General features: G+C 40.8%; 17 protein-coding genes across 29 annotated transcripts; 4 read left to right on the top strand and 13 right to left on the bottom strand.

The window, feature by feature from the left end:
• Positions 1–9,037: 9,037 nt before the first annotated feature.
• On the bottom strand, positions 9,038–11,043 carry LOC115737128 (zinc finger protein ZAT4-like). The gene has a single exon (XM_030669125.2). It carries the CDS (start codon positions 10,903–10,905, stop codon positions 9,850–9,852), a length of 1,056 nt encoding a protein of 351 aa, XP_030524985.1. The 5' UTR covers positions 10,906–11,043; the 3' UTR covers positions 9,038–9,849.
• A 7,765-nt stretch (positions 11,044–18,808) lies between these two features.
• Positions 18,809–21,228, bottom strand: LOC115737126 (WAT1-related protein At5g47470-like). Its single transcript, XM_030669123.2, has 7 exons — positions 20,785–21,228; positions 20,619–20,684; positions 20,381–20,497; positions 19,784–20,003; positions 19,491–19,652; positions 19,205–19,356; positions 18,809–19,100 (listed from the first exon to the last, which is right to left on the bottom strand). The coding sequence occupies exons 1-7, from the start codon at positions 20,982–20,984 to the stop codon at positions 18,968–18,970; spliced, it is 1,050 nt and encodes a 349-aa protein (XP_030524983.1). The 5' UTR covers positions 20,985–21,228; the 3' UTR covers positions 18,809–18,967.
• Positions 21,229–26,113: 4,885 nt separating this feature from the next.
• On the bottom strand, positions 26,114–29,015 carry LOC115737111 (protein NONRESPONDING TO OXYLIPINS 2, mitochondrial). 4 transcript variants are annotated; one of them, XM_048285695.1, is made up of 4 exons: positions 28,654–29,015; positions 28,352–28,470; positions 26,648–26,706; positions 26,114–26,443 (listed from the first exon to the last, which is right to left on the bottom strand). In XM_048285695.1, the coding sequence occupies exons 1-3, from the start codon at positions 28,815–28,817 to the stop codon at positions 26,681–26,683; spliced, it is 309 nt and encodes a 102-aa protein (XP_048141652.1). In that variant the 5' UTR covers positions 28,818–29,015; the 3' UTR covers positions 26,114–26,443; positions 26,648–26,680. The 4 variants fall into 4 exon arrangements, 3 of the variants coding, with proteins under 3 accessions (XP_048141652.1, XP_030524949.1, XP_030524950.1); XR_004014977.2 differs by lacking the exon at positions 26,114–26,443 and adding an exon at positions 27,767–27,804 and having other exon boundaries at positions 26,497–26,706; positions 28,298–28,470; XM_030669089.2 differs by lacking the exon at positions 26,114–26,443 and having other exon boundaries at positions 26,497–26,706; positions 28,654–29,014.
• Positions 29,016–30,284: 1,269 nt separating this feature from the next.
• LOC115737019 (metalloendoproteinase 1-MMP-like) lies at positions 30,285–32,029 on the bottom strand. Its single transcript, XM_030668963.2, has one exon. The coding sequence runs from the start codon at positions 31,693–31,695 to the stop codon at positions 30,493–30,495; it is 1,203 nt and encodes a 400-aa protein (XP_030524823.1). The 5' UTR covers positions 31,696–32,029; the 3' UTR covers positions 30,285–30,492.
• Positions 32,030–32,704: 675 nt separating this feature from the next.
• Positions 32,705–44,805, bottom strand: LOC115737082. 5 transcript variants are annotated; one of them, XM_030669050.2, is made up of 17 exons: positions 44,655–44,805; positions 44,458–44,550; positions 41,529–43,150; positions 41,276–41,412; positions 40,936–41,203; positions 39,710–40,080; positions 39,058–39,530; positions 38,819–38,871; positions 38,634–38,741; positions 36,814–38,552; positions 36,008–36,116; positions 35,289–35,469; positions 34,906–34,973; positions 34,710–34,825; positions 33,695–34,558; positions 33,192–33,270; positions 32,705–33,100 (listed from the first exon to the last, which is right to left on the bottom strand). In XM_030669050.2, exons 3-17 carry the CDS (start codon positions 43,138–43,140, stop codon positions 33,084–33,086), a joined length of 6,195 nt encoding a protein of 2,064 aa, XP_030524910.1. In that variant the 5' UTR covers positions 43,141–43,150; positions 44,458–44,550; positions 44,655–44,805; the 3' UTR covers positions 32,705–33,083. The 5 variants fall into 5 exon arrangements, with proteins under 5 accessions (XP_030524910.1, XP_030524909.1, XP_030524906.1 ...); XM_030669049.2 differs by having other exon boundaries at positions 32,705–33,102; positions 33,175–33,270; XM_030669046.2 differs by having other exon boundaries at positions 32,705–33,270; positions 44,485–44,550.
• Positions 44,806–48,433: 3,628 nt separating this feature from the next.
• LOC115737083 (probable aquaporin TIP-type) lies at positions 48,434–49,616 on the top strand. Its single transcript, XM_030669052.2, has 3 exons — positions 48,434–48,603; positions 48,828–49,078; positions 49,164–49,616. The coding sequence occupies exons 1-3, from the start codon at positions 48,477–48,479 to the stop codon at positions 49,536–49,538; spliced, it is 753 nt and encodes a 250-aa protein (XP_030524912.1). The 5' UTR covers positions 48,434–48,476; the 3' UTR covers positions 49,539–49,616.
• A 1,479-nt stretch (positions 49,617–51,095) lies between these two features.
• LOC115737084 (50S ribosomal protein L7/L12-like) lies at positions 51,096–52,692 on the bottom strand. 3 transcript variants are annotated; one of them, XM_048285524.1, is made up of 3 exons: positions 52,656–52,692; positions 51,490–52,190; positions 51,096–51,394 (listed from the first exon to the last, which is right to left on the bottom strand). In XM_048285524.1, the coding sequence occupies exons 2-3, from the start codon at positions 52,019–52,021 to the stop codon at positions 51,378–51,380; spliced, it is 549 nt and encodes a 182-aa protein (XP_048141481.1). In that variant the 5' UTR covers positions 52,022–52,190; positions 52,656–52,692; the 3' UTR covers positions 51,096–51,377. The 3 variants fall into 3 exon arrangements, with proteins under 3 accessions (XP_048141481.1, XP_030524914.1, XP_030524913.1); XM_030669054.2 differs by having other exon boundaries at positions 51,096–52,187; XM_030669053.2 differs by having other exon boundaries at positions 51,096–52,190.
• A 3,065-nt stretch (positions 52,693–55,757) lies between these two features.
• LOC115737037 (VAN3-binding protein) lies at positions 55,758–58,818 on the top strand. The gene is made up of 8 exons (XM_030668986.2): positions 55,758–56,226; positions 56,443–56,815; positions 57,039–57,444; positions 57,542–57,718; positions 57,858–57,907; positions 57,993–58,050; positions 58,139–58,503; positions 58,687–58,818. The coding sequence occupies exons 2-7, from the start codon at positions 56,537–56,539 to the stop codon at positions 58,381–58,383; spliced, it is 1,215 nt and encodes a 404-aa protein (XP_030524846.1). The 5' UTR covers positions 55,758–56,226; positions 56,443–56,536; the 3' UTR covers positions 58,384–58,503; positions 58,687–58,818.
• Positions 58,587–62,677, bottom strand: LOC115737038 (formyltetrahydrofolate deformylase 1, mitochondrial-like). 3 transcript variants are annotated; one of them, XM_048285526.1, is made up of 9 exons: positions 62,262–62,677; positions 61,850–61,962; positions 60,923–61,073; positions 60,772–60,845; positions 60,531–60,690; positions 60,236–60,334; positions 60,026–60,136; positions 59,002–59,045; positions 58,587–58,948 (listed from the first exon to the last, which is right to left on the bottom strand). In XM_048285526.1, exons 1-9 carry the CDS (start codon positions 62,400–62,402, stop codon positions 58,945–58,947), a joined length of 897 nt encoding a protein of 298 aa, XP_048141483.1. In that variant the 5' UTR covers positions 62,403–62,677; the 3' UTR covers positions 58,587–58,944. The 3 variants fall into 3 exon arrangements, with proteins under 3 accessions (XP_048141483.1, XP_048141482.1, XP_030524848.1); XM_048285525.1 differs by having other exon boundaries at positions 58,587–59,045; XM_030668988.2 differs by having other exon boundaries at positions 58,587–59,045; positions 60,050–60,136; positions 62,262–62,673.
• Positions 62,678–63,349: 672 nt separating this feature from the next.
• On the top strand, positions 63,350–66,969 carry LOC115737097 (inositol 2-dehydrogenase). Its single transcript, XM_030669073.2, has 7 exons — positions 63,350–63,640; positions 64,580–64,750; positions 65,318–65,482; positions 65,555–65,719; positions 66,124–66,258; positions 66,369–66,466; positions 66,560–66,969. The coding sequence occupies exons 1-7, from the start codon at positions 63,458–63,460 to the stop codon at positions 66,768–66,770; spliced, it is 1,128 nt and encodes a 375-aa protein (XP_030524933.1). The 5' UTR covers positions 63,350–63,457; the 3' UTR covers positions 66,771–66,969.
• A 355-nt stretch (positions 66,970–67,324) lies between these two features.
• Positions 67,325–70,366, bottom strand: LOC115737080 (60S ribosomal protein L15-1). The gene is made up of 4 exons (XM_030669041.2): positions 70,242–70,366; positions 69,404–69,570; positions 67,869–68,066; positions 67,325–67,744 (listed from the first exon to the last, which is right to left on the bottom strand). Exons 1-4 carry the CDS (start codon positions 70,243–70,245, stop codon positions 67,499–67,501), a joined length of 615 nt encoding a protein of 204 aa, XP_030524901.1. The 5' UTR covers positions 70,246–70,366; the 3' UTR covers positions 67,325–67,498.
• Positions 70,367–71,470: 1,104 nt separating this feature from the next.
• Positions 71,471–76,283, bottom strand: LOC115737087. The gene is made up of 10 exons (XM_030669058.2): positions 75,957–76,283; positions 74,671–74,730; positions 74,548–74,587; positions 73,400–73,578; positions 73,226–73,264; positions 72,945–73,031; positions 72,727–72,787; positions 72,294–72,418; positions 71,994–72,085; positions 71,471–71,867 (listed from the first exon to the last, which is right to left on the bottom strand). Exons 1-10 carry the CDS (start codon positions 76,002–76,004, stop codon positions 71,753–71,755), a joined length of 846 nt encoding a protein of 281 aa, XP_030524918.1. The 5' UTR covers positions 76,005–76,283; the 3' UTR covers positions 71,471–71,752.
• Positions 76,284–90,194: 13,911 nt separating this feature from the next.
• Positions 90,195–97,042, top strand: LOC115736846 (probable glycosyltransferase At5g03795). Of its 2 annotated transcripts, XR_004014951.2 has the most exons (6): positions 90,195–90,329; positions 91,090–91,729; positions 91,823–91,953; positions 94,543–94,891; positions 95,535–96,441; positions 96,854–97,042. XR_004014951.2 is itself a non-coding variant. In XM_030668693.2 (5 exons), the coding sequence occupies exons 2-5, from the start codon at positions 91,232–91,234 to the stop codon at positions 96,219–96,221; spliced, it is 1,665 nt and encodes a 554-aa protein (XP_030524553.1). In that variant the 5' UTR covers positions 90,195–90,329; positions 91,090–91,231; the 3' UTR covers positions 96,222–97,042. The 2 variants fall into 2 exon arrangements, 1 of the variants encoding a protein (XP_030524553.1); XM_030668693.2 differs by having other exon boundaries at positions 95,535–97,042.
• A 589-nt stretch (positions 97,043–97,631) lies between these two features.
• LOC115736849 (transcription factor MYB114-like) lies at positions 97,632–99,590 on the bottom strand. The gene is made up of 4 exons (XM_030668696.2): positions 99,201–99,590; positions 98,911–99,040; positions 98,380–98,714; positions 97,632–98,194 (listed from the first exon to the last, which is right to left on the bottom strand). The coding sequence occupies exons 1-3, from the start codon at positions 99,334–99,336 to the stop codon at positions 98,396–98,398; spliced, it is 585 nt and encodes a 194-aa protein (XP_030524556.1). The 5' UTR covers positions 99,337–99,590; the 3' UTR covers positions 97,632–98,194; positions 98,380–98,395.
• A 12,139-nt stretch (positions 99,591–111,729) lies between these two features.
• Positions 111,730–118,240, bottom strand: LOC115736845. Its single transcript, XM_030668692.2, has 4 exons — positions 115,413–118,240; positions 113,493–113,639; positions 112,628–112,744; positions 111,730–112,545 (listed from the first exon to the last, which is right to left on the bottom strand). The coding sequence occupies exons 1-4, from the start codon at positions 116,913–116,915 to the stop codon at positions 111,946–111,948; spliced, it is 2,367 nt and encodes a 788-aa protein (XP_030524552.1). The 5' UTR covers positions 116,916–118,240; the 3' UTR covers positions 111,730–111,945.
• Positions 118,241–127,976: 9,736 nt separating this feature from the next.
• Positions 127,977–128,796, bottom strand: LOC115736848 (ethylene-responsive transcription factor ERF039). Its single transcript, XM_030668695.2, has one exon. The coding sequence runs from the start codon at positions 128,767–128,769 to the stop codon at positions 128,107–128,109; it is 663 nt and encodes a 220-aa protein (XP_030524555.1). The 5' UTR covers positions 128,770–128,796; the 3' UTR covers positions 127,977–128,106.
• A 3,261-nt stretch (positions 128,797–132,057) lies between these two features.
• LOC115736847 (transcription factor KUA1) lies at positions 132,058–134,373 on the bottom strand. Its single transcript, XM_030668694.2, has 3 exons — positions 134,106–134,373; positions 133,119–133,327; positions 132,058–132,863 (listed from the first exon to the last, which is right to left on the bottom strand). Exons 1-3 carry the CDS (start codon positions 134,371–134,373, stop codon positions 132,354–132,356), a joined length of 987 nt encoding a protein of 328 aa, XP_030524554.1. The 3' UTR covers positions 132,058–132,353.
• Positions 134,374–138,008: the final 3,635 nt, after the last annotated feature.

The raw sequence follows: 138,008 nt of genomic DNA on the forward strand, positions 1-138,008 counted from the left end.
GTTATGTTATGAAAATTGGCAAAAGGACACCTAGAATACTAATATTTGTATATGACGCTCATTTTAGTGCCAATGTCTTTTTTTGGATCATTTAAGTGTTAATTTTTTTTTAAAAAAATGGCTATTTCAATGCCAACTTTAGTGAGCTTCGCCGGAAAGCATACATGGCATCTATGTAGCTCGCTAGAAGATCATATTCAATAAAAAAATCCATGTAATATTAAAAAATTTAAAATAAACCTAAATACTAAAAATAAGCTAAAAAAATAAATAAAAAATGCAATTGCAACTGCCCTCATTGCCGTTGCCGTAGACCCATCATTGCTGGCAAATGGCCGGCGATGGGTGGGGGAGTGCCCACAGGGGTCGTCGAGCCCCGACAACCCATGCTAAGGCCTTGCTAGGGGTCGAAGAGGCCTAGCCATGGCTGCAACTTTTTTTTTTTTTTTGGATTTTCTTATTTTTTAGGTTATTTTCCGTGTAATTTTAATTTTTTTAAAAAATAACTTATTTTTAAGTTTAAAAGTCCATATGGCTGCCACGTGGATTGATTTAAAAAAAAAATGTCACGTGTACTATTTGACTAGAATTGGCATTTAAGTGATCGCTTTTTCTCCGATTTGACACTTGAGTGATCCAAAAAAAATATATTGACATCAAAATGAGTGCCGTACATAAATATTGACACTTATGTGTTTTTTTGCCATAAAAAATGAGTCGATTCCGGTCTAATCATTTTCGACTTGATCCATTCATTTAATGTGCGTGACCTGAGATGATTTGGTTTGTGAATATATGGGGAGTTGTTTCACAATAGAGGGCTCTTCTGGTCTGATGTAGTTTTAAAACTCAAGGAGGGTGAGTGATAAAGTGTCGAAGCGTGGGAGGGTAATTGGTATTTTCCCAAAATTTTGTGAACATGTCCAGACCGTTTTTCCTTTTCCATCGATCTATGAAATGATGGTTGAAGAACTTCTTCTAAATTAACAAAAGATACTTGACTCGAGATACTTGAATGACAGTAATAAGGTATTGCTACATGACCGGGTCAATTCGGAAGAAAGTATCGCTCAAAGATTATTTCGAACATTCGCCATCAGTAAATAGATTGTACTTTTCTCATTTCAATTTGAGATTAGATGATATCCTAGATACCACGGTCAAGTTTGTGTGACGCCCCGTAATTAACTGACTCGAGGTATTGTAAGTTTTTATCTGCCCCATAGCGAGCCCATGGTTTTGTCCTTTGGCATACAGGGAGGCTAATAATACTTTAATCTAAGCACGCTTAACTTTGGAGTTCCAAAGCAAAGCTTGTCTATCAATAATTGCTTCTTGCTTGGGCCCTCTAGCACGCTTAACTCCGTAAGTTAATTTCAATTTATACATACATATATCCTAAACACGCTTTCTTCCTGTTCGGTCACATTTCGATTCATGTATGAACTCTTCGTCATCCTAGAAGTCTATCAACAATTGCTTCTTGCTCGGGCCCTCTAGCTCGGCTACTATTTTCCGCTCTCTTAGAATCGGGTCGTTACAAAATTCAACCCGATTGGATCAGTGAAAGATAGTCTGCGATGGTCCAATGTGCCAAAACTCAAAACTAGAGAATTTACGGGAAAATGACATGGGACCAGCAAACATAAACTCGCGTCATTCACAAAGTCAGTAATCCGACATTAATCATCTGCTGACTTTTCCCACGTTCGGAGAGACTTGTTACTGAAGCGCTTGACGAATTTCGGGAACTTAAGTGCACCTTACTAATTTCATAGATAAGAATGGTCATCTCCGCGAGACTAGGTTTTTGCACAGCACTATGCAATCCAAATGAAGCCTTCCCTTACTAAGGATCCATGCTTCGTTTGATTATAAAAGCTTTTCGTGCCGTAGTCTCGATAGTTCGATGCGTCACAAGTCACCACGTGTTGGGTCGTGGTTATTGACATTCGAGACACGATTATCTGGATTCCTAATATGATGTAAGGATTGTCACACGAATACTGTTGGGGCGTGATTCATACTCCTCATCGACAAGAAAGTACAGAAGTCTCTCTTCTTCAATAGGCAGGGTGCCCCATCGCCCTTACGAATGCTTCATGTTTGACTTCGATGTGAATCTGGCTTGTTTTCTTTTCTTTTATGTGGATCACATGCATCACTCTGCGGGCACTAGTTCAAGAGTAGTTGTATTGCCAATATAAATTAAAGAGTAGTTGGTAGTTGGAGCTTTTGCCCTTCCCATCAAACCATCACCTCATCAAATACTCCCCATCAATAAGTCAATTCTTCAGCCTTTTGTAATTTTTTGCGTGTGGCAGAACTGACGAATTCGAAGGACTTCGTGGTAAAATCATAAATTTAATCCTAAATTTATTGTATAAATATCAATTCAATCCTAAATTTTTAAATTTACTAGCGTTGATCCTTGTGCGAAATTTCGATATAGCTCTTTCGATCAATTGTCGTTCAAAATTGTTGACGTAGCCATTTACATAAAACACCATTTCAAGAAACGTCATTTCAAGTAAAGTTGTCCACATCAACATACAATGTATTAAAATAAGACGGCCCAATTTATTATCGTTGATTTTCTTTTTCCGCACATGATATTATGATAGCTAAACAACTTACTTTAACTGACCTTTCATGGCAAAAATATATATACAAATCAGCTAAACTACCTTTATGGTTAGGAAAAATTATCAAAAAAGTCCTAAACTTATTGTAATCGTGCCAGCTCAATCTTAAACCTTTTTTCTTGTCAATTGAGTCTTAAATCTTTTGCATTTGTATCAAATCAATCCGTTTTGTCAGGCGGCGCTAATGTAGATAATTTTTAATAACATCTTAGTATTTTCTTTATTTTTTTTCTTTCCACTGTGGCCGACAAGGGTCACCAGAGCTCATCGGCCATTGGACAAGGCCATTGCAGTCGCGAGCGAGGCCACGGCGAGGCTTTCCTTGTCTAGATCTGGTGAGGCAGCCTCACCCACGGCCATGATGGCCTCATCCAGTGGCCGATGAGCTCTAGCGACCCTCGCCATCCACAGCTCATCGGCCTTAGTAGGAAGAAAAAGAAAAGAAAGTGAAAGAAAATTCAAAATAAAATAAAATAAGAGAATATTATAAATTGTTCACGTTAGGCATTAGCGAGTGGATTGAATTAACACATATACAAAAATTTTAGGACTCAAGTGAAAAAAAAGTTTAGGATTGAGTTGACACACTTACAATAAATTTAACATTTTTTTGGTAATTTTCCCTTTATGGTTATGGCCATCGTCAACTTAGAAGAGTGAAACTCACAAAAAGAGTATAAAATACAAATGATAATATTTGTGTGGACAAATACCACTAGAAACTTTAAATTATATCCTCTGAATACCCAAAACGTTTTTGTACCCAAAAAAAAAAATCCATACTTATGTCAATTTGACAAAGTACTCTCTATTATCACAAAAAATCCTAAACTATGCATACCATGACATCAATACCCAATAATTTTTTTATATCACAAATAACCAAACTTGTACCAATGTTGCAAAAAAAAAAAAACACACACACACACACACAAGTTTACGGATATTGGTGACACAAAAAAAAGTTTGAACATCAGTGTCATGGTGGGTATAAGTTAGAATTTTTTGTTGACAAGATAAAAACAAAATTGAGATGCTAATAACAAAGTAGACATAATTTAGAGTTTTTTAATGATATTAATCCTACCTTTGTAATTTTAATTCACTGGTTAGCAAAAAGTATCTCAAGAGTGTGCCAGAGACCCACAAAGTGGGATCTACCACTTTGACTACCGTGAGATCCAAAAGTTTTATTCGTTATTGTGATAACCCAAGGACACAGGATAAAGACCCGATTATTTAGAGGCTCCTGAAACATCATATAAGCTTCATGAGCCGATTAATTCCTTATCTTTGGTCAGTGTAGATGGCTCTGATTTAGAGCAATTTGCAAAATTTGACCATTCAAATGTTAAATCTGATTCACCAAGGCTCCGTTTGTTTGAAAAAAAAAAAGAAATTATATTCGAAAAATTGTTTTAACTTTTCAGTATTCGGATGATTTAGAAATAATCGATATTATGGTGCAGAACAATAGCCGCCACGGGAAAGTATTGGACTTTTTCTTGAGGACTTCTTAGTAGCAACTGTTTGATCTTTGAAGAACTACAAGGACTATGACTAATGTCTAAGCCTTACCTAATTAAATTGCCTACCTTGGTAGAATAATTAAATATCGGTATGCAAATTCAACAACTACATTGTCTAGCATAACCGAGCCCTGCAGAAAGTTAGACTTGTGGCCACCAATCTAGTGATGAGGGAACTATTTATTGATATTGACCCGAAACCCCTTTTGCCCTTTATGTAGCATTAACCAAGATGACTACACATTAAATAGAGGAGAGAGAAGCAAAATGTATTTTGACTGACTTTTATTTTTCCTTTTGGAGGAAAAACTAAAATTAAGAATTATTGTTGCCTTTTTTTTTTTCGAAAACGCTATTCTGACAGTCTGACATTATCATCAATATTTCTGACCCCACGATTTCTAATTAATGAGCGCTTTATGCAAAACATGCGGTGATAGTGTGTGGATCTATGGTCATAAATAACTGACAGTACAATCGGACTGTCATGGAAGTATTGTTTTTTTTTTTTGGTCAATTTTTATCATTGTTGCTTTTGATTATATTCTTTTTGGGTGAGTATCACGTGATATTCCAAAAGTGAATCCCAAATGTCTTGCATTCAAACATCATATGAATCTCTTTTGCATGTTCTTTTGAATTTTGGAAAGAACAAGAATTACCTGTAAAGGTCTAATTATGCAACTAGTTTTGATTTACCCTTGTTCCTTAATACAATCATTTGTCTAAACGCTGTTTTTTTTGGCTTGAGTTGCAAACACTACTTAAGAACCATTTCTGCATATTACAGATCAATTGAAGAAAAACAAAGCCATATGAATTCAATTAATTAGCTTGAGAAATGGCAAGAAAATGGGTAATCAATAGTCGATAATTCCTTTTAATGATGGAACAAGGAGAAAGAATTTGAGGAAAATACCAAGCACTAGAAAGGAAAAAATATCAATCATACCGATAAATTTACATATATATGTGCAAATCGATTAGACTCATTTCATGTCGACATGCAAATACAGGAAAAAATGTCCAAAAAGTCCTAATCCTATATTGTGAGCGGTCAATTCAATCTTAAATCTTTTAAGTGTACCAATTTAGTCACAATCCTCTTGATAATTTGTCAATTTAGTACTAAAATTTTCAATTATGTCACTTTAGTCCACAACCTTTCGAAATTCCACCAGTTTAGTGATAAACCTATTATTGGAATAATTGACTGAAACGACTACATTGACAAATTATCAAGAAGTTTAGAACTAAATTAGCAAATCATCAAAAGATTTAGGAATGAATTGGCACAGTTTAAAGGTTTGTAATAAATTGGCAAATCGTCAAGAGATTGAGGACTCGAATAACACAATTGAAATGTTTAGGATCGAATTGATCGCCGTAAAATAGGTTTAGGATTTCTTAGACAATCTTCCCCACCAAAAAACACACGTGTCTCGTGATTTTTGTTGTTGTGGGTAAATATCTCACTTGTTTCTAGCTATGAGACGATGAGAATTCCCAAAACCATCGTTATTTCGTTAAGATCTCTTCTTCCAAACAGGAGGAGATCAAAAAACAGATCCAGATGATTAAGTTGTTGTGACGGCAATTGCTGATTTAGTAAGCCATTCTTGATTTGGAGCTTGAAACTTCTTTGATTAAGCTCAAGAAGGCTGGCAGTTGGAGGTGGAGAGCAAGCATCGGCGCTCAAACAGATCTGAATAACACGCTTCTGTTTCCGCCATTAATCCCGGCACAAATCTCTTATTTTGTCTCAGAAAAGTGCCGAAAAGAGGGCAAGTTAAAAGAGAGAGAGAGAGAAGAGATCTGCGTGCATCTTTCTTCTCTGCGTGCCCACAGTTTTCACGCAAAGCTGTATTAATATTTCGTGCGCTCGGCATGGCGAACATTCATTGCTCGTGACATTGAGGATTAGGGTTTTTCCTCTGGCTAATGAACTTATAAAATGCAAAGATGTCTACCTATACATGATCATATGCATAGCCCGTGAAATTGAGGAGGCTAACTACGTTTGCTCCTGGAAACAGAAATGTATATAGGCTCCATTTAACTTGCGAAAAATGAATGACCTGTAAAACTTGTTCCTGAAATCAATTACTTGTTTTGCTTGAAATAATAAGTCAAGGGCAAATCTTCTCATTATCGACCAGGATATATGTTTAGTTATTATTGTTCATTCATTTCAGCAAGCGATATCCGCAATCATTTTTAGGAAAATATTTTTTTCAAAATATATATATATATATATATATATATATATATATATATATATATATATATATATATTGCGAAACAATCAAAGCCTTAGTGTTCTCCGATCAATCGAAAAAAGGAGAATTACCAAAAAAGTCATAAACCTATTGCAATTGTACCAATTCGGTCATAAATCTTTTTTTTTTTTGTCAATTCAGTTCTAAACATTTTACAATTGTGCTAATTCATCCATCCAGTTAATTTTGGCCAGCAAATGCAGACGTGGACGCCGACCAACCGGCGACCTAATATTTTAATTTTTTTTTTTTTTTTTTATTTTTTCTTTACTTTTTTTTCTCTGTCATCTCCTTCCTCTAGCCGGCCACCGGCGGCCGGCTAGAGGGGACACCCGGCCTGGTGAGGTCGCCCTTGCCTAGCCAAGGTGAGGCTTCTCCTCGCCGTGACCGGATCCGGCAAGGTTGAGCCTCGCCCATCCATGGCGGGGCTCTACCTCGCCGTCGCTAGGAGTCCCGCAATCGGCCAGAGGAAGGAGTTGACAAAGAAAATAAATAAGTAAAAAGTAAAGAAAAATAAAAAAAATAAAAATTCAAAAAAATATCAAAATATTAGGTTGCTAGCCGATCGGCGTCTACGTTAATGTCGGATGGACTGAAGTGGCACAATTGCAAAAGGTTTAAGACCGAATTGATACAATTATAATAGGTTTAAGACTTTTTTGATAATTTTCTCATCGTAAAAGGAATTGTGTTTAACACATTGAGTTTCCCGGGTTGGAGGCCATGTTTCGATCTAGCATAGATAGAGCTATGGCTCTTTCATCGTGCATAATACGTAGCGAACTGAGCAATTAAATCAGATTGACAATCCAAGTAAGTGTGAGTTAGGTAAGTTGGTGGTGTGCATCAATCTCTCATTCTTAAAACTCTTCCGTCGTTTTATTTCCCCGAAATGATACCGCACCTTAGGATAGTTTTTTAAATAGTCATATGGTGAAATTAGACCAACAACTAATAAGTCCTTTCTCAAATAGAAGGGGAAAAAAAGATGGGTAACATAAATAAAAATTTTAAAAAAATTGCTAGATCGTTTCTAGACTTTATTCTACACAATATATGGCAAAAGAAAACTTCGATAACTTATGCCTCAAGTGAAATTAGAACTAAGAAACGTAACTAAAAGAATTTCGGTGCTCGATTATTTCGTGAAGAATTGACGGTATTGAGAAATCAATAGCCGAAATAGTTTAGGGATTTAGGAATTCGTGGCGTTGCGATGGGAAGTTGAACTGGGCCACCGGCTGCTCCGAGAAAGGATGCGAGGGGAGTTGACCAAAATTCCCGGTCATTTTGCCAACAGGTCCCGGTTGCCTTCTCGTGAACGGTGCCTCCAGTCACGCTGACTGAATCCCCCCGACCCCACAATTTCTTGATTTTCCATTCCTGTTCCCTTCCCCACCAATCTCCTCGATCGGCAGAGATGGCAAAACGTTTGACCTCTTCCTCTTTCATTTTTAAGGAGGGAAAAAAAAAAAAAACCCTCGTTTCCTGAACTCGCTCTCGACAGTTTTTAGAATGTACAACAGCAAAAGGCCAATACCAAAGTTCATAATGTCTTTACGGAAAGCACGAAATCGCGACGCGACCGAGACCAAGTCATCTGAGCAAATCTTGACCGCGGGAGGGGGACAGGAGAGGGTTTCGGTCGTGAAATAACGCGAGCTGAATCGCGACACTCTTGATCAGGCCTATCCGGTGGAGAAGGAAATGAGGAAGGACACCGATCATGTAGAAGATAAACACCATCTTCGATACAATAGGTCTGCGCGAGCAGTAACTTCATGCGGTCGTAACCCAATCCTCACAGTCACAGATGTACTAATTAGGAAGCACCTAGTCATGTATGGACCGGACCGGACCCTGTTGTGCCCATTTCAAGTTTGGTCCTACCTTAGTGTCATCTTCTGCAAGGGCGGGCTCTGGATTGGCCGTGGACCGGCAATCGTCCGTGCTGGTAGATACTCCAAAACCATGGTGTAATTTCTTTGCCTTTCCATGTACCTGTTGGCCTTTTGAAGGTTCCAAAGAGAGATCCTTGGGAATACGTGATGACAGAATGGACAATAGTGTCTGAAAACTTAAAAGACCGCTTAAAAATGACTTCTTTTTTGTTCCTTTGCATGCCAATCCATCTGATCATCAAGGACCTAACTAAGCCTTGGCTTTGTCTTTTCGCTTTAACTCGTAATGATCTCTGTCAAATCCCAAATCTTTATGTAAAGTGGGAAAAAACAAGAGAGACAGCATATGTCTGGAGCTGAGGATGAGCATCCTTAGGAAGCAAGATTCATCACATGCAAAAGAGAAAAAGAACCAAGCACACCAGCCTGAGATGGACGAAAGTGTCCCTACTGTGCAGTGACTTGCCTCGTTCTCTCTTCTTTTTTTTAGTGGGAATTGAGATTAATATAAGCCTGACTGATCTTTCCAGGGGAATATTTACTATATGACAGCTCTCCCTGTCTCTGCCAGCTTACAATGATTCGTTCTCTCCTAGGCAAACAGCTCTAGCTTTGTGGTTCTTTCTGTTCAGAAAATGGAGGGATTCTGCGTAAAGAAGCGTTAACTACTCTGTCGTTTCGGAAAAAAACTTCATGTGGGGATGGGAGGTTATTTGTGTAATTCCAGTTTGGAAATCCTTCTGGTTCATGCTCAAATGATTTGATTCCATGCTTCACGCTTTAGCAACATTAACTTAGACATTGGACAAAAGGAAGAGAGCGAAACAGAGAGAGACGAGATGAGTTCCAAGTAATTTCCTGCTGATTGATGCAACAGATACAAGAGCTGTATGAGTACTGAATGATGAAAAGTTCCATTGAAGAAGGCGCGCTAAAACAAGAATTGCAGGAGATTAATAACAGAGGCAGAGCAGCACTGTGCATTTCCAGAGCAGAGACCATGTCCTGGTCTCCAAGCAATCCCCAATGTACTTACATTGTCAGCAAAATTGGGCCTAAACAAAAAGCAAAAAGCAAAAAGCCAAAACCCCCCTTCAAAAAAAAAAAAAAAAAAGGAGAGAGAAAGAAAGTTGATCATACTGTTTCTTTTCTGAAGATGTCCCTCTCAGCCTCCGAGTGAAAGCGAGCAACAATTTGTTCCTAGCATTGCCACAGAGAATTAACTGCCGTCGTGAGCTGAAGAATTTCAAGAAGCCATGTGCAGTCACAGCGAATGGAGCTTCATTGCAAGAAGAAGTAACTGGAGAACTAAAAAGCACCTGATCATTAATCCTTAGTTCTAATCTATCACCAGAAGGGCAAGCGAAGAACTTTTCTTCCTAACCGTAACCAATGGGCAAAGATCAATGGAAATGGAGTGTCAGTCACCTAGCCGAACCAATGATGAAAAAAAAAAAGTTGTTCTGCGATCTCTGTCTCTCTGTTCGAGTGTTTTTCAATTCTTGATGAGTTGGGTGAATTCTCCGTCATCAGAAACTACACTGAAGTCGTCCTCCTCCGCTGGAGCAGGCAGGTTGAGATCTATCAAATTGGCTGAGATCTTAGACTTAGAGCTCTGAGCGCCATCGCCAACACCACCGCCACTTGATCCCCCTAATCCCATCAAGTGAGATCTCTTGTGCCCGCCAAGAGCCTGTCCGTTCCCAAACACTCTCCCGCAGAATGGGCACTCGTAGACCCTCTCTTTCTTGCGCACCATAGCCATTTCCTTGCCCGAGTCATCACGCCTCTCTCTCTCATCTTCTCGCCTCCTCTTCTGACAACCCATTGGCCCAGGAGCCTTCCTGTGAATCACTCTGTGCCCACCCAACGCCTGTGAAGATCTGAACGCTTTCTTGCACACCTCGCACTGGTGGTGCTTCCTCTCTGCTCCATTCCCCAGCAGATCACCTTTTTGGCCCTCCTGAACTTCCTCATGATCATCGTCATCGTCATCGTCATCGTCATCATCGCGACGTTTTCTTCTCCACCTGTCCCGCGAGAGCATCATGAGGCACATGGCGACATCTTCTTCAGGCGAAGTGTCGGACACCGAGCTCACTGGCTCCGGCTCAGCCGGCGAGCTCGGCTGGCTCGGCTTCGGCTTCCTCTGCCTCTCACCCTCTGCATTGTTGTTGCAGCTGCCCAGCTTTCTCCTGCTCCTCTTGGATCGCCGTTGAGTCGGGTTTCTCGACTCGGTCTCGCTCTCTCGGTCCTGCACGACGGCGAACCCGGAACCGCCGGAGAAAGAGAACTCGGGATCTGCACACTTGAAGCTCCTCTTGGGGTTCTCCCTCAGCCCGTAAATCAGGGACTTCTCCTCGATCTCCTGATCTCCACGCGACGATTCCTGCTCTCCTTCGCCGGAGGAGGAGGAAGGAGACGAAGTGATCGACTCGACGACGTGGGGTCGGTGAATCTTGAGGCTGGCCAGATGGGCCTTCATGTGGCCACCCAGAGCTCGGCCATTGGCGAAGGTCCTGAAGCAGAGCTTGCATTTGGGTCTCTCCATCGGAGCTGGGAATGAAGCAAAGATCAAAACTTTACGAAGCTCGGGGTGTTGAACTACTGATTCTTGTCTCTCTCTCTCTCTCTCTCAGGAGATGGTGGAGAGATTTGGGAACTGAAAAATGAGTAGGTAACAAGCATTCCTCCACCGAAAAGGACACACCTTTGTTAATTTCTTGGGTTTTATCAATTATGTGTGAAAAAGCAAAAACGTTGCGTGCCAAAAATAATTCATGAAAAGCAAAAAAAAAAAAGTTAATCTGGTAATTAGGCAGGATAAAGGAACCGAAAATGTCCGATCATGGAAAATGCAACGAGGGACAAGTGAGCGACATGCAAACCTTGCCCCATTTGGGCTGGGAGGTGTACTAAAGCCTTCTTCGTGTTCATAAGAGCCAATTAGCAAGAGATATACACAACCTCTAGGCATTATCACAAAAATTAACATCAACTTTCAAATGTTTCGGAAAAAAGATGCAACATTTTATCATCGTTGTAAACTTAACATGAACTTGCAAGCAGCATGAACATTTGCAAATGTCATGCAACTCGAAATTGTAGATATTTTTCCGAGATATTTTGTGTTAAATTCGAAACAATGATAATGTGTTGTGTATTTTGTTTAAGAGCTTCGAGAGTTTGTATCGGTTTTTTCACCGATGGAAAAAGTCCTTGTACTTTTCTGCTATGTGGCCATGAAAACGGATGAAGGTGTAAGTACAGACAAACATCTGAAATTCTTCTTTCTTTTTTGCATGCTTTAATCTTGTTTAATAATTGGCTGTTGCCCACAATTTGACTTGAGGGAAAAAAAAGAAAAAGAAGAAGTGCTACTTGTCTTCTACACACCTGAAATGATCAGCTTTCCTGCCGCTATCATGACAAATGCTATCATTATATCCCTTGTTATGGCTCTTCTATTGTTTGGTTGTTAGATCTTGAAATTTCTCACGACTTATACAACTTTGTCTATCCAAATTTTCATCAATCGGCCCGATTAATAATCTGGTTATCGTTTTCGATAATCAAGTTTCGTGAGCTATCGATTACAGCAATAATCTGAGGTCAATAGGGTACTAAACACCGTACGACTGTGATACAACCTTTTGATTTTATTCTTTTAGCTGGCCATCATAAACTTGTTGGTAAAATACTATTTTTTCGAATCCTTTTATATATTTTGCGGCAGCACGAGCAATAATATCCTGTCTTCTTAATTTGCATGTAAATCATCCAATTTCCCCACAAAGGAAACTCCCGAATCAACTTTCAGGCATTAAAGCACAAATAAGGCAAGTGGGGACAATGAAATCACAGACAATACATGAGAGCTGCTTTAACTTTTTCAATATCTTTCTCTTGCCTCCTTTGATTATTGACTCGGCCTATGTGAAAAACCAAGTTTAATCACCATCTTAGTCAATTATAATCATGTTAATAACGTACATTTAATGTATCCTGCCCCTCCAAGCTCTTTTTTATCGAGGTCTTTTTCCAATCACGCCATATCATATGTCTCAACTTCTAATCGTTAACAGGAAATCCAAACAGACCCACCTGTTGGATAAAAAAAGTGAAAGTAAAGTCAATACACAAATGAAGTGGGTTGGACCCTTTTGATCCGCTTCGGGGAATCACATCTTGTGTTGTGTCCGCACAAGTAATGCATCATTAATGGCAACTTAGGGAAATGAAAAAATGGTTAGGTATGCTAATGGGAAATCTAGGGAAAAAAAAATGGCCTGGTTGTGTCCCCAGCAATTGTTAATGTGATGTCGATCATATGGCAAAAGGCTAAGCATCTCTCAAATGTTCCATCCAATCATTTTTCCCACTAATTTCCAATTATGTAGTTAAAGATCTTCAATGGAGCTATGGAGGTAGAACAGATTTTGGAATTTTTACTAATTATTTAGGTGGGGGCAAGTGGAAACACGCCACGTGGCTAAATCGAAACACGTGGCGTGGAGAGACAAGGTCAAAGCATGGTTGGGGTTGGTTGCAACCAAGGGGGAGTGAATGATACAATCACATGGCGTGGGAAATAGAAAGTGGAAGCCACCCACAAATTAATTTTTCTTCCTCTCTAGACATCTTTTTCGTTTACTTGATTTGAGGCATAGGCGTGATGGAGATGGGCTAAAGAGAAACTCTATGAGCTGAAAAATAGTACCCCGTAACACTTGGGAAGTAACTATTAATGTGCTTCTTGAACAAACAAAAACGAACAAGCAAGTAGCAAAACGAGCATATCAATAAAAGTCACACAAGATTGTATAGCCGCTTATAATTTTCCAAGTAATTGTAGGTACTCTTTTTCTTTTCTTTTTTCCCCTCGAGGAGGTGAGAATATAGATGGGTATTCTCCACACGCTTATCAAAAATGGCAAGAAGGTATATAAAACTTACCACATCTTGTTTAGTTTATATACCTTTTAAGATGTGAAATGTAACTTCGTTCGTTCGAATTACATCAATTACCGGTTTATAGAACTTACAGGGTGTCATCGATGCTATTCCTTTTCCCCTTTCTATTGACAACTCCCTGTTGTTCCAAACTGGCTGATGATGTTGCACCATAGTCCAATGTCTGGACAAAATTCATATGGGAAATCCCAAGGTCTTGGCCAGATTGGGGAGATGCCTTGAGCTTTTATCTTTTGAGGTAAAGTCAAAAGAGAGTAACTTGTCCTGAATCTCTTAGGTTACGTTTGGCAGTCACGATAAAATTTGTCATATCTTGTGTTTGGTGCCTTCTCAAGATAGGATAAAGTCGGATGTAAGATGGATATAGTTCGGATAAAATTATCCCATGGAGAAGATAGGATAAAGGTAGATAGGATTTTTACTATCCATAATATAAAAGTTATTTTTCTCGAATAATAAACTTCTTAAAATTAATAAAACTAAAATGACATTTGAATATATAATATTTGAATTATAATGTAAAAAAATCCAAAAAAAATATTTTTTTTATTCCTATTTTTATTTATATATTTGAATTTCTTTCTATCTTCTAATATAAACTCAATATATAAGCATTTATATTTATTACATATTTTAGGTATTCTAGTATTTTAGATGTATTAGTGTAGTTTACTATATTATAAAATCTTAACAATGGAAGAGGGCTAAAGAATAAAAAAATTAAAAAAGATAGGAAAAAATAATAAAAAATAAGCAAATAAAAATGAAATAGGCAAGAATGTCATGATAGATTATTACCATCTCCGTTTGTGCAATTTTTAGGTTCATTTACACCGATATACCGTTTATACCAAATAATAGACATGATAGGATACGAAAGTATTTGGCTTTATTACTGTTATTCACCAAACAACGGATATGATAAAGTAAAATCCCTGAATTTCACATCTTATTCTATCTAATTCTATCATGACCGAAACTGCAGATGACCAAACGTAGCCTTAGAGCAGAGGAGTATGATCAACCTAGTCACGGCCGGTTCGGTGGAACCGCCGGTTCCGTTCCAGGAACCGGAACCGGCCGTGAAAAATGGCGGTTCCGGGCCGGTTCCCGGGCCGGTTCCGGTTCCGGTTCGGAACCGCCGGTTCATTCCGATTCATTTTTAATAATAATTTTTAAAATAATAAATAATAAAATAAATATAATAAATTATAAATTATAAAATACAATTAAATTGTACATTGTAATAAAATATGGGAAAAAAAAGAGAGAAGGAATGAGCTTGAACTTAATGAATTATCATTAAGCGACCTACATATCTTCTTGGGGATAGAAGAATCAAAGCCCATGTAGTTCTTTTTACCTTTGAGAACCCCAACTTACCTCATCGTCAATCGTCGCTACCCGTTGTGGTACCCGTGGCGGTGGTATCTCCAACATCATCGCTAAAAAATTCGTGTTCACGATCTAACTCTTGGTGTCGATATTTCGCCCTCGTCCAATCGCCGACACAAGCTTGAGCTTCCACAGAGTCCGGGCTTAATCTTGAACGGCGAGAGTCCAAAATTAATCCTCCAGAATTAAATGCTTGTTCAACTGCAACCGTTGAAGAATGAGTTGCTAATATTTGACGAGCGATGAGGGCGAGAACTGGATACTCGATTTGGTGACTCTTCCACCACTTCGGGATTTCGAAATCCGTACTATGTTCTGCATCACGAAACTCAAATTGAGTGGTTAAATATTTTTCTAATTCAGAAATATTACCTATTGCCCCTTTTTGTTTTTTTTGCCTACTCTTAAGCATATTATACCCTCTACTAAGTGAACTACCACCTTCGCTACGTGAGGCAGTAGATTGTAAAAATCCAGAATCACTTAAACCATATCTACTACAAAATTCTCCATATAATGCTACTATAGATTCTTTAACATGTCCTAATATATTTAAAATATCTATTGAATCATCCAAATGTAAACAATCATGATAATACACATTCAAATAATCTTGTAAACCGTCTAATTTAATGCGTGGATCAAAAACAATACCAACTAAATAGACAAGAGGAATTTGCAAATAATAATGCAACCATTTTTCTCGTATTACTAAAATAGTTTGACCTAATTCGGTATCTTTTTCATATTCACTAAAAACACTACTAATATTAACACACTCTATTAAAAATAAATGCGTTGTAGGATAATAAATACCAGATAAAGTCTTAGTAGCATCATTAAAAATTTTCAAAATATCTAAAATTTTCTTGCAAACGTCCCAATGTTGAGGAAGTAAAGTAATTTCGGGAATATTTTGTGAAATAAACATACATAATAAATCTTTATATTCAAAAGTTTGCCGAAGCAACTCGTACGTAGAATTCCAACGAGTCGGAATATCTTTTGGAAATCTTCTTGGCCTTCTCCCATTTTGTTTACAAAATTTTCCCCATGATTTCATACATTGGGGACGACTCCATAAAAATTTAATTGCACTTTTTATTGGGGCGAGAGAAGTGTCAAGAGTTCGTAAACCATTTTGTACACATAAATTTAAAACATGACAAGCACATCTAATGTGAAAAAATTGTCCGCCAAAAGTGGGTTTGCAAATATTTTCTAATTCGGGAATAGAAGCGGTATTTGCGGCGGCATTATCAAAACCAATTGAAAATACTTTATTTATTAAATTATATTCTTCTAAAACTTGCCTAATTATTCTATAAATATTATAAGCCGAATGGCTTTCATCAAAAACTCGGAATGCAATAAGTCTTTTTTGAATCATCCAATTGTCATCTATCCAATGACACGTGACACCCATATAAGAATGAATTTGCCAAGGATCACTCCAAATATCGCTACCTATATGCACACGTCCATTGAATTCGCAAAAAATTTTGCTAAAGATTTTTTTCCTTTTTTATAAAGATGAAAAACTTCGCGTTTAAGAGTATTTTTTGGAATAGTTGGCGCTTGCGGAACCAACGCAGTATTTATCAAATATTTCATATTAAAATTTTCACCAGTATTAAACGGAGCATGATCAAGGGCAACATATTCACCTAATGTTTGTTTATAAAGTGCTTCAATGAAACGAAATAAAGGATGAGGCTTAGAAGTGGCGTACCCGGAAATTTGTTGTTGCGTATTGTCGATCCCCGCTTGCGTTGGATGTTTTTTCGTCAAATGCCGACGGAATGTTCCGTAGCCGTCTCCTTTCGTGAATTTATAAGTTTGCGAATAATATTTACATTTTACATTATACTTACCTTCGACTTCATCACGTACCTTGTCGAAGTGTAGCCACAAGTCCGATGTATTATCTCGGCCCTTCCGTTCCGGCTCATTTGCCGTTGACGTTTCTTCGACACTAGTGGGAGGATGAAGACTTTCTTGTGTTGGGATGTGCTCGACGTTCGGAATCGGGACATAGTTGATATTATCGTCGTCGTCTTCCCAACTTGCATACTCACGAGGATCGTATTCATGAATGGGATACTCGGAATCTCCCATAGCCATCTTGCCCTTGTCAGCATTTCTGCTTCCACTTGCCATTTTTGAGAGAATTGATCGGAAATCCGATTGAGAGAATTGAGTCGGGATTGAGAGAATTGGGAGAATTTGAGCGATTTGAGAGGATTTCGGAGAGAATTCGAGAGATTGTTCAGAGAATTTGTGACAAAAATGAAAGGGGAAGCATATGCATTTATAGGCAAGAATCATTTTTTTTTTTTTTTTTATTTTTTAAAATGGAAAGCAACGGCCAAATTGGCCGTTGCACGTTGGCAACGGCCCAAAGTCGCGAGCGGGGGGGGTGGGGAGGGGGGCCCGGGGAGAGAGCCCAACGGCTCTCTGCCCCGGGCCCACTTTTTTTTTTTTTTTTTTTTGCGGCGGTTCGGAACCGGCCCGGAACCGTGGGCCCGGTCAACGGGCCGGTTCCGGGCCCACGGGCCCAAATGGCCCCCTCTAGATCAACCTTTAGCAAAACTTATGGTGACTCCTCTCAAATCCAAATCATCATTGTATACATCGTGTTCAAACAAGTCAGCTCCGCGCGAGAAGTTCAACAGCAAAGGCAATCGTTCAAGGACTTCGTATTCGAAGTCGAACCCATGAATTTTCCAGGGTACAAGTTTGAAACTTCGGGTTTCGAAGCACCCGTTACTTGTCTGCACATGTTCTGCTTGGCAAGATGTGGAAAAGATACAGATGCTTGGCGATGATCTGGTTTCAGCTAAACAATATACATGGTGATTTTTGTCACACCACTGAAATAGGAAAGCTCCACAAGTTTCTCCTTGTTCACATTGCATTTACACGGCAAAATGTCACGTGTATCATCGAAATACAGTTTAAAAGCTTATTCAATCTAACTAATCGTTGGAAAATGACATAAATGATTCTGAAATTTGGTCCAATCACCGGTGTCTTCCTTAAATTTTTAATTTGTTTAATGCGATTCTTGAACTGTCGGTACAAATTCAATCTAGTTTTTAAACTATATGAAAGAATTCAACGTGAAATACTCAGAAGATTAATGGCAAGTAGAATTTAAAATCATCCGAGGCTATATGATTGGGGTGGAAATTTTCCCTGCTTTTAGCAGGCAGGAGCAGTGCTTTCTGCAGACATGCTGCCTCTTCACCCTTCACGCGAGAAAGTTCTGGTTTCGTTAGTTTTTGTATGTTGCATCTCTTCAGTACGGACCATATTCAATTTGGATTAAATTTCTCTCCTGTTTCCCATCATGAAAGTTCTGCAAAATAAATAATCAAATGCAATTGCCCAAAAAAAAAAAAAAAGTAGTTGTGTTTGCAGCCAAATTCCCATCATTAAAAAGTGGCGTGGGAGTTATTTCTTTACAGAGAAGGGCTGGTGATAGATGGATTTAGGTTCTGGAGATGTTGCAACCGGCTGATATTATTTCAAATGTCAACAAGGGGTTGAATGAACTGATCTAAATATGATTTCTGTCTCGTAATTTGGTACAGATTCTGATTCAAGAGTTTTCAATCAACTTTTGTATCGACGGGAATCGACTCAAACTCGATCATAAATATGACTGTTTTTCCCATTCGATAAAGATGGGGCTTTTAGGCGAGTTTGGCTATTGGTACATCAGAACGTCATGAGTTAGTTCGGTTCCTATTTACCACCATTGGTTGACACTAGAGCAGAGCTCGTTGGAGCCAATCCTAGTACGAGACGATTGGGTTAGGCCACTTGCACCGAAATTCCTCTAGGACCGTCTTAAATCCCCTGGCCCAACGCCATGCATGATGAACGCCTGGGCCAGACCGACCGGCTTAGCTTATCGGCATTCCGCCGCAGATTCGCCCATTGATCATGTCCAAGATGAATCCCATAAACGACCCTCATCAACATTTCCCTCACAAAGAAGCAGGTTCCTGAGCAACTCTCTGTTAAAGATTCATGGAGGAGGTCACAGTAGAGCAACTGCTACTGCAGAATCACCAATGTCTAGAACAGGAGGAGTAGATACATTGACATGCACAAGAAAGTCACACATGATACACCAGATGGTTTCCACAGCAGGCAAAAGAAGCTGCTCTTTCTTCCTACAACCAAAATGCTGGAGAAAAAGAAGATGCTTTCGCAAAAATCCACATCTTCGTTTCTCAACTCAGAAGTGGCTTCTCCGCATCCGACCTACTCTCTGAGCAATCTTCTTCATTCGGGTGATAATCCTCTTTCCCTTTTGCCCAAAGCACGAAGTACAGGCCGGTAAACATAAGGACCATGCCGGCGAGGCTGCATTAGCAGCTAGGATCAGCTCGATTCAAACCAGCATGCAATTTCAATAAGTTTGAGAATGAATTCTATGGGGCTAATTATAACGGTGCTTTAGATCTCACCTTGGCATGTGGATCGTGTCTCCAAATGTTATGGCTGAGTAAATAACAGTGCAGACGGTGGCGATGGGGCTAAACATAGAAGGAAGGACCGCCCCTCTCTTTTTTATGGCCCAGGCAGTGAAGCCTACGCATGATCCGCCAATGGCACCACCCTGCACATTTGAGAATTTCGTGATGCCCCAGTGACAAAAGAAAGAAAGGGCAAAAACAGAACCATGCGGCGCATAATGTTTGCATATGTTTCCGAGAAGTATTCAGGGAGAGTAAGACCGAAGTTGCGACTGACCAGAAAAGAGAAGGTGACCAACTTGCCGAAGCTCAGAAACGGCCAGCCATTGTCCAATTTGTGGTCTTCAAACAACTGAACAGCTGCAGTCATAATCGAACCGATCAAGGACATGATTGCGCACATGGAGATCGGTGCTGGAAAGTCGGCCAAAGTGACTGCCTGCGAAGCCGCAGAAAGCAAACAAGGGAAAAAGAGATGAGTAGGCTGAATTTGGAATCCTTACAAGTTTGTCTAAGGACCGAAACAAATGTCGATTGAAGTAATGCAACAGCACTTTAGCAGAAATATACCTGCAGGATTGCATTGATTGACAGGACAAAGGCCGCTGCAATAAGATAGAAGCAACCGATTATCATTTGTCGGTTGAAAATCATATCTCTCAAGGGAGATGAGCGGGGCGCCTCCTTCGCAGCACTGCATAGGCTCATTGTGACAGCGCCCGAAACACACACCACCGTGCCTAATATCTTGACCTTGCTGTACAAGCAACTCAGCTCAACTTTCTCCATCCTGCACAAGCAGGAGCATTTCCAATTGAATAACACAGAACCCGATAACAGTACTGAAAGCCGCGATATTCCTGTAAATAATCGCTCCATCCATCAATATCCACTGATTGATCGTGTGCACGCTTAATCCACAAGATAAAATATTTTCTTAGAACGATCTTCTGTGGGATGGATTTGCTCAAAGATGGATTAAATCTATGTTTTTGACAAGAACCCTAGTAAGAACAATCTTGGTAGAACAATACAGTGAATCGTGCTAAAGTAGTATCAGCAGCTCATGCTAAAGCAACTAAACCAGTAGCCGAAAAACTAGTACTGGGACTATCGCAAAGCCTAAGTGAAAATTGCGAAAGAAACCCCAGGTAGAAGGTAGGATACCTAGTAATCCAAGCGATGACGAAGATAAGCCCAGGAGCAAGGTTTGGCATGGCGGTTGCGAGAGCCGGTGATGTGAATTTGATCCCCTTCATTAACAGAGTTTGGAACAGAGTCACCCTGACCCAGAAGTTGGAAAAACAGAAGGAAGAAAAATTAACAGATTCATTAATTTGATCATATTCACATAGGTGAAACATGAACTTCAAGTTGATATGAGGTTGCAAAGATGCCGAAATACCCTGAGAAGGAGATGAGAACAAGCTGAACCATCAACCTCAGGCTGAGCTTCTTGGGCCACAAGCTCCTGGAACATGAAGAACAATAAGAGATCAAGCGTCATTCTCACAAAGCACAAATGCGCGCAGAGAGACAGAGAGAGACGGAGAGAGAGAGAAAGATGATACCTTTCAAACGAGAAGGCAATGGGGGAGAGAATAAGGAAGGTGGCAAAGGAAGAGAAGTAGGCAAAAGTGAGAGGTTTGAGGCCAAGGGACATGAGGTAGCTCAGCATCACAGAGTTGATCGCATACACGACCTGAATCCCGACCAAACCCCCAATCACTCCCACTTCTTCCACCACCTCTTTCCTCTTGTACCACTCCATTGGTCTCTCTCTCTCTCTCTCTCTCTCCACAACAATAACAGAGAAGGAGAAGAACAAGCAGCAGCTACTGTAGAAAACTACGGGGAAGAGATGAAAAATTAGGAACTCCCGGGGCACAAGCACAACAGCTAGAGGGGACAGGAACAACCACCTCCAATGTAAAACTCAGCAAATAAATGGGAAGAAACAGAGGTTGTCCTGTTTGGCATGTTTTTGATAGTGATTGGAAGACTCTCTTTTATAGGCAAATGATGGAGAGGGGTTCTTTAAAGAAACAAATCAGATCTGGTATAAGGAAATGAACGAGAGGGTTAATAAAGAAGCAAATCAGATCATACGTTGTAAGAAAGAAAATCATCTAATCAATGCAAGTCATGGTTCTAACTTGAGATTGACCAGTGTCAAAAACATAAACACCTGGTTCTAATCAATGCAAGTCATGGTTCTAACTTCAGATTGACGACATGTTGCATTTTCTTTCTCATCACGTGTAAAATGGAAAGATAGCATATTTAATGGAAATGCTACCTGAATTAATTCGAAAGGTCTCGACTTTTTCAGAGCAGGTCCGAATCAAATAGCAATTATTCGAAGCACTTCTTTTTATTTTTACACTACTCTGAAAATTCAAAGACTCGACGGCATAGGTATATAAAATACATGATTTCCACTAAGCAGAAAACTTATGGTGGCTTTAACTTTTTAATTCCGAAAAAAATAAAATCAAAGTTAAAAAATTCAATTGAATCATCCATAAGATCCCAAGTACCTGGATTAACCCGAATTCTTTTTTTTTTTCTTCTTCCAGTTTTCCTTGTCTTTCTCTTTCTACAGAGCTACGATCACAGCGCAATCAATTTGAAGATCAATTTAAATTGGTAATTGAAAAATTTGTAAGCATTGTCAGTAAAAAGTATAAAACCATAAAATTCATGGAATGCGCTTGATTCAATCGAATCAAATTCAAAAAGAACGCACACGACATGAATTCACCAGAAACTCGCTTACATGACGATCGAATTTCGAAAATTGGAATGAAAGGAACATGAGCTGCGTGCGTGCTCATTGCCATCCGGCGCCACAACAATGACCGGAACCTAATTCGTTAATGGCGGACTTTACCAATTACCATCATCATCGGGAGAGAATTCATTGTTATCCGGCAAATCATCCTACTCCTCCTCCTCGTTGATGACCTCGCCTTCGACATTTCCTTCATAATTGCTCTCCATCGATTTCTCGCTCGTGATACGGCGTGAACGACAACCGAAGCTCGCCCACGATTTTGCTTGAGAAGACACGCAGAAGCCGAGTATAAAAATAAGGTTGCGCAAAAAATCTGAACTTAAAATTGATCCAAAATTTGATTAGAGCATGAACGACCTGATTATTAGTAATCGCACTTATCCTTAAGATTGTTATAGAAAACCGTCGAAAAAAAAAACGAAAATATAAAAGCAAATATCAGAGGAGTGTAAGCAATGTTTTTAACAATAATTCCGTTCCTCGAAATACGAAATTTGATGCGACAGGCTCTAGGGGCTGTCCTCTCAAGAATAAATAAAGAGAATTTGAAATTCTATGAACACTCCAGTAAGTAATCGAAAAAAAAAAAAAAAGAGGGAGAATTTCTTATTTTTGACATGTTGCGATCGAGCATTAATAAATAAAAAAGCAAATCAAATCGGAAAGACTTTAACTTTTTTCTTTTTCTTTTTTTTTGGTCGAAACGTTTTTTTTCCTCTTAAACAGTAGAAATAAATATCCAGCCGCTATAAAGGACACTGGTGTGTCCAAGAGCCTGTCTTCTCTTTTCACGAATCAAAGCTTTCCAGTTTTTTATCTCCCATTTTGCTTCTCTCTCTCTCTCTCGATTATGTATCTATCGTAACGAAAATTTAAAAGTCATGCTATCTTGAGACATTTTGCAAAGCACCTGATAAGTAAATAATTAGTTACACAACAATAATACAAGGCAAATCACTCTATCGAAAATTACAAACTTTTTCTGACGTAAATTCTAACGAGTATCTTGAGATATTGCTGAATTTCAATTCGAATTCTCGATGATCGAGACTAAGAAGTGTTTAACACGAAAGTTTCAATAATTGATGTGTGCTACGATTTTTACGTCACATAATCCCATTTTGGGATTTATTTTCGAATCGAGAGCAAACTTTCTTCAGTCTCGCCATGTAAAACGTTTGCCACCCTTTTTTTTTTGTGTGGAAATAACGAGATAATTACCAAATAAAGTTATTATTTCGGTAAATGTCATAGAATAACAAAATATATATAATAAAAAAAAGACAGTATAAAATTGTGCACGAGGGGATAAAACGGCGTTAATTATTTAATCTGACGGATCCGAAGAAGCAGGACACCCCCGTTTTTCATTCCCCGCCCGGTTCCCTTCCCTTATCCAATTCCTCAAATTTGGCGATCGACACGTGTCGAGTTCTCGAGTTGATTACGTGGCGAGAATGTTCTTTGCGCTGCCAGAGTACGCCACCGCCAGGTGTGTTTCTGGCTTTCGGTTCCCGCCGTGCCGCCCACCGATTGCTACCTCCAAATATTCCCTTTTTTTAATTTCATTTTCCCTAATAATTTTCCCCAACATAGAAACAACGAAAGTCAATATAATTTATTCGATCTGTCGTACGTAAGTTTTTGCATGTCACGGTTCAGTCGGTGTCGGGACGATGGCGAAGCTGATGTCTGCAAGAACGCAGCGAAGGAGAGAGGATGTTACGAGTGGTGTCTCATATTCCACGAACTCTCGGGGCGACAATAATCCTTTCTTCAAAAGCCATCTCATGCAACTTTCATGCATTAGGATACGTTTCGGTCGTGAACGAGTATCATTTGACAGATTCTCGGATTCGCAATTTCCCATTCTTTCGCAATGAAATGCATTAGGATACATTTCGGATCCCCGGAAGAGATGATGAACCACTTTCTTAATCTGGGAAAAATAGCACGGAGAATGGGATTGGATTGCAAGCTATTTACCTTTTTTTTTTTTTTTATCGGAATAAGCTGTTCACCCTTTATGGAGCAATTATTTGCACTAGAATGTGGCGATATAGGAATGCAAAGTTACATTTGTCGGACTATTCCAGTTCTTTCCCAGGCGGTTCAACTGGTCATGCAAGATTTCATGGAATATGCAAATATCTTTAGGAAGGAGAAAAGAGTTGAGTTAAGCGAGGAACCAGATTCTGGTGGGGCAAGGACAAACTCTTGGATTCGAATCAAGAGTTAAAGTTTAATGTAGATGATGCTTGGAAGGATAACAAAGGGACCATAGGTATTATAGCAAGATCGGATGGAGGCTCAATTGTTCAAGCATGGACAAGACGAGGAAGATGGAACTGCCCAATGAAAGTAAAAGCCGCAGCTCTTCTTCTCGCTTGCAATGTTGCTCAATCTCTCGGCATCCACAAAGCAGCCTTTGAAAGTGATTGCAAGTTGTTAATTGATGCAATTCAACATAAGAGTCTTTGCCCTTAGTGCACTCATCATTTCGTCTCGGACTCTCGTCTTCTTCTAAGCAACCACCAAGGATGGAGATTGAAGTAGACTGGTAGCTTGCAAATTGGGCTCCTCATCATATAGGAACTACATATTCTTCTTTTTTTTTAATGATCCCCATCTAGAGTAAAAAAGATAGTGGTAATAGAATCTTCTTTAATCAATCATCTTAATGTACATTCTTTGTCCTCCTTGTAATATTTGCACTGCTTTGATGGAATGGAAGTATTTTTTTAGCAAAAAAATAAAAAATAAAAATATGTTTTCAAAGCTTTGTGTTGGTATTTTATGGCTGTCTAATTGAAAAACACAGAGCTTTTAAGATTGTCCTCAAACAACATTCGAGCTACATTGCCGCTAAAGCGAGATGCTACGGATCATGGACGCTCGCCGACAGCTCGAGAAAGCGTCGAACAAGAGGGGAAGTAAGATCATTGAGATCTATTGTCCATCGGGTTTCAGCGCACGAACGAATCAGACCCACATGCAGAATTCGGAAGGACCAAAAAAGGAGAGCAAAGAACAAGCCAAAAAGATGCTAAATCGTCTTTAAAATCTGCTGGGGAAGACATATTTCATAGAGAGGTCGAATCGAGAGGAGACAACCTACCCAACGTTCGACCCCACGTCCGTTGTTGCGGATCGAATCCCCCTCGAAAGAATCTAGACGCACCCACTAACGCTCCTTCAAAGTCTCTGGCTCATCTTCATTACTCCCTTTCGATTCGCTGGTCATTTTCCACCACCATCCTGTGGAACGAGAATGACTCGTCTCAAATTTGAAAATTTTTGACGGTGAAGGGTTCTTCAGATCAAATTCGATGCCGATTCTAGATTGAGCATGGATCGGTCATTGAGGCGGATCTGGAAGAACCGAGCAAACTTTTTTGTCAACCGGACAACATCAAATCGAAGGGAGAAATCAAGAACCCTCGCCCTCAAGAAACAGGAAGAGCAAGAAGACAGGGAGCACGTCAAAGGGCTCTCGACATTCCAAAAGCAAAAATGCTGGAGCGTAATGGATTGCCACACAGCCCGATCGGAGGCTGACTAGCTTTTAGATGGATTTCTCGCCAGTGGCCAGTCTACTTTCCACATTGGCCCAATAAGAAAGAAATCGTTCCTACAGAATCATCTCAAGGAGCCGTTCTTGCGTTACCCCTGCAATAAAAATTGACATCCCATAACCCCAAGATGAGAGACAAACGGGCGACAATCGAACGTCTTCGCTGAGATTGATGTTATGAAGGAAAACTCCTACCCAGGGAGGAATGTGCGGAGTTCAAAAGTTAGATTGCCCGGAATAGATATCCGATAATAGATAGAAATAGCAATGGTGCGATTGCGTTAAGGAACAAACCAACTAGGAAATTCGACCGGACAGTTCGACAAGCTGTCATGCTGCAAGGCACAGCAGGCTAATTATTTGCTACGGCCCTTTGAATCTCGGAATTAGTAAAATGGCGTATCATAGCAAAGTGATCCGAAATATTAAGTTGCCTTTCTTTTTGCGGCTAGGCTATTAAGTTGTCATAATGTTGCATTTCTTGGCCTCCCAGCAACCGCGCGGATCACACGAGCAAAGCTCTAAAAGCATAAGCTAAGACTGGAAGTGTAAATGGAGCAAACTCAACAAAATATGCAAAATTATGACATAAATTTTTATGTAAAGTGACAATTCGAGAACCTCAAGCTAATGAAGATCCTATCACACCATTCTTGTTTGTGCAATAAAACGATAGTTAAGTATTGAATCTCATCTCTCAAAAAACAGTACTGAATCTCATCTGACATGCTTAAGAGGGATTTCAAAAGTCCATGGTCACTCCGATACTGTAATTTCTACTTTTACATGCCGAAAACCCCATGAAACTATAGCAACTGTATCAGAAAATCGCAGAAGTGGAAATTGCATCCTTCTTTCTCTGTACTTTTAAGGAAATTCAATTACATGATAACGTCGAAAAATAAATATCTGTAGAGAAACAAAGACCATCTCTAATTACTTATTCAAGGTTTTCCAGTTTCTGTCAGTGAGGGGAACAAAATCAACGAGTTTTCAAAAAATATCTCATAGGAAGCAATTGATATCTCAAAAGAGAATTCCCTGGTTTACAACAAAAACTCACTTTCCAATGACAAGTCTCTTCTTCAAGCAGAGGTCACCTTGGAACTGATAGACCGAGCACTAAAAGAAAGAAAAATAAAGACAGGTATCAGAGCCCATTCCAGGAACTAGGCACACTTAAATCAAATGTTCAAGACAAACATCAGAATAATAATCAATATCGGACGGTCCTTACGTTGTGCTTGTTATCCAAGTTTTCGCAGAAGTACCAATCATAACATTATAAGCATCTTATCATTAATATCCCAATATTGAAGACATTGCCAAATGGCTACAGAATTGTTCTCTAATGTCCCATGTTAAAAGCATTGCCAAATGGGTACAGAATTTTCATCAAATATCCATAAACTAACAAGAGAAAAATCTAATATTTTGAGGATCATCATCCTCAAAATGGCGAAGAATAAACTAATGTGGGTCCACCGCTTGAAACAGCATCCCTTTACGTACCATCAATTCCATCTGGGAAAAGGAGAACTTTTTTGTCACAGGAACTAGAATACTAAGAACTCAATGTATGAAAGAGCCAAAACTAAATCAGCGAATCATTCTATAGGCACTCTAGAAGCCAGGCCACTACATGAAAGACTCCACCTACATTGATCATTGGTGCTTTGCTGATTCTTATTATGCATTCATTGTTCCTGTAATTAAATCATCATCAATCTGAATTACCAAAGAAATTTGTTCATTATGTAACATTTAACTTACCCGTGTATACATCCCAAAACAAAAAAAAAAGAATAAATAAATAAATAAGAAGAACAAACCCAAAATCACAAAAAAAAAAAAAAAAAAACCCTCAAACTCACATGGTAGATTTGGGTTTCATTCGACCAATCCTTCATCAAATCCTTCAACTGTATAAATATTCACATATTCTTTCGCAAAGGATCCAAAACTCCCTCATGAGGGAGTCATGAGACACGATAATTGCCTAAAATCTATTGTGAGAATGAATTCTTTTAGTCAAAGCACACATAACCATAGTAGGAAGAAAGAACTCAATGAAGCAAATTCCATCGTCCTTCATCCCAACTATAACAGCAGGTGCAGTCAAAATCCTATAAGCACTCGTGTAAAACAACAAAAGGATCAAAATGGGCAAGTTCTGAAGTACCATTTCTTTCAAGTTCAACCATTCAGAACATCATGTGCCTGCAGGGACCAAATATTCCAATTAGATGCTATAAGTATCCTATCCTTTATTCAATGCGCATCTGCCTGAGAAATAAATTAATTTATTCTCGACGAGTTCATCAAAATTCCATGACAGCAAGAACGGCTTAATCATTTGTCTCTCAAGCAAATGAAGACGGAAAACCACCGAGAGAGGTCGTGAATAGCACACTAATCTAAATGCTTCATCTCACAAGAACAGGTTGGTTGGTCAGGCAAAATCATGATTTAGCCGAATGCTAATGATCCCAATCTCCACAGTTGACAACTGTGGTATGAGTCCTACTCAATATCATATACTCTCGATTACCTAAATTCCATTAAGGAAAATTTCCTAGATAGAGAAGGCATGACTAGTATCAACAGAGCCTAAGGGATATAACCTGACGAACAACAACCACTTGAGAACATAAAAAGCATCAAACACATAAAAAATAGTAGGCAAAAGCCAAAGGAAAAAATAGCTACTCACACGAAAAAACACAAAATTCATATTAGAGGCCTGGAGAGGTGCAGCAGAGAGTACCCTGGGAGAGCGCTCGGCAACTCCTAGACGTCGTGCTCAAGCAAGACGTCAACCGCGCTGCCGACACCGCGCTATGCAGCGGCAACAGCGACTGCACGCACGCAAGCTCCGCCGGCAATCTAAAAATTTCACAACAGCAGCGAATCGAACAGCGATTAATGGAGAGTGTCCATCGAGCACGACAGCGGAATACATAAAATTCAAAAGACATCCAATCAGAATGAAATACGCCGCGAGGAACGCATGACGAAGCAGAATACGCGATTCCACGAAACAGCATTTCTAGAGAGAGAGAGAGATGCCTGGAAGAGAAGAAACAGCGGAGCGGAGAGGAAGTCGACCGGGTAGGGAGAGGAAGTCGAGAGGAGGCAGATCCGAGTTGGGGAGAAGTACGGACGCTCGATCTGAGGGCCGGTCCGAGGGACGTTGAAGCTCTCTGCATCGCTCTGTTGCAAGCAGACGCCATTAACGTTGAGCCTTCGCTAAGGAATCTACAGCTTCGCAGGGTTGAAATCAGCCAAACCGTTCGTCCCGTGGCAAATTGGGAAATGGCGGACTCCTCTTCGTCTGCGCGCGAGAGGTTTAGGGTTTTGACAGACTTGGGTGGAGCAGATCGGAACCGAGCGGGCTGAAGCCGGGCCGGGTCGACTTGCCGGATGTTCGGGTTTGTTTCGATTGAAGCGTTGAAGACGGAAAAAAAATTATATATATATATATATATACACATACATACACACATATACTTAAACTTTAGCAGAACATGTAATTTAGTCCATAAATTTTTAATTTATTTAATATGATCCATAAACTATTAATAAATGTACAATATAGCCATTTCATATTTGCTCAAATGACAAATCGGACATTATTTAATAATGCGTATTATCATATGTGAAGTTGGATTTTTAGAAATGATGGGGCAACATAACCATCTACTTTAGAAGAGAAAAAAAAAAACATTAAGAGCATTAACATAGTTATCGTTATCCGATGATATAAATTATTACATCTGGAAGAATGTTTTGCTTGGATAATCCACGTGTGACTTTTTTTATTGTATGTGGTTCAAACTTTAACGGATTAGAAGTCACATTGGTAGATTCCATTAACTTGAATCATGATAAATGAGACATTGGAAAATTTTCATATAGTATAGGGAATAGATCGAACACTTAACAATTTTTCATCGAACGATTTAAAGACGGCATAACTCATGGAATCAAAATTTATGGACCATTTATATTATTGTTCTTTTTTTTTTTTTTTTGCCATGTGGTCGTCGTACTACATATTGATAGTATTAATGATTTAACCTTACGATGAGGTCGCTTAATGGTATGCGGAAAAGCAATGTTTAAACTAATGATGATTTCAGGACATACAAAAAGGCTATCTGAAAGCCAATTAATTATTTGTTTTACGTGGTAAAATTGTGCAATCTTTTGCATCGGAGAATGAGATGTTTGAGTAAGTATAATCGACGATCGCGTCCCATTTCACCCCCGCAGTCAAAGGACTAATACCGTATTGGCATGCAACCAAGCGAGAAAAATAATGCAGAAGAGAAGAATTGAGGAATTTCTGTATAGTTCGATGTATTTAGAAAAGAGAACATGGAAACTATTTATAAACTTTTATCGGATAGCTATTCAAGGTAACATGTCAATCAAGATATACGCACAATCTTGAAATAGGGAGAATCAACATGATTAGCAAAATAACTCTAACATAAGAAATCAACATAGAGAAATCCCGATTTTACGTAACACAACCCAAGCACAAAGGGCGTTTTGTCGAACCCTTCTTCGGGAGAAGAGATTACTATATTTTCGCGAGGAGTTTCGTGCACATAAAATTTAACAAAACAAGAGGTCTAACGTACCATGAATACCTAAAAGACTAAACGCGTCATGAATCATAGAATCCAAGCTAGAAGAAAAAAAAATGGTGTATTCACTAATAATGCGAGAACGAATTAGGGAGGCCCGAAGCATTCTCTCACCTCCACACGTGTGAAATCCTCTGTAGCTTTTTTCTATACCTCCTGATGTCAAAAAGAATAATGAAATCCCCCCCAAAAGAGAAGAAAGGAAAGGAAAGGAAAGCTAAGCTAAGCCAAGCAAAGTGGCCACATATTATCTTCAGCACAAGCAGAAGAAGACGACGACGATGACGATGGGCACCAAATGTGGCAAAGGAGCAGTCCACTCTGACAACCTCGTACCCAAGCCCACGGAGTGGTCCGAGGAGGAGGATTTCTCAGATTCCAAGAAGGAGCTCAGCTTGAAATTCGGGTTCGACCCGTACAAGGCCTGCACGCCGTCCACGTCATCCATCCTGAGGTCCACCTTCCTCGTCCTCGGGCTCAGGCTCGGGTACATCACGGCCTCCGTCACCGTGGAGTGAGCCAGCCCGAGCACGTGCCCGATCTCATGCGTCGCCACCGTTTCCAGGTCCACGGCCACCCTCGACTTCTCCCTCTCGAAGTCCACGGCCCACGTCTCCGCCGCGTCCAGGTGGAACCTCCCGTTCTCCGGGGAGAACGCGTGGGCCAGCACCCCCAGCACCCCGTCGAACGGCTCGCCGTCGCCGTGGTCCCCACGGTAGAAGCCGATCCGGACGTCGGCCGCCTCGTAGTCCTCGACCTCCTCGAAGCTCATGGGGATCACCGCAGCCCACCTCGCGAAGGCCCTCCCGAAAGCCGCCCTCACCTCGGCCGTGCTTAGGTAGCTGATCATGTTGCTGGGTGAGAACGCGTAGGTCAGTGTCGCGGGAGCTCCCCGGGCCCACCTCGGCCTGCCGTAGAAGTACGCGTAGTGGCGGGTGGTGTGGAGCGCGTGGGAGGAGGAGGTGGTGGCGTCGCTCACGCCACACCTCGGCGTCGTGATCGCGGACATGGTGCTGGAGTCGAGCTGGCCCGTGACTGGTAGCCCAAGCCGCGTCTGGTATGCGATCAGGGCAGATTGGAGCTCCCCATCGAAGACGTCAGTAAAGTTGGAATCCGGGCCCGAGAGGTAGCCGAAGAGGTTGAAGTACCTCTTGAGCTCCGACATGCCGGCGACTTCGGCCCCCTTGCCGGCGTCTAAGAACCTGGCAAAGCCGTGCCACGTGGCGTTCTCGGCTCTCGCGGCTAACCCGGGCGCGGGGTCCGGGAGGACCCTGGCGGTAGAGCCAGGGCGAGAGAGCAGAAGGAAAAGGAAAGCGAGGGAGGAGAGGCGATTGAAAGATCGATGCATGGCTTTTGGATTTTGGGTACGTGGTGTTTGTCTCGCGCTTAGCTTTTCGTTTTGGACTCTTTGAAGGGCTTGGGACGGCACGAAGGAAGAATTTTTCATTGGGGGCATCGGAAATAATTCGAGGACGACTCGAATGGTTGAAACATGATCTGACGAATCTGGGTGACGCTTTGGTAGATGAGAAGGAAGCACAAGAAATGACTTCAAGAGAGTTCTATGAAAGATCTCTGTCTCCGAGGGTGTTCATGGTGGGTCAACCAACTCGAGTCTCCGGTCTGCTCGAGTACTTTTTGCCTCCCATGGGTAGACTTTGAATTTGTCGCGCTGAGCTTGAGATGAGACATCTTTTGTGCGTTCAAAAACCGGGAGACTCTGTTTATGTGGTGATCTTGTGTCGCGTGATTGGTCGGGTTTAGTTGAGGCTTACTACGTTGGTTGACCAAATTTAGGGGGTTCCAATATGTACTCCCCCGTTTTCCATTTCCAAAGCGAAATCGCTTTCCAGCGAGCATGTCGTGCGTTAAACTTGTTACTCACGACAATCCCATTGATCTTTGACTTGCCTTGCGCATGTGAAGAAACGTTGATTTACTTGTTCAGGAACTGGAAAAAAATGCAGAGATCCTGATGGGGGTTAGGGACGCTAGTTATGCATGAACTCCGACGTATTCATACGAAAACAGACGGACGTATCCATGTCTTTGTATCTACATAGAAGTTCGACCTAACATGCTCAAGTAAACTATGAGCTTACATTAATTAGATTTTATAAAATCATCTCGTAGTATGAAACACAACTTCAAAAACCATGGCATAATTTATCGACTCTTTTGACAATGATCGCGATTTGACGCATTATCCAAAAGCATAGCAGTTCACCCTATGCAATCGGCATCCTTGATAAAAGCATATTAAACACGAAATTCCGTAGAATATCGTAACAGCAACTTGTACTAATAAATCAAATCAAATTATATAAAGATAAGGTTTCACGAATCTTATGTGGTTCAGCCATTCAGGCAAGAGCTATGCGTGATCACGCCATATCAGAAACCATGCATCTAAACAGAAATAGAATGGCTCATATTTGAAGAAGTCAAGTGGCAAGCCAAGGCAATAGAAGAACCACCAACTTCTGGCTTTGTCCAATGTTGTTTGTAGATACAGGAGAAATTGCCAAAAAAGATAATGTCATCACCATTTTATGAATTCTTACTCGAGTCACCATCAATACTACCCGGAGAATCAAAACAACCTATTCATAACAAAAAAAAAAAAAAAAACTAATAAAAGTAAACATTAAGTCAGAAAATGCACAGCCGCTAGCATTCATATAACATCCGCTAAGTACTAGCTTTCCACTAAGGCACTACATCTCAAACTAACTTCAAAGAGCAATTGTCGGTCCCTAGCTTTCTACCCACAATAAATATACACAGAGCATGTGCTGAATTGTACAGAGAACCCGTTAAGTCTTTGCCATCCTAGAGCCTTCCTTAACCACGGTCATTCCCTGTCATAATCAAGCGGTCAATTAGGCACTTTCATATATGAGATGAGAATAGAGCCAACGATGCATGCGAAATTTTCACCGGTGCCCTTACTTTGAATTCTGTGGCCTCTGTCATGTGAAGTAGACGGCATCTTGGTAATTATCATGGAACTCTGAAGGCCTTCCAATAACTGCAAGGAAAAAATATATAAATGAGAAAAAGACAGACAAAACTCAAAAACTTCCTTCTGGGGCAATCATTCTGAATATTAGCAGACTTAAATCATATTCTGAAGCAACCAGCAAGATCTATCCTACCCGAACCACTAAAACAACATACCCCTGAACTGATTCCAGGTCTCAATCTCAGCCCAACCCTCGCCTTAAAATAACATGATGGTCATCAGCATTGCTAAAGACATACTTATTAGCAGCAGAATGCATGAATGCATATAAACACGTGAAAGCAAAGGTATTCATGTATTCCTTTCAAGCAAGTATTAGTAACATATGACCGCGGAAACTCATCTAGTCAAATGAGAAGTCACGAAAAAATAAGCATTGATAAAGGGACCACAATGCCAACAAGAACAAAGCAAAGAATCGAGCAATTACCCTTGAAGTGGGCTGAATTCGACGATTAGATCTTCGAGGCTCAACAGCTTCGGAGGCTGCATTTGTGGCATTACGACTGAAAGATTTGTCCTCATGTGTAGCCACTTTGCCACCAGGCACTTTTCCTTTATTAGCCCTTTCAGCCTTAGCACTGGCTATGAAAGTCCTTTTCAGAGAACTAGCATCTGATGAAGGTATTAGAGAAGAGATTGGACCTTCCGTCACCCCCTCACTATTAGAAAATGATCCATGTTCCGCTGAGTTGTGCTTTTCTGATGCATTTTCATCATGGTCATGGTCAGACGAATCCTTACTCTTAATTCCAGCAAGTGCACCATAGGAAGAACCAGCAGTCGTCAAATTATTCTTCTGCGGGATTGTTCTACTCGAAACATTTTGTGATCTTCCAGACCTGAGAATCTTGGGCTTGGATTCGACCATTCGTTTTTCCTTCGTATCATCTTTAGAAAAATTTTTCCATCCACGAGGTCCACTCCGCAGAGGCATCAAATAGTTTGCAAGTTTGACCGAGTCATTCAACTCCTCAGTCTTCTGGTTGCCAACATAATGTTTGCTTACTTCCATGAACTTCCTCTTCTTTCCAGGTTTTGGAACACCAATTACCACTCTTGAACCTTCCTTTCGTAAACCAGTCCTTGCAGACTTTAATCTGTCGATCCTACTTTCAATTGTATTCTTCTTACCAATATCAAAAGTTTTCTCTTTGGCTGTTAGATCCAAAGATTCAACCACTTGATGGTTCCCCGGTTCCACAACTTGGACACTCTCCTGTACCTTGTCCTTACCTTTGGATTCCAGTCCAGGAGTTCCCAACCTTGCCCGCTTTTCCTGAGGCATATCCCCCTGAAAGCTCAAGGTTTAAATCAATTTTCTTTAGGCAGAAGAAAATGCAACTTTGGGGGAACCAGATTTCATATCAACATACAAACATTGAATTAGAGTTGAAAATATGCCACAAAAAGAGTTCAATCACATGAAAGGACAAAAGGGACACCTCTTGGTGGGTCTGAACATTCTCTCTCATACTTGACCACTCAATCCATTCCCCATCCTTCCACATAAGAGATGGCCGAAGCTGCCATGTTCTAATGACAGAAGTCTCTCCGTGAGCTGCATTCAAAATCGGAAAGGTTATATGCAGGAGGCCATAGAGACTCAGTACAGTGATAAAGCGAGCTTGAAAAGCATGCCTGGAAAATGGACTGTTACTGAAGTTCCATCTCTCTTGCTTTTCTCAGCGACCTCTCCCTCCCACCAGCTTGGGAAACAGATGAAAGAAAGTTGAAGTTCTTTAGACAATTCATATCAAATGGAGATGAAAGGGGGGCCATTAAGTATTTCTAAAGAGAAATGACAACCATACTTCCTTGGCATTTCCAGGAAGCATATATGCAACTAATGATCAATGTGGCTCAGTACCAACATTGGGGAGGAAAAATGAATTTAAATTAAGCAGTAAAGGAAACACCAAAAATTCAAAAATTCTGGCTTTTAGGAAAATGAGAAGCATTAAGGATGTATCCTTCTAAGAGCATCACATGGTAAACAATCATATCCAAATGAAACTGCATACCAGTCTCGCATCCACGCATCAACTTTATCTCCAACAGAACACAAAAAATCACCCACGGCTGCTCTGCGTCTCTTTCTGGTTCCTTCAGATTTCAGGGCGGTCATAGGATGAGCAATGCGAACTCTGGGTGCTTTATCTACTTCACTTCCAAGTTCCACCCATTCCTTAAGCTTCCCAGTACCTGAACGTAGGGAAAACTGAAGAATTTAAAAAAAATTCAAGAATTAAAATCAACATATACATATCCTTAAGTAAGCTCTTCAGGTAAATCACCAATAGCAGTTATTACCAAAATTGTCCAAATAACTATGAGAATAGAGCTCAATTGAACGTAGTAATTCCAAGGAAGCTTGCTCAAACATGAAAAAAAATCCAAGTAGGCATAAAGCTGTTCCCAAATGCCCACTAATAGACAAACCTTCCGGCGTAAGATGACTGTTAACTCGTATGCATACTAACAGATGTCATCTCATTTAATACCAGCGTATATGGACATTATAATAAACAAAGCAAGCCTAGGATATTTAGGAAGCCATGGACCTAATGGGTCGAGCAAGAATTTCACACGACATAATCACTGTCAAAAGGTCAAAAAACTTTTATAAGTAAATTTAACACTCCAAAGCAAGATGTGGCGTGACATGCCCTTCTGATCATCATTCACCATGTACTTTAAACTCACAAAACAAAAAGTCAGAGGTATCCACAATCATCAATACCTTCATTTGATGCAATCTCAGAGTAACATAAATAGACCTTCCCATCCTTCAAGCTCAATACGTTGGCTGAGAACCATGCGGCTTTGTACCCATCCCCATCTTTAAAAACCTACAGGGCGAAATGATAGTTGATCAAGGAAACCCTTGAGCTGATGTCTAAGAGTAAACCTTTCTAGGAAAGTTTTAAATTTGTGTCCTAACTGCCTAACAATGCTTTACCATAACCTGTCGTCAACTGGAGAGACGGAAAAAATGGAGGGTCATTTTTCTAATTGGCAGGAGAAACAAACTTCTGCACACTTAACTTGTTTTCAAACTCCCATACTGCTTAAAGCGGGAAACAAAACAATTAAGGCAGGAATAGTAACTAAAGAATAACCTGTCTTTCACGAAACGAAAAATCATAGCTGAAAAACCAAAACCTTTTTAAGAACATGGGATCGAATTTGAAAGGAAATATAGCTTCAGAAGAGGGGAGGTTTTCGTAATAGAATTACCCAACTTCCTTCTAAATTAACGAGGCTCCTTCACTCATGAATTGATTTACGTGAGTTTCGGCTAAGAAAAGAAGTTTATCGAGGCGCACAGCTGGCTATCAAAACAACCAAGCCTGTTAGTTATGCTTATTTCTAATTGGTACCACAATTTCCTGCCTAAAGGTTTCTGCTTGCACCAACACATGCTTCCAACAACCAACTCGTACTTTTTTAAAAAGGAAAAATCTCAAATGCACAAAAGCATTGAGTTGAAGGCCTGTTTCCATGTGGGTAACACAATCAATCCCTTCCAACACACATTCCACATACCTCCACTTGGGAGCCTACTGCAATGCCACTTTCCTTTGATTTCCTCGAGGTCTCGTCAAACTCTTCATGACTTACAGCAGATACATGATTTCCTCCAGCAGTAGTTCCAGCCAAGTCAGACGCCTTACGACCCTTCAGCCCTCTAAAATTCTTTCCATCAGAGTTGACCAAACTTGAGACTCCATCCGTCAAGCTCCCATGCTTTTCTGACTTATCCCCCAAACTTTCTCCTGAAGTAGGTGGTAAAGCATGCTGCGTGCCACTTGTTCCTTTATCTTGGACGGGTCCTGCCAATTGTTTGCCCGAAGCACCTGGTTTACTGTAAGTATTATTGTTGTTCGACTGCTCCCTGTTTCCATCATGCAGTTCTGCCCCATGATTAGAAGAAACTTGAGGCATTTTCCAAAAACCATCTGGTCCAGCTTCTATTAGTTGAGATATTGGCAAAGAATCCCCCATCGTAACAACTTTTCCAGCTTGTGTTATAGCTTCTGCAGCCAGCTCAGCAGCTTTTACTATGGCATCTAAATTTTCAGCTCGTAATGAAGCAGCTGAAGCAGCTTCAATCCTTCTCCTGGCAGCCTCCTTTGCAGCAACAATAATCGAACTGGAACTTTTTGTTACTCCAAGAGCAGAGAGAGAAAATCCATCATTTGAAATCTGGCTATTACCGTTAGGACTTAATGCTTCCTCAGCCATAAGTTTTGCCTGCAAAGCAGCATTTGATGCAACGCTAGCAGCTGCAGCCGCCGCCTTTGCAACAGAAGCAGCAGCTGCTATTGCAACAGCTGCAGAAGCTAGTGTGACTTCTGCAGCTGCTCGAAGACCTGAATCCTTCTGCTTATTCAACTGATTCCATATCTCTTGACTGTGACCAATGGCTGCAGCAGCGAATGCAGCAGCATCCTCTGCTTGCTGTCTGGCCTCCTCCACTTTAATAATGGATTCCTCAGGTAATACACTCTTCTTATCCTGCTCTACCGCTTTAGAATTACCAGGTGGGATTGGTGAAGGTACAGACATGTTATGTTTTCCCATGGAAGCCTCAGACAAGAAGCCAGTACTGCTTGCTGCAGGGACAGGTGCAGACTGATGGCCAGTCAGAGCAGCAAGAGAACCAGGATGCACTAGAGAATGGGACTGGGTGGTGATCTGGCCGAGATCTCCAGAGTTCAATGCCTTTTTTCTCTTCCTGGATTTTGGGTCGGTAGAAGGCTGACCAGGAGATACTGTCTCCTTTTTGGCATCAAGAGATGCAACAGAACTCCCAGGGAGAACACTAGCCTGAACTGCATCCTTTTTCACTGGACCAGGAGCAACATTCTTCATTGCCGAAGAGAGAGAGACTGGAGACTCTTTTACAGGTACTAGTTTAACTGCTTCATTCATAGGCAACGAGGGGAACCGAACACTTGGGTCAAGTACAGAATTTTGAGAAGCGGACCAGGACGCACGGAATGGGGTCTGCGACATCCAGGTGGTGCTATGTCCAAAATAATTCCCAAGAGGTGGAGTTTGATTGAGATGTACTGGTGAAAAAGCCTGATAGTCCCTACCAGCTCCTTTAGGCAAAGATTGCAGGGCCTCAAATGAAGGGGTAGAAATATTCCAAAGAGGAGAAGAAAGAGGTAGCAATGGGTTTGTGGCAGGAGAAGGTGTACTCTTGCTAGTGCCTCTGCCAACAGGTGAAGGAGTAGCTTTGTTTGGAACAATATTCTGTTTGGTTGCCTGATCAGAAGCTGCATCATGATCATAACATCAGAGCATAGCTTATGTACCTGACTTAAGAGTATAAAACATCTTGAATTACGAAATAATACCTAAACGGGATTGTGAAGGGGTCTCGATGCTTGCCGGATGAACTGTTTGACCAAGTATCCTTTCTCTACATTTACGCAATGCATTCTCCCACATGCTCCGACCACCATCTAAGAGAGAAAATCTAGTGAAATAGCAGTAAAATGTATGTGAGAGCAAAGAGAAACTAAATTCTAGATGCACTCACCGGGTCCCCCAAAAGCAGACAACATGTGTGCCTCCTCGGGTGCAACTTTTGAACTGCAGCAACAAAATGGCATTAACAAATAAACAGTATTCAACCATTCTCATGCAAAGAGAGCCACTGAACTTCAACCAGAATTTCACAGGTGGGGAGCAGGTTTAAGTGAGCCAGTAGACTTGGAATTCCAAATGAATAAGATAAAACTGAGGTAAAAAGAAAAACCACAAACAACCAATGCTCACATCAAAGATCCATAAACAAAGATCTGAGCCCGCAATTGCACTTGTTGCAGGTCCGTGAAGGGCTGCTGGAAGACCACATTTCCTAAAGCCGAAGTGTTCAAATCAGGCAGACTAGAAGCCGCTGTATTGAGGACACCAAATGGCTTGGCATTAGTGCCATCAACCTGCCCAAAGTGCTGCATCTCATTAGACTGGACAACCTGGTAAATTCCAGAAGGGCTCAAGGACCGATAGCTTGACGCCCCTGCTTCTGATTTTTTTAAAGCAGCTGTTGCTTTCGCAGAAATTCCCTTTTTAGCACTTTCCTTTCCTGCTGCCTTACTTGATGTTCTCCTTGTTTTACGCTCAGGTGTGTCTTTCAAATGTCCTCGTACCGCATCCCTTGATTTTCTAGGACTTCCAGTAGCATTAGGCTGCAAAACTTTATTCTCCACTTGGACTAAAGCTGGAGTCAAAGGTGATCCCTCTACAATCTTCAAAGGGGAAAAAAAAAATCGTGAGGAGGACTATTATACTTTTACATGCACATTAAAGATCCATCTAGCATCTAGCGGAGACAATATGACATGAATACATTCAGGCACTTAAGCGAAAAATATCAACAAGAGGCCATAAAACAGTATTAAATGGCAGAGAGAAACAAATAACATACTGGAGATAATTTGGAATCTTTTAGAGCAGGAAATTGTTGCCATTTCTGGGATCCCTCTGTTCTCATCAAAGGACTAACATCAAAGGTAAAGCTCCTTTCATCTTTGGCTGCATCCATCCCTTTTTGATCCACCAACACATGTGAATCCTTGACGTCAGAAGATGGAACATTCTGATGTGAAGAATTCTTATCTGCTCCCTCTATATTTACTTCTTGAGAAAGCTCGCTGCTACTTATAACAATTGGGGAGCTGCATTCAGCTTTGCTACTATCTGCATTATCAATTTCTTCTTCTTGTGCACGAGATCTCTCATGACATTCAGTTGAAGGCGAAGATTTCGGAAAGCTTTCTGACGCTTTTAACACGTTCTCTGCAACATGAAACCCATCAGTCAGAATGAGTGAGGTAGAGAGAGTGCACCAAAAATCAGAAGATGACAGTGGTTTCCCATAGTACATCTGAGAGCAGATTTAAAACTTCATTATTTTCACACTCCACACTTAATTAAAGAAAAGCACGAGCGCTAGTTCACCAGCAAAACTTCCTTTCACACTCCAACTCTAAAATGCGACACTATCATCTATGCAACGAGGCTTCCAAAGACATAGCTAGTGGTCCATCGTTACTTTAAATTACCCACAATAAAATTTTAAATCCTAGTGACAAATGCTAGTCCAGGAATAAAAATCAAACTGATTCTTACCTGATTACCATTTCACCAGTGATCCTGTATCCTACACTCAATTGTACAGGTGAAGAAAAGGATAATGCTTATGAATTTGACTTCGAACAAAATTGCATGATTGAGGTAGCTTGTAAAAGATACATAAAAATGTTTCATCATTTTCTCATTTTCAATCTTCCAGCCAAAAAAATCTTTTACATTTTGAAATGCTTAAAAGGGAACGCAGAATTTAAGACCCAGGAGCACCAAGTAACCTGCTTCCTATAATATTAATAGCTGTCTACCAGTATCGTGTCATCACTCATCACAATGAAAGATTAGACAGGGCTTCATCACAAGCATAGCAATTGGACAGCACGACCAACCTGGAGAGTGATATTATAAGCAAAGTACCACCACCACCGAAGACATGATGAAGATTTAACACCCCTAATTCATAGTATCTAAAGCTTCAAATCCAAATATTCTGCTAAAGTTCAGCACAAATTGGCTTAGGAAAAATTATTGCTTGGATGGCCCTATAAAGATGTTTCCAATTACCTGAATCCTTAAGATCCTTCTCAAATTTTTCTTCTGCAATTGTGTCCCCGTGTTTTTCTGGAACCATTTCGATATGATCACTCTTATTCACCATGGGCTCACAAAAATCAGGACTTGCTTTGGGTTCCTTCTCAGTTTCATGATTAACCACCGTAAGTACTGTAGCTTGGGATGCATCAAGAATATCTGTATTACCAGCGTCTGAGACAGGCTTGACCTGAGAAACTGTTTCAGATGACTGCTGTTCAGCAGTTCCACAAGATGCATCCTTTATAGATGCAGAAAGCAGAGTCAGATCAGCACGTATTAATTAACGTAACAACAAGGTTGGAAAACTTACAGCGTGCGTTAGAATTTCACATTCTTCCAAGTTAACTATGGTCATGGATTCTAATTCCTGTCCGGATGACTTCAGAGTCTTCTTATGATGATGAATGTCTTTTCTGTCATTATCCTCCGAAGACAATGAAAAACTACCTGTTTAACCAAATGGTTATCTTACAATATCCGTAATTGATGATTCAAACTAGATAAATAATGACAATCAAACAAATAGTGAACTCCGTGACTAAACAGTACACATTCAAAATCACCTGGTTCATTTTCTCGCTCTACTTGCTTGATTTCAACTGAAGAAGAAGACTGGCTGCATTTTTCGCCACTCACATTTTGTTGACCCATTCGTCCATCAGCATCTTTTGAGGAATCGCTTGCTTGTGTTTCCTCATGCTGTCTTGGCAAAGAGCCTACCGTCATATGACCGGAAACACTGTTAATTCCCTCACCATCTTTCTCAAGAACTTTGTCATCATCCACCTGCAGCAATAATGAAGCAGAGCCCTTGGCTTGCTGTTCATTACAATCTGATTTATCATCCTTTTGGTCTATGGTATCAGTCTGCATTATTGTCTTCTGCTGGTTGGAGTCCATTGACTGCTCTGATCCAGTAACTGCCGGCTCAACACTTACTGCAACCTTTTTGCCTTCAGCTTCCAACTGTTCAACAGTTCCTGCATCTTTAGCAGAAATATTATCCTCACTTATACTAGCTTGAACAGATATAATGCGAGATGTATCACCACTGCATCCTTCCATAACCTGTGGTCCAGGGGTAGAAGGCTCCTGATCTGTACTAACACCAGCTTCAACTGCATTTCCCTCCTCCTTATATTGCCCCTTTAAGCTCAAATTGGCATTACAGCGCAGATGGGAGGTTGAAATCTCAGCTGCGTTGTCAGCTGATATCTCGCTATTTCTTCTTTCCTCCATGCTCACTGCAAGGATCTCCCCCCCTTGCACATCAATGTCTGTCTGTAAACCATCAACATTCTCAACAGCGACATTTACCTGGTCTAGAGCAATTTGGCTTTCCACTCTGTTACAGCTCATCGTGATGTGATCTGTCACTTTAACTACATTATCACCTTGCACATCCAAAGAAGAACCAGCTTCTTCAGCACTATAATTAGAAGGTTTAGCCAGCAAATTATGAACCTCCCCTGGAATTTTATCATCAGATTTGTCATTATTGGGCGAACTCCCTTCAGCTTTAAAAGCTCCAGAGTTCCCATCTAGAGCACTTGGATCCACGTCAACTGACATTCCACCAACAAATGATTCACTATGTGTCCTTGATGCAACTTCAACTTGAGATGGCTCATCTACCATGGCCTCCTTTATACTGGAATAGTTTTGTAAAGTCTCATCCGGTACTAAAGCCAACTGTGGTTTAACAGTTTCCTCTGAGTTAGAAAAGACACTATCATCATGTGTCAAATTAGGTTCCATTTCTTTTGTAGAGGTAGCTGGATTACAGGCATCTGCTGCCCCAATCGTAGTTCGATTGAGTGTTGTTTCTTCCTGCCCAACAGATTTTAATAACATTTCAACAGACTCCGACGAGGTTGCTTCAGACCACACATTGTTATGCCTGGCTATTGAGCAGGGCACTGTAGCACATGTACTAAATTCTATACCACTATTTCCACGAGAGAAATCCTCAATCCAATGATTATCTACGTTATTTGCAATTCCAAGAAAAACCTCACTTTCAACCAAACTGTCGAATCTCAGATTCCCTTGGAGGTTGTCATCAAAATCAAATTTGGAAAGAGCATATGGTTGTAATGCAGGAGAAAATTTCGCATTCCCCTCACCAGCTAAATGCTGATTCTGGCTCTGAAAATCATTTTCATCATAATCCATGGGTATACACCTAGAGAAGGAAAAGCAAGGAGGGAAAAAGAAAGGGTAGAGAAGGTGGTCACGTTGCATGTAAGCTGAAAATGATGAGAAAAATAAACATGCAACAACTGACATGCCAAATCATCATAACCATTTACTAACAAAAATGTATAATCAAAAAGATATTTCAGCTATCCCAACCTACACACCCAAAAAAAAAAAAAAAAGAGTCAAAAAGAAAAGAGATTCCCCTTTCCCTCGGAAAAATTCACAGAAAATATAGATTCACCAGCTGGCAAAATTAGCAATCTCCATCAGGAAACAGATGGGTTGTTGTTGCGCACGCAAGATCAAATAGAGTTAGTTCAACCCTCTTAAGCTAGTCTGACTACATTCCAAGCTAGAAATACACTACTTAAAAGTACATCACCCATACACTACCCCAAAATCAGATTAACACAAGATACCATACACAAACTCTTAGAGGTTGATCAACGATGCAGCGGCAGTGCAAATTGAAACACAGAAAAGCACATCTACTCGAGAAATTTCATATTACCTTGCAGATATAACAGATCTTGCGAAAAGCACCAAAATGTATGGGAGGATCTTAGCCAATTTTCCTAAAGCGTATGGTACATACAAACACGATGCCTATTTTGACCCTTCGTTTAATATTTAAGTGCAGATTAGCAAAAAGAGAGACGTAGATTAGCAAAAAGAGAGACGTAGTTGAGAAGAAGAGTAACATATCCAAGTCAACAAGCTAATGAATCTGCATCTGTTGTCCACTATGACAACAGATACCATTCCTATTGTAATCATCTCAAACATCAGGAAGGTGATGCCGCTGCAAATGACTAGGTTGAGGTACAACCAACTGGGAAAGAAACAACTCAAACACTATCAAGGCCCAAGCAAAATGCCCTGTTCTATCACAAGCTGAAGCAAAGAATTTCCCCTCCGCTAGAAAAAACTAAGCAGAGGTGACAGATAATAGCTCATTTGAGCAGCAAGTTAACTGCCCAAATCTCCAACTTCAAACCCATGATCAAATTCAGCTGTCAAGTAGCATGAGAGAGACGCATAGGACCTAATTCATAATCGCACAACATCGCTCGCACAGCCAGATACTTCCCACAGGCACAGTCGGATGAAACCACAAACACAAGGTCCAAGAAAAAAAAGCAATTTTTTTTATCAAATCCAAACGTAAAAGAAACCTGCAGATACAAGGAAAAGGCCTCACACCGGCAATTTTAACACTCGTCAACAAAACAGTCAAAACATATCTCTCTGCTCTAGCTTCGGTAAAGTAAAGTAGGAAATGAACAGTACCAGAACAAGTAAGTCTAGAGACGCTACCTCCCTCCATCCGGCGAACGAATCCAGGCCCGCTCAATTCTGAACTCTCGCTAACCGTACGGTCATCTGAACAGTCCACAGAAGCACCAGCTGAAAACGTCAGCCCCACACGCAACACATAGAACCGAGCTAAGAAATGAACAGCCTCCTCCGAAGAGAAATGAACTCACCGGTGGATTAGTATCTCCGGCGAGATAAGTTAGGGTTGCGGCGAATCAACGGCGAGGGGGTGGGAGCGAGAGGAGAGAGAGAGAGAGAGAGAGATTGGAAACGTCGAAGCCCGAAATTGAGAGGAAAAAAAAAAGGGGAAGTGAGATAGAAAGAGCGTGAGTGATGTTTGTTCTATTTCGATTTTTTTTTCCCTTTTTTTTTTTTAAGTTCCCTCTAGTGCTCGTTTTCAGCGCAAGGGGGAAAAAAATGTGCGAACGTGATTGAATTTGAAACCACTGGGACACTCCTGAATAGCGAGAATCGGACGGGCGTGAGCAGAAAGGTTCCTACACGTGGCGACAGATGACTGGTCCAGCGATGGCATCCGGGGACTTTCTAGAGATACCGGGCCTGTGGGATTCATTCTTGTCACGAGTTATGCGATCGACGGCAGTGATGGGGGGCTTTCGTGTGAGTCCGAGTCACAGCCGATCTTCGCGCTGAGCGAGTCGCCCCTTTTTGCCAGTGAAAATCTGAGGTTGGGCTTCGCGATGACACGTGGCGTAGGACAGTTGGATCGAGAGTCAGCAAAGGTTTATACCAATATTTTTTTCTGCTGGCAGTTTTGCACTTATCCTGAAGCATTATTTTTTGGTACGACGAGCAGAATTATTTTTTGGGCCCGGTGGGCTTTGTGGCCCAAAATTTTGGGCCCACAAAAAGAGCTCGGCCGTGAAAGGCCCCCCCCGCCCTTCTCTCCCCTCACTCCTCCATGGGCAGTGGGACCCGTCGCAAATGAGGACCGTCTCCTTCTCCGTCTCCGGCGACCCTCTTCTCGTCTGAGCATGTCGATTGTGACACCGCCGGTGACGGCTTATTTTCTTCGCGATAAAGGAAAATATTCTACACGTAAATCATTTATAAGGAAAATGATTAGTTTTCTGTGTTTGGTTTTATAAGGAAAGTAATTTTTTTTTTTTACCATAAAGGAAAGCTATTTTCTCCTAATCTAAGTTTGTTGTTTTCCGCAGATCGATTATGTACTCGTCCATCAAAATATCGAAAAATCATAAAACGATTTTCCCGAAACAGCTTCACTTCGAAGGAAAGATAAAAGTGCTTTACCGCTCGGGATTTATTTGCACGAATCCAACTCTAAAATAATTCGAAAAGTTGATAAAAAGAGAGAAGTGGTCCAACCCAATGATAGTCTTCTCTCTTGCGTTTCCCTTGGGATGGTTGGGCGGCTGCCCATGGGAATATAGCATAGGCACATCCCCCTCTTCTGGGCCTAACGCCTCGATCGAACTCGCCGACGCTGATGGATCTCTCTCGACCGTCTTAGAAGAATGCTCGACCGGCCACCTAACAAATTCCCGCAGCCATCTTTCACTAAACGCTTGGGCGGGTCCGACCTAGTACTCACAGCTTAAAAGTCCTCGTCTAACCATCCTCGTGCTTAGAAATTAGTAGGTTTTCTATAGGAAACGAAATGGGCCGAGACGGACCAGGTAGACAGGCTAGGGCTCAAACAGAAATCACTTGCCTAACTCGCCCATTTTACCCTATCGGACTTGGATGAGCCCAAACATGCACAAGGCAGCAGCCAATTGATCAAGCTTATTCTTCACTAAACCTCTGTGTATTTCGCAAAAGAAAACTGCTGACATAACAGTACAAACAATATTATCAATTATTTCTAATCACACGATCTCTTAATGAATAAGTGTTTCATATAAAACGTACAGCGGTGTGTGAATTTACGATTGAGATTGTACTGTCCTCGACAATACTTATTTCCCTTTCCAAAAAATATACACTTGTATCGTTTGTAATAATCAGTCGGTGAAAAATATTTTTATCATCAGTAACAATTTTTGTCTTAGAATTTTAGTGAAAGATATAGTATTTTTCGTTCATTTACTTTTTACAGTGAAGTTCACTTACTAGTACTAGATGCGGATGACAAGTAAATCTATGCAAAAAATCAACACAAGCAGGAATTAGATGAGTCAGTGCAGTCTCGTATCCTGTTCTTAACTAGTGAAAGAAGACCTTCTAAGACGAATAGTTGCAGTCTCTCGTTCTATCCGCTAACCATTTGTTGTCTGTTGTTTCACAGGCAAACCATTTCCTTGCTCTGCATATAGATTTTCACGCCCTCTTATTGCATTCTTTTATCTTGAATATTAAGATGGGATACCGAGATAGGCAAAACGAAATATTCTCATACCCTTGGAAGTGAAGATGAGATAGAGAAATTGACTCGGATCCCCAGCTCCATTCCCATTACATCCTCACGAAAAGTTGGTGAGAAAATCCAAAAAAGGGCCCGAAGTCTTCATGTTTTCTCAAATAAGGGCCTTAAGTAAATCTTGTTTTAAATAAAGGCCTAAAATGCCCTTATTTTCTCAAATAAGGGCTTGAAATGAATATTGTTTCAACTAAAGGCTTGAAATGATCATATAATCTCAAAAAAGGGCCCGATTTCAAGGGTATTTTTGTCTTTTTACTTATTTGATTTTTTATTATACTTTTTGTTATCTATTTTCTCAAAAATAAAAAAAAAAGTTGAGACAGTGGACGTTCATAGGCGAGAGGGGTAGCCCTCCCGCCCGTGGCCACTGTTCCATCGCCGGAGGGCGGTAGGCGTGGGAGACCAAGGCTGGTGGGGTCGCGGGCGCCTCAAGGAGGGCCGGTAACCTCGATGACCGGAGGCGAGGGAGAGGGTCGAGCCCTCTCCCGAATCCGGGTGAGGGTGGCGGTCCCCACCCGGATCGGGGACCGCTAATCGTCGTCCCATTGTTGGTGGGGGGTTGCTTGGTCAAGGCGACCCTCGCCCAGATCCGGGCGACGCCCGACAATCCCCAATCCGGGCGGGGACCGGCCCCCTCACCCAAATTCGAGAGAGGGCCCAACCCTCTCCGGGTTTTGGCCCTCACCTCTGACCGGCGGGGTCGCTGGGGTCAGCGGCGATGCCATCGGCCTTGTTGCGCCCACCGACCTCCCCCCGGCGGTGGGCCGGCGGTCACGAGCAAGAGGGGCGACCCTCCTACCTATGTGTGGCCCGTTTTTTTTTTTTCAAATTAGGGAAAAGAAAAAAATGAATAAAAAAATTAAAATGTGAAATGACGAAAACACCCTTCGGGTCGGATCCTTTTTTGAAACATTATGGCCACTTCGGGCCCTTAATCGAAACATACTATGTCACTTTGGGTCCTTATTTGAAACGTAATTCATTTGAGGCCTTTATTTGAAAAAACAAGAGGACTCCGGACCATTTTTTGGATTTTTCCCAAAGTTGGTGGACAATAGTGGTGCTTTTTGCTAATCTCAAATTGTACCTTTTTCACTATTTTATTCATGCAAGTGCCCCTCAACATATCTATTCTTATTTTCACGAGGAAAATGACATTTAGAACATGATTAGGGTTGATGGGCCATTCGCTTCTATGAAGATTCCCTGAACAGAATTCGCGTGTCTTGTTGTACGTAAATTACTAGATAAGTTGGTTGTCTTTATGTCCATAATCACCAATAATTACATGATTAAGAATTAACCGGCGGTTGGTCGGCGCCCAACCACGACGTGCCATTGCATTCTGGGTCCCATGGCCGGCGCCGGCTGTGCCCTCCACCATCTCTAGCTAATATATACTTAATCAGCCTAATAAAAGATTAAGAAATTAATTAAATAAGAAGCCCACTATTAGAAAGGACGCCATTAGGACGAGCATATATGTCGGTCCTCGTCATCGGACTGAAGCACAAGCTTACTGTCGAGACATAACTGAGCGAGTTCCCTCTCGAGTGGTTGGTATTAGTTTTTCGATCGAGCAACCATGGTGAAGCTAGCATTTGGTAGCTTTGGGGACTCCTTCAGCGTGGGGTCTCTGAAATCTTATCTCTCCGAGTTCATCGCGACCCTCCTCTTCGTGTTTGCCGGCGTTGGGTCCGCAATCGCTTATGGCAAGTATACCGTAACGACCATCGTTTTAAGGACATGTATATGCGCGATGTCGTCGTGTCTCTAAGCACGTTCCATTTCCTAAGTCGCGTGTGCCTGCCAGTGTCAAATCGGGGCTGATGTCGAAGCATACGAGTTTCTTTCTAGAGAAATTAGTTAGTGTTTCTATTTTGTGCTTCCGATAATTGTTTGGTTTCTGAAGGAATTTATTTTGCCGTTGTCTTAGGCAAGCTCACGTCGGATGCGGCCCTGGACCCGGCGGGACTAGTCGCGGTGGCCGTGGCCCATGCGTTGGCACTGTTTGTCGGGGTATCCATCGCAGCAAACATCTCCGGTGGCCATCTGAATCCGGCTGTCACGTTAGGATTGGCCATCGGAGGCAACATCACCATCTTGACCGGCATCTTCTACTGGATCTCCCAGTGCGCCGGTTCTATTGTCGCCTGCCTCCTCCTGAAATTCGTTACCAGCGCCAAGGTACATGCTCTTGCACAGGACCATAAATAAATCCTAGGACCAATGTATAAAATCGGGTAAATAACTGTTGGAATCCTTATTGTAGAGCATACCAATCCACGGGGTCGCTGCCGGCGTAAGCGCAATAGAAGGCCTGGTTATGGAGGTCGTCATCACCTTCGCCCTGGTCTACACCGTGTACGCCACGGCAGCTGACCCCAAGAAGGGTTCGCTCGGGATCATCGCGCCCATCGCCATCGGCTTCATCGTCGGCGCCAACATCCTGGCCGCCGGCCCCTTCAGCGGCGGGTCCATGAACCCCGCCCGCTCCTTCGGGCCCGCCGTGGTCAGCGGCGACTTCTCGGGGAATTGGATCTACTGGGTCGGCCCGCTCGTCGGGGGAGGGCTTGCCGGGCTCGTGTACGGCGACGTCTTCATCGGGTCCTATGCCCTGGTCCCCGCTTCTCAGGACTATGCTTGAGATTAGGCTGAAGCTCCTGCGCTTGGCGTGTTTTAAGTTTCAGTAAATTGGGTTTTTCCTCTTGCTCGCGACGTTGTGTTTTGCTTTGCTTCCTGCTCCTCGGCTTGTTTTTGTTAATGAATTTTCGCAAGTGTGCATGGCGAAGTCGCTTCAGATTAAATGCCAGGGAACTTGAAGTGATTCTACCGCTACCCCTGTTTGTCTTACTGGGTGTTTCGAGCTCCGCGACGCGTAATCAAAGCACGCTACTTCAACCTCGGGCGAACCGCTCCATTATCGCACCAACTTCCGAATATTTCGAGCTTTTAACTTAGTTTAAAACGCCTTACGCAGAAGATTCGGAAATAAGATGGGTAGATGATCCATCACGATAAATTCAAACAAAAAATGGAAAATCATTCATTATAATGGTGATTTGTCGTTTTTTTTTCCTAACTTTCGAGGCAATTTTTACGATTTTGTTTTGCTTCTTGCGATGACAATAAGATCCTTATACTATTTTTATGTGGTTAACCAATCCGTATGTCGCGGGGTATTCCAGTGTAATATTATTAATCAATGTGATTATAGGAGATGTGAAAATAATATTATAAAACTGTCCATTATAGTCAGTAGTTTTGTGCAACGAAAAGGGCACGTGTACACATCAGGTCAAAGCAATGGATGTGCTAAAACTAAACCAACTTGTAAGGCATGTCGGGGTCCATGCCGGTGCAACGACAAGGCGTGGCTGCCCTGTCTCCGGCGGGGCCTCGACAAGGGCCAGCAACTCTCACCGAGCTGCAAGCGATGGACTCCTGCCCTCTCTCTCCGGAACATAACAGAGAGCACAATCCACATGCAAGAGTTGGATATCTGTTGCTTTCTCATCAAACGAGTGGCAAAAGTACCGTATTCTCCAAAAGGGTTCGAAAAGAAGAAGAAGAGAATTTGATCTCATCAATCCTACGAAAATGTTTACACAATTCGAGCATCATTAGCCAGCGCCCTGTAATCGACATGCTCGAGGAGGGAAAACGGAACCAGCAAGTTCAAAAATCCAAAACTCTTTACGAGGATGACGAGAAATATAAGAGCGGGAAGGAACGAGGTTATGTACCGGACTAGGGATATGTGCTTCACGACATTGATCGAAAGGCGAAGGAACAAGCCTTGCTCTATCACAGTGAGCAGGTATAGCCTCCTTTTTCGTTTTCAAGATGGTGATATGGTTGCTGATCCACATAACAGCAGATTGCACTCGGGACTCGGCTTCTGTTCAATTCTTGTGTGCTTGGGTTGTACTCCTTATTCACAGTTGATGCAATGAAAGGGCGCAGATGCCCTGTCTTCCCCAGGACCTCGACAAGGGCCAACAACCCTCGCCAAGCCGCAAGCAAGGGCCTCCTGCCCTCTTCTTAGGCGACTCTCGCAATGCCACAACTCATCTCAAAACATCACTAGAAATGGTATCTGTTGCAAACATACTGCTCCTTCTCCAAAAGAGAGGAGGAAAAAAAAAAGTGCATTTGATCTTGTCAATCCAAGTAAAATGGTTTCACAATTCGAGCATCATTATCAGTGCAAGAGTATCATGATATTCGGATCAAGCCCCAGAAGGAGCAGTTCTTTATAATGGCACCAGCAATTCACCTTTTTCCTCATTTAGCAAGGAAATTACGATGGTTCATGAAGACTTCTACAACATGTTAAAACCAAAATATTCAAGTGAGTTACCTACCCATATAGCAAGTTCCAGCTAAGTATTCAGATGAACGCAGCTTGAATGCCATCCGGCAATTCTCGATTCCATCAGATGGCTGTAATTTGTCGAGAACATCTCAACAAAAAGTCCAAAAATCATCTTTGCGCGTCACTTTGTCGATGTAGCTCTTGATAATGATTCTAAGTTGGAGCACTCATTCAATCACTGCAACTCCTCCAGCAGCCTTTATTTTCTCTATTATGTCATTTGCCTCTTCCTTGGTGATACCCTGTTTAAGCAAAACAGGGGCCTTCTCAACAAGGTCCTTAGCCTCCTTCAACCCCAAATTGGTGAATGCCCTCACTTCTTTGATCACTTTAATCTTTGCAGCTGAATCAAATTTCTCCAACTTCACATCGAATGCTGTTTTCTCCGCCTTCTTCTCCTCGGTCTTGGCAGATCCTGCACCTGCTCCTCCTTGTGGGCCTAGATCCATGCCCTCGGTAGAGATCGACTGCATCTTGGGATGCCTTAGTCTCTCTTGAAGAGCAGGCCCAATTTGGGCACGTTCTTCAGGTGGCATTCCAGCTATGCGCTCGGCAAGCTGTATGATTTTATCCGAGGGTGGCGGTCTAGGGCCATAAGGATCATAAACAGCTGGATATTTATACCTCTTAGGCTTCGCCTTGGGATGTCTGGGGACAAAATCATGTTGGAATGAGCGTGATTGCAAAGGTCCTGTAATGCCCCGGAGACCGAACCGAATATATGCAGATCTGACAACTGAATGAAGCTTCATGCTTTGCAGTCTTATTGAAGATGACAATTCACGTAAGCACAGCTGGAGAAAAATCAATTCGCTAATGTCGACAATTCCAGTATTATGCTAATACCATTCCCAGTGTGACACGCATTTTTCCATCTCTGCCGGATATCAAGTTCGCCTCCAATCTCCTCGTCAGCTTCTTCTTCTTCAGACAATTGAAGGCTTCCTGATGAGTTTCAGCATGACCAAACCAGATATAGGGGACAACACGCAGGCAAAACAAACTAAATCGATACACCGACGCGTTGTCAAACACTTGAGAATCAAAATCTGGATCAAATAACATTACAGAATTAAGTAGATCCGCAAATTATTCTTCTAAATCTCTATCTACCAAGACCAACACACTCACAGAGTTAAGCAAACCCCCGCTACTCAACTACATCTTCTAGCTTCCAGCACTCACCTCACCCACCTCACCTCCCTTTCTCCCCACACACAAACACTCAGTACGCCACAGACAGACAAATAGTTCAAACAAACACGGGATAGCACAAATGCACACAGGCCAAACCACGAATCCATTTTACTCGACAAATTTAAACCCCCCCCTACAAAAAAAAACCACCAAAACGGGCGAGAGAGAGAGAGAGAGAGAAATCTTTACCTACGAATCACAAGCGACTCGATGGTCGAAGATGGAGAAAGGATGAAGAAGACGAACGGAGAAGAAAGCTGAGGGTAGGGTTCAAGGGGGGGTTTTTAAGATTTCAGTTGGGTTCCGCAAGCGCCGTCATTGACCCGTGTCGTCTCGAACCGGATCCTCAGACGCTCTGTTAGCCCGACGACGAATGGTTAGAACACTCGCCTGGCCCATGGGCATAAAAAAGGAGGAGGATACATCTTTTCAAATTGAGAACAAAACTTTTGTTTAGTAAGGCGAACCTTTTTCAAGATCTAACTTTTTTTTTTTGTTCGTGGAAAAAATAGTTTTTTTTATTATCGGTTTTTTTTTCTTTCATTGTGAGGTAATTAATCTTTTTACTGGAAATTGAGGGTGAAAAAAGAAAAAGTTGAGGGGAATGGAGCGATAGGCGAGGGTCGCATACACACACAACCTTCGCTACCCTCATTTGCCATTTGAGGGAGCCGCCATCCCTTACAAGCGGCTCACAAGGGTCGCGCGTGGCTTTGTGGGTGGTGAGCAATAGTCGTGGTTGAGATCTATTTCGATATTTGATTTTATTGGAATATACTGTAGTTTATAATTTTGACTTTTCGAAATTACAAAAGCTTTTTCCAATGGCGAGAGGACACGCTTATTCGAATGATCACGGAAAGTGCGGGGGTGAGATTAGTACTGGACCAAATGTAATCAACGGAATTAGAAAAGCAAAGATGCATTGAATTGTGTTCACAGCAAGAGGAAGCAAATGTGAAGAAGCTGCACTAATCTGAGATCATTTCCCAGTCATTTTCTCTGGAATAAATCTGGACTTCAAGCTGAAAAGCAGAAAGAAAGAGAGAAGAAATGTCGAATCAGGAGGAGAAATCTCGCAGAACGATAATTACAGCTGGGACCAAACTCTATTTTTTTTTTTTAATGCCCTCGAAGGATTGAATAGAAGAGAGAGCTTAGTTTGGGATCGGGAAAAGATTGATAAAAGGTTTGTCTAAAGGAAGCTGCCTTTTTAAAAAAAAATTAAAATTCATTGTAAATGTATCAACTTAGTTTTAATTTTTTTTTGTTAATTCAATCTGAAATTTTTTGTAATTATGCCAATTTTAATCCATTTGGTCGGCCAAGATCGATGTGGTATTTTTTAATAATAATTTTTTTTAAAATTATTTTCTATCTTTGTATTTTTTTTGCTTTTGGTTGGGCTGACAGGAGGTTGTTGGCAACCTCTATCAGCCCTTAGGCGAGGTTGCAAGCCCTCGGCCGAAAGCCTCTTGTCGGCCCAAACCAAAAAAAATGAAAAGAGAAAAAAGACATAAAAAAATTTATTAAAAAGTTTGAAAAAAATATTAAGAGTTTGTCATTTCGGTGCCTGCAATGTCATGTCAGCACCGGTCACCCAAATGGACCGAATCGACACAATTGCAAGGAGATTAGGACTGAATTGATAAAAAGAAAATTTTATGTCGGAATTGACATAATTATAATAGGTTTAGGACTTTTTTAGTAATTTTCCCAGAGAAGAGGCATAATGTTGATGCTCATACGAGAGAAATGCATACTTTCATGAGATCAATTACGCCAACTTTTTATCACATTTTCACTTTCTTCGCTTGGCCTTTTCACTGTAGGGAAGAAGACAATAGATGATGACAGCGTCCCGAAAGTAAAATTCTGAATGGTGACTAAGTTTGTGAAGCAGAATATCCTTAAGAACAGCTAGAGAGACGAACTAGTCAACGTACACGAAAGCTAATCCTCTTTACTGCATAAAATGCATTTCGAAAAGTTAATTTTCCTCCCCTTTACTTATCCCGCGCTACTTGAAAATTCTCTCTTTTCGCTCTGCCAATCGATTTACTTTACTAGCTCAGTAACAACAACAAAAAGGTGTTTGGCTCGTGCTCATGTGCTCGGGTCGAACCAGGTGTAAAGTTGAATTTCATGCCATGAATGATAGACATGTCTTGTCAAATCGCTAATCAAATATTTCATGCATAAACTAGAATGGAATGATGCGACTCATGCTTAATAAATCAGGTTGAGGAAAAGATGGAAGACAACTAACATCTATCTACTCCTTCCAACCCCTTAAGCTCTAAAACGATCGTCTTTTGGATTAAATTTAACAGGATTAAGACTACTAATCCGCCAAAGACACACGTGTAGCGCGCTTTGCTCCTTTCTTCGTGGGGTTTGTTTTTGGTTGTTAAGGTGTCGATGTCAGACTTACCAAGAATCTTAATTTTCCCAAATATGCTCGTCCAATGCCACACAAAGACACTGCATTTGTTCCCGTGACATGTAAGACATTGGATTTTCATGACTGTCTGTGCATGACATACACAAGAACATGTTGCTCAACACTTATGCTGAGTGAGAAAAGTGTCCCTGTATTAGAATTAGGCGCACAAGTGCAAGGAAATATAAAGTAAATGTGAGAAAGAGAAATCGAGGCGCAAGATTTATCTTGATTCGCCCTTAAACTAGGATTACGTCCAGCAGATGATTTCACTCTAATTAAAAAGTCTCATATCTTACTATAACTTTCAATTGCAGAAGAAAAATATTATATATAGACAATCTAGTAGTTATTCATGAGTCCAAGTCCAAACAACAAATAAAATACAGATCCAAACTACAAAAGTCCTCTGGCGGCCCGATGGCTCTGCCCCCTGCATCGCCCTTGGACTCTCACGAGTCACATTCCAACACCTTGTCTCTTTAACCTCTGTGTGAACAGTACAAGGTAAAAAGCCAACAGGGCTGTAGTCCCAAGATAACACGTCCAGAGCAGATGTTAGGATTGGTCTCCACGGTCCGGGTGATTTCTTTAGGTGTTTCGGAAACGCAACCTGTCCAAAAATCATGTTAAAAGGGAAATTAACATTCTCGCCGCTCATTCCGAGAGCACGTAAAAAAAAAAAAAAAGAAGTAGAAGAAGAGGAGAAAACTCTCAGCAGTCCGGTCACCGGGTAAGGTTCATGCACAGCTACTTTTGGTCGGCACTGCACGCACTCTTTTGGTACTAAGAACCAATCCACCGAAAGCCATTGATCTCGTTACCCGCGAAGTATCATGTCCAAACCGACCGCCCTTAATTTAACTTACCACTCCGAGTTGTCTGTTTCTCGCAATGCTATTCCCCTTAATCAAATGTTGTGTGATCGACATGATGAAACAGTCTCCGCCAATCCTGGGGATGTCTTTTGTTTATGTTCCTTGATTTGGACCTTTGATCGTCCAAATTTCGAGTTTTGCGAACCGGGTTTTGTCTGGTTCATACAGCCTCAGCCCGGGACCATTTCAAAGCACAAGAAAATGAGTTGATCCTCCTCCTGATCTGTTCCTTCCGTTCCCGGTTTCGGGTCATGTTTGTCTATGTTTATAAAGGGGCTGAGTCTTTTCTTGCTTTGAGAGATTGTGCGTGACATGAGTTGATTGCTGAGAAGCCGCTTGGTTTCATTCTTCTGTGAGGACTGAGGACCATTTTCATGTGTTCTGGTCTCTTTCTCAAGCTTTTCATGTGTGGAAAGGAGGCTCCTTTTTTCTCAATCGGGTCAGGCTCAATACTCTGCATGTGAAGCGTAAGGTGTCCTTTCGGTTCTTTGCTTTTCCTTTTACCTTCGATTTCGTCCGGGTTGGTATCTCGGAGTTTCGCAGCGAGTGTTTGGAGAATCACTGTTTGATGAGAAGTTTCTCTTCTTGGAGTTTACTGTTTACCCCTTTTTCCCGAGCGCGGAACTCAGCTGGCTTTGGACCTTGTTTGATGCAGGAGGAGTGGCTGAAGTAGTCCGAATTGCACTTGGCTAAAGCTATACGGTTCTCAGAAGGAGCACAAACAAAAGGCAATAACTTTCGGGATTGTTATGGAAGGGGTGCGTCACTTCAGTTGGAAGTTCAACTCTTCACTCAAGCTGGAAAATGTGGAGGAGGAGGAGGAACTGAAAGGAGCCTCGTCACTGCCATCGGTCCCTCAACCAGAGACGCCAAAGGAGCCGATGGAGTTCTTGTCGAGGTCGTGGAGCCTTTCCCCATCGGAGGTATCGAAAGCTCTGGCTCACAGAAGGAACGACATTCACACGATACGCAACAAGAACCTCAGTACATGTCCCCAGCCACAGGCACCGGTTGCTCCTCAACTTCTTGTGAGTCACACTTTCCCTTCTTTTGTCTCCGCGGTCATGCTGTTCAAGAAAAAGAATACCAAAGGGCTTTCGATCCGTGCCGAACAGAGATTTCCATTCTCTCTGATATAGTCCAGACAGAAATTTCCAGTGGCTCGAATGGTTTACTTTGCCTTTGCTCTGAAACTTGGTTGGTTTACGAATTGTACTGAGCAACCCTGCTGATTCGCATTCTTTTGTATAGGCGGCGAAGGTTATGAATTCAGTTCATGCTAGGAGGATGGGGGGGTCTCTTGGGAAATGGGTCCACCACCACCTCCACCACCACCACCATGGTCATAAGGAGCACGATAGGAACGAGATGAAGAAGAAGGAGAGCGTGCGCATGGAAAATGCACACGTGCATTCGGCTATTTCTATTGCCGGGCTAGCTGCTGGTCTGGCTGCTGTGGCTGCAGCGGAAAGCTCCAATTCGGAATCAAAGATGAGCGTGGCTTTGGCCTCAGCCACAGAACTACTAGCATCACACTGCATCGAACTAGCTGAACTAGCCGGAGCCGAGCATGATCGAGTGGCATCTGTTGTCCAATCAGCTGTGGACATACGTAGCGCGGGAGATCTCGTGACTCTCACAGCAGCCGCCGCTACAGGTACTGCAATCAACAGATTTATGCACAGTTGAAGTTCAGCTAAACCAGTACACAAAAGTGGTGATCTTTAGTTGAATTTGGCACTACTTTGCTTCAGCTTTGAGAGGAGAAGCGGTGCTGAAAGTAAGGAGGAGAAACGAAGCGAAGAGGAACGCGGCGATCAGTCCCTATGACAGGGGAATGGCAGAAACACATACCATAAAGACGCTTCGCAGCCACATCGAAGAAAGCATTACTCCCTGTGAAGGCGAACTTTGGCAGCACACAACAAAAGGTAATATTATCATCTGGAGGACGATAGTAGCTTCACTGTATAAAGCCACATGAAGTCAACGGTTTGACTATCTTTAATGCTATGAGCCACTACCGTTATTAACTTTGAGCTTTGACTTGTCTGCCATCGAACTTTTCAGGGTTATTTCAAATGAAGCATGCGTCTGTATACATTAACAAAAAGTCCCAGGTAAATAGCTTTCTCTACTGCGGACTTTGACACAGAAACTTACGAGAAGAAAGAAATGGCACTGAAACTCTATGCGCATTGTCAGGTCATTCTTAAGCTAAAAAGCAAGCACATTGGAGGAGCATTCTCAACAAACAGTAAATGTTAGTACCTTAGAATTCCTAGCTTTCTTCCATTTGCATATTTCCACCATCGTCCACTTGGTTTCTGACATTTCTGTACCGTTACCAGGCATAGTTTATGGACTCTGCGATGAGAATTCCGCCTGGCCATACAGGAAAGAAAGAGACAACCCCGAAGAAGTCTTCTTCGGTCTCAGAACCGCACAGGGTTTTCTAGAGTTCAAGTGCAAGAATAATGCCCATAAGCAGAGATGGGTCGATGCGATTCACAACCTTCTTCGTCATGGCAACTGGGTTGAAGCTACAGAGTGCTCTCCAGAGCTTCTAAACATCAGCAACAGCATCAGCATATGAGTTCTCGATGGTGTCTGTTCCAGCAATTGGACATGAAGAAACTCCATCAATGAAATCAGGAGTCTGAATCCGATGCCAGTTTATAATTTGACAGTATACATCTTTTCCCCCTCTTCCGATGTCCTCATACATGCAGAAAAAGCAAGATAACTGTCCCCACAAGCTTTAAGCAATGTACTTGGGTATTTCTCAGGAGTATAGTATTAAGAAACACTTTTTGGTATTGCCTTTTGCTTTTATATCACTCTTCTGACAACAGAATGAAATCTTGATGACAGTACTTCTCAAGATTAGAATTAGCAGCTGTTACATTTGGATCCCATAGCAACAATGAATTTACAGATTAGCTTCTCTCAATTTTCATCCAAGTGCATTGTGAAAGCAAGTTTAGTGACAGCAACAGATGTGGAGACATCTCTAGTACTCTTCACAGGAGTAGAGGTTTGTTGTAATGAGTTCTAAAGTGGGTAGCTGTACACAGACATTGCAGTTTCCGTGAACCGTACCTCCCCTTGTCAAAATACAACAGTCTTATTCTTCTCATAAGGTAATACTCGCAGTTCACAGTATGATTTTATTGCCTTCAAAAGACATTGTTTCTCAAGGCTCTCTGACTTCTGCACAAAACTATGCAAGTTATCTCTGTGAGATACCCTCTCAACCTGCAATGAGAGAGGAAATGTGAAACCAGCTTACAATTAGAAAGGTCCAAAAAGTTATCAGAAAGCGAGATTCATTAGATGAAGCACTTTTTGGGGCAAGTAGCGGATTCAGTCTTTAGACATAGTTTGCGGACGAAATTGACTTAGCTTGACACAAGTAAACAAATAAAATCAGAGGGTAAGACAAAAATCGTTAATGATTGAACACAATATGACAGCCAAAGCTGACGGCAAAGCTAATTGCCTATGAAGATTATCAAATTGAGGAAAAAAAAATCACAATTCTCGTTTCCAGTAAGAAAACCTCGTGCCATGAAATATTCTTACAATATCAGTTACCGGCTCTGGCATGTAAGAAATGGGCCAAAGCCCAGGTGGGTAGATTCAAATTTGCGATTGCTTGTACTAGATACCGTGCACAATCAAACTAGTGTTGTGCATCTAATGCATGGGCACATGTCTATTCCTCAACCACTCAGCCAACCTCGTGGGTTAAAAAAAAAAAATCCCCTTCATAAGCAAGTCCGGCCATATAAAGTTCCATTCTGCTTCGCAGATTTCTTCATCACCCTCAATAAAGACTTCATGGCTAGTATTCGGTTCAAACAAAACCTAGAACCATTAAGATGATTATACTTGGTGTCAAAAGCAAGCTGAGAGTCTAGTGAAGTCTCTAGAGATTGTTCCTTACATTTAATAAGTTTTACATTGAAAAAGATCAAAACACTGTCCTATGGAAGAGAGAGAGCATAGGCACAAAAGAAAAAAACTAAAGCAGAAGGCAAAATGGACTATAAATTCAGTTGATAGAGAGCTACTCAAATCCATAGAAACCTATGTGGATGCAGACTTCACGTAAGTTAGGGGAGACCAAGTGCCTGTTTTGCCCACATTAAAGTCCTTTTGAGCACAAAATATTACTCAGCATGAACCTTAATCTGTCGAGTCTCCTGAAGAATATATGGAGGCAAAACCCATACCAGGGGCAGAAAGTTAGTGCCTACCATTTGCTCAATAATGGGCCCTGCATCAAGTTCTTCTGTCACAAAGTGGCTTGTTGCTCCGATTAATTTGACACCAGCATCAAAAGCCTGAAAATTTATCAAGCAAATCAAGGAAAAACTAAAACCACAGAAGATTAAACTGTGAAACAATTGAAAGTCATATAGCTCTGTTAATAATTTTTTAACCTGCTTAGACGGATGTCCTCCTTTAAATGATGGTAAAAGGCCGTGGTGAATGTTAATTACATCCTTCCCATAGCTTCTCAAAAAATTTCCAGAGAGTATCTGCGGAAAAGATTCAGCTGCACATCAGCAGTGACTAAAATAGGACGATAGCATTAACAACTGACTGGAATGAAGAATAAAAGAAGAGAAGTGTGTTATTTCAATTGCAAATCAAATTAACCAAATCATCCACAGAGAGATACTTTCTACTTCAACATCAGTGTGATGATAAATCATAATGCGCAGACTTATATACCTGCATATACCTGGCAAGTACTAAAAAGTCGGTGTTCTGGACCAATTCAAACATCTCTCCCTCTCTCTTATTCTCTTTAATCGTCTGCAAACAATGATATGGAATGCCATGCCTCTCGAGGAATCGTATCACATGGGTGTTTGGGCCTCTATCGTGGTTACTGTTCAAGAAAACTACCTCATTAATTCAAATTCTTGAAACAACCATGCGGATACGGTCAAACATAAACGAGAAAATTCACCTTATGACACAAGTTATTTCCACAGGAAGTCTCCCATCCTGCCATCCATGTAATAAATCAACCAGGCAATGGTCCTGCAATTTGATCAATAGACATCAAATATGAAGATATGCAGACCGAAACAAAGATAAAGAAGTCTTGCACCACAAACCTGCTTTGAAGCGAGCACAGCAATCTTGTACTTGGGATCTAAAATTGGAACACGGACAACTGATCTCATTGCATTGAACTTCTTGGACAATTTGAGGAAGTCTTCATCCATTTGCTTCCGTGGCCACTTAATCGGGTCAAAAATGAACTCACTATTAAGTTTGAGAAAGAAAAAATGCGAAGGTGCTCAGAATTCAAGAAGTGATAACCAATACATATAGTGCCTATCAAATAAGCGCATTTGCAATGAGCCTACAGGCATATCCACACACATTACGCAGAGACTCAAAGAAAATACTGTGCTCTAAAGAGCCTGTGATTAATTTAGCTCCATTCTTGCAGATTTACATGTATCAGAATGAACAGACCAAGGATCATTTGCAGAAAAACTAGCATTTGCATCCAGTTCCCAAAGAACTAATTTACTAGATTCATTGTGGCAACGTTGCCTTAACAATTTAACATTCCATAAGAAAGGTACTCAAGTGATAATTAAAGCAGATGGTACCTATCGGGAAAGATGATAACAATACCCATTATGAGCCTCCAAACATAACCCACACATATTACATGATTAACCAGCAACCATCACATTGACATAGAGACCCAGCGCCTAGCCATAATAGAAAGAGGGTACTTAGAAATCTGATTGAATCGTGAATAACTTTGCTCCATTCTCGCACATTTACGTGTATCAGAATAGGCAAACCAAGAATCATCCGCATAAAGAACTTGCACTTGCATTCAGTTCAAGTCACGAAGAACTAATTCACTCAATTCATAGTGGCAATGCGGCAAACAATTTAACACTTCTTTGATTTTTTTTGGCCAGAACAGTTAAACACTCCACCAGAACCCAATGCCAAAGAAAAGAAAGGCGACAACCATAGAATGTATAAAAGACAAACTAAATCACCAAGACACATACCTTCTGGAATAAAAGACATTCTTATTTTCGGGCACGAAAACATCGGCCCCAAGAATATTCCCGCCTCTGGAAGCGATACAATCTGATAGCTTCGCCACGATTCCAACCTCATCCTGTTACATGCATTAGCCATCAAGCTTCGCGCTCCTAACTCAACACCCAATTTAGCAAGCACAAAAACCATCACCAATCACAACGAAATCCACAAAGTTTCACGAAGGGGACGAAACCAAACGATCAAGAGTCCATGACACATCTTTAAAATGCTCCAATGCGCGAACAACATCAAAATCTCAGAACACAAAACAAGAAAAAGGTGGGAGCCTTTTCCCGCAAACCGAAAATGATGAGAAGGTTGATTAAAAAGAGCTCGCGGGTAAGAAGAAATTGGAAGCATTGAATTGAAACTTACGGGACAATGGAAAACGTGGACTCCGTGGGCAAGAGAAGTGAAAGACCTCGTATCAAGGGACTGCCCAGCGAATCCTGAGGACTTGAAGGGCCTGTTAACAATTACTCCCAGAACTTGAGCCGCTTTCTTCGTGAACGCCATTCTCTCTCCCTACACAATGTCCGGCGGCGATAACCACCAGCCACCACCGCGAGAAGGTGGTTTTCTTTTGGGTGGGGTGCGTTACCTACGACGAGTGGCTGAAGATCCCATTTCTGGGCATCGCTGAAATCTCACGTAGATAACTTATCCGGTGAAGGAATTATCTGCTTGAGGACGAAAAATTGCCATATTTATTTCCATCGCAAATCCGGGACGACAACGTTGGGTGGTCTGGCGAGATCCCCGGAGAATCTGGTCTTGCCACGTGGACTGGCGTGGCCGATGAGGGAAGCAAAGAAATCGTAACTCCGGGTCCAGTCAATTTGGAAACTTTCATCCAGCATTGATAAAAAGATGGAGTCCGCTTCTTTTCGAAATTTTGTAGATTCTTGATTTCTACAAATGGATCGGTAAAACGAAAAGCAGTTTGTCTTACCTTAAATTTCAGGTGTTGAAGATGTTCCCGTCGTTCCGAAGTTCATTTATTTACATCCCGAGTATGAATTGTGAAAATGATAAGACGAAAAATTTCATTTGATTCAATCCTTATTTCAATAGATAAGTTTCAAGACTAATCCTTTTCATATTGATTAACGGTTGAGATGATTGAAGTATCTAATAGAAATATTAATGTGATAAAAGAAATTTCTCCTTGTTAGCTCGTCCAGTTTGAGGGGGCATTGCTTTCATTTTTCGTTTTTATTGTTCGGCATAACGTCTCGTAGAAATTATACAAAAAATTGGCACTAGAAGTCTTCAAATCACTTTGAAATTTCTGAATAAATGGTGGTGCTACACCTTAGTATATGTATACCACAGAAATTTCTCAAGTCTATGTTATGCATACTCACTTTATTTGAAAGAGCATCCGGCATTTTCCCTCATTTCGAATGTCCAGACGTCAGACGAAAGGTGGGGCCCGCAATTTACATTTGTTGCTTGCCCTACGTTCTTCCCCTCGCGACGATTCAGATACCATTTAGCAAGTGGAAGTGGGACTGTGAGCGAGTGAGTAGACTCAAAAACTCAAAGACTGTCTTTGAGCTCCAAGAGCCATGGAAGGTGATAAGACCGTGAAGTATGGAATCATCGGAGTGGGGATGATGGGCAGAGAGCACCTGATCAACTTGCACCATCTTCAACCCTTTGGCGTCCAAGTTGTCGCCATAGCCGACCCTCATGTCCCTTCCCAGAAGCTCGCTCTCGATCTCTCTGCTTCTTTTGGTTGGCCATTGAAAGTACTGTTCCTACCCTTTTCTTCCTCTCTCGCTGTTTTGCTTTCTGGGTATTGTTTTTGGGGCTTTAAGAATTTTCTCAGTCAATCATCAACGCGAGGACTGATCAGACTGATTGGGCACTCAAATTGGACTGGGTGGAGTAATATCAGAAGAACTTTTGTGAATTAGCCCGTACTGAGGAAATTAATCTTGGAAAAATACTGACTCAATAACAAAAGTAAATAGCCCATACTGAGGAAATTACTATCACATCGAGGAACTTATTGTTGCGGGGGAGCTAACCTGTGTTTTCCGACACTAAACTGTAGAAGGGCCGTGATTATGTTCATTCAAATTGCGTTGCAAATTGTAGTCAGAGAGATAGTTGGAGCAAGCAGTTGTCTCGGTTATCCAAGAAAGAAATAAGAGAGAAAGTGGACAACCACATTCGCGCAAGCGCTAGAGGGTGAGATGGGGTTCAGAGTTAGCTTAACTGGTAGAAGGATGGTGTACAATGGCTGCCCTTTTTTTCCTGGTTGAACTTAAATTTTAGTACTGGTTGGATCACTGGCTCACTTCCAAAGTTTTGGACGAATGAAGCCATTGTAGTTTCATGGTTGAGCAAGCGGTGATACTCCTGAACAACTGTTTTTCTCTACAATTCAAGTTTCATCTACTTGATTCAAGGATTAGATTTCTGTATGTCTGTCAAGGCATCATGATTTTCATGAAATTTTCTGGTCTTTTGCTTTAACTGCTCTGCTATATTCCTTTGGTTAATCCAAAGTCACGCCCTAAATTGTTTTTGAGGTCCAACCTGGTGTGCCTGCATTTCCTTGCTACTTCATTGGTTGTAGCATTCCTAAAAGTTGCCTTAGGTTTTCATTTGCAGCATGTTTCGTGGTTATCTTTGACAAACAGTGAACCAAAATGGCCTAGTTGTGACCGCGGGATACACAGGTTTTCTCGGGACATAAAGAGCTGCTAGACAGTGGGCTCTGTGATGTGCTGGTTGTATCTTCTCCAAACATGACCCATTATCAGATCCTTATCGACATCATCAACCACCCAAAGCCACGTCACGTTCTTGTGGAGAAGCCATTATGCACCACGGTTGCTCATTGCCGGGAGGTCAGTTTGCTTAAAACTCCTGTAAGATGTGCTACAGAAAGAGACTCTCCGCACTAGACGCAACTTGAGACAATATAAACTGGTAGGTGTCTATGAGAGGAGGTGACCATTGCACAGTGAGAATGGTGATGGAACTAATCTGTGTCGAATGTCCTCTATCAGTCTGTTCGTTTGTGTCATCCTCCTTTCTATATAAATACTTGCTCTCTAACACTAATTCTAAATCGTTTTGCTTGCTTATCTTTACATAACTGCAATTTCAGAAGGTCTGATGATAAATGACGATCCAATCAATACCTTGTTATCATCTCTGATGGTTGATCTCTCTTTGCGCTGTTTCATAGGGGTGCACAATAACTTGTGTTCAACAAACTTTGAGTCTCTTAGCTAAAGAGAACCGGCTGAAATGATGTTTCTTGAACAAGGAATGATTTGCAACTTTTGATCTTCCACTTCTCTAGATATACTTGCAACCTTGAATTAATGACATTATAAGCTCAGTTCGTCAGGATTATACAATCTTTCCATGTTAATTTGACTGATTTGCTAGGATAATCATGTAACCAGGTGGTCGACGCTGCCAAGGGAAGGCCGGAGATGCTGGTGCAAGTTGGTTTGGAATACCGGTACATGCCACCAGTTGCTAAACTGATTGAAATAGTCAAGGGCGGTGCTCTCGGAGAGGTCAAAATGGTGGCTATCCGGGAACACCGCTTCCCCTTTCTCGTCAAGGTATTACAAGTCACTGAGTCAGTATCAAGTACACAGTCATGAGCAGCGAATAATCTCTTCTATGGATGTCAGGTACACAATTGGAATCGGTTCAATGTGAACACAGGAGGGACTCTGGTAGAGAAATGCTGCCACTTTTTCGATCTGATGAGACTATTTGCTGGGGCCAATCCTGTTCGTGTGATGGCTTCTGGAGCTATTGATGTTAATCACAAAGATGAAATATATGACGGGAAGGTAAATTTCTTATGAACCTATCGACTATGTATGTTTCAAATTAAGGTAATGGCTGTGAATTGCTTGCCATCAAATGCAGAAGAGCAAACTTGACTATCTTTGAGTTGTGATGATAGTTAAGAAACACAGCGTAAGGAAGAGCTTTAGGCAAAAGCATAAATGGTAAAGAGGACATGACTTATGATTGACATTACCTTCAACTCTCAATCTCTTATTGTGACCACCTGGCTCCTCTATGGCTTGGGACACCCAGAGAATTTAAGATTGGCCATTTCCTTGAACTCTTTCCCGTGTGACCGTGGTAGACTTGAAGCTGTTAGATTTCAACACTGGCTGCTCTAGCTTTGTGATTCCATTCAGTCGTTTACCTGCGTATTATTTTGTGCTATGATGGATGCTTTCAGGTGCCGGACATAATTGACAACGCGTATGTTATTGTGGAGTTCGAGAATGGTTCACGAGGCATGCTCGACCTTTGCATGTTTGCTGAAGGCAGCAAAAATGAGCAAGAAATAGCTGTCGTGGGTGACATTGGAAAGGTCTCTTTCTCTCCTCCCGCGCCCCGCATCTTTGGCCGACTTTGTGTGTGTTAAGTAGCTTTTTTTCGTTCTTTTGTTAAAAATTACGTAGCCAGTTGATCGTCCAACAGGGCGAGGCGTTCGTTCCCGAGAGCATTGTCCGTTTTGGCTGTCGAACTGCTGGCAGAGAGGGCGTCCAAACATTAACAGCAGCAGATGACCGGATAAAGTAGAAGCTACCCACTCACCCTTTCCTTAATTCGAAACCTAGGTTCCACCACGGACAGCAAATGCCAACCTAACCAATGTGATTGTGTCACAGATACGACGGCCTGCATCATGGATCTAGCTACTTGGAGCACCTGCACTTCTTGGATGCAGTTAGGGCTAAAGGTGTACGGGCACCCGCCGTAGATTTGCAAGATGGGCTGATCTCAGTGGCCATAGGAGTTGCAGCACAGCTCTCTATAGAGAAGGGCCGGTTTGTCAAGATCGCAGAAGTCCTTGATGAAGACGTTTCTAAATGTGCCTAGGAGCCCTGACGATAACAAGTCCCCGAGGCTAACATTCTAGCAGTAATCAGCTTTTATTGCATCTCAGCCACACAACAATTGAGTGTGGATCATAAAGTGGCGCACCTTTCAAGCATCAAAAATTCGAAATCCGCTTCTACCAAAATACTTGGTCAAAGCCATTGGAATAAGCATGAATAATTATACGAATGCAATTCTCAAATCCCATATCTATAAGATGAGGTCTAATATAATGCTTGGTGAAACGTATGTAGATGAACGAAGCAGCTATGAGGAAGTTACTGAACTCGACCATCATCACTAGGTTCAGCAAAGAAATCAAGTGCGAAAGTACGGTGGCATCAAATTGAGTAAGGAAAACACAGGAAGGAAAACTAATTTTTCCAGTTGAAGCACAGTTTTTTTCTTGTGTTAAGAAGAAATAGGAAACGACTAACTTGCACCTGAACTGCAACCATAGGAGGACGGTTTGGCGATACACACCTTCAAACATGGAAGGCATTTCCATTGCGAAACAAGGAAAGGCGATCCGAAAAGCAACAAGCACCAAAGCATAAACAGGCAATAGAAGTATTTTATCAAATAGAACATGCTCTTAAACAGTTTGATCTCCAAAATTTGACACTTTCCTCGATGAATACTACGCCCCTGATAAATATCCAGGAAACAAAGGCACTGCAACAAATAACCAGAAACAAAAATACTCTTTGACAAGCAATGAGGCCAGATCAACGGTATCGGCGCAGAGACAGGGTGTTGTTTCTCTTCCAAGTTGCCCTGCGTGAAGGGCGGGCCTTGTGGTTCCTGTGGCCCTTTCCACGAAGGCCTCTGTACTTCTTTCCAGCAGAGGTAAGGCCACGAAGCTCCCTATGTTTGTGCACAGGATTGCAGAGCCAATTGATTCTCGGGTCCTTTCGGATGGTCTGGTGGGCAACATCAACCAGAATTACCTCAAAATATTTGTAGGTAGAATCCTGCAATGAAAATACACATTTGAAAATATCAAAAGTGAACAACTAGTCAAGCTTATGAAAGACTGAATAGCTCAACAAAATCCATAAAGAGATCAAATGAGTGCACATAAGAGAATATACAAACCTCATTGAGCCAGTAGGAGTTCAGAACCCTAAGGCCTCCCAGCTTTCTGCCGGCACGTTCCTCAGCAACAGACCTCTTGCTTCTCTGGAACTTTAGTTGAGTAACACCCTGATTTGTGGGCTTACCATACACTATACCCTTGGGAACAGGTCTCTTGCGACCACCACGTCTTACACGGACACGATAAACCACGTAACCCTGCAATCACTTAAATTAGTCAGATTCCAGAGAGTTGCCCAACAAACAAAATATTGCACCATATAAAAAACCTCTATCCGAACAAGCATAAAAATCGAAATGCCAACACTCTGCACCACAACATAACCCACGACTCAAAAGAAATGGCAAATCTTAGACAAAAGAAAAGGGAGGTATTCCTCAGGAACATAGACATTGTGCAACTTATAATGTATGGATCAAGACAAAAGAAAGTTCAAACTAAGAGAACCTACTCAGTCAGACAATACCTCCAGGAACATAAAAGTTGTGAAACCTCTAATGTATCGATCAAGACAAAAGAAAGTTAGAAAAAAAAAACAGAACCTACTCGGTCAGATGATCTGACTTGCTTTTATACAGCTGGTCTCAGGAAGCATCTAATCTTAGTACCTAAACATCCTCCTGGAGGAGGAAGTACACGCATCCTGACACTGCTTACCAGCTAATGCATGTTCTTAGTCAGCCAATGTCAGAGGATAACAAAAGCTTTTAATTCACATGCACACTTCAAAACAAGGGCGAACGAGACATCAAATACCGACTTCAAAAATAGTACACAAACAACCTCGCAGGGCTAGGTTTTCTATGTCTCAGGAATTATCAAAAGGCAACCATTCAGCTACCATCTCAGTGACAATTGAAGGACATAAAACACTGAAACCAACAAATTATCCTTTTAGAGGTCAATGAGCAACTCAAGTAGACCATTGAAGCACCGTATTTTACCTGCTTGCCAGCTAATGCATGTTCTTAGTCAGCCAATGTCAGAGGATAACAAAAGCTTTTAATTCACATGCACACTTCAAAACAAGGGCGAACGAGACATCAAATACCGACTTCAAAAATAGTACACAAACAACCTCGCAGGGCTAGGTTTTCTATGTCTCAGGAATTATCAAAAGGCAACCATTCAGCTACCATCTCAGTGACAATTGAAGGACATAAAACACTGAAACCAACAAATTATCCTTTTAGAGGTCAATGAGCAACTCAAGTAGACCATTGAAGCACCGTATTTTACCTGCTTGCCAGCTAATGCATGTTCTTAGTCAGCCAATGTCAGAGGATAACAAAAGCTTTTAATTCACATGCACACTTCAAAACAAGGGCGAACGAGACATCAAATACCGACTTCAAAAATAGTACACAAACAACCTCGCAGGGCTAGGTTTTCTATGTCTCAGGAATTATCAAAAGGCAACCATTCAGCTACCATCTCAGTGACAATTGAAGGACATAAAACACTGAAACCAACAAATTATCCTTTTAGAGGTCAATGAGCAACTCAAGTAGACCATTGAAGCACCGTATTTTACCTGCTTGGCCTTGTAACCCAATCTGCGGGCCTTATCAGGGCGTGTAGGGTGGGTGACCCGCACGATAGAAGGGTGCTGCCGGTACTCCCAACACCTAACCCTCTGCAAGAACCTCATCACATCGGACGGCTTCTTCCTCCATAGCTCCGACACGTACTTGTAAGCCCCTAAGGACACAAACAAAATTAAAAACAACCCAGAATAATTGACAATGAAGCACTACACATAAAACCAGGCCACACATATCACATTATCTCAGAAAGGGGGCACAAGAAAGAGAAACAGCTATACCGATCAGACTTCACCGATAACGTTAACAATGAAAGAAGCAAAAAGGACATATCTCGAGCATCCCCAATAGATTTGTCGAAACTTTGGATCTTCGCATACAAAATCGTCCAGTGGAAGAGGACATAGATAAACGCTTAATGAACAAGCATGGAAACAGCGTTCCCATACTGAACGCAATGATTTTCAGATCTCTCGAGCTCAGCTCCACTTTTCTTCACCCGGAGGAAGCGAGAAACGCAAGCATAAACTTCTCGACCTGTTGTCCGAATCAACTCCAAGCCCATACCCGAAAATGCTAACAAGCCTATCACCAACCAAAACCTAAATGCACGTCCACGAGCAAAGAATTTCCGCCCCCAAAACGAAACAGATAGAAAGAGCGAAAACCGATAAACCTAGCAGAACGAAGCTCCAAAAAGCGCTGAACCTAGACAATATCGAGAACTCATGAACGTGAACAAACTCGATGGAGACCGCGCGAGAACTCGTAATGGAAAGCGCATGCAGATCGATGGAGGAGGGAGGAGGAGGAGGAGGAGGAGAGTACCCATTGCAGTGGCGGTCTGGTGGCTAGGGTTTCCGCAGCTGCAGAAAATGAGCTGTGGTTCAGTCGATGACGATCGTATTTATAGCGGTCGAATGGGGTTTCGTTTTAGATGAGGAGTTCGTGGGCTTGTTGTGAAACCGGATCCGGCCCGTTTGGGCTTATGGATTGTGGCATTCGTCTGACCAATGTGTATCGCCTTAATTGAGCCGAAGTCAAGTACAGTCGTATGGCTCGACATCGCTCGAGTATTGAAAATGTAAAGATTTTCTTTCGATAAGGAACGCCATAATAATATTCTGGGTTGCTTTATTTTACCTACAGATCCCATTGCTGTTGATGTGGATAATTTTACTTTCAGTAGGTAACTAACTGCTTATATCAACTGTGATCGATGTGGGGATTAAACAGATTGCGTACTCAATATTTATTCCTAACGTCTATGGCTCAGAGCCTCAAACATAGTCTGGTACTTTCATCTTTACCGATGAGATTCATTTATCTCCCTTTGGGCCCGTGTAGAAACACTATGAGAATTTATCGAAAAGGACAGCTTTCAAAACAACATCCATGATGCAACTTTAAATGTGAGATTTTCACATGATTTCTACAATATGGGTGTTCCTGCATTAACAAAAAGTTCGACCTGAAGTATCAAGTATTGAAGTTAAAAAGGGGGACAATTAGAAGCAAAGGCCACATTGCTAAGCACCCGGTATTCCATCTTGGTACACTCAAATTTATTTGACGACTATGCTGATACAAGAAGTCATGCAAGACTCGTTTCCCTCCAACTTCACAGCCTTTCCATGACCGTCTTCGACTAATCGAGAGCATGAACTTGCCCATCCCAAGACACATCGATGGACGGGAATGAGCCTTGGACACAATGAAATGACACACTGAAACTTTGGGGATGGAACTCGCAGAGTGATCTCATGGCGCTTATTATAGTGGCCACTGGGTCGACCAAGCAAGGCAACGAAAGATTACGGTACCGTGAATCAATGGTCACCGCGTCGGATGATAGTGATACACCATGATTCGAAGTAGCCCAATGGACCAAGAAATTTGCATTTGCATCTACAATCATTTGATGGGCAATGAAACCAAACTAGAGTTGGAAGAACGTCCATTGAAGCAATCAAGTGGCACTTTGATTTTAACATAGTAGAACTGCATCGCTCCATTTGGTAGGTACCATTCCCATTGCGTGGACGAACTGCTATAGCGCTATTAAGGAGCCCGAGGAATCCAAACCACTGTTATGAAACCAGATAATTACACATATGGAAGTTCAAAATTTCATCTTGTTAGGCACCCAAAGATAAAGGAGATCAGCACAAAGTTTCATCTACAACAACGGTCGAGGGTCATCAAAACTTCAAACACCGATTGAAATTCCTTCTTTGCATATACCTGCCTATACCATAAAGGATGAACTTGCATGAAGATCAATCGAAAGAACAAAGAGGGTCTGGTAAAAATCAGGCTAAGAAAGGAAAAAACTAAAGTTACACATCTGTCAAGATCAGCGAAGATACAATCACAACATAAGCAAGAAAAAAGAAGATGGCTATCTGAATGAAAAACTTGGGGTTCTCCCTCATGTTCGGAGAGGTTACAGCCCTGTAAAGAAATGACGGCTAGTTAGTTTAACCACGGAGTTGGGATCACTAGAGCAAGGAAATGAACTAGTTTCGTAAAAAAAGTTTCTGGTAAATCTAAGAGTTCCATGCCACAAAGTGATAATACCGTGCGATTCGCTGAGAAAGTCTATGAAAGGGCAAACTCTGGATGAACACGATTCCTGGCCCTGTCAGAACAGCTGTTACAAGATTGTCACCCTGCAATTGGCAGACAACACGTCAGCTTTAATAGTCTTCCAGGGATATAGATACAGAAAGAAGCCGTTAGAACAGGTGGACATGCCTTACAAATAAATTAACCAAAGACAAAAAGCTAGCTTCTATGGCCAAAAGCAGTCATATGGCGGAAGCATATACATAACCTGATCTTCCAAACTTGGAATGATGCCAGAGAAATAAGGCTTACCCCAAAGACCGCTCTTCTGATGGGACCATTGTACTTAATTTGGATATTGACCGTGCCAGTTACAGCAGCGATGCAGGATACATCGACAGCTAAGACTTCTCCGACCTCTAGATTCTTCTGCACAACTGCACCAAAGAGACGAAGCAAACCATCAGGCTCTTTCAACTAATTCAAGAAGAATGCAAATTCGCATAAAGTATTTCAAATTTAAAGAATCCAAATACGAGTGTACTAAAAGTGTGCAAAACCAAATGGATCTTGAAGAAACCTTCTGGTGTACTAAGTACAAAAGAAAGTATCGGTGCTTAATTGCATAAACAAGGAACAAAAGGCATGGTTGGATTCTCTAGAGTTGGACTATTAACAGCAACCATGCTTATCCCAATAAACAGATGTGCTACGGGAATTGAACTATGATCATGGAAGAGCATACCAGATCCACCCGCGGCTAAAAATGCAAGTCCTTGGCCCGAGAGCTTCTGTCTCAAAAAACCCTAAAATAGCATAGCATACTTGTCAACCAAACAATAAGAAATGGATAACTTGGCAATAATTATGTTGCAGAGGTAAAGATCAGGCAAAGGAGAATTTCCTCACAAAACAGTAGGCAATAGTAGCCAACCATAAGGTGTGGAAGGCATTATATCTTACCTCTGCACCAATGACCACATGGCGTGCTCTCTGATCAATTGTACTACTGACCTTCACATCATTGATAGAGCAAAGAAATGCATCTGGCTACAGATAAAACTCAGGAAAATCAATTAATATATCAGGACACAGTAAAAAGGAGATAATCAAATTTGACCATCAAATTTATCCCGAACCATGTGCTAATACATGACTTAGAAGTATCTAGACTGATTGCAATTGAACAAAATTGGGGTAAAAGATTACAAACGATGACCACGAGGCAACGGAGTAGGCTCTACCTGGCATAAAATTTCTCCACCAAACATAGCCAAGTCAATCTAAGAAATGCACAAGCCAAGGACTGTAATTAGAGATACAATATACAAAATGCCTCGATATGTTCGAGTAAGAAGAAATGCAATAACCTAGTACATAAAAACAATCAATAATTTGACTTGTCTAGAAAGACAAACCGGGAGAATTCTTGCAAGAGAAGGTGCGGCTATTCCAACAAAGCCGTCAACAGGACCAGGGTTTCGAAGAATTATGCTTGTCACATTCTTGCCAAAAAGCCATTGCCACATGCCTGTTTCATTCTCGGGTAGATAAACATTGTCCATTTCAATAGACCCAGACATGAAGCACATAGAACCTGCCGAATTTCCAGGTATTAATTCCACATGTGGGAAAGGAAAAAAAATACTGTTCAGATGGCTCAGCAACTACCAATTTAGCAGATGTTAGAATTTCCAAAGGAAAGCTGTTCAGTTATTCATGCCAAGGTTCAGTGATTTATGTATTAATTCCACATATGTTGCAAAGGAAAAAAAAAAGGAAGCTGTTCAGATGGCTCAGAACCTGGCAATTTAGCAAATGAGAATTTCGAAATGAAAGCCGTTCAGTGAGTCATGCCAAGGTTCTGATTCAACCACTGAGACATCCAGAATGAACAAAAAAATAGAAGCCAACTCATATACTCGGAAAAAAAAAAAAAAGAGCATCCCTTGTGTGGCCACAAAAAGATGAGCTCAATACTACCGTTATTTTTAGCTTATGCATGCAGCATTGGTCCAAGAAAAATTATATAAACTAGTTCCTTAAGTTGCACCCACACACCAAAGAAATAAGGAGAAGAAGACATCATTGGTAACCAATTCTACACTACATCAAATAGCTGACAATATTCACCAAACAATAAAAGCCAGGATTACACAGTTCATTTGCAATATCCATTTCTGTTTCTGCAATCCGAAAATAGAAGACCAGCAGATATATTACCAAAAACAGATTTAAGAAGTATAATGCAAACAGCAAGGACTATTTGCCCCAACTCCATCACCCGCAAGGCACAAATAAATGAGGGAAAAGATTTATGAGCTACGACATGACATGAAGAACATAAAGCAATCTTAAGTTGGTGACCTATCTCTTGATGGTGGATGCAGGATGCTCTTTCCTGAAGATCAATAAATTAACCTACTGCAGGGTAAACATTTCTTCACCAAGATGTTGAAAGGCAAGCAGATTGCAGAGTCATGTACTAAGCAGCTCATAAATGTGATTCTTCATTCTTCAATGGTTTAATAACATAAAGGAAAAAAAAAAATTGTGGGCAACTTACCAGGTCTCGCAACAACTTTTTCTTGTGACTTTAACATTATCTGATAGGAAAAACATGGATTTGTTCAAATATGCAAAGAGATGAGAATGGAACAAGAGAAGTCCAGCATGATTAAATGTATACCTGGACCACCTGCGCTTCACCACCTAAAATCTGGAAGGGTATGACAGCATCTTGAGGACTCTGCAGTGAATCAACCCACGTGAAATCAAGAGGCAAAGAACCCGTAAACGGAGAAGGGGACAGGAAATTCTTGACAATTCAGAATGCAACAAAAAAAGACAGCTGGTCCCTTTCAGATTAAGTCACAGATCCAAGTCCAACCAATGGCAAAGAAAAGTCTATCTTAGATCATGTAACATCCATTTGGTAGACAGAGATAAGCTCCTCACATCGACAGCACTAGAACTCCTGCTCCAATAACACCAGTCACCAAGCATTATATCGGCATTTAAAAGGATTGTCAATGATCTTTACCAAGGAATCCTGCTCCTATTCCTTTTGAGGAAAGGTAAACTGATATCACTTTACAACAAAGAGAAAGATACACGTCAAACCCATAAAAAACAGCTCATTCACTCACGCTCAAGATGTACCGATGTTGCGTCCCACTATTTAAATTGCTATTGCCAACAATGATATGAATGTGGCAGGCGCATTTTCATCTCAACAACCTGACTCAGAAATCTATCTTAGATCATGCAACATCCATTTGGTGGACTGAGATAAGCTCCTCACAGTGACAGCATTAGAACTCCCACTCCAATAACACCGGTCGCCAAGCATTATATTGGCATTTAAAAGCATTGCTGATGATGTTTACCAAGGACTCCTGCTCCAATTCCTTTTAAGGAAAAGTAAACTGATATCGCTTTACAATATACAGCAAGATACACCTCAAACCCATAAAAACAGCTCGTTCACTCACGCTCAAGATGTACCGATGTTGTGTCCCACAATTTAAATTGCCATTGCCAACAATGATATGAATGTGGCAGGCGCATTTTCATCTCAACAACGTGACTCGGAAATCTACTGTTTCTCGTATTGACTCTTCTCAAACTCTATTCCAGATCAAGGAACCTCGTTCCCGACCAAACTTGAAGTTCCAATTATCCAGACACTGATTCGCTGAAAAGAGAGAAAGAACCGCAGAACAACCTCTTCTCCTGTTGCAACATACCAACAACTATCACTTGGATAAACAAGTGAACGATCCTCCAAACGCGCTGAATTTTATTCCTAACAATCAGCTTCGCAATTTTCAATCCATCAAATCTAGGCCAAAAGAAAAGGATCACCCGATACGCCGCACGAGCCAAAAAGGCACGAAAATGAATCGAACTCTAGCCGAAGCAGAACCACTTTCCTTTCACCACAATTTCTAGGAAAAACAACTCGCAACTTACCTGATAAACGTAGGGCTGAAAAGGCGTAGAGAAGAACGGCGCGGCCATGGCGAATGCGGCAACACCTTTCGAGCTTCTTTCGAGGACGTCGTCACAAAGTATCTGAACGCAAAGCCCTAAATCGCATCGGAGGTCCTCAGGCGAAACTGCTACAATCCTGTTCTCTGACCGGAGACCAAGGCCTCGCCGCCGGAGCACTTCCTCTCGCGATCGACTTGAAGAGATCGGATTCGAGGATTTAAAGTCGTCGCAACAACAGCTATCGGGCGTTTTCCATTGGGTTTTCAATTTCCCGTCTCAAGCACCGGCCATTGAGTGGCATTTTTGTCATTCCCAGTGATCGTTTGCATTTCTTAATGGGTGCTCGTCACTTGAGGTGTACACGCAGGATCGATTCTGATGTGTCGTCACGTTATTGGTTCGAATTGCTATCTGTACGTGGCCAGGATTCAGTACTTGGGCTGATTGAAATGAAGACCTGGGCATTCATGATGGGTCGAGACCCGACCCGACCGGCTGTTGGTGAAATCCTTCCCAATAAGGCTAATTCCCATAGAAATTGAAAAGGCAAAAAAAAAAAAAAAAACCCGTAGAGATGATTTTGTTTTTGTTTTTTATCTAGCTTTTGTCATGGATAGAAAAATTTGTTAATACTTTTTAAACACCTCGTTGCAAGTCAAGGACAAGTGTTATACATATATAGCACGTCACCTCACTACACCTAGACGATGTGGGATTCGGTTCATTTCTGCCCCATTCGCCATCCTAGAAACCTACCAGGAGCCGCTCCTTATTCAAGCCCTCTAGCCTAGACAACCACTCCCCACCCTCGTTGGACCGGGTCATTATAGCCCAATAGTGAGTGAATGTGAAAAGGAAGGTAAACTGTTTCCCTCTCTCTGTCAATTTTATCCACCTGTTGCTATCTTGTGTGCATCTACGAAATCTTTGGATCTCTTTCATCTACAATTCTAGCGATCCAATTGAGTTTCACTCTTTTGGTGTTTGGTTTTCATTCCTCTAATTCCTTCATTCACTTTGCATTCTCACTTTGAGCTACTTAGCATTGTTGATAGAGAGCAGGTAATTGGTAATCTCTTGTGAGTATTGGCATTGTGTCTTATGAGTGCCTTATTTAAACTCCGTTGTTTTCTGTATTTCTTGAGTATTGGAGAATGTATGAATTTTGTTGTGACATCCTGAAAATTCCTATGTTAATTTATATTATGTAGGTATTCATAAATGATAATTGTCGCATGTGAGAATTCTAGTTGGGTGATTTATGTGGTATTATAGAGACACGAAGTCCACAATTCTCGAGAAATTTGTTAATTAGAATTGACTTGCCGAATATTATTCTCGTATTAATTTTCTAGAGTGGCGGTGAAGCATGTAATGCCACGTCAGTTATTTACGGAAGTTGATGCGCTCCGAGTTTACGTATTGAACGAGTGGTAAATTTGAAATTTACTGAGTTAAATATTTCCTCACGTTCAGTGAGTTTTGCGAAATGTTTTGATGGTTTAAAACGGCCACTAATTTCCTCGTTTACGTACTAAATTGACCCATTTGTCATTCTCCAAAATCTATCGCATGCTCTTGATTAGGGGTGAGCGGTTCCCGGTTCGGTTCGATTTTCCTCAAGAGTCGAGAGTCGGACCGGTGGTGCCGGTTCCCAATTTTCGGAACCAAGGACCAAACAGCTAATCGGGTCCGGTTCCCAAGTGGTCTAATAGAGTTAAGCAAATATTATCAAGGACATTATTTTCGAAGAAATGACTCTAAAACAGTATTTTTTTTTAAAAAAAACATAAGATGATGGAATTTTCGAGCACAATTTAGTAGCACGAAGCATTTGACATTGTTGGGTAGAGTCATGGCAATAGAAGCTGCAAAATAAATATGTGGTCCAAGTCTCAACCGCATGAGACCTTGTAAATGTAAAAAAAAATAAATTAAAATCGACCAATCCGGTCATGTACCTTTGGAACCGGGAACCGGACCACCGCCCTCTGGAATCGGGAATCGGACCACCGATTCGGTCCGAGCAGTTTTCGATCCAGTCGGTCCGACTTGCTTACCCCTACTCTTGATGATATCATACCTTACATCATCTATCATTTAATGCACTTAATGACTCATGCTCTTGCTTGGCCGACGGAGGAGCTCCCTCTCAAAATCCTTTTGGTCAATGTTATTAAGCCATATGTACCCTACTTATAAACTTAGGGGCCACATGAATCAATTTCTTTAGAAAATATACCACATGCAATCATTGTTTTAATCCTAAGACAATTAACGCCCAAACTATGGTTGAATCTCCTTCACTCTTTATACTTGCCAATTGGGAAGGGGGAGAAACTCTCTTTAAAAGGCAAAGAGGTCTCCACTTCATTTGCCACCTCATTCACCACTTTCCTTCGTCAATCTCTTGCTTTCAATTATGTGAGTAAAAGCTAAGGCCCGTGCTTGTTATTAAAAGTTTTTGTCTTCGTCTTTCGATTTCGGACGAAGTATATTATTGATTTCCACTACTTTCTATCAATGGGTTTTGTCTTTTTGAATTAAAGCATTCATTTTTATTCAAGGTTTTATTTATTTTGTTGAAAGAAACAAAAACTTTGATTTGTACTCGTCATTTTCAAAATAAGCAAAAACTCTAAGCGCTAAGTTAGAATGATCTACTTAATGCTCTTAACTTGGTTGCTTGTTGTTTGCCAATATAGTGGGATTTGATTATAAGTATGAAAAGGCTAAGGCTCAGTGATGAAAGCGAGTGTACTGAGTTGTGTTTTTAGTGGGGTTTCATTGAAAAAAGGGTGTTTTAATGTCTTTCCACGAGAACTGATAGTTTGTTGGGTGTAAAGAGTGATATATGAGTTAATTACTGAAACTAGTCGGAGTGTGAAAGTTACCGATTCTGCTTATAAAAGTTATCGATTTAAAAAAAAAATAAGAAGAAGTTGCCAATTTCTGTGGGAGTGATGGTCAACATTGTTGACCGATTATGGGATTATCGAAAAATAATATTATAATATAATAATTAGCAATACAATAATAATAAATTGGTCATATATTAAGAGAGAGAGAGAGAGAGAGAGAGAGAGAGAGTGTTACCAATTGTATGTCGTGAGTTGCAAAATTCATGTGTTGCTGATGAAGAATAGCTACCGATTTTGGGTATGTATGTATGTATGTATGTATGGAAGTCTCAATTACATCATAGACTTCTTCCCAAATATCAATATACTTTGTAAACCATTGCATCAAAGATTGCACAAAAATCCCTCACCTTGGACAACACCTCACACTAACATTGTTAGACAAATCAAAATGCATGTTAAAGAAATACCTTGTTTACATTTAGCAGACCCGAATGATTTTAAGATAGTAGAAACAGATGCTTCATGATTGGCTTTGGAGAATTTCTCGAAACCGGAGTGGGATTATTGATAATGGTTGGAGTTGTGATTCAGATTTTGGACATGATGATTCAACAATGCCTTTTCCTTTTCCTTTTTTTGGATAATTTGGGAGGCATGATTGAGTTCCCTCATGTGAATTAAGAATAATAAAAATGGTTAATATCACGAAAAACCTCAAACTAGTACTCTTATAACAAATTTATTCCAAATTATTTTTTTGATCACAAAAAATTTTAAACTAATACACTTGTAATAAATTTACCACAAAATTTTATTTTGACTATCAAAAATTCAAAATTGATACACCTGTGACAAATTTTCCATCCATTAGTTTCGACTAAATTAGATTAATATCACGAAAAACTTCAAACTGATACATTTGTTAGGAATAATAAAAATGGTTGATATCACGAAAAACCCCAAACTAGTACTCCCGCAACAAATTTATTCCAAATTATTTTTTTGATCACAAAAAATTTCAAACCGATACACCCGTAATAAATTTACCCAAACTATTATTTTGACTATCAAAAATCCAAAATTAGTACACCCGTGACAAATTTTCCCTCCGTTAGTTTTGACTAAATTAGATTAATACCATGAAAAATCTCAAAGCGATACATTTGGGACAAACAAAGTATAAAAATCCCAAATTGATGCGCTCGTCAATTGTCATGTGCCGTCCAACTTAGCAATTTGACAGATGAAAAATTTATCACAATTATACCAGTTTAGAGTAAATTTGTCACAACTAGTTTGGAGTTTTTTAGAGGTCAAAAAAATAATTTGAGATAAATTTGTCACATATATACCAGTTTGGGGGTTTTTTTGTGATATTAACCCTAAGAAAAATAACGAAAGTAACGTATAAAACGATTAATAAAGTAACACAGAAGAAAAACACCATCCATTATAAGGGTAAACTTCCTCTAGTCGGGGTAACCTCTTTCAAGTGTGGTATAAAATGATAGGTAAATATATTGCAATGTAAACTTATAAATAAATTATTATTTAAAGTAAAACATCCACAAGGGTAGTAAACTACGCTCAAGTGGGGTATAAGTACCGTGATCAATATAATGTGACCTTTTCCAAGGGTGGTAATCCGCACTCAAGGATGATTCCACTAATAATCAAAATGAAATAAAATTATAAAAATGAGTAAAACGACTATGATCTAGTTGGTAATCTTTGATGTAATAAGAGAACTTACAATATAATGTGATCCAAGAAGTAATTGAAAGATTACAACAGGAAATGGAAAGATTACAAGTGATAGGGAAGGTTTATAAGTGCTATGGATAGAGATTACAAGAGAAAATTTTAAAAAGAGAATGTGATCTGAAGGCCTCCTTCTCCTTTGGGCGTAGGCCCCCCATTTATAGAAGGCTTGGGCGTTTTCTTTTTGCCCAAATAATCATGGCAGGTTTTTTTTTTTCACGTGATTGAAAAAACCTTTGCTAACATGGTGTCTTCAAATGCTGATGAGTATATCTCCAAATAATTCTGAAGAGTGATAATTCTTATTCTTCATAGTCTTTGTCATCTTCTGACAGATTGATGCCATAATAATCATCTTCATTGGTGTCTTCAATATGATGGCTTTCTACAGAGTCACCCTATGATTTCAATTTTGAAATGATTTGCTCAAGCGTGAGACAAATTATTTTGGTGATTGTATTGCTGCAAGTTGGAATGTAGCTGAAGATTTTTGTTGAAGGAATTAGGCAATTCTCCGATCAATTGGTGACCCAGTGTTATTTCATTTTTTTAGCCAGTTTAAGACCGATTGTTCAAAAACTTAATTAATGAATTTGAAATTATCCCACCATATAAGTATGTATCGATTTTTCTTTCTGAAGTTTGTGTTCATAAGAGTATTCTTTGGAGACATGAGAATGAAAAAATGAGTAAGTGATGCATGAACTAGAATGCTTGTGCTTGGATGATGGTTTAAGGAAAATAATGTTGTATGTTGATTTTGAACATTTTCACGAGCAACATAATTGCATGGTAACTATGTAAATGATTATGAAAGTATTCTTTTGTTTGCATAATGGTGGCGACGATGCCTAGTGTGTTCGGATGCCCTCTGCGTGTGATTTAGAATGTCCCGTAGAGTGTCACAAGATATTCCGAGAGATTCCGGATACCCTTGCCGTGTGATCTAGAATGTCCCGTGGAGTGTTACGAGATGCCTCGGGAGTTAAGATTCCCCTGCTATGAGATAGGAGATGCCCCGTGTGTCGGGATGCATCAAGAGTGTTCGGAAGGATAAGTAAAGATGATAATGCTTGTTCATGTATCACATATATTAGTGTTGCTAAAACACTAGGTGATACTGGTGCATTATGAAATAACATGCCATATAATTGCCTTGAATGAGCCATATCATGCAAAATTATTACCGTCATGAAGGAAGATCAAGCGTCTACTCATGCACTTATGTATGGCCTTGCATGTTCGTTATTTGCATGCTACGTTGAGTGATAAGAGGGTCACCGACCTTAAGCTTAGAGATTTCATTTAGTAAGTCTTGGCTCATCCATTTATTTTTTAGATATGTAGGATAGCTTGTGACAACCTAAATTTCCGCCAGTTGGATTATTAAGCGGAATGGCATTTATCAGTGCTCGAATTATAGTCAACGTGATTTGAGGGGAGGATTTTTATATTTGGTGCGGTGGACTATTAGTTTAATAATGTATTTTAGGCGTGACCACATTAAATTGTTGGAACATTTGGGACGATGATCATTTTGAAGTCATAAAGAAAATGTTTCAAGCCTGAGTTGGTTTGCGAATTGGACTACGACATCGTTATTCGCCAACCCACTCAATTTTTGCCCACCTACATAAGACCCCCTCCTGCTTTTCTCCACTCTCTCTTCCTCTTCACTCTTACCCTCCCTTCTCTCTCTCTCTCTCTCTCTCTCTCTCTCTCTCTCTCTCTCTCTCTCTCTCAAGGACCAACGACGCCATCTCTTAATGCTGGTGACGATGAGCTCTCATCCTCATGTCCTTCGCCACTGCTCCATGTTGCCGTCGCTGTCCGTCTCGCTGTCGCCCTCAAGCCCGCGCGATGTTGAGAAGATGAGGGAGGAATTGAGCTCATTTCTTCGTCATTTTAACTCTTGTTTCTTCGTGCAATCCTTCTAAGGCCAGTACAGATTTAAACCTTATTACTAAATTGTTTAACGTCGCTTGTTTGGTGCGGATTGACGGTCGTGGAAAATGAGTACGCCGAAAAGGTTTTCGGCTTGCATGAGAGGGAAGATGCCCTTATATATTCGATCCGTTGCTTATTTTAGCCTTCCTAAGTCTTGGGTAACTAGGATTAATGGTTGGATCGTTGAATTTGATGTTGGTTTGGTGTGAGTTGATGTATTCGGCGTAAAGGGTGTCTTGGCCGTGGACCTTGAATGACTGGGTGTGAAGTCCGTGAGATGCAGGGTGGTTATCTTGGTTAAGTTGTTGTTATTTAGCTTCGGGCAAATTGAAATTGGGAATAAACCGCCTTGTTGATAGCTTGAACGGCACAAAATGCTAATTGAGGTCCTAATAATGTTCGGCCGAGAGTGGCATAAGAGGTTTGTTGTTCAAATATAAGTCTTTTTGTCTCTGTTAGTGCACATGATCTTGAAACGTCAGATTGCCAGAGTTTTGTTGGTTTGCTTGGTTCATTGTTGCTTGAGTAAGGGCTTTTAACTCTCACGATATGGATATTCGGTTACGAGCTCATTTGAGAGATTGCTTGCAACGTCAAATAAATTATCTATTAATCTTGCCTAATCGAATGATTTATTAGATAATTTAGCAGTTTGATTAGATGTTTTCTTGCTGAGCTTCGGCTCATCCTTGCTAGTGGTTGCCTTTTTTAGCTAGATAGATATGTCGTCTACTCATCCGCCTGCCAAAGTTATCTACCATTTCGGCGGACCAGTATGCATTACACGTATATGGGAGGTGCGTACTGAGTCTGATCCTCCGTTTTTTGCGTTATGGGAGGCTACGTACCATGGTGACAATTGAGGTAGGACCACCAGTAGAAAGCATCAAGCATCACTTTATCGTTATTTACGTCCAAGGCTTATGCCAATGGCATGAGCCACTTCCCTATCCCCTTGCTAGTGAGCACAGTGATGGTAGTAGTGACAACGATAGCGAGGAGTAGTGGAGTGTAGGTATGGGACGATTAGTTGTACAGGTAGATTTTTGATTTGTGATGGCACGACAGCTACTTTTTGACATTGGCCACATGGCGATGCATGGGCGTCGAGGGAGTACGCTGACGATGGCGGCGATTTTTTTATGGGAAGCAGTTACCTTTTTGTTGTTGTTCCCAAGTGTTTGTTTTATCTTTTGGAAATGGTTAATGTACTTAAACGTTTATTATATATAAAAGTAACTAATTTCACTACCAATTGAATAATCTTACTATGTGATTGCTACTGGTTAGTGAACGCCTATTAAGGCCATACCTTTATACGTAATACCTGTTGTTTATTCACGTGTACTTGTATTCTAGCCTCGCTTGTTATGTTAATCTTTCGCTTACGCCCGCTATTATAACTAATATCATATTAAAGCAGAACACGATTAGCAAGCAAGTGGAGGGATTGGGATGTCTCCACATAGCCCTTCCCCCGTCACTGCTATTTGGGGTCCCGATGCATGTTGATTATGCATACGAAGATGTAATGTAGCCTAATTTAATTTTTATTTATACCAAGTCCACTACCACGGTGTGGGTAAATGCAGGACTCGCCGAGTGGGTTCTTCTTTAGTATGTAGCCTGGTACCTGATTTTTTATGGTCATATGCTTGGACCACTTAGAGACTTCGATGGTCCCCTAATTATGTCACCGATGAGTTGCTGATGGGTGAAGTTATCGACCCATAGTGCATCAATATTTGTACAAGCAGGTTTTTGGGGAGTGATGAAGTGTAATGGTGGTGACAGGTGACCCAGAACCTTCCCCGGGTCCATGTATTTTTGTATGTTGTATGGTTTTTGCCTTTTTATGTTTGTAATATGAAAATCGTATTATGTACATTTGGTAAACTACTGGTAATTTAAAAGAAGCATATGTGTTTATTAGATTCACGCTATGTGTGTCATGGATGATGTGAAAAATTTTATTACGCTTCCGCATGCAAAAGAAATAATTAAAAATGGCACATGTAGCGCATGACGTTCTAGGACATCTATAGCGTCCCCGTCTGTCACCTGCTAAGACTCACTGGCCACTTTTTTCTCTTACTTCTGATTTAATTTTTCATTAGACAACGGCATATGCGAAAGACTAATTAAAACAATCAAGATGACCAGACAGAAGATGTGCATGTCAAAACACCAACGTAGTCACGCCTAATAGGGTATGGCCTTAATAGGTTTCACTGATCGTATCACATGCAGTAACAACAAGACACTCGCAATACAAACATCCAGTTTTATTTATATACAAATCATTAACCAGTTCTTTACAAAAGTTCAAAGACACTGGGAGAGCTACAAGATACAAGATATGATAACTACTCCCAGCTTAACGGCACCATTGGCGAGCTTCTTCTTCACCATCAACATCCATGAGTTACTCCTTGCCGTCGGCATCACTAGTTAGCTAAGCTAATCTAAAAAATTGTTAATCCATGAAGGTGAGCTTAAGGCTTCGTGAATAAACGTCTAACCCAATAAAATGTAAACATTGAAATCAGAACATATCATCAATAATTCATAGCTTTAATGCACATGTGAGATGATATATGCATGAAATTTCTCTCAAGCTCACCAATTTCCCACTTCGCCGGCTCACACAAAGATCGTCCTCGCGGAAAACTCACATGGCATCTCACTCTAGAGGCATCCCAAAGCACACAAAGTGCAACGCATCCCTGCTCATTGAGGCATCCCGATTTCCGTACTGGCTCCCACGGGGTCTCGTCGACAGAAGCTCTGCTTCAATAGCATCACCCGCAAGGTAATCCTCGACAGAAGCTTTGCTCCACGGCATTGACAGAATCCGTGCTTCGATGGCATATCCATAAGGTATCCTCAATAGAAGCTCTGCTCCAACTGCTTTATTTCTCAACTCACAATGAAATGCCATGACGTGCATATGCAGTGCAATCTTATCTTCGTCGACATTCAGAAACTCAACGGTATGTAGATGAATGGATTACCCGTATAAACCAAATAGGATCTCATGGATACAAATCATATATGATTTTCATGAATGCAAACATACTACAGACTATACGAGTTAGAAATTCACTCAACTTTGATCTTAAGATGGACGGAACGATGATGATGGATAGGCTCGGGATGTCTAGCAGCCGAGTAACAAGGACATAGTGAGGGTAAAGGGTCAAGAGGTGTTTTGATGTGACGATCGATGACAAAATGAATTGATGGCAACCCCTATTTATAGGAAAAGAAGACGGCGGCGAGTTAGCGCCCGAGGGGCCACGTGCTGACTCACGGCACCGCCATGCCACGTTCCGACGCTTGGCTGGCCACGTGTCACCATACAGTGACACATGTTGCCACTTGTCCACTCACTTGACACGTGCCATCCTAGCGGTGACACGTGTCCCTCACTAGGCCACGTGCTGACACGTGGCCCCCTACTTGACCACGTGTCTTCGTGGTCCTCGTCTACTCCCAATTTCTTAGGTACTTTGTTCTATCGGGACTAAGTTTAGGCATGATGCATTACCCTGTCAACTCGTCATCAATTTCTAATTAATCGATACTCGTTCATAATATTTTCTCGGGATAAGCTAACCGGAGGTTTTGGGGTCATTACAGCGTCACACTCATTGTTTCTAATTTTAGTGAAATTGGTGATTGAAGGCGTAAATTATCAAATTGGTGAAAGAAAACTTGCTGTGATTCGATTTCCGTAGTTGGTGAAACCAGTGAAAAAAGAAAAGAAAAGAAAAAGAACAAATTGAAATGAGTCAACCCGAACCGAACCAATAAAGGTATATGCGTGATCCCGTACCGTTACATCTCTACCAAGTTTGAAACTCGAAACTTACGAGTTTAGGTAGCAATAAATTGATGTTTTCTAGTTTTCTTGCACTCGAAACTTAAGACTTGAGATGGCCCTGCATCTTTCTATTGGGTACTTCATCAGAAGATTTTTTTTACGTTCTCCCTGATTTTTTTTTTTTTCCAAGAAGAACCATGAATTCTTGATACGTTCAGCATAGTCCATAACACTGAGCAAAAACTTACCATACATATACTGTGTTGTTCTTACAATTATCATTTTGTTAAAAACATGTGATCACATGGTAGCAGTTTCTTTTATTTGTTTTTAATAGTGCTTTTCACTTTGTGTGTTATATGTTAAAATAGTGAAAAAAAAAACCACATTCGTGCAATAGGAATATGTTATTCTAGGTTGTAGTGTTCCTTGGAGAAGCCCTGTTTGGGTTTATGTTTTTGGGTCGTAACAAGTGGAGGGATCCTATTTATACAAGAATCCTTATGATTACAATCGTAGATCTACAATCTTATTTTTTTTTTCTAATTGAAAATCTACGATCCAATTTAACGGTGAAGGTTAATAGGAAGTCTCTAGAACACAAGCAGACATGCCTTACATTGCCGAAAAATACTATGAAAACCATGTGTACATTTCTCGTGTTACCCTTGAAGCATTATGGAGTCTCTCGAAAACCTTAAGTACAAGAAGGTTCTAGAATACTGAGCCAATTCATGAGCTATCTTGGCCTGCTTCATTGGTCTATTGAGCTTGAAAACTTCTGGACCGTGACACGAGGCTCTGTAAATCTAGAAAAACCCGGTTCTTATCGCGAGCATTTTACTTGATGCATTCTCCACCGCAAATGCTCCATCCAAGCACCATCTAAGCATGTATTTAGCACTCCCCATGGAGTATCTGTTTCCTATCTTCTCACCTTATTGTCTCACCTGTTATTATAATCAATTCCATATGATATTCAACTATTCACGTAAATTTCTATTGTTTATGACGTGAGAATCATCTTTCTGTTGGAATTTTTCTTAAACAGCATCTTCTGTTTGATCAATTTCGAGAATTCCCCAATTATATCATATTTTGAGCAATAAATAATGCGTCCGAAGGTACGTATTAGAGGTTTTGGTTTCTTGATTCAATTGTACTCAATGGTATTCCAAGCAAAAATTTTTATTCTCTCTTAAGAATAATTGCTATTGACTTGCCTGTGATGTTTTCGAGATTTTTATGATAAAGAGCATAAGAACAACGAGCCCCTGTTTGCCGTTTGAAGATGTCGAAACTCTCATGTTCATCACTCTTCGTCCCCTCAACGAAGGCAAATCGTGAAAAGGCTAATGACCCCACTTGACCCAAAAAAAAATGGAATCGATGCCTGGGTCATACTTAATTTTTTGGTTTTTTGGGAGTTACTATAAATCATACGAGTGACATCAATCTGCTCGTGTACGAAATATATTAATCCTAATCATCCGTTCGGTGGTTGGTCCAAATGATTACGTTTCCCTCATCTGCTCTGGCTGCCAGAGAAACGGACGGACGTTGACATCCTCCGACCCACGTGTCCGACAGCGCGACCTTAGCCATGTTCAACGGTCAACGGGAGGGAGGCATTCTACCCTCAGGGTCCCACTCCAACTTATATATAACACGTCATGATTGGAAATCAGCAACCTCCATTTTTCTATTGATCTTAGGTAAATTTCGACATCTTTGGTAAATATGGTCTCCTACTTTTCGAGATTGAGATAACGTCGCAAATAATTCTGGGCGACGCTATTTCCACCCTCTTTGCTACTAAATCCACCCACTTTCCACTAAAAAGACAAAATCAGCCTCAATCATTCTATTGCAATTTAAAAGCAGTAGTCCTAAATTTATTTACTTTCCTTCCTTTTTAGTTTTTCAATTTCTATGTAGGATCTAATTGGCATAATTAAGAGTTTTACATGTTTATGTTTTGATGATTGTAGGCACTATGTTTGCATTCTAGAGTTTACTTTGCAGGAATTAGTTTTGTCAAAACGAAGAATTTTAAAAAAAATTAATATTTTCTACGTTGTTAAGCAAATTAAAGGAACGAATTATCATGTACTATCTAGAAAAAATTTGACGTATGTTTTTTTTTATAAAACAATCACTTGCTTATAAACTTTCGCTGTTATTGTGCATATCACAGTAAAACATTTTCTTATCGGTTGTCTTTTATATACATATAGACATAATGGGATGATCTGATGAAACAAAAAAAAAAAAAAATTCTTTGCTGCATTCTCCAATATAAAAATTTAAAAGGCGCAACTTAATTAAATCAAAACATTGAATAAAAAGAATTTCTTTTTATGCCAATGAGATCTCATCATTTTGGATGGACAAAAATTAACATCCCCTGATAAATGTTTATGAAGAATTAGCAATATGCTTCATTCTACATCACTTTTTTACATCGATTTTTTCTAGTGTCTTTTTCGGTACTTCTATAACGTCCTACATGTTGTGTGTAGAAATATTTCGACAATAGTAATGAAAAGAGATAAATTCTTTGTTGTAGTAATTGAGCAAGTTGATATATATTTCCTTGAAAATTTCTCTTTTTGAAAACACTTATTTCTATAGAAGTAAAATCTGAAAATAAAAAAGAAAACGCAATGCCTTTTTGTGTGTGGATACCCACGATATTAAAAAGTAAAACATGTGAAATATTTCATTTCAATTGCGGCAACTAGATCCTTAGAAATAGAAATAAATAAATAAAAGAAGGAATGGAGCCACCACTACAAATTGCAATTAAATTATTAGGGTTATTTTGGTCTTTTTATTAAAGAATGGGGTGGAATTCAATTTGCAATCTCCTCTCTAGATTTTTAATTTGTGAAATGTTGTCACGAACTTTGGCCCAATATGCAACGTCATCCTTAGATAGCTTGTTCAATAGGATCCATGAATTATTTAATAAATGTCCAATGTAGTCCTCACCTCATATGAAAATGCTTGAAAGTTCAGTTAGTTGAAAGTTCTAAGACAACATGTCATATTGGACCAAAATTGATGAATTATTTGTGTAATTTTGCCTCAAAGATTTACACACACACATATATAATCACGTTTCATAATATAATTAACAATTGGATAGATACAAATAAGTAGTATACGTAAAAGTAACACAACCGTAATAAAAGGACAAAATGGAGGCATCTAGACTAAATTGAAATTGAAAGATTTATTTCGCCCACTCACCTCTTTTTCCTTTTTGATTTTAAAAAACAACAGACTTTTCTTGTAAGTTTCTTCTGATTTTCATAATTCGAAAACCAAGTTAGGGGTTTCGTCAAGAAAAGGACAAAGAACAAGCATTGAACTTTCACTATGATCAAGTTAAGTAGAGCCGAGGTAGAAGTGCTCGAAGGATTTCCAAAGAATTTCCTCATGCGAATGAAAATGTGAGTGTGTAAATAAAAACTGCGATGCTTTCTTTGTATCCACATCCTCTAATGAAAGAAAATATAACTATAATCTATGATTAAAGTCGTGCATTCCGACCAAAAAAAAAAAGAAGTCGTGCATGATGGTGAGATTTATGTATTATCCTAAGTACGACCTTTGATCAAAATCATGCATATTAGTGACACTTATATTATTATTATTATTATTATATTTTTTTTTGGCAAACTGTGGCATTTTGGTAATTTTATGTTTGTCCGAAGAGAGAGATGAGCTTAAGCCGAGTCGATACATACGCGCGTACGAAAGCCGTTAGTCGCCGTGCGGCTCGCTTTGCTTTCCTCCATTCAACTTTCTTATGCGGGACTCTCCCTCCCTCTCTCTTCGCCCCTTTTCGCCTTCTTTTCGGGGCTCAGCCAAATCGGTCAGGGCTCAGTCCGACTCATCTCCGATCAAGCTCCTGCGGATTCCGATCGCTTGTTCTCGATTCTCCAGGTATCGCGGTTCCTTCTCGTTCGATTTCTCGCTGGCGATGCTGCTTGTTCTTGTGGATTCCCCTGCTGTTTTTTTTTTTTTTTTTGGATGGATGAACGAGTCGAAGGAGAACCGGTTGGAGATACGGGTCCTAATCTTTAGCCGTCAGCGTTCGATTTCCGTGGAAATTGGTTAGGATGACGGAATTTGTTTGAGGAGTGGGTGTAAAGTTAATTGATGCCAGCTTGACATCGACATCGTCTGCCTAACTTGCCAACCAGCTTTCGTTGTGCTCTTTGTGTTTGTCGAATTGATTTCAAAAGGTTCGCTGGATTTTTTATTTCGATATCCGTATGGTTTTTGGGCTGGATATTGCTCGACCATATCTCTTGCGGGAGCATGATTAGCATTTGCAGAGTGACTAGGAAATCGGTTTTACCCTCTCTCTCTCTCTCGATCGACTTGGTCGTTTGAAGTTCCCTTCTTTATGAACTTGCCTTGTTCTGGTTTCACTCTGGTGGTATTTTGTTTTCTCCTCCACTGAAGCTGTTTACAGTTTCGTCAAACGCGTAACCATCTGTAAACATAGGAAGCGCGATGAAGATAATACGAGGATACAGTATGATAACTTCGAAGATTTTCTAGTTTCTTCAATTATATGACTTTGTTTCGTCTATTTACCGACTATGATGGTTGTTGAATTGGTGGTTGACAGCTCTTACTGATAATCCAAGTCATATGCTAATTAAGGGCATTTACACCATTTTATTTGCTTGTCTAGGTGTGGATAGTGTGGACTTCACCAATCTTGACTGTGTTTCCTTCTGGAAGATTGTTTGCATGATGTGCACATACTTGAGACAAAGGGATAAGCTGGTCGTTCCTCTATTGAGTGGCAAAATTGAAGTTTCTTGCATAGTGAGATGAGAAAATTTTTACCACAGATTGCTCTTGCACTGATGGGGGAGCTCTTTCGGCTTTGTATTGGTAGAAGAATTGACTGGAGAAAGATTTTCTTTTTCGGAGTCATCATGACTTTAGCCAGTGTTCTGCTTCCAAACATCATCTTCCCTTATACACTGGACACATGGTTCTTCTCTCCTTCCGTAACAATTTTTCCACATGCTATTTTCAATGGAACCGCCCATTTGAGTGAGACTGTCAATGGTGCAAGGGTTGAACAATCTCACCTAGTTCCAGCTGCCCCAGTCACTTCTGTAAATGCTTCAACTAACTTAACTCAGTTCGTGTCAGTTGAGGAGGAGATACCTGCAGTAACTCTAGAAGAAAAGCTGCAGTCTAATTTATCAGAGAAGATCAACATATTGGAAGAAGAAAAGATTTTATCCTCACCTCTCCCTTTTCTTGCTTCCCCTCCTCCCCCTCCTCCTAAAAGATACGTGTCCCCACCACATTTGCAGGTAAAATTACTCCCGGATGGAACTCTATTCTTTGTGAATAATCATGGATAAGCTATGAGATTGTCTAAAGCTTGTTTCATGTATCTTATGTAGAGAGGCTTATGGTCTTTGCCACCTCATGAGGCATTGGTATATGCAAAAAAGGCGATTGCACATGCTCCACCAGTTACTGATGTTCCAAATTTGTATGCTCCGTTATTTAGAAATATTTCTGTCTTCAAAAGGTACGTTCTATCTAACACTTTGCATTACTCCTAAGAAAAACTTGATTTTCCCCAAATGTTTCATTTCGTGCACTTGATAAGAAATCAAATAGAGAAATCTCCAGTTACACGTGGTGGGTTGACTCAATGGGTGAAAGTTGAGTGAGGAAGATTCATGCAACCGAGATGGAAATACCTACATGAAATCTTTCTACATCTTCTAGATCATCCACTAATGGGGGGAAATAGTATTTGCCCTCTGAAGTTTGGATATATATGAATTAGACCCTTGAAGTTTATTTTTTCTATCTGTCCTTACAGGACTAGAATGCCTTAGTTTCACCCGAATCCTTGTTGCCAGAATGTAATCACTGTTGAGGTACACAAAAAATGAGGGTGGTCATGGGCATTAAAAAGATTCTTCAGAAAATTACCACCACTAATTTCAATAAGTTTACACTGCTAGTTTCGTAATTGATTAAAGGGAAAATTCCAAATAAAGGTCCGAAATGCCTCATTTTCTCAAATAAGGGCCTAAAGTGGTCTCATTGTTTCAAAGAAGGGCCCGACCAAAGGCATTTTTGACATTTACTTTTTTTATTTTATATTTTTTTCCTTTCTTCATTATTTTTTTCCTTTTTTCTTCCTTTTTCCTTTGTTTTTTTCCCTTTTCGCCGGTGGCCGATCTCAAGTTACGGGCGGCCACTGGTGAGGCTAGGCAAGGTCATCCCTCGTCGGCCGCAACAAAGAAAAGAAAAAGAAATGGGAAAAAGAAAAGAAGGAAAAAATAAAAAAAAAGAGTCAATGACGAAAATACTCTTGGTCAGCCCTTTTTTGAAACAATGAGAGCACTTCCGGTCTTTTTTTGAAACATGGTTCACTTCAAGTCCTTATTTGAGAAAAAAAGAGCATTTTAGGTCCCGATTTGGAATTTTCCTGTGATTAAATCTTGATGGAAAAAGAACATGGATATTAAGGACTTGGGATGATATGTTCAATGATATGCTGGTGATGGCTATCAAGCCTTTCATATATAGATCTCAATTATGATTTGTAGGTTAAGACAACCGTCAATGTTGTCAAGTGGCTCAATTATTACAGATGCTAGCAACATCCACGCATTTCACTGCGCACGATCATCTTCTATTGGCAAAGTTTATTGGTTTCTTATTCATAAGATAGTATACAAATGTAATGATGATATAAGCATATACTTTGTAATTTAACTTGAGATAGATGGTGGAGTCATTTCTTGATGGTCTTTAATAACATAATATATGTATTCTAAATAAAGCGAGACGCTCATTGATAATTTCTGTTTACTCATTGAGAAAATTATTTTCCGTATGGCTATAACTACACTTGTGAAGTATAAAGAGGGTGGCACATAGAAAGTGATAAATTAAAGTGCCAAAGAAGAAGAATATAACGTCAATAGACCTAGTATGTTAATCCTATAATGAGAACCATAAAATTAGCAAGACTTCCTTCTTTTGTTTAAAATAAATATCGACATAATTGGGATAATTTTGTTCAGCTTGCCTATGCAAGTAAACATTAGTATTGCTCATCGTATTTATTTAACTTCCCTATTTGCTATAGATAGAAATAGAAAAAAAAAAAAAAAAGAGAAGAGATTCTACAAACATTTAAAGAAACTAATTCGAAGTGATTATAGCTAAATGATAGATGTAAAATGCATTTCAATTGGATGCAGGTGGAACCATAATATATTTTAGAAGTTATTTATGTTTCTACTTTTACATAAATACAATAAACACATCCACAGTAAAAAGAAAATAAATGGATGAAAAATGAAAAAATTAGAAACTAGATGGATCATATAACACTAGAAGAATCTTATTAGAAGGGAACAAAAAATAAAAATAGTGGGAGTGGGTAAAAACATTTAAAACCCACTTGCACATTCTACACTCCCTACTCTCCTTCCTATAACTTGAAAAGCCCTTATTTCGTCTTATTTTTATAGGTATCCACAATATTGTTGAACTTAATTTTGGATTGTAGAGATGACAAGAAAGAGTGTAAAGAAAGGGAGTCATCCCACTGTTGAGTCTAACATTTCAACGCCAAGTCACTATTTACTTTTACAGTAAAATCTGATTTTAAGGGGTGCCCAGCAAACGGGCTAACTAGGGAAAATGTTCATGTGTACAAACTCAATATTATTCTAATTCTAAATAATCTTGAACGTGGGAGTTGCTCAAATTTGAAATAAAAATGCTGCGAAGGATCACACTGGCCTACATAAAACCAAGGAAATTGTGTATGTACTGGCAGATACCCTGGGAGTGTTGGATGTGTCAGTAAGTGACAGAATGATTTTATGTGGCCCGCAGAGTCCAGTATGAGGTATACATGATGGAAAACTTGGAAGCGGTGTTCTCGGTTTATCATTTTTATGGCTGGATGGTATAATCTAATAAACACTTTTATCTATGTAAACTCACTTCAAATTGAAGGCCAAGCGTAATTGAGTTTTAACAGGCTCTCAACTGATTTAATTTTGATGTTGCGAGTCTATCAATGCTTCTATTTTTCCTCGTCTAGTTAATTGGAGATTGAGTTGCATTTTAAATTCAACTTCAGGAGCTACGAATTGATGGAACAAATACTCAAGGTTTATATATATCCAGATGGACGACGTCCAATTTTCCACCAACCCTACCTCAGGGGAATCTATGCTTCGGAAGGTTGGTTCATGAAGCACATGGAGGGGAACCGCCAATTTGTCACGAGGGATCCTGAAAAGGCTCACTTGTTCTATCTAGCTTACAGTGCACGCCAGTTGCAGAAGGCACTTTATGTGCCTGACTCTCATAATATGAGACCGCTATCGATTTTCTTGAGAGATCATGTGAATTGGATTGCTGCAAAATATCCTTTCTGGAATAGGACACATGGGTCGGATCATTTCCTCGTTGCTTGTCATGACTGGGTATGGGAGTCTAAATTCATTGACAAAAACTATATTTGCCATTTTGATCCTGATGTGATGCAGACTGATGTGGATCTTCAAAATGTCACCGTTAAGTGAGCTTGCCATAAAATTTCAACAATGAGTTTTTCTTGAAACAGCGTCATTTCTTTTTCAATGCTTACAGATTCTTGATGTCTCTTTATGCTACCAGATGTACCATTTCTTCTTTAAAGTTTAAAATAGGCAAGTCTTTAAAAAGGTTTCACCATTCTCAGAGTATAACGAGCATCTAGGAATATTAACTGAGGAGTCATTTAATCAGTTTAACAAAAACTCCTTAGGTAAATTTGGTGGGTTGATAATGTACAGAGAAACTTGATGTCAGTACTTAAGCTTTGTAGCTTGGAAGTCACATGTTAGATATTTACAGAGGTAAAGGCCGGTCGCATTTAACAGCCGAATTCCGGATGGCGTGCTTTCTCATTGGACGCGCCATGTGCCGGCCATAACAAAATGGAGTTTCTGGTGTGGATTTTCATGCTGGGGGAGAGGGAGAGAGAGATTCATACTCTATTTTGTTCCCCAGTTTGAATATCAATGTACTTGAATTACCAAAACAAATTTTCATCAAATATTCCTCTAATCTATTCTAGTCTTGCAGGGTCCATACACAGTGACTGAGCATGAGGAACTAAGGAAAAACACCATAAAAGCTCTATGTAATGCTGATCTATCAGAAGGAATTTTTTCTGCTGGAAGGGATGTTTCCCTAGCAGAGACGACAATAAGAACCCCAAGGAAGCCTCTTAGATATGTTGGTGGTAAGAGAGTGTCTCAGCGCCCCATTCTTGCATTCTTTGCTGGAAACATGCATGGTCGGGTACGTCCCACTCTTCTCAAGTTCTGGCAAGATAAAGATGAAGACATGAGAATTTATGGGCCTCTGCCCAATAGAGTCTCCCGGAACATGTCTTATGTAGTACACATGAAGTCTAGCAAATACTGTATATGCCCCATGGGTTATGAAGTTAACAGCCCCAGGATTGTCGAGGCAATATACTACGAATGTGTTCCGGTTATAATCGCTGACAACTTTGTTCCTCCTTTGAATGAAGTCCTAGATTGGAGTGCTTTCTCTGTCATCGTGGCAGAGAAGGATATTCCAAAACTAAAGGAGATACTATTGGCGATTCCTATGAGGAAGTATATGCAGATACAAGCCAATGTGAAGATGGTGCAAAAGCATTTTCTGTGGAATCCAAGACCACTCAGATATGATTTGTTCCACATGATTCTGCATTCTATTTGGTTTAGCAGGTTGAATCAGATCTCTCTCCCGTCAGCATAGTAACTTTCTCTCTTTTTGCTGTGGTCTGAAGTCAAAGAGCGTGCTTGAGATCAGATGGATAAACTTATGCAAAATTAGCAGAAGCGATTAATTTGCACTCTCCGAAAACGACAGCCCTGTTATTTGAGACTACGACAGATTTTGGCAGTACTTCAGAATCAATGACAGCCCTAGGATACCACGGGGGAAACATATGAATTATGCATGACTAATGTTGCAGGTACGTTTGCTCATCCTAATTACTAACTTTCTCGGGGTTGGGAGACAAGTGCGGACATGAATTTGATTGGCTGAGAATACGCTTCACTAGATTCTACTGTGGATCCACAACTGCCTCTGCCCCAGGCTTGATTTTAACTTGCACCTAGAACTCACTGCTTTGGAACGAAGTACGTTCCGACCAATAGGCGGACCTGGCCTGGGGACCAGGCTAGAAAATCTTTGTCTATGCCCACCCTCGCTTAACTTCACTCAGTTCTTCCGTCGCCTTGGTGAGTGCATTCGGTGCTATCCACTTCCCATCATGTCTAATAGTAAAAGCCGATCTCGTGTTGTCAAGGAAATTTTGTGCACCTTGTGCATGCATGCATCATCTCTGCTGGTTTCTGAAGCTTTATGTCGACCTTCTGCAGCGAGACGACCACCCACTTGGTGGAACACTCTTTAAGAGCATGCGGCAGATACAGCGAGTTGGTATGGCTTCAAACTCCATATGACATTGAGGTGTACAGAAACAATCTCTAAGAATGCCCCACTGTACAGCATTATTGTTTTGTGTGAGAAACAGGACCATCAATTTGTACTGTGACCACCACCTTCATCAATTATTGTTCTGCAGCAATTACTGATTAGAAAATGAGTCGGAAGCATAGACTTCCGCATCCAATGTAAAGGTACACTGTTGCTTGATTGTCGCTGAACTTCATTTTTGTATTTCCCTTGGCCAACCGAAAAGGATGGCACGGAAATCAGTACTCCATCGTGTCACGTGGTGATTCCTCCATTGGTGCTTAAGGATCTGGTCGGACCAGGTCGTGTCCTAACCTAATCCAACCTCAGAGATCAAAACAGAGCATGTACAGACAGTTAAATCAATGAAGAATCCAAAAGGGCCAGGTCGTGTCCTTTTGTTTATAGAAACGCATCATGTATCGCCTCTATAATGACTTCAGTCACTTAAGTGGAACTTTCTGTCTTAAAAACGGGATTCCTCCCAAAAGTGAGGCAGCAAAAGAATGCCGAGGTAATCAATCTTATGCTCAGACCAAATTGTAAGTATTAAAGGCCATGCTTTCTCAGATTAGCGCTTTTAGAGGACACTAAAATTTGCACCAACATGCTTAATTTTGGCTTTGATGTTGACCCAGTACAGCAAGTAATCCAACTATTTAAGGAGAAAAGAGGAAAGAATACAGGAACGAAGATGAAAAACTTCAATAGAGAGAATTAACGGTATTCAAGCTAGCCATGTCGGAATAATGCAGTCCGCGTGCAAAGAATTGTTTTAGGACGAGCAAGAATCGAATTGAAAATTCAGCACGGTCAGAGATAGATTGTTCATGTCAGGATAATGCAGTCCGTTCACGAGAATCGTTTTTGGAGGACCAACGATCAGAATTTTGAAAATTCGGGCTTCAAACAAAGTTTAAGCGACCCTCTACAAGGAAAAGGTCCTGAAGGTTTCTTGTCTTGTTATTATCTGTCCGATGAAAATTGCCATCTATTGTCTTTTAAACAAAACTAGAAGGTGGCTGCTTTTGCCGAGCGCTGGCTAGAACTAGGGGACCACTCACTATGGTAGAGAAAACTTTGATGTTGTTGCCTCCATAAAAAGTTCATCAGTCGCTTTCATGGTTTAAAACAGATTCTGTGTGTTTGGTTTGGTGAAATAAGAGGTTCAGATGCATTTTTTCCTAGAGACTATGTTCTCTGAACTGCTTTCTTTCGTCTGTGAAGATTATTACATGCAAGAGCTGCATAATTATATACTCGGTGTTAGTCGAACGAGGAAATCCATTGCTGTAGAATCGAATTTAGAGCCAGACTGCTCAAAACCGAATAAAGTGAATGCATAGTCCGTTACTGCTCGAAAAATCCGGATGTTATAATTAAATATGGACAAATTTAGTGACCTTTCGAAGAGGAGCACACGTCAAACCTCTCTCTAACTGGTTTCACCTCTTATCAGTGAACCATTGGTCCTCGTCGAGCTCGAGGAACTTATTGACCCACTCGAGACCAGAGGATCCTTCGGCGGAGAAGTCAAAAAACTCATTCACATCAAAAGTGGGCTCGGAGCTCCCCACAATCTTAGCCCCCTCTTCCTTCATGGGTGCCATACCCTGTGATTTGAGCTGCGGCGTAGTTTCCTGCACTGTCGAAACTTCTTGCGTTTTTTGCTTTTGATTTATTTTCTTGCTCAAATGAGAATTCCAGTAGTTCTTGATTTCATTGTCAGTTCTTCCTGGAAGTCTCCCAGCAATCAACGACCACCTAAAATCAAAGACACAATGTGCATTAATTTAACTACAGCAGTAATAATTTTTCTACAGTTCTGTCACTCTGCTGAAACTGATACACATTGTAAAGAAACTAATCTTATGAACGAATGTCCTCTAGATACTTGGTCACGTCACCCATCAAAGAAATGTTTTTTTAAGAAAATCCTAAAGAAGAATCATGGTCCAACCTGTTGCCAAGCAGCTTGTGAAGCCTAAGTATCAAGTCTTCTTCTTCATCTGATATGTTGCCTCTCTTGATATTGGGTCTGAGATAATTCAACCATCTCAATCGACAACTCTTCCCACATCTGTTCAGACCTGAAAAGATGAAAAAGAACAGAAACCCATCATTCCAAAACATACAAAAAAATCACATTGTATCGACTCGTGAGCAAGTTATTAAGCTGAACCTGAAAAAAAAAAAATGCAAAGAACAGGAAAGAGAAGATAGAATCTTGATGGTATACAAAGTTATTACCTGATTTGGCTGCAATGGTCTTCCACCTCTTGGCACCATGGATTTCGATGTACTGAGAGAGCTTGCTGTCTTCTTCAGCCGTCCACGCCCCTTTGTTCATAACCCTCTTAGCCGAGCCATCATTCTTAGGTGCCATTACAGCAGGAAAAAGCAAAAGACCTTTGCAATGCAAAAGTTCTTTCTATTCCCCCCCTTTTTTTTTATTTCTGGGAAACGACTTCGGAGGTTGTGCTGCTTCCAGGACAGTGTGAGGAGAGCGAGTGAATGTCTGTGTGCGAGGCTCACTTGTCAGTATTTATTGGTCTCAGCCTGTGTTTATCTAGAGAGAGAGAGAGAGATGGCTTGGCTGGGCTTTGGTGATGGTGTGGGGGAGAGATTGAGAACAATATGCGGGTTTAAAAACATGGGTGGTGCTGTAGGTTAGATCGTTTTTTTTTTGTTTTGTTTTGTGGGGTGGGGGGGAGAGGGGATTGAAGGGTCAGTAGTCCATATCTATCTACCCTTCTCAGGGCAAGACAAAGGAACAAAACTGAAGAAGGAAGAAAAAAAAAAAAGCTCAACTACCAGTTCAGACAGTCTGCGGGCAAGAAAGGGAAGTAGAGAGAACAAAACTACATTAAACACCCAGCACTCACCTTGTCTCATTACCACAGCTTTCCTAGGATCTTCTTTTGTACATATGGTCTCTCAGGATCAGATATTCATAACCATATATTGATGTGAGGATAAAGAAGGGGATGCTTACGGAAAAAAGCCCCTTTCCAAAAGCTGCTGTTTTGTCGTTCTTTCCTGAAATACGTTCGATGTTTTTCGATTGGCTTTTTGGGGCATGGTATGAAAAATTTGTGAGGTGAGTGACCAATCTTTGGTTTTGGGTTGTGGGGGTGTGTGTGTCTGGGGTTTGGTCTTGTGTTTTGAGCTGGTTTTGGCTGTTTTCCCCGTCTCCTAGGAAACTTTTGATGCTCATGTGAAGATTTGGAAGGTGGGGACCGTCTAGAAATTTTAATAAAATCAAATGGCTTGGTGGAAAATAGCAAGGGGGAGAGGAAAAAGGGCACATGCTAAAAGTTCAATATTAGGTTTTTTTTGGGGCACCTCATCATTGCATATAAAGAAGTTTGTTGCATAGAATGCCATTGAAATTGAATTCATGGGAAGGTGGAGGAAGGAAGGAAGGAGAGGATGCATGCCGGAAAAATTACCAAAAAATAATAATAATAAATGCTAAATCTACTATGTTTGTACCAATTCGGTTCATCCGGCTTATGACTGAATTGACATAATTGCACTAAATTTGAAACTTCTATTGGTAATTCTCCCGATGCATGCATCTTGCAATGTCCTGTTTTGCAGTGATTGCGAATGAGGAAAAGCAAAAGGCTACAAAGGACAGAGAATGGATCCAAAAGCCACCGGTCATTCTTTTAAAATCCATGACCAAGGAGGCGTGGCCTGCTTTCTCATGGTGGCTCATGTTTGGTCAATTGGGATGCACTGCCCCCCTCTCATTTAAGGGGGCCATCATCCAATTTAGTCAACAACCCACATAGATTTAGGCGTGTTAGATTGGATCGGGATCTTGTGAACTCGATCGCCATGCACGAAGCAATCATTATGAATGAGTGTAATCACGCAATGGTTCGTTTCGCCGTGCACGACGGATTGCGCGATGATCTGTTCTTTTCCCCTGTCTTTCTTGGGTTTCACCCCTTCGTCTGAAAAGAACATGCAACAAGATAACCTTAGCAGCATTTATTGCGTGGACTCTCAGTGTTGATGATTTTTCCACCGCGCAAATCCCAGAGACCATTAGTCCTCATTGTGCACCACCCAAAAACCAAAAAGTGTTGACTAAGGACTCGCAGGCATTGACTCGAGCCCATATTAATAGCTCGCAATTATGTGGCTAGGATAACTTTCTGGAAGCAGTACTATTTGGAAAAAAGTAACCATGCATATTGTTGTGATTTTTTTTTTTTTTTGTGTTAAGTAAACCCCGCATTTTAAAACATGATCTTGGGCGGTCAATGAAGGACAGTCCATCACGGTGATTAATGAAAGGGAAAATTACAAAAATCCTTCGTATTTGTGCCAATTCAGTTCTAAATCTTTTATTTTTTTATCAATTGAGTCTTAAACTCTTTACATTTATGTCAATTCGGTCCATTCGATCAATTTTTGTTGAAAATCGGCGACGTGAAAACCGTCCGTCTTACGTGACGCACCAAGATCTGACGTGGATAATTTTCAATAATATTTTTCAAATTTTTTCGAATTCTTATTTTTTTTTTTCTATTTCGATGCCCGGTTAAAGGGAGAAGGAAGAAGGGAAGAAGAAACGGAAAAAAAAAGAGAAAGAAAAGAAAAAAGTAAAAAGAAAAGGAAAAGGAAAAGGAAAATAAAAATATTAATAAAAATCTTCAATGTTAGTGTCGGCCGGTCAAAATTAGCTAGATGGTAGCACAAATGAAAAAAAATTATGATTCAAGTGGCAAAAAAAAGGTTTAAAATTAAATTTGCACAGTTACAATATTTTTAAGGTTTTGTTGGTAACTCTTGCATCGATGAAAGGAAAGCAAATTTACATGGGCACCACCGAAAGATGATTAACGAAGTGTCTTATCACTAATTAATAATTCACCGCCCGACAACACGACAAAATCAATTAGGGTTCCCGACAATGGTGCCTCGTCTCCTAAGGAGGCAACTTCGGGGCAATGTCAAACACGTGGCGGGCAATGGCGCGCACACGCGTCCACTGGCAAAGTTAATCATGACCACTCCTTTTCACGAGTTTCCCTTCGGTTCACGTCGATTCTCCAGCCGAGACTTTTGGATCCGAGTTTGAACGGAGTCGGTACAGTCCAGTCTAGCGGTGGCATTTCACATCGGACTCATTCAAATTATGTTTGGCATCGTCGTGGCCCCTCTCTCTCGCGCCGTCGTTTTCGACAGTTAACTCCTTCCTAATGTCCTGTATACTCCTGTTTACTATTCTATCTGGCCAAACGATACTTTGAAAGATATTTGGTTTTTGGCCGCCCGTCAAGGAATCCCGGTTTATGATCGACTTGTGTTCGAAACAAAAATGGGCGATAGCCGGTCACAGTTTGCCGTATTAGAGAAGAGCCAAGTTGTTTCATTTGCGCGGAACAAGCGATCGAACAATAAAATAGACAGAACAAGAAAATAAATCGGACACCGGATGTACGCGGTTCTATCGTAGAGACCTACGTCCAGGGGGAGAGCAGCACGAATTCCACTATAGAACGAGCGATACACGGAGATTACTGAACCACACTCGAGTCACTCGAACACTCTTAGTATTTCTCGGGCCCCAATTACATTCAAGAATGCACACGGTGTTTAGCCCCAAATTTCTAACGAAATAATCTCTCAATCTCGCAAAGGAATTAAAACAAATCTTAAACTCACAAGATTTAATCGGCTTTGACGCTTGAATACTTAATGTAATTCCACGGAATAAATCCCACGAGCAAGCACTCGACAAACGGTGCTTCAAGAACTCTGCGTCAACTTCGGCACACCAAGCACTCACACGAAATCGGTGCTTCAAGGTCACGTACTAATCTTCGTCCTCTGACTTATATTATGCACATATGTATCAATATATATTCCACTACGGAGTCCTCCTCAAAGTTGACTTCAACGTGGACAAATCAACAAACCCAGATTGGTCTTATCACCTTTCCTTTCTTTGACCAAGTCCAAGTTGGACTTTTCAAAATTGCCCGACTCTCCAACGTAGGTTCTCTTTTGTTTACTCCAACAGATAAGTTCTGTTATTGATCAAGATTTGAGATATACCAAACATAGAATATATATTTCCACTGCAGATATTCACAATCTTGCATGCAGATTTTATATCCACAAAAAATTTCCACGGATATTGTCCACAAATATTCGATTCGGAATATTTACAATTTCGCTTCGGGCTCAAAACTCGAGACATATTTTAACGGTTTCATCGAAAGAGTCGATGAAATATGGCTCAATAAGCGAATCGACATAACGTTGCGAAAAGGTCATTTGTTGATTTTTGATAGGAAAGTAAACGGCAAGAAATTTAAAAATGCCGAGACCGGAGGCAATTACGACCGTTCATGTGAATTGCGAGAAGTTATTCAATTGATTGAAGGGGCTTTTACAATGAGTATCACTTGAGTATTCATAACTATCTACCAACGGTTACTAAATTTGAATAAAGAAATAACATCGTGATCTTGTTGGTGGCAAAGAAGTCATACGATATTCTCTTATTGGCAACATTATCCATAAATAGTCATAGAAATCCTACAAGAGCGGCAATAAACATCACTTCCCAATGGATATGTTTTTCACGTGGACCGCTGGTTGTTGATGACTCCGTCGGCCAACTTTCTAAATCTTGAAGGGCTCTCATTGATGACTTTCATGTTTTATTGTCGATGACTTCAGTGGCGAGTTGTTGATGCTCTTCAAATTGTGGATTGTTCTGTTCATCGATGACTTCCATTGTTCGCCAAACTCTGCTATAATCGATTAAGACTGTTGCCTCTCAATTATAATAAAAAAATTCATCATTTCTGGGTGTCAATATGTTCCCATTTCTTAAAGAATTGACTGATAATCATTCAATTTAAATTAGTTAATCACATGCCCCCTTGTCATTTTCAAATTTGACTCCGACTTGTTTTCTTGAAAACAATATAGTTAATTGTGTTATGTCACGCACTATTTTTGCCCTACTTATTTCATTGTTTTCATTTGGTTCATATTCATCTCCAACTCACAATTTTACATCATAACCATGTTTTATGCAAAGTATTCATGTGCCCATTTATCCTTCTTTTAACAGTTGCTCATATTGACACTCTCGTTGCCAATTGAAATAAATCGAAGATATATTGGCCTTTATTTTTCATTCTCTAAATTTGAATTTCAACCAATTAAAAGCTAGATTTGTGAATTCTTTTTCTAAGAGCGAAGTGAGATATCTATTTCTAGCCTCCTTAAATCAAGTAATAAACTGATGGACCAACTCACTATTATACTCATAAAAAGTCTAACCAAATCAATGGTCGATACTCCAGGTATCACTCTATAAAAGCGAGAATGAAATTGTCTTTCCATGTCTGCTCAATTACACACCGAATTAGATGGTAAATTAGTGTACCCAGTGAAAGCATTTTTTGACTAAGACAAAAGGAAATAACATAATCTTAAAAACTCATTTGTTCTTACTTCTCCACACTAGGCTACAGATCAAACAATGTACTCGATGGTCGATTGTTCATCTTCGTCAATAAAAATGACAAAATCTGGATTTTGAAGCCTCATAGAAAAGGCTGATTATTAACCCAATCAGCATGTGGTTTCATATAAACATGCATAATAACACCCTTATTTAGAGGCAAAAAGACACCTAAAGTGTCAATATTTGTGTACGACGTTCACTTTAATATCAATATATTTTTTTTATTACTTAAGTACCAAATCGGAGAAAAAACGATCACTTAAGTGTCAATTCCAACAAAAAATGATCACTTAAGTGCTAATTCCAATCAAACAAGACACGTGATTTTTTTTTATTAATTTCTTAATATTATGTGAACATTTTTTTAAAAAAATTCAATCCACGAGGACGCCACGCAGACTTTTAAACTATAAATTAAGTTAATTTTTCTATAAAATTAAAATTAAATAAAAAAAAATAACTTACAAAAAAAAAAAAAACATGCAATGGTAGTTGCAGCGGCAAGAGCCGTGAGCTCTTGTCGCCGCCGCCCACCATCGCCGGTGATGGGTGGGGGAGTGCCTAGGGGGGTTGGCCGAGCTCTAGCGACCACGGCCAAGGCCTTGCTAGGGGTCAGCAAGGCCCGGCCGTTCGCAAACCCACGGCGAAACGGACCTCACTCGGATCTAGGTGAAGTTAAAATCGCCCAACCACGGCTGGGCGTGGTTATCGCTTGGTGATTCCGACCTCGCCGTGGGTCCGTGAAGCCTCGGCTAGACCTCACCAACCCCTGGTGAGGCCCTGGCGGGGGTCACCGACCCGGGCACTCCCCCATCCATCGCTGGGCATTGCCGACGATAGTAGGTAGTGGCGGCGAGGGCTCATAGCCCTCGCAGCTATAACTTTAACTTTTTTTTTATTTGTTTATTGTTTATCTTATTTTTAGTTTATTTTTACTTTTTTAACATTAAGTGGATTTTTTTTATTGATTTTAATTGTTTTTTTGCTAACTAAGATCCTCCGACAAACCTCGTAAATGCTGTCTATGCTTTTCATCTATGCTTAGCAGAGTCAAGAAAAATTGGAAGAACAAATAGATACATTTGATAGAAATTCATTATCAATAGAAAAAAAAGAACTTTTCTTTATTTTCATTTCCAAGAACCGAACAAAGAAGAATTCATTTAGAAGATCAAATAAAAATTTTGAAAATTTTCTTTAGCGTAGTTAGCACTGAAATAACCATTTTTCAAAAAAAAAAAATGGCACTTAAGTGATAAAATATATATATTAGCACTAACATGAACGCCGTACACAAATATTGATACTCCAAGTATCCTTTTGCCCTTATTTAACCCTTATTGTTGTTGATCTTCTTCAGTAAAGTTTAAGTGTGGATTTAGTTAGCCATCTTGCATTGATAATTAACGTTAATCAGCACGTTAAGGGCCCAAGGTACCAATAGAACCATCGTCCTTTTATTTTTAACATTTGGTAGTTGTTCGGGCTGTCAACCAGTTTGATTTGCCAAATTATTGTTGTCAATTTGATTGTTTTGACCAATATTATTAGCATCAATAAATGGAGAAAAACTAGGAACATACCCATTTAAAGATATGGCCTCAAGAGGGTATCATTCATGCCATTGATGATTAATGACTGAATCACATATAGACTCACAATGTAATTAGCCATATCATCTTCTACTATTTTTTTTAATGGTTGACGTTAAGTTGAGATTTAGAGCAGTATTCCTCAACTGCTCATCAGTATGATGCACTGGAAGATCGACTTTCTCATGTTGACTCTCCCTAGTGGCTGAAGTCTCAAAAAAGGACATGAAGTTCAAATAAAAGCCTGACGTGCCTTCATTGTATCAAAAAAGGACATGAAGTTCATATTATTTCAAATAAAGAACCGAAGTGACTATATTAGTCTAGTCTCAAAAAAGGGTCTGAGTCACTTTAATTAAGGGCATTTTGGTCATTTACTATTTTTTTTATTTTTCTATTTTTTAAGAGATTTTGAAAAAAAAAAAAAAACAAGAACACAAGCGGGAGGATCGACCTCCTCCAGTGGCCGCCCCCCCACCGGCGGCCATAGGGGTCGCCGGCCCTAGCCGAAGCTCCGGCGAACTCAATGGCCACCAATAGGGCGGCGGCCACAAGCGTGGGGTTTGTCCTCCCCCAGCTGTGTTCTTTTAAAAAAAAAATATGTTTCTATTTTTGTTTTAATTTAATTTAACAAAAAATTATATTAAAATTATATTTTTACAAAAATGCTCTTGATTGGCCGAAAAATGGTCGGTTGGCCGATCGGCGAAGTCAAACCCTTATTTGAAACATCATAGCCACTTCAGGCCCTTCTTTAATACAATGAAGACCCTTCGTGCCCTTATTTAATTAAGGGCACTTTGGGTCCTTCTTTTTGAAATTTTCCTTTTTATGGATAACTTCACCGACGAGTTGTCAATGCTCTTCAAGTTGTTGATTGTTCGGTTCAGCGATGATTTCTAGTGTTCGCCAAATTAAGCTATTATCAGTTAGGTCTGTCACTTGTCGATTAGAATAAAAAAAAGTTAATTAAGTAACTGTAAAAAATTAATCATTTTTTTTGCGTTTGCCAGTTGTGGGGGGATGTTAATGAGTTCAAGAGGAGAGCGGCGACGCCACATTTCATCTTTTACTAAATTTCACCCCGTATCCTAACGAAATCCGAACGTGGAACTTCGAGTCTTCCGTACTCTTTCCAAATTCTACGTTTCGTGCATCAACTAACCCTTTTTATTATCCCTTCTTTCACCTGTTCTCATCATGATAATCACAACACATAACACGAAAAGAAATTGACCAAACACGCTAGGTCTGCGCTGGCTGGGCTACGAACGTTCACAAAATAGCAAAGAGAAGCATGACCGACACAAATTGTTGATTCGAATCGATGCATGGTTTCGAAATGTGAGTCCACAGGGTTTGCTGGTGCTATTCGACATAGGAATCGATTGACATCAATGTGATTTGATCTTTAGCATCTACTAAATCGACATATAGGCATCCGCGATCATGATTCCGACCCTACCCGCGTCGAGATCTTGATTCCGACCCTACCGGCATTGATGGCATAGCATCTAATCTCCCCTTTTTCACAATAGGGACCCTCACTCGTCTTCTTCCTTTAAGGGTCGTGCAAAGTCCGGTAGGCCCTTATTACCTCTCTCATTTCTAGGTTTCTTTTTTGGGTCGGGCAAAATACCAAAAAAGTCATAAATCTATCAGATTGGTATCGATTCGATCTTAAAATTTTTAATTGAACCAATTTAATCTTAAACCTTTTTGTGTTGGTACTAATTGAGTCCGCCGGTTGATTTTGATAGGAAATCACGGACATAGATGATGGCCATCCTATGTGGCATGATCGAAGCGGATATGGACAAATTTTCAATTTTATTTTTACTAAAATTTATGTTACTTTTTTTTTCCTTTTTCTTTAATTTCCTTCATTTTTTTCCCAACAATTGGCCGGCGAGGTCATTGGCCACAAGCAAGGGCTAGTCTGGGCAAGGGTTGCTGGCCTTGGCCGGCGACCTCGACGGCTAGAGTTGATGAAATAAAGACAAAGAAATGAAATGAATAAAATAAAAAATTCTAAAATTCTAAAAAAAATAGAAAATATATAATATATAATATTTGTCATTGTCAAGACCGGCGTTCACATCAGCGATTTCCTACTAAAACCGGATGGATGAACCGAATTAGGGTGAACACAAAAGATTTAGGACTAAATTAATTCTTTTTTTATTTTTAAATGAACTTAAATGATTGAATTAAAAGATTTATGACTGATTGATATCAATGCAATCATACATTTCGGCTCGTCGGCTTACCAATCATGGGGTCGGTCCTTAAAACGTAGGGCGATCACCATGTTTTGCTCACGGTTTGAGACTGTAAAATGCTTTACTCCAAGAGGGCTGACGAAGAAGAAGAAGATGTGGTGGGTCCAAAGCAATATGCCGAGTCACAAATGATACAAAACTAAAACATTAGAATAATTAGCAAATCCAAAGTGTCTATAACCATGGAAGTGCAAGATAATTTAGGTTTAATTTTCTAACAAAGCCTTTTTATCATAAAACTAAATCTATTTGTCAGAGTGTTGTTCATACTCCCCATCACCAGCGGGGTCGCCGGAGCCGCACCCCCGAACCGTTAGAGGGTTTTTTTTTTATAGTTTAAGCTAATATTTTATTAGTAATTTGGATTTAGACTCGGACTCATGAATAACTACCGCTATATATTATCTCTTTCTCTAACAATATAGAAATGTAATAGATAGATCCGATTTGCTAATCATAGCGTCCAAATTTAAGGCCGAACCGGAATAAACCTTTTACGTGTCGAATCCTCTTTTTCGCTAATCGTTACTTTCGTTGTGATTTTGTGCCACATCCCGACATGCGAGCCATCACGATCCAAGTTGTGGCCGGATTGTCATGCTATTTGCAAGTCGTCCGTATTGAAAAATCAAACCACGGTCACCCGTCTATTAAAATATCGTTAGTCAAAACGATTTTAATAATAAAACTTATTCTTTTTTTTTTTCATATGTGTTGATGTCCGGAGGCTGAATGTCCCATCCCTTGGTCCACCAATGACCAAATAATTAAAAGGAAGAAATAAAGGACGAAAGCTAAGTGAGCAAAACAAAATATAAAAAAAAAATATTTGAATTTTGGATTGAATTAGCAGCCAATTATGAAATCTTCCCCTTTTTTTGTTTGTATTAGACCCACAAAAAGATGTGCTTTCCCCTCATAAAGAGAGGATGACGTCATCAGCTTATGCTTTCATTCCTCTGCTTTCCGTACGATGACGTAGGACGACTCCCGCCCCCGGAACGTTAGATGGGAGATTGGCCATCATCGAACACGTGCGACCCCGCACGTACGCTTTTTCCCCTTGACTTTTACGTCTCCCATTTCGATTCAATCCATGCGTACCATCCATTGATTTTATAGAACTTTTTCTTTTTTAGAAAGAAAGATGCCGAGTCGAAAGTTAATGTATTTCAAATCAAGCAAATTCTAAATAACTGTTAAACAAAGTAAAAGCCAGAGAGCAAATAACAAAACACAATCCGCAATTAGAAACACGCTCTCATTCCTCCAAAGTAAATTTATTACCGTAAAATTTCGGTGTCCGATCACTAGATTCGGAGGTGAGAGCATGCCGAGATCTCCCACTCTATTTGTAACGGCTTGCGATGTGCGTTTAGGTTCAACGTCCTCATCACCATCGCCGTGAAGATACACCAATATCAATATGTTGAAAGAACACAGATCAAATATCTCTAAAGAACTTCCACATCTATGTCTTGATCTAGTTTGATAGAGTAAAATATCTAATAATGGCCTAGATCTAAATCGAAATATGAGAGAGGACTAATCTCGGAGAGATTGTACAGCCACGTCACGAACATCCTCCTCGGTGGTCGTCGACTAGACGAATGGCCGAACCGATCGTCACGTTCACACAAGATCAGCCACTGAAATTTATTCACGTACAAAAATGAAATCTTTAAATAGGAAAGAGGGAAACAAGAAGGAGAGAGAGAGAGAGGTCCCTCTTTCCCAAAATGCGACTTTTAATAATTCCGATCATATAATCTTTTGAGGATTGACGACAGTACGAAAAACGAAATCGGCATGGACCAAAATGCAACTTTTAATGATTCGAATTATTGTAAGACCTTAAAGATTAGTTAGACTAGAACGGTAGAAGTAGAACCAATCGAAATCAAGGCGAGTGTCCGGTAAAAAACACAAATGTTCCAACGGAATTTCTTTTCTAACCCTAACATGACTTTGAAGATTTGATTCACTTAAGCCCAACTGATTTGACAATTGATCGTTGGGTTTCTCGTTCCTACTACCAAACCGACCCGATTCTTCCATTCTCTCTCTCTCTCTCTCTCTTCTTTTTTTGTAATTTTTTTTTTTGTATTCATGTCTGGCATTGATGGCCCATCAACAAGTTCTTTGGAATATGCTGTGATTTCAAACGATGATGCCGATTCATTTCACCTGAATCCTGTTCGAGGTTTTAGGATTTTGAAAAAAAACAACTCAGGTTGGTCCAAGGTTGGAATTTTTCTTATTAATTTTTGTTTTTAGTAGTTTAAAATTGCACGAGTCGTTTTCAATTTTTAATAATGGGACACACTCCATGTGCAATAATGCTGGCTAGTTTAGCAATGCCGGGAACCCCACCAAGCCCTAGTGCACTTTATTTTCGAGTGGAATATTGGCTTTGGTCCTTTTTTTTTTTTTTTTTTCCTTTTTGGAGTTGGTAAGTGGAATATTTGTTGGTTTAGTTTAGTCCCTCGAGGTTCTATATTTTCCCAATTTCTCCTGTCGAAGGAAAGACAAAAGGGTCCCCTAAGTATGGATGAACCGAAGATGTTGCGATCAATTCATCAAAATCGAACAAGAGACCGTTTGGCTGGACCGAAAATAATCATATATCAAATCAAATCTATACGGTCCGAATTTTCGTAATAAATGTTGATTATTTTGTGGGACAATAGATTCTCTTGCACATCAATATTGATCATATCACCTTCCTCATTTTTTTTTTTTTTTGGGGTCTCACCTACCTCTTTGTAAGTAAGTAAATTTCTAGGATTTTCACTAGGGTCGCAAAAGAGCTCAGCTCTCTTTTTGATTGAAGATCTGCTTGATAAGTGTCATGCTAAATTTGCAGGATCTTGAAAGAAAACAGGTCACCGGGGGTTAAATTATCCAGACCGGACAAGAGATTTAACTGTGAGCCGAAAGCATCGTCTTAACAAAGTTGAGAAGGGTTCGCTTAAACCTCTGGAAAATCGAAATGGCATTTCGAGCAAGTCCAAGAGTAGGTTCTCAAGAATGTTTTATTATGTAGCGGTTATAGACCCTGAACGGATATCCTCGCGGACCTCGCCAACAACTTTTACCTACCAACACAGTAACTTCTGTCCAATCAAGTGAAAAAAGAAAAGTAAAGTAAATTCTGTGGAGCTCTGTAATATTTTTTTTGGGTAGTTAACATACGACCACCGGTTACGATCAAAGAATTGAATTCTCGAGATAAAAAAAAAAAAGAAGCAAGCTGCACTCGGATGACGTGAGCCGTTAGGTGACGTGGAACGCACCGTATCGTAACTCGGGCTCAACGAATGGAAGCAGTACTGCCTCCCTTTAAAGTACCTGCAATATAAACAGTAGGATCTCATTCGGTAGTCATAGCAAAGGAGAAAAAAGACGTTCGATGAGCCGGGAAGTTGAGTAATCTCACGCTGCGCATTTCTCACTTAATTACAAGAAGGTTACCAAAAGCAGCATCACTCCAAACTCGTAAAGACCAAATCAAGAAAAGAGAAACAAAACTCTGGGTTGCTATCTATCTACATCTTGCACGCTTCTACTCTCCGCTTTTCCATATGAAGTATGTGTATTCATTATCGACTTCGCTATACCCCGACAACTTTCTTCAACAGAACGAACAAACCATAGACGATGAAGACCATCACAATCTTCTTTGACGCTAATATTCTCAGATTCACCCTCACGCCATGCTTTCTCATCAACCCCACCACTTCCCCACCCAACATCAGAAGCCAAGAGCCGGCTGCACACAGTAGTACTTTCATCGTATTCACAGGTCCGCACACATCTGCAATGTCACCCGACACCTCGACAAACGGCCATGTAGCAGCAGCATCACCACTTTCGACATAGTTTAGCCGAAGAGCCTTGTTCAGCCAGCCCGACAACCCGACAAGCACATTCGCAAGCCAAGCAATTTCATTGTCTGACACGGGACGTTTCATCCAGTCACCTTTGTACCTGATATCAGCAAATGCATTATGGACCACTCTTCTGGGCCTGAATATTCCATCTCGAGATGACCGCTGCTCTTGCACTTCGGGAGTCACTGACACAGGCTTAAAGAAGTTACCACCAAACAACTTGCTAAGTTGGGCCTTCAAAGAATCTATGTGTTGAAGGTTTTGTGCGAGGTTATCGCCAGAAAGGGTCTGCAGCTCGGCTTCAGCTCGGAGTATAAACAGCTGCAGAAGCAAAATATCGATTTTCAACATCTCAGTGAAGGAGTGGAAAATCCATTAGAAGAAAACCTGAGACTAGGTCTACCTGGAGTAGCTGTTGTCCACCATCTTCACCAGCACTGAAGAGCCGCAGGTCCTTGTTCCAGTTCTCATGCAAGAAGGATCCATCAGCATCATTCTCGCATAAGCCATCCTCCCAATCCTAGCATCAGCAGGGAAACCATTCTTAATTGTCGAAATAAAATTTATAACACCATAAAGAAAAAGAAAAGAAAAGACATATACAGCACCATTAGCAACGGTGTTCTAGTCCATCTTCTTAAAACCTCATAAATGGATTCAACACCAACAGATGAACAAATTTTAGAACATGCTACATGCACCACAAATACCGGGAAGGACCTGACGGAACAGCCCAAAGAATCAACATGATCATTGTGGCCGAAGTGTGGACAAGTTTGCCAGGTCTTCATGAAAATCTGCTGTTGCATTCCACTAAGCATTCTACTAGCTATTAAGATTAGAGCATCCCTATTCGGCAATCTTATCCAAACACTGCCCACTTAATTTTCTCTCTCTATTCAACAAATAACAGCAACTGTTTGCTTTTAGATAGTGTAATGCGATCTAAAATGTGATGCTTGAGAATCCCTAGTTGTGAAGCTTAAGAGCTTACGTTGCAATGCCTGATTTTTAATTAAACAATTTCATTCCATGTCAAACTTTTGACCAAACCTTTAGCACAAAATTTCATCAAATTCAATAATCTCCAATACATTTCAGCATGACTATTTCCCCATTTCATCTCCCTTCAATCAAATAGTCCCATCTCCCATAAGTTCAGTCAGCACCTCAACGCAGAAAGTGCACCAAAAATGCTCAACATTTCTTGTTTACCATATCCTCCAATATAAAATAGGCAAATAAACTGTACAGGATGGAGAACCTACCTGTAGCTGTTCTCGGATTGATGGAATGAATCCATACAAGTCAGTCAATGCTGATTTGCCAAAACCAGCTTCTTTCATATGAAATAGGGTATCGACATTCTTTATCAGATTGAGCAACTCCTTAGACGATGTCAGTATACACAGAACCTGTTATAAAGATACAAAATAGAACACATGTGTAGACTGTATAATGTGAAAAAGGTGTAATGGGATTGAAAAGCATGATGGTGAAGTTTGAACCCAACACAAAATCAAGCAGCAGTCAGCACCAAAGCCTAGTCCAACAAAAACCAGCTCGTTTCTTGTCTGACACATTCAACCGCAGATCCTAAAGCTCATTTCGACAGCTACCATGTCTCTTGTGCAAAAAATAGCATACTGAAGATTCAGATTACCAATACATACTATTTCATTTCATAATGACTTCACATGAAAAACTACAATACTGACAGCAAGTCAGGCCAAAAATGTTGGAAAGATAGCAAAACTCGAGGATTAGACATCCAACTATCTAACATGCAACTTTTATACAAGAAGCATTACACAAGTTTCTCGTGTCCTTTTTCATCTATTGCTTCCTCTCATGTCTCTGCCACTGCTCCATTCTCTCCTCTCAACTTTGAAGATGTAACACCTTATAAAAGAAAAGTGGTCTATGAAGTTGGAGAAAGGCCAGGAAGATAGGTGTGTCAATCATTGCTTCTAAATTACAACGATGAACTCCCTCTATGTGATCCAACTAAATCTGGCAAACCCTCTTTCTTGGATATGCCTATTATTGTTTGTTTTATCTTTTCTTCCTTGTTCAGTTTATTGTTAACAGCATATTGGTTTCTATGTCCAACCACAAAAAAAATTGTAGTAATATGTGTGTGTGTGCGTGTGTGTGTGTGAGAGAGAGATAGAGAGAGAGAGAGTTCAATTATTTCTTGGTTCCATTCTGTTGCCATTTATAGAGTTGTTAAGATTGTATCTTACAGTAAGGATACACAATCCTGGCTCAATGGCAATTTGCCTACCAAGCAAAGCAAAAAAACTAGAAGATGCAAACCACATATAAAGAAAGCAGCTCTCAAGATGCTAGTTCGATCATATACAGCGAAGTCACCATCGTAGTTTAAGGAGGAATTATCAACATCACAATTTCCTCATTTTGCATTTTATCCAAACTCCGTACCATCCATTACATCTTCACAGTTCAGCGTGCAGGCGCCCGACCCATGCATATACTAAATATACTAATTGAAACTAAAGCACTGTCTGTGAGATAGCTTAACTCCACCACGCATATACTCATGTATGAGACTTTGTTAGCTTAGACAAACCCACATTTCACTCGCCTACTTAGGTTAAGCCACCAGTAGATAAATTACCAAAATATGCCTAATACAACTAACCAAGAGTCGCTACAAAGTTCTGCCACACCTGTTACTTGTCAAGTGTCAGAAAGAGAAGCTAGAAAGACAGAGATGTCATCACTTTTCTTTAGACAAGGGAGCGACATCTCTACCTGTTCCAAAAACGATGCTGCCATGCATAATGGCGCATCAAAAGTGGGTTCCCCACAAATAAACTACCAATCTCCCAAGATTTTCATTAATTTTTGTCCATCAAAACAAGACATACTCCAAGACATTGTCTATTGTAGCAGTCATATGTACATACGTATGTACATATACATAGACGTACTTATTTATATATATGCACGCGCAAAACATCTTCCCTCACGGATAAAGTACCGCCATAACGATGCTATCCAATATGCATTGCATTCGCTTCCATAGCGAGAAATTTAAATAAGAAGCAATAAGAGTTCACAGTCTGAATCATCCAACCAAGCATAATTCCATGCAGTTTCTGAACTAGAAGCAGAGTAAGTATTCCGGGTTGAATGATAGAAAACTGTGATAAGAGACTAACCTTCAGTACCATCTGTACAATCACTTCAGGATCGGTGTGAAGAAATTTATGAGCAAAGCCTGCAAAGTGCATAACCAACGAGCTATAGTAGAGATAGTTGGACAAAACATAACCTTGCCAGCGAGATGAATATCCACCCTCTTGAATGAGAGATTCCTCCTTTTTCTCATTCTTCGCGTATCCACCAACAATTGCATCAAGCTCAGCGAAATCGCTTGAGCTGACGAACCAAGGTTCCATATAGCTAACCCAAACAGAGAACACTTGTGAAGCATTCTTGATGGAGGCTTCCACTGGACAGAACAAAAATGTACGCAATATATACCGATACAGAGGCCTCTGAATACGCAAATTCCAATTCCAAGATCCACACGAAAGCAAATGAGAACCATTTACACTATCCCTCAACTTCATGGTATCTAAGGACCTCGACACTTTCCAACTTGGACCTCCACTATTCTCCACATTATCAATCCCTTCTGTACCCTTAACAGCACTCAAATTCAAATACCTCACAAATAACTTCACCACTTCCCCCAGTCCTGGAGTTGGCGGAGTTTCTCCCAACACCGAACGAAATGGAATTGACACACCAAACGACTTGCATATATTTGCAGGTACGGGTGAGATATCGTTATCAACCAGCCAATAGTGTATCAAAGTGTCAACCAAGAACTCAGCTTGCACCAGCACTGATCCATCACACTCCGTTAGGTAATGCAAAATCGAGCTACGGTACGGTTGATGCGCGTCTGCATCATTGACTGGCACAAAAGCACGTAAATACGCGTATAGCAACCACAAATATAGATTACACTTGTTGTTCCGCTCATTGCCGCGCTTCACACCTGAAAAACAACGAATGGGACCGGTCCAGTTCTCCAACCTAAACTTCCTACTCTTCTTTATCGAAACACGATCGGAATTCTCACGGTTCCCCCGACAAACAGGATAATAAGCGAACCAGAACACGAAATACTCGAACACATTCAGTTGCACTTGACACGAAGAGCCCGTAGCCGAGCCCTCCTTGATCCTACCTCTAAACAGAGAGCACAATTCACCCAGCACGCGGCCGTCCTTGGCGTTGGCGAGCATGAAGCGCGCCCACTCCGGCAACCGCTCGTCCGGGAACACGAACTTCACGAGCCCAAGCCGATCGACGGCGAAAATCGAGCTCATGAGGGCACCATTTGAGGCAAAGAGGCCGAAAACCCGGGAGGCGAGTTCGGGGTCGTTGGAGCCGAGGACGGTGTCGATCCAGCCGTGCCTGGGAGAGGAAGCGGGGTCGTCGCCGAAGCCAAAGAGCTTGCAGACGAGGGAAGGGAAGGCGAGGGAGAAGAAGTGGCGGGACTGGTCGGGGGAGTGGGAGTGGGAGCGGAGGAAGGAGTCGACGGCGGCGCAGGCGGAGAGGATCTGGGGGGGCGACGACGAGGAGAGGACGGCGGCGGCGAGGTCCTGGGACCTGGAGAGCGAATCGAGGGCGTAGGAGTGAGGGTGCATGGCTTAGGGTATTCGCGTGTAGCTTGATCGAGAGAGAAAAAGAGCGAGAGAGAGAAAGGTCCGGTTTTTAAATGAGCATAGAATCAAATGGCGGGGTTTATGAGGGGGTAGATGGAGAGAGAGAAAGAGAGGGACGTAGCGACGGATTAGGAATCTGAGAGAGAGAGAGCGTGAGAGAGAGAACGGTAAGCGAGCTTGAAGCGTACGAAAGCTACGCACCGTTGCGAATTGGCTGCATGTCAAGTGTTTGACAAAATGCGTGTGAGGCTTCGCGCGGAGAGAGAGATAGAGGGCGGGGCTATTTGGATCTTTCGGACCAAACGGCCCATAGGCCGAAATTCTCAGTTCGCACTCTCAAATTATATTCATGATTCCGCATCTAGGAGAGATGTATCAGCAATGTCCATGCATTACTAACACGAATTCTTCCCATTTGAAGTTAGATTTCATGTGCTCTTAGCACCCTCAAATCCCAGTAATCTTATATGGCATGGCTCCTTTTATTTTCAAAATAAGGGGAAATATCTTCGAAATTATGTATTTATACGCGCTATGCGAAACATCTGCAATTATAAGTATATCCGATTACGAATATGCTGTGGTTATAAGATAGGGGGCGAGCCAAAGACGCAAAAGCTTAGGAGGTTGAGTGGACAGGATATAAGCTTCGGAGAGAAACGTGATTTGTGAGATCAATTCAAGAGCCGGGAAAGTGCGATCTTGCTTGACAAAAGATTCAGAACTTTTAACCGCAATAATTATACATGCCACGAAGAAGGAAGACATAATAGACTCCCAAATTTGGCCCGAGTGTCTAAATTCAGAATAGAACTAGAGCAACCGAAGAACATGGATCTCGGGGTGAATTCCACATCACTCCGTATGGCGTATCCACCCCGTCGAAGGAAAGCCGCATGCGACCGTGCCGTCTCGAGACTTTAGTTGTACGCTTTCGACGATGCCCGTGTTGTCGTATCCAAGCCGAGTCGGAAAACTCCTCGACAAAGGAGGTGACCTCACTCGTACATGTCGTTTTGTCTCGTGCAATGTCAAAGACGTGACGGCACGCGAAAGAGATCCGTTTTAAAGGACATGGTCCTAAGGGAAAAATTCAAGGGAAGTGGTCCTGGCCATTGCTATTGGCGTCACGTTGTTGGTACACTGTCCCTTCTTGTGTATGCCCCCCGATTGGAATCGATGCTCGAGAGCTCTTCAATTTGATGGAAAGAGAAGTCACGACCCCATGAAACTTTTGACCTTTTTCGGAGAAGCTAAGTGAAGAGGCTGGTGTCCTTGGGATATTTGAAGGTTTGCGTTGTACTTATGGAGAGTAGCAAATGAATATGATATTACTGAGCAACGTCTTTATCAGAAGAATCGCGAGCATTCGGGGTAAGGGTGTGTAAATGGTTTAGGAACCGTCCAGACCACCCAGAACTGGACCAAAAAAGCGATTTTCATGGGGACCTATCCTGTACCCGATTCCAATTATTGGTGGATGCATAGAACCATCAGGTGGCTCTCAATTCTATTTTGTGGGATCGGTCCTTAATGAACGATTTCAGGTTTCGAGATGGATATCACCCATCTTGAAACCAATCACCCCTAGTTCAAGGATAACAAGACAACGGGGACCTGAAGGCATGGCGATGAACGAGGAGAGCTCACCCCATGACTAGACTAGGTCGGGCTTGGGTTGGATCATAAATGGTCCGACCCAAATAAACTCGTTTAATCCGTTTATGATTCATTTATTACATCTAGTGACACGTGTCCGACCTAACACATACACGATCCGATCCATATTCTTAAAACACTTTCTTTTTTAATCCAATTTAGAAAAAAATCATACTTAAACCGATGTGAGAGTACGGAATAAGTGAGGGTGAGATCGAATGAAAAGAGAGTCATAGAAGCAGTTGGGTCTAAGTAAGTTGTAAATCCATCTAGAATTTATATTATGCTTAAACTCATTTATAACATATTCATTGAATACAACTCATTCATATAAGCACGTCATATATGGGTTAAGACCCTTTTGACAGGTCTACCAATTGAGGAAGAGGATGAAGACCAAGAAAAAAATCGGGACATAATATTTTTTTATTTTTCCGCTACTTGCCACGTCATTAACATGTGTCGGATACTGATCAGGTTTCAGCCCAAAAAAAAATGCACGTCACGCCAGCCTCAGCCTATTATGTGACCATTGAATGCTTTTCCGTGTCCTTGAGACATTTGAAGGTTTTGTGTTGTGCGTAGGGAAAAAGGCAAGTGAATCCCAACGCCACGAGTGCTCGACCAATCATCCTTCGCCTGAAAAAAAAAAAAAAAGAACCTCTAAATCTAGTATATTTATTCATGCTTCGAGTGATTTTTGTATGCCAAATTATATTGAAAGAACTATGTTTTCTAAGGCCTAATTCTTTTAAAGAAAAAAAAGCCTTAACTTTAGGTCCAGTCCCAAATCTGACCAAAACTTTTTTTGTCTCGAAAAGAAATCCCCAACTTTAGATCAAGTCTCAAATCTTCCTCAATTTTTCTTTTTGTTTCGGAAAAAAAATCCCAAACTTTAGGTTCGGTTCCAAATCTGCCTCAGATATTTTTTTGGTCTCATAAAATGCCCTCAACTTTAGGTTCGGTTCCTAATCTGCCCCTGAATTTTGTTTTGTCTAAAAAGTTCATAAACTTACAATCTATTCTCGTATCTAACTCGTGGTTCAATCCCAGCTTGACGTGGCATTTCCATGTCGATGAAAAATCTACATTTTCAAAGTAATGGGGTGATTAGATATGGACCGACATGGCATTCCCACGTGGATAAAAAAATCCACCCCAATAAAAAAGTGTTGAAAGTCTCCACAATGAACCATAATATGATATGAAAATTAGAACGAATAACAGCATTTTTTGGAAGATAGCTAATGGAGGCAGATTTAATATTAGAGGAAAAACTAGTGATTTCTTTCTTAGACGAAAAAAAAAGTTCGGGATATATTTGAGACTAGACTTAAAGTTTAGATTTTTTATGAGACAAAAAAAAAAGTCCGAGATAGATTTGGGGCTGACAGATAGTTTTAGATTTCTTCGGAGACAAAAAAAAAGAAAAGTTCCAGACAGAATTGGGACTTGACGTAAAATTTGGAGCTTTTTCTTAGACAAAAAGACAAAAAAAAAAAATATTTGGAGTTGATTTGGGACTAAACCTATAGTTGGAGATTTTTTAGGGAATTGTGCCCATGTTCTAAAACTCATTCTCTACCCTTTTTATTTTACATTCAACTTTTAAAAAAAAAAAAAAAAGGATTGATGATTATGCCTTTGGAGCTAGAATTGTAACTATAAACATGGAATTTAAATGGTCGAGGAAGATATCATATAAAATAATGTGTAGTATTACCAAATGATGTAGGATCGGTTGTCTTATATTTATAAACTCACTTTACATTTATCGAATATTTTATAATGTCCCAGTTTCCTAAAATTGAATTTATGGTGGATTGTTTTCTTTTTAGCTGGACACGATTATTTTGTTACTAATTAAGCACTCATTGTTCCCAAATGAATTGACGGTGGATTGTTCAATATAGTCCTTCCATTAATTCAAGTTCAAGGACGACTTTGAATATTTTCTTATAGTTCGGGGACTAAGTTAAACATGTTTCAAAAGTTCGAGGACCACGATGAACAAATTAAAAGTTCACGGACCATATTAGTCAAATTAAAAGCTCAGCGATCACATTGTACATTGAGACAAAGTTTAGGGACCATTTGTGTCATTTTCCCTACTACCTATTACATTAAACCCAGTTAGGTATATATGATTTTTTTTTACCATGTTAGTGTTCTGAAATGTTCTTCTCTCAATATTCTCTTGGAATTTTTTTAAAAGACTTCTTTCTCTTATCTATTTGATGTACATAGTCTATTTCATTTCACATATAAAAGTATCTCACTATAATTAACTATTTATACTTAGATCGGGATTTTAAGATACTCTCACTAAAGTTTTTCTTTTCTTAAAATAAATATTTCTTTATGGAAAAGAGATTAATCTTCATTAGATTGAATGCACCTGCTATTTAAATGATATATTAGGTGAGAAAATACTGAAATTTTTAAAAGAAGCTCTTTTTTTCCCATGAGCAATAGAGCCCGTCGAATTCGCCGATATTAACTCATTCTGGAATAGAGAGAATCACAAGACAATCCAATTAGTTAAGACTCAACATCAAACTACCAATTAGAAAATGCGATCTTAAAAGAGTGTTAACGGTGACAGTTTTTTTGGGTCACTTTCAAAGATTTTTTATGTTGATAATTAGAAGAACTGGAGATTAATTTGGCATTGCAAGTTGCCTAATCAACTAAAGTCATTAGAAAAAGAAAAGGAGTCGCAACTTGTGGGTTTGACTAAGTAAACTCAATGGACAGTTCAACAACAAATTCTTTTATTTTTTAGAAACGGAATAAGTGCATTAAAGTATTAAAACTTGTCTCAAAATAGCAATTCCGTCCTAAATTTTTTAAAAAGTGCAATTAAGTCATAAAACTTATCATGCAATCGAGTCCTAAAACTTTTTAAAAGTGCAATCGAGTAATAAAATTTGTCAAATTGGTTCAATCAAGTCATCTTATTGATTACAGTTTTTAAAAATTTTAGGACTCGGATTACATTTTCTTGATAAGTTTTAGGACTTGATTGCGGTTTTTAAAAGTTTTAGGACTTGATTGGACTTTTGTGACAAGTTTTAGGATTTAATTGTATTTTTTGAAAGTTTTAGAACTCCATTTAATTTCTTTACAAGTTTTAGGACTTTCAATGTACTTATTCTTGAGAAAAAAGGCATTGAAAAATCCATGCATATATTAGAATATTTTACTACCACATATGATTATTGATGGGCAAAATTGGAATATACGAAAATCGAGATTATTGACAATGCCGCTAATGAATCTCTTTAAATTCTATATTCAAATTAAAGATAATATATTCATATTCATTAAGTTTCTCATCTTTCTTTTAATGACAATTTAAATCATATAAGAAAAAAAAAATAGATCTATTCTCATTCCTTTATTTTATTCTATAATTTTCACGGTGCAACGCGTGTAGGGCTAGTAATGATGAGAAAGCGAATAAAGCGTGAGAATATTCGTTTTGGGTAAAAAACAAAGCTGACTTTTCACTGCGGTGAAAAAGCAAGTCAATTCTCATTTTGATCTGATCCTTTTTTTTGGCCACGTGCGCTTAACCATTTTGCACACGAGGCACACAAGAGGATGCAGGAATCGCCAGGTTCTTGCAATGGAAAAATGCCACGCGGAGATTAAGGCGATGACGACTCGCTAGAGTCAGCATCAGTCATTCCCCCTAGTTTTTATTTTTTAAATTTTTTTTTTGATAAAATTCCGAAAAAATATAATTGAGTTCTAAAAATTATTAAATCGGTACAATCGAGTCATAAAACTTATTAAATTGGTACAATTGAGTCCTTCCGTTAACTTCGTTCAATTTGGCTAATGAAAAATACTGATGTTATTTTTTTTAACACTCTCTTGCTCCTACTTGATGATGACGTGACTAAAACGACGTCGTTTTTTGTCATAATCCGATTTTTAATTTAGATTTAATTTAAAAAAAAAAACAAACAAATAAACAAAGCTTGTTGGGACTGCGGACCCCCACTAATCACTTCCCCACCATTTTCGATCGGAGATAACGAAAGAATTCGATTGCACCTATTTGACGAGTTTTAGAACTTAATTGCATTTTTTCTAAGTTTTAGAACTCAATTGTGCTTTCGTGATAAATTTTCAGACGTATAGTAAACATATCATGTCACAAAATGGAATGTTCTATACATAAAGTTATGCACTTGACCTCGAAAATTGTACCAAATTTGAGAAATCACGGTTCAAGTACGAGCACATCAAATATCTGACCAAAAAAAAAAAAAAGGTACGAGCACGTCACATCGAATTAACGAGCCATCGTGTCCAAAGCCTCGTGCCATTCTCCCTCAAACGCTCGAACGAGTCGCGATCCACAGGGGCCGCCCCCGCCCGGTGGTCCAGCCCCGGTGATCATTGAGCAAAGTGCGATTGCGCCACGAAAGGACGACGGCCTTTCTTCAAGCTCCGATCACGACCGCCCGCTGGGGTCGATCCGATTAAAGAATAATTAACCAAGTTGGAGATGGATGGCAACACTTCAAATCGCTCGCGAGATTGGACAGAATCTCCGAAATGCCTCTTCGAACAGCCCCGGCGGCTGAAGTCGGCCACGAAAGAAAGGGGAAGGCCCAGCTCTTTGGATTCCTTTTAGCTCTTTTTCCCACCCATCGCTGTCGACATTGGCTGCGTGGTCCATCTACATTCTACTCTTATCCTATTTTATTTTATTTTATTATATTTTAACCCCTTTTCTTTTGGTCTTTTTACTTTGCCTAAATGACAAAATCGATGCCCTAATTAACGAATTGCGTGAGAGAAGAAGATTGAAAACAGTCCTCCAATTGCATTTTAATCCCATCTCAAATGGGTTGTCACTAGCCATACATTTCGCCCCTAAAAGCTTTGATGCTTCTCGAGAAGAGGGTTACAAAAGTCATTTCTCCTTTGCAATCTCAATTTCGACATTTGGTGTCGCACGTTATTGCTTAATTGTTGAGGATGGAGTCACACGTTATTTGTTGTTTGCACGAACCAGATCTCTCTCGATAATTTGCTTAATCTATGCATATTGTGCTCTATTTTTCCCTAGAATTTGTTATACGTAGTATTTTGCAACACCCCGATAGAAATTTCATGTATACAACGAGGCAAAATCTAGTGTGTTGACAAAACGAAGCTACTTGAAGGACGTAAAAGCAAGTTCTAAAAGGCTTATGACTGAATTAGCACCAATGTAGGATAAAAAGAAAAAAGAAAACAAAAAATAAAAGAAATTTTAGAAAAAATATATATTGACAAATTGTAAAATTTGTCCAGGTCAATGCCGATCGTGTCACGTGAAACAGTTAGTATCTATGTCTGTGATTACCGGCCAAAATCAATTAGCACAAATTCAACTGGCACAAATTCAAAAGCTTTATAACTAAATTAGTACCAATACAATAACTTTGAAAGTTTTTTTTTTTTTTTATAGTTTTCTCCCAAAGAAGGTGATAGCCCTATGGATAAATTTCCATTTTCTGACTTTTGATTTCACGGGGCAAAGCGAGGAAAGTGTCACGGGCTGGCACTTTCCTTGGCCGAGAAATGACCCGTGCGGCACCCGGCGAGTCGTTCACACCAGGTCAGCCATGTTTCTCTTGTTGTCCCATAGAATATTTAGGCGAATGGTTTTCCCGTATCGAATCATACCACGCCCAATTTAGCTCGAGCATCCTTTATACCGAGAGAGAGCAAATTATTTTAGGCACCATAATTAATTTCAGCCTGCTATGGCCTTATCGGGAGAGCGGCATCAGCTCTTGACTAGTTTGTATACAAGAGGCCAACCCCGCTTCCAGAACTTCTAAGGGTATATTCTATCTAACCTATAACTCCCAGCACAAGCCATCCTAATACCACTCCCATGGATTCAATTGTTTCTTCCCTTTTGCATCTCTCATTTACTATGTTGACACCAACAAGCACTGCTTCATGGTTATACGAGTGTGGAAAAACTTGCCCATTTGGGATACGGAACAACCGGTTCGTGTCATTCTCCCCCACTCAATTCCGTAACGCCCCCGTTGTGAGAGTTTTGTCGCTTTGTTGCTCCTTTTCTTGCTATCAACGTTGCGTATCTGGGTCTTACATAGATGGCAGGCATGCGCTCGCCCGAGATAATGTTTGTGGCTATTCTATCTCTTCCTTGCACCTTTTCCTACAATCAACGCCACGTATCCGGATCTTACATAGATGGCAAGCGTGCACTCGCCCAACAGAATAGTTTTTCTCCATCGGTAGCTTCTTTTTGGTTTAAAGGTTGTTCAAGTTTCTTCGGTCACCTATACATTTTCGGGTGTGGCACTTTTAGCCAATTGCGTATATTTGACAGCACTCTTTTTTTTAGTCACTTACGCCTTTTCAAGTGTGGCACTTTTGGCCAACCGTAGGTATCCCGCGGCACCTTCTTTTCCCTAGTAAGCACTTCTTTGTATTAGCCAACCAATCGAGGTTCTTCTTTATTTGAAACATGATAGAGGACCCATCTCGAGATTCGCTGAATTGATCAAGGAACGTTATCCCATTTCATTGACGAATCGGACTTATTGATGTGCCCCATTGGCATCCCATAAACAAGTCGAGAGCTTTTATCCTAACCATTTTTGTTCCGGTGATTCACTCTCCGCACTTGTAGGACCGAATAAACCATAGATTTTCTCTAACGTGACACCCGCTAGAGGGATCCTTACTACGATACCACTTGGTACGGGCCATCACTTTCCTTGGCCGCGAAATAGCTCGTGCGGCGCTTGGCGAGTCATTCACGCTAGGCCAACCTTGTTTCTCTTGTTCTCCCACATAACACTTAGGCGAATAACTTTCCCATATATGATTACATCATGCCCGGTTTAGCTCGAGCGTCTTTTACATCGAGCGAGAGAATTACTTTAGTCACCACAATTGGTTTTGGCTCGCCATGATCTCATCGAGAGAGCAACATCGGCTCTCGACCGGTTTGTACACGGGAGATCAATCACATCTTCAAAGCTCTTAATGGTATATTCTATTTAACCTAGAACTCTCAGCACAAACCGTCCCGACGCCATTTCCACAGACTCAATTGCTTGTTCCCCTCTGCATCGCTTATTCATTATGTTGATACCAACAAGTATCACTTCAAGATTATACGAGTGTGGGAGAACTTAACCATTTGGGATACGGAACAATCGGTCCTCGTCAAAAGCCTGTAGGACGCAACGATTCTAGATTCAAGAACCGCCGAGGACCTGTGCATGAGAAGCCCAATGTTGGACCGACCGAAAATTTCACTTATAACATGGGAAAGTACTAATGAAGTACTTCTGTCTTCTTCAATTATCGTTGCGGTTCCATGTCAAGCGGACTGTCCTCCTCTCCTTCGGAAGCAGACATTGACGCATCACGGTCCGCCCTGGTCCTCTTCATTCACTGCCCAACTCATTGCCCGCGTCACTTAGCTTTTTAAAATAGTCCGAGTCCACACTGAACAATTCGTAAGGACTAATTGGTGGATTTTGGTGCACTTTAGTCTTTATGTAATTTATACTAATTAGCGACGTCTATTTTTCGCATCCTGAAAAAAGTGTCTAAAAAGTCTTAAACCTTTTATATTAATGTCAATGTAGTCATAAATCTTTCAATTATATCAATTTAATCCTAAACATTTTGCATCTGTGCTAAATTGAGTTAATTCGACTAATTTTGATTGAGAATCGCTAACGTGGATGCCGGTCGTCCTGCGTGACACGTCTCGCCAGATCCGGCGAAGGCTACGCTCGGCCGTAGGCTAGAAGGGCTCGACCCTCTCCCGCCCAAAATGAAAAAAAGAAAAAGAAAGGAAACAAAAAGAAATCAGAAAAATATACTAACAAAAGTAAAACTTGTTCACGTCAATACCGGTTGTGCCACATCAAATAGCCAACGTCTATGTCAGCGATTTTCGGATGAATTGAATTGGCACAAATACAAAATATTTAGAGCTAAATTGATCCAATTGAAATATTTAGATCTGAATTAGTACCAATGCAATAATTTTAAATCTTCTTTTTTTTTCAGCTCTTTCCCCTTTTCTTAGGCCAATCTTCCAACCTTTACCTAAAATATCCAAATCCCAAAAGCAAGAGGAACCCTTTTTCACACGATTGTTTCCCAGACGGATTAAAAGCAGATGGGTCGTTGAATTCTCTCTCGTGTCTGGGATTTTCGGGACTCGATTTGAGATGGTGCGTCGACGTTGACACTAACACAGGCCTCCCCAAAGGTTGGGGGCTCAGAGCAGATAGGGCAATCCATGTACGCAAATACGAGGTTTACATGTGGAAACACGCCGGTCTTCCTCAGCATTGATTTGGTTGCACTACGTGTTATTTAGGCCTTGGTCGGCCTCTCGCGCTCATTAGAATGCTGTAGGAAAGGAAGAATCTCCACCTACTGAATGGAAAGGAATGTTGTCCCATTCCAACTTTTTTCCTGCTAATTCAATAACTCAATGATTAAATGAATGAGGAAAGGAAAAAATTAAACAATTTTGGAAACTCTTGGCGTGCTGAGATTAGGTTTAACTGCAACCAGTTGGTTATCACGGAAGATAAGGTTTATAGATTGATTTGGTGGATTTTTATTGGCTTAATGCCAACTCCGTAAGTTGTTGCTTATGACCTCAAAGTGCATTTTTTTTTTTTTTTAATGTGGTGCATATGGCTTTTGTTTAAGGATGTGGTTTTCAGTTAGTTACGAGGTTTTTTTTCCAATCGGAGACCGGGGAATGAAAGCGAGAGGGGAGTGAGATGCGTCCGAGCATGTTTTCCGAGCTTTTCATTGGCGATTGTCACGGGCTAAGGCTGCCTCGAGGCCGTTGTATTCGCCGAATTATTCGAGACGGACGCGAGCGGACTGCGACATGGCGTGACGAGACGAGATATGTGCATGTCCCCCCACTATTGCATGTTCATAACGCGTCTCTCTCTTGTGAATTCCTCATCGTGCCCACAAGAATTCAAAAGTGGAAGCAGGAAAAGCAATTCAATTTACTTTTTGCCCAAGTAAGTGGAAAAGTAGCTAAGTAAGATGGTGCTTTTTCTAGGACGACAAGCAGAATTTTTTTTTTTTTTGGCTTTTCTGGGTCGAGTTCTTCTGATCCCTTTTCACTGACGAGAGCTTAAAGAAGGCCCAACAGAAGAAAGATACAGTAGCAGGGCAATTGGATTTCTCGAGCTGCGAGGGGAAGATCAGAGATCAGCAGGAAATGATGCATTTTCCAGGAAAATATACAAAGGAATGACCAACTTATGTACACCCTCATGCCAAGAAAAGAAAGAAAAAAGCTACCTTTTTTTTTGTAACAAAAGCTCAACAATCATCACTCGATTCAACTGGAACTCGCATGTACACAACAATCATTCATTTTTCTTCTTTCGGAAGCTAATTGAGGTTGCTTTCGTGTCTCGGTCTGAAGCTCTCGGCTCAATCCCCGACTGTCAGCTGGTAATGATGGCTAATTCCAGAGGAAAGGGTGGTCGTCTCCGTGGCTGAATCTCGTGCCGTCTTCCTCCTGCCATGCGAACGACATGCAGAGCTCATCCATTCTGTTGCCGAAGTCCAGCAGAAGGTCCGGCAGGTCGATGAACGTGTCGTCCACGTCGTCCAGCGGCGAGCTGGCTGACTCCTGGGTGTCGAAGGACTCTGCCGCGGCCTCCCCCGCGGCGGCGTCTGCGGCTCCTCCATTGTTCCGAGGGGCGCCGATCGCAGCGGCCAGGGCCGCGGCCGCCTGGATGTCCTTGGCCGACTTGCTCGCGGGCCGGGGGAGCAGCTCGGCCAGCTCGGGGAAGTTGAGGTGGGCCGACCGGCCCTTGATCGTGAGGGCGGCCACGTCGTGGGCCCGGGCCGCCATCTCCGCCGTCTGGAACGTCCCCAGCCAGATCCTGGACTTCTTCCTCGGCTCCCTGATTTCAGACACCCACCGGCCCCATTGGCGCCGCCGTACCCCACGGTAACTCGGGCCGTCCCCAGGCTGAGCCTTCTGCTTCTTGGGCTCCCTAGGACCGCGCTCCGGCGCTCCAACTTTCTCCGAGCGTGAGCTTGGTTGTGATGGAGTGTTTGTGGAGTAGGACGTGCTGGTTTGAGCCTCAGTGCATTTAGTGTTGACGGGTGGCTCCATTACTTTGCCTTTGTGAAAGGGAGGGAGAGAGAGGGAGAGGAGTTGAACTTGTAAGTTGGAATTGAAGGCGAAAGCTTAATAAAAAGAATGAGAAGAAGTGGTAAGGGTTGGGGGGAGGGGGGGCCTTCTGGACAAAAGGGACAAAGTTGCTTTTGATCTTACATAGGCTTGATCTTTGGATGATGTTAGAGAAGGTATTTTCCCCTTCTTCTTTTTTTTTTCCTTCTTTCTCTTTGTTTTTTTTGTTTTGGCATCATCTCGTCCAGTCCCTAGCATCCTGCCCTCTCCTCATGTCCCATTATGGAGCCTTATGTGAATGACCAAAGGTGCAATTTTTATTGATTTTTCCTAATGTTAGCAGTCTGGTCTTTTAAAGAATGTTGGACCAACCACCACTCTCTTCACCTCCACACTCCATAGAAAAAACTTTGGGATCCAGCAGAACAGGGCAGAGCAGAGCAGAGCATCATCCTGTTTGATGGCCCCAATTAGCCATGGCAATTGGCATTGCATTGGTCTCCTCTCTTGTATTGGACATGGGCGGGGCGAAAGCCGAAAAGGCCATATCCCGTGCCGATGTATTAACTCATTTAGGACCATTTTTTAGCTAACGCCCGAGATTTCTGGTCTCTGTCAATACGGCGTCGCGTGCGTTACCGAACTCATAGATTCACTACAGTCTGCTTCGCTGTAAAGAATCGTCGCATCTCGGGACAACTATAGACGATGGCGGTTCTCAATCTCAACACGAAGGAGAAAAGGAAGAAAACTTCAATTCCAACTCTCGAGCCAGCAGAAAATATCGTAGAACCTAGCCCGAAGATGGACCAGCCTGCAGAAATACTAGCACGAGGAATCATGGGACTGCGCTGCTGTGCTTTGTGGGGTTAAGCAGTGTGAGTACAGTAACAGCCCAAGGTTTGGACATGTGGCTGCCAAAAGGTCTTCCCTTCCAAAAGGTCTTGCCTTCCCGTTCAAGACTCGCCCCTACCCATGGCCGTCACAACTTTTCCCGGGAAAAAGAAGAAGGCAACGAAAACGTGCGGAAGTGATGGAAGAAACAGAGTCGCCCACTTCTTCTTGTGACTGCAACAGTTGTCGTACCTCTCTTAGTACGAAGAGATGCTCCTCGGAAATTTCCACCATTTCAAACAGGGGATGTGGCAAAGTTTGGAGCTTGTCTAGATATTTTCATCTTTTGCTCATGGAAGAATCTCGAACGGTACCCAATTATCTCGTTTCGACGGGAATCGGAAGAAGAATTTGTCACTCGAGGTTGACATACCGATTGTAGCTGAATACTAGTGGTGGAAATTGCCTAATGGTACGGGTTAATGTTCCCATAGGCAAGATCATCCTGCTTCGAACCGGCTTACCGTACTAATGTGCTGGCTCGTACATAGGTTGTAAATGATGCTAAGTAGGATCTTTACGCGGTTCCACATCTATGGCGGGTGCATGCCCTTCATGATAACGTTTAAGGAGAGTAGCCAAGTTGATCGCCCCCCTCTCCATCCTATACGGTAGCAATAAAAATAAATAAATTATCATTGAATTCCCTTTTTTCAGAGGAAAAAAAAAACTCTAAAGATTAGTCGAGGCAAGCATCAAAGCTTAATTCTTGACGCACCATGTGTGTCGATGATCATGAGCTATATACTAAATGTGTGTTTTCTAAATGATATTATAATATATAATTAGACGGTATTTGACTCTTATTGAAATTTCTGTCCTCTCTCGTTTTCACTCTGCTTACAAAGTAGAAAGGTGGCGGCACATGACTAATTAGCAGCCGAAGCATGTCTCACCTACACGGTCTAATTCATAGCCAATAGGCCATCTTAATCTTCGTTAGGAATAATCAATTGCGGGGAGGAATTTGCTAACATCTTTTCCGAACGTTCTTCAACGCTCATATAAACATCAATCACGCACCTAATTTTTGTCTGCATTACGTAAGAAAAAGCAAAATCATCACATGTTCAAAATTTTCTTCCCAAGAAGATTTGTCATCTAACTTGTCCTCAAGCCATTCAACCAAAGCAACGTCGTCTTTAACCGCTTACTTGTCATCTAATTCGTCCTCAGGCTTCTTCGTAAACGAAGTTTAATCAACAGGAGTTTCAGAGAGCTGACCTCCGAAATGACGTTGTTCTCCATCAAGTCGGCAGCGCACGCAGGCTGCTGATAAGGAGGAGGAGGAGGAATTATCTCGGTAAAACCAGTCAATGAGCAAGGCTTTTGTTGGGTCGAATCGACATCATTAAACACCCGTTCATGATTAAAGCTATCTAACTCTGCTTTTAGCAAAACGCCAAGCGTTTTGTCTGAAACTATAGCTCACCGACATGATGGACTTAGGGTTGGGTTAGATTACGAACACGTCGCCAAGTTGAAATTTTTTTTTTTTAACATGGAAAGGTGGAATCTTGGAGGCCTTTGTGAATTTACAGGCCAATGGAATGTGGGCACGTAGATACAGTGGATCCGCAATTTGATGTGTTGGCCATCTTCTCCAGACTTTTTCTAGTGCTTCTCTCTTCTCTCTCTCTCTCCTCCCTATAACTTGTCAAATCTTACGAACTGGCATGCAATATAATTTGGTTTGTGCGCATTGATCATTAGCCAGGGCTTGTCAGGCTGATTCTCGTGCTGCATGCAACTTTCAGATAGATCAATGTCAACCCTTATCCACCTTTTTTGAGGTTTTGGTTTGAAGTTGTTGAAATGTACTGTGAATTCAAAAATAGCATGTTTTTCGGTTCCAGCGCGTATGAACTGATTCGACGACACAGGCGGTTTCCACTGTCATCTATTGCCGCGGCTCAATTGTGCTCGCAAAACTTCGACGCACACGAAGCTATGTTTGACCCCCAACAGTTCAAATAGATCATGACCGCGAGAGGCGAGTGGCATCCTGTGCCGGAAAGCCCGACAAGTTCGACAGCCGACACACATTTTGTGGATATGGGCCTGACCCTGCCGTTTGGTCGGGTATAGAGTTGTGTGGATTGGGTTCGTTGGGGGTAGATTGCTTTACCTGGATGGTTCAATTCAATCTAGTAATAAGCAACACTAGAAAGCAGTCCATGAGGATTAATTAACATGATGAGCAAAAGATGAGCCTCAGTGAGTCAGAGCCCAAAGGAGAGCCACGCTGCAAGAGGCAAGGGAGTTGTAATTACTCACCTGTGCGAGGTTTGAGAGAGCTATTGCCGGGTAAATATCGACATAATCGCTCACCAAGCTTTGATGAATTGCCGGAGAACCATAAATGCTGGCTAATCCTTAGAAAACATTAAAAGCTTTTGGAAAAGACTGATGGATTATGGGATTCAAATGAATTTCCTACAGATACTACTAAAACCTACAATCTAGGAACTGTTCTTTGTCTCTAAATAGAATGATGACGAAGACGCGATAACCGTTATTCAAGGTATCCTATGAAGGCAATTATACTAGAACCAGACTGCACATTACTTTTCCTTCTATTAACAGTAACTCACAAGGCTCAACTTGGCACTTGGTAGGTAGATCACATAGCGGCCCTGTAGCCAAAGGTTCCCGCTTGTCTTTTTTCCCAATCAACTCACAATGCTAGAGTTCATTCTTGAAGTGCTGGAGGCCGGGTTGGCATGGAAAGCCGACTGTCTGCTACTAGATCCTTCGAGCAGTTTCACCGATAGAGAAGAGGGACCAGTGGCACCAATGGAGTCTCCTAGACAAAGCTTCGACATGCCAACAAGTTCGTCCACGTTTATCGGGCTCTTCGAGTGAACCGCCATGGGCTTGAGCACTTCATGCATCTCCTTGGTCGAGTTGTCCGCCCCGAACCCAGTTGTCCACAAGGGGAACGAATACGGGAAGAATGGCGAAAAGTAGGCCGGATATATCATCGGATAAGAGGGCTGCGATTGCAAAATATCCGGCTTTGGCAGGGCTGAGTCTCCGGCGTTCGAGTTGGTGGAGTCCATAGATTCACATTCTTCGTCAACAACAGGCGGCGGAGGCTGCAAGGCATCATCTGCTTCTGTTTCCGGCCGTTGCTCATTGACAGCAAAGAAGTCCCTTGATCCGATTGGCACATCAACCGCCTGCAATGTAAATGGAAATGAATAGCATGAATATGCACTAATAATGCATAGGCGAAAAAAGGTGACGGCAACGAAAATATCAAGAAACAAAAAATTTTGGGAATATCTGGATTTCATGAACATCCACAAATAAGGAAAGAAAAGCCAAACTCAATTCACGCAATCTATTTTGAGGAATTAAACCGGACTTGGGGATGAACATATGCATGTACAACAGGTTCTGATCTAGATAATGCAATACATTATGATACTAACTTCCTCTGCCACGATATCAAACAGACTCGAGCGTCGTTTTCTCCTTGTCACGTTAGATTGCCTGATGAAGTACTTCTGAGCATGGCTCGCCACTTGTGTCGGTGTCCTTGAAATGACGTAGTTGCGAGAAATCCCACGCCAATCACCTTTCCCGAGCTTTTGCAGACCCAACAGAAACATTCTGTGCTCCTCTTCAGTCCAAGGAACACCTGCATCACAAACTATATTTTCAACGAATCTCGAAAGCAAATGTGTATCGTGAACACATTAATCTAGGACTTAGAAACCTTATCAGTTCCCGACAAAACCTTAGATATCAGCATAGTAATGATTGATCACAAATTGGATAAACAAACTGCTCTGTCATCCAATAGAAACAGGAATGCCATCTCAACGACCAAGTCAATTTGGCTAAAAAAAGCTCACGATATCATTCGAGTGTGAGACAAGTTTCCCATCCTTATTTCAAGGACAGGCTTCTTCAGAACTTCACAATGCATACAAGCTCATCGACCAACCGATCACTCAGTACGATTATCTCTGGTAGATCAACGATGGAACCTCTCGCAAATTCACACATCAAAACAACTGCGATTATTTAATCGAAGTGCCGCATTGATTTGGCAATCACATTAAAGACAGACCCTTCCCCCAATGATGTGGCACGTGACAACCATCCGATGTCCTCCCCGAAAATGGGAAACTGGAACATATTGAGGCAGCTAAAATCCCAGTCATCAACAAAAATTAAGACTTAGCACCTCATGATCCCATCAGCAGCGAGCAACAAATCCACGTCATCATCAATCCAACAGCTTTCAAACTGTATCGAGCAAACCTTCCTACATCACCGTCTAACCCTAACCAAAACATGCGAAATCCCAAAACCCCTTTTTTCGCTGAGTACCAAAACTTCCGTCAATAACCCAACAACAATCAAACAAAACCAATCAATAAACATCAAACGATCACAACTGAAGCCATCACCTTTCTTTCTCTCGCGACTCGAAGACGACCCGGGAACGAAATCCTCGGAGGCGTAGCCGTCGCCGTGATCCGGGCCCTCACCGGGCGAGCCCGGGGTGTTGCCTCCGCCCGCCGGGCCTGAGCCGGCGCAGTGGCTGAGATTGCCCATGCTGGCGCTCTTCCGGATCGACCCGTCGGTCAATCTGACTCCGAACAGCTTGACCCCGCGGTTGGGGCAGGTCCTGGAGTTATGCCCATTGTGGCTGCAATGAGAGCAACGCCGGGTCATGGGTAAAATTTCTCCGGGTCGAATGCTTGATTGGGTTTGGGGTAGTGAAAAGAGGATTAAGGTCTGGTCGGGGATCTGAACTCGAGCTCGATTTGGGATCTGAGATTTTGGTGCGAGCTCACACGATCTGAGAGAGAGAGAGGGGTTTTTAGGGTTGATTCTTTGTGTCTCTGCTGTGCTTCTTCTTCTTCAGCTTTTCGCAGACCAGACAGAGAAGAGAGAGAGAGAGAGAGAGAGAGAGAGAGCCACAACAACGAACGGAGACATCATGTCCATAATATTTAGGTTTTTCTGTCAGATAAAAATGAAATGGGCGATGATCTGCTGTTGTCGTACTACGGTGCACCCCGTTCTCTACGGTTACGCTGAGCCGTTGATCCGCTGACTCTTCTGGGAAAAAGCTGCTTGACTTGAGAACCTTCATTTTCTTCTTCCTTTTTTGGCGGAAATTATCCACGGAAAAATTGAGCTTAGTAAATAGTGCGGTCGCTTTAATCGAAGTTTTAATTTAGTTAAGACATAGATGTTATATCCTCTGTATCAAATTGTCATATCTCCTAAATTTGGAAAAAGCTAAGACAAAACTTGCAATAACATACATTTTCAAATGACGCACGACCCGAGCATCAACCTCGGCGAGTGCAGACATTCTTAATCCCCGAACACGATACAATCACAAACATTATTCAAATAGCATCGACGAAAGGAGGTAGCAATCAAAAAAGAAAAGTAGAGAAAAAAAAAAGACGGAGGCATGCCACGTGGACGGCAAGGGTGAACTCAATAATAATACCAATGCCATCTCCTAAAGGGTCTACTGACGTGGAAGCTTTCAGGACACAAATTGGTAAGAAGGTATAGTTTTGGGTGCGTTGGAATCCCCTTCTTCTTTAGAGGATATCTATAACCATGTCGAGCAAAGCGTAATAAGATTATAATATCTTATCCACCTTATCCAAAAATAAAAATAAAATAAAAAATTTACAGACTTATCTCGCAAGATCAGGGGGGCCCCACCTTCGAGTCAAGCACGAATCCCACGTTTCTCTCGGGTCGTAGGAACATCTTCGACGGTCCAGATTTCCTTGGTGGAGCTGCGTGGTCGGATTCTTTGCTTTGTCCGTTTGCGCACCAACTCTGTACATCTAACCGCGTGAAACGCCGGTAACATCAAACGGGTTTAAAAGCTAGAGTCCATCGGAAGTCCGGCACGTCGCGCAGCATGCAGTTCTTCCCCCATTTTTAGCGGTCAATTTGGAACTCGATCCGCCGAAACTAGGATCCGGCGATTCTCGACCCGACCCGACCCGACGCACAATTAAATAGGTTTGGATTTGACGCAAGCGGATCAATTTCGATTGACCTACTTAACATTTTTTTTTTGTCATAACCTACTTAACATGTTTAGACATGCATGAATATGTTTAAATTGACGTGTCATTTATTTCCACGCGACACAATTAGACTCATTTTAGCTTGTTTAGTACTTGTACTTAATGACATTTTTATGCTTATAAATAACACAGACGTCCCCAAAAAAAAAAAATAATAATGGGACTGTTTCGTTGGAATTGCTCCGCGATAAAATATCTTTTTATCGAAATTCGTACTCTAATTTTTTTAAATATGATAAAGGGTCTTGTGATGATTTTGGACAAGCGAGATCTAGATAGTCAGAAAATCAACGCACAAAGTTTGCAAAGATTCCAGTGGAGTTACATAAATATTGTCTCGACTAGAGTTTAACTCGATAGAGAGACTCTACAAGTACAAATCTAAATGAATCGATATATATGAAATTGAAATGAAATATATAAATATAGACCAAATTGGACACCTACTGACCTTCTTTCAATCTTGTGGAGGATGCCCGTATCGTCCGCGTTCCACTCACTTTCGGCCTATTCTCGGGCTTACTCCGGCCCTATCTGTCTCGACCGTCTTCTTGCAAGGAATTCGTGGTGGCCACCTTCGAATATTTTGTCACTCTTTGAAAAGATCGTGGATCCTCCTCAGCAGGATTATTTCTTGGCGGCGCCCATGTTAATAGTCATTTTGATGATCTTGTCAGCACCCTCACATGCTCCGCACGTGCCTTTCTCGATTTCAGAGGGAACAGTTACTTCCCACGTGTCCGTCACGTGTATCGATTCTTCACGTGTTATGCTCGAGTGTCGATTCCTCACGTGCCATGCACATGTGCCGATTCCTCATAGTGTCTTACTCGTCCGTCACACGCATAGCATGTGTATCGGCGGGCGAATTATTTTGAGCGCTAACTAGGACAAAAAAATATTTATGGATGCGATGGTCGTTAGGCATATGCACAGCAAATTAAGGCGAAGAGAAATTACTCATACTTTCTAGAAACTCGTCGAAAGATGCCAAGGCGAGTCATCGTGTGTAATCGGATTTTGCAGGGGGTGGACGTACACAAGTCAACGTGCATTCGTAAACAGGTTAACGTACCGAGTCTTGGCGACACGACGCACGGCAGCTTAATGAGTTTGGCGAATCGCGTCAATCGTGTCATGTGAACAGCTTAGTTAGGCATGTAATCTTTGCGTCGGGGCGGCTCAACGCGATTATTAAGCATGCCGCGTTCGAGCTAAGACAGAATCGCGTTTAGCCATCGAGGCACAAATTTGCCCTACTAAGGCACTAATGCCCGTTGATTTAATTATGACCTTCATTATATATTCTATATAGCTGCATCATCTTCAGCACCCCCCCCAAAAAAAAACGATAATTAAATAAAATAATTTTTTTTATCCGAACATTCCACGTTTCCTAAAGAGGAAACCCGAAAGAAGAGATATAAGCTTCGTTTTTTCTTTTGATCGTAGTTACTGTAAATATTTAACATATCTGATAAATTATTCCTCGATTAATTCTTTCATGAAACGCCGAAAATGAAAAGAAGTTTATTAAAATTCGATGTCTAGTAAAAAAAAATCAAATAATTCAAATCCCTTTTTTCAATTATCGAGTTTTTAATTTTCGAATATCCAATCGACTAAATTAATTCTTGATAACGTGCTCTCTTTTTTCTCCGACAAATAAGACAGCGGTGGTTGGCGTTTTCCCGGGGTTTTACGCAGATCTCTCCGAGATAAATAATCTTTTACGTGCAATTCCAAATGGGAAGTAAGGCTCCGTATCTTACTGGCAAAACGCAATACTTGGAATTCAACGGACCCCCTGTTTTCTTCTTTTTCTTCTTGTGGGATCATGAATTCACATAAGTTTAACTTGCTCACAAAGTATGGGGGCAAAACACTTAGAAAAACATTAATCTTGCACATCGGCATATTTGATTTTAGTAATATCCCTGTCAAATTCATGAACGAATTTTACGTTATCTAAATTCGTTAAGTATTTTGGCATTTGTCGCGGTGTAGTAATAACGACGTTTTGTAAATGCGACCCTCCGAATTACAGTCCTCTTTTGTCAAATGAACGAATTAAGGACGTGGAATTGATGACTTTAACACCGAACTTCAAGGTTCAAAAGTACTTAAAATTTGATCTTCAAATTCACCACGAAGAAAAAGAATGGTGAGAATTTGCTTTGTAGTATTGACTAAGTACCACCCCCCAAAAAGCTTCAGTACCCAATAAGTCCAACTGATTTA

Source organism: Rhodamnia argentea, chromosome 9 (genome assembly GCF_020921035.1).
Source record: "Rhodamnia argentea isolate NSW1041297 chromosome 9, ASM2092103v1, whole genome shotgun sequence".
Classification (NCBI taxonomy): domain Eukaryota; kingdom Viridiplantae; phylum Streptophyta; class Magnoliopsida; order Myrtales; family Myrtaceae; genus Rhodamnia; species Rhodamnia argentea.

Bases quoted from the DNA above. Each gene is read 5' to 3' on its own strand.
- LOC115737128 (XM_030669125.2), bottom strand. From the start codon at position 10,905: ATGGAGAGACCCAAATGCAAGCTCTGCTTCAGGACCTTCGCCAATGGC.
- LOC115737126 (XM_030669123.2), bottom strand. From the start codon at position 20,984: ATGGAGTGGTACAAGAGGAAAGAGGTGGTGGAAGAAGTGGGAGTGATT. The intron at 20,685-20,784 runs GTATCATCTTTC...TTCATGTTCCAG, and splicing joins ATTGCCTTCTCGTTTGAAAG to GAGCTTGTGGCCCAAGAAGC. The intron at 20,004-20,380 runs GTATCCTACCTT...CTGCTTGTGCAG, and splicing joins GTCATCGCTTGGATTACTAG to GATGGAGAAAGTTGAGCTGA.
- LOC115737111 (XM_048285695.1), bottom strand. From the start codon at position 28,817: ATGGCGTCTGCTTGCAACAGAGCGATGCAGAGAGCTTCAACGTCCCTC. The intron at 28,471-28,653 runs GCATCTCTCTCT...TGAAATTTTTAG, and splicing joins CGCTGTTTCTTCTCTTCCAG to ATTGCCGGCGGAGCTTGCGT. The intron at 26,707-28,351 runs GTACTCTCTGCT...TCTTTCTTTTAG, and splicing joins TTGCCGAGCGCTCTCCCAGG to TGCTCGGTCTATCAGTTCCA.
- LOC115737019 (XM_030668963.2), bottom strand. From the start codon at position 31,695: ATGCCCCCAATGAAAAATTCTTCCTTCGTGCCGTCCCAAGCCCTTCAA.
- LOC115737082 (XM_030669046.2), bottom strand. From the start codon at position 43,140: ATGGATTATGATGAAAATGATTTTCAGAGCCAGAATCAGCATTTAGCT. The intron at 38,872-39,057 runs GTGAGCATTGGT...TTGTTGCTGCAG, and splicing joins TTTGTTTATGGATCTTTGAT to TTCAAAAGTTGCACCCGAGG. The intron at 38,553-38,633 runs GTATTATTTCGT...ATCATGATGCAG, and splicing joins CCCTTCACAATCCCGTTTAG to CTTCTGATCAGGCAACCAAA.
- LOC115737083 (XM_030669052.2), top strand. From the start codon at position 48,477: ATGGTGAAGCTAGCATTTGGTAGCTTTGGGGACTCCTTCAGCGTGGGG. The intron at 48,604-48,827 runs GCAAGTATACCG...CCGTTGTCTTAG, and splicing joins TGGGTCCGCAATCGCTTATG to GCAAGCTCACGTCGGATGCG. The intron at 49,079-49,163 runs GTACATGCTCTT...TCCTTATTGTAG, and splicing joins AATTCGTTACCAGCGCCAAG to AGCATACCAATCCACGGGGT.
- LOC115737084 (XM_030669054.2), bottom strand. From the start codon at position 52,021: ATGAAGCTTCATTCAGTTGTCAGATCTGCATATATTCGGTTCGGTCTC.
- LOC115737037 (XM_030668986.2), top strand. From the start codon at position 56,537: ATGGAAGGGGTGCGTCACTTCAGTTGGAAGTTCAACTCTTCACTCAAG. The intron at 56,816-57,038 runs GTGAGTCACACT...TCTTTTGTATAG, and splicing joins CGGTTGCTCCTCAACTTCTT to GCGGCGAAGGTTATGAATTC. The intron at 57,445-57,541 runs GTACTGCAATCA...ACTTTGCTTCAG, and splicing joins CACAGCAGCCGCCGCTACAG to CTTTGAGAGGAGAAGCGGTG.
- LOC115737038 (XM_048285525.1), bottom strand. From the start codon at position 62,402: ATGGCGTTCACGAAGAAAGCGGCTCAAGTTCTGGGAGTAATTGTTAAC. The intron at 60,846-60,922 runs GTTTGTGGTGCA...ATCAAATTGCAG, and splicing joins CTGTGCTCGCTTCAAAGCAG to GACCATTGCCTGGTTGATTT. The intron at 60,137-60,235 runs GTTAAAAAATTA...ATAAATTTTCAG, and splicing joins GAGGACATCCGTCTAAGCAG to GCTTTTGATGCTGGTGTCAA.
- LOC115737097 (XM_030669073.2), top strand. From the start codon at position 63,458: ATGGAAGGTGATAAGACCGTGAAGTATGGAATCATCGGAGTGGGGATG. The intron at 63,641-64,579 runs GTACTGTTCCTA...CGGGATACACAG, and splicing joins CTTTTGGTTGGCCATTGAAA to GTTTTCTCGGGACATAAAGA. The intron at 65,720-66,123 runs GTAAATTTCTTA...GGATGCTTTCAG, and splicing joins ATGAAATATATGACGGGAAG to GTGCCGGACATAATTGACAA.
- LOC115737080 (XM_030669041.2), bottom strand. The intron at 68,067-69,403 runs GTAAAATACGGT...AAGTGATTGCAG, and splicing joins TGGGTTACAAGGCCAAGCAG to GGTTACGTGGTTTATCGTGT. The intron at 67,745-67,868 runs GTTTGTATATTC...TTTTCATTGCAG, and splicing joins ACTCCTACTGGCTCAATGAG to GATTCTACCTACAAATATTT.
- LOC115737087 (XM_030669058.2), bottom strand. From the start codon at position 76,004: ATGGCCGCGCCGTTCTTCTCTACGCCTTTTCAGCCCTACGTTTATCAG. The intron at 73,032-73,225 runs GTAGAGCCTACT...TTTTATCTGTAG, and splicing joins GTGGAGAAATTTTATGCCAG to CCAGATGCATTTCTTTGCTC. The intron at 72,788-72,944 runs GTAAGATATAAT...ATGCTATTTTAG, and splicing joins ATGTGGTCATTGGTGCAGAG to GGTTTTTTGAGACAGAAGCT.
- LOC115736846 (XM_030668693.2), top strand. From the start codon at position 91,232: ATGAGAAAATTTTTACCACAGATTGCTCTTGCACTGATGGGGGAGCTC. The intron at 91,730-91,822 runs GTAAAATTACTC...TATCTTATGTAG, and splicing joins TGTCCCCACCACATTTGCAG to AGAGGCTTATGGTCTTTGCC. The intron at 91,954-94,542 runs GTACGTTCTATC...ATTCAACTTCAG, and splicing joins AATATTTCTGTCTTCAAAAG to GAGCTACGAATTGATGGAAC.
- LOC115736849 (XM_030668696.2), bottom strand. From the start codon at position 99,336: ATGGCACCTAAGAATGATGGCTCGGCTAAGAGGGTTATGAACAAAGGG. The intron at 99,041-99,200 runs GTAATAACTTTG...TCATCTTTTCAG, and splicing joins GACCATTGCAGCCAAATCAG to GTCTGAACAGATGTGGGAAG. The intron at 98,715-98,910 runs GTTGGACCATGA...CTTTGATTTTAG, and splicing joins CACAAGCTGCTTGGCAACAG to GTGGTCGTTGATTGCTGGGA.
- LOC115736845 (XM_030668692.2), bottom strand. From the start codon at position 116,915: ATGCACCCTCACTCCTACGCCCTCGATTCGCTCTCCAGGTCCCAGGAC. The intron at 112,745-113,492 runs GTAGGTTCTCCA...TGCTGATGCTAG, and splicing joins CAATCCGAGAACAGCTACAG to GATTGGGAGGATGGCTTATG. The intron at 112,546-112,627 runs GTAGACCTAGTC...TTGCTTCTGCAG, and splicing joins GTGGACAACAGCTACTCCAG to CTGTTTATACTCCGAGCTGA.
- LOC115736848 (XM_030668695.2), bottom strand. From the start codon at position 128,769: ATGGAGCCACCCGTCAACACTAAATGCACTGAGGCTCAAACCAGCACG.
- LOC115736847 (XM_030668694.2), bottom strand. From the start codon at position 134,373: ATGACCCGGCGTTGCTCTCATTGCAGCCACAATGGGCATAACTCCAGG. The intron at 133,328-134,105 runs GTGATGGCTTCA...TTTGTGATGCAG, and splicing joins GAGTCGCGAGAGAAAGAAAG to GTGTTCCTTGGACTGAAGAG. The intron at 132,864-133,118 runs GTTAGTATCATA...TTTACATTGCAG, and splicing joins TTGATATCGTGGCAGAGGAA to GCGGTTGATGTGCCAATCGG.